Source organism: Pleurodeles waltl, chromosome 3_1, assembly GCF_031143425.1.
Source record: "Pleurodeles waltl isolate 20211129_DDA chromosome 3_1, aPleWal1.hap1.20221129, whole genome shotgun sequence".
Classification (NCBI taxonomy): domain Eukaryota; kingdom Metazoa; phylum Chordata; class Amphibia; order Caudata; family Salamandridae; genus Pleurodeles; species Pleurodeles waltl.
In genome coordinates this window covers 702840477-702984655 of record NC_090440.1, presented here as the reverse complement: position 1 = coordinate 702984655, position 144179 = coordinate 702840477, and the positions used below count along the sequence as shown (strand labels likewise).

At 44.5% G+C, this 144179-nt stretch overlaps 1 protein-coding gene and 1 long non-coding RNA gene across 4 annotated transcripts; both read right to left on the bottom strand.

Annotated features, from left to right (window-relative positions):
* Positions 1 to 12501: 12501 nt before the first annotated feature.
* LOC138284515 (uncharacterized) lies at positions 12502 to 15640 on the bottom strand. Its single transcript, XR_011201408.1, has 2 exons — positions 13066 to 15640; positions 12502 to 12710 (listed from the first exon to the last, which is right to left on the bottom strand). It is a non-coding gene; the product is annotated as an uncharacterized lncRNA (long non-coding RNA).
* Positions 15641 to 32669: 17029 nt separating this feature from the next.
* LOC138284513 (zinc finger and BTB domain-containing protein 8A-like) lies at positions 32670 to 117712 on the bottom strand. 3 transcript variants are annotated; one of them, XM_069223380.1, is made up of 6 exons: positions 117574 to 117712; positions 106947 to 107006; positions 74506 to 74773; positions 52686 to 53647; positions 46268 to 46437; positions 32670 to 36101 (listed from the first exon to the last, which is right to left on the bottom strand). In XM_069223380.1, exons 4-6 carry the CDS (start codon positions 53617 to 53619, stop codon positions 35763 to 35765), a joined length of 1443 nt encoding a protein of 480 aa, XP_069079481.1. In that variant the 5' UTR covers positions 53620 to 53647; positions 74506 to 74773; positions 106947 to 107006; positions 117574 to 117712; the 3' UTR covers positions 32670 to 35762. The 3 variants fall into 3 exon arrangements, with proteins under 3 accessions (XP_069079481.1, XP_069079482.1, XP_069079480.1); XM_069223381.1 differs by having other exon boundaries at positions 74594 to 74773; XM_069223379.1 differs by lacking the exon at positions 74506 to 74773.
* Between the last annotated feature and the right edge of the window lie 26467 nt (positions 117713 to 144179).

Below are 144179 nucleotides of genomic sequence, written 5' to 3'. Positions count from 1 at the left end.
TTTTTAGGGTTGGCTGTGGGGGGTTGGGGTACGATTGTTTTAGGGGTAGCGGTCAGGGTGGGAGGCGGGAGGGGGTAGGTATCGCATGCTGGTACCACGCATGCCTTTACCAGGAATGCCTTTGCAATGAAAAATCTGTGTTCTTCCAGCATTCGTGGTTCCAACTTATATTCACTATTGACAGCTTGCAGAACTGCAGAGAAGCTCTTCTTTCAGGCTTTGCATTTCAGGGGGGACACTTACTCTTGGAGAGTGGTATTAGGCAGAACATATAGATCAAGCTACACTTGTATCACATACATAAATTATGTTAAAGCAGTGCTGAAAAGATACAATACTTACTGCTAAGGTTTAATGGTCAGTAACTTTAACATGTCTTATGGCAACTTTATATTCTGACAGTATATCTTGCGCCTGTAACTAGACTGTGTTGTAAATTTATCTGCATGACACAAGGGATACCATAAAGGGATACCATAACGGCCTAAACCACACGTTGATAGCTAAGAGGAGCACCTGCTTGCAAGTACTTGTGATATAGAGTTCTATATCAGACAGCCTGGGTAATGGTTCTTCAATTACCACGTGGGATTGCGGGTCCTATTTGTGGGTCTGCACTGTTGATGATAGCACAGCTCTCATGGGTCACTGGTTACAGGTGATGTGGGAGCCATAGTACGGGCAACAGAGTCAAGCAGCTGTTAGAGTGGATCCACAAGCATGCCCAATTAAGCCAGCTACATATGGAGGTCAAGGAAGCAGAAAGGAAGGGCGAAAGAAGACACAAAGGCTTTGCACGACAATAGGTTGCTGAAGAAATGCAGGGAACAGATGCAATAGACATCATTTGATCACTAGTTGCTTGTAGAAATAAAAAAGAAGGAATTGGAATACCAGACCTCGCATTACCATATGTCTCTTGAAAAAATAAATGCTGCAATGCAAAGTGCAGATGTTTGGCTTCCAATGATCACCAGTCGCTTGAAATGATCCAGTAATGCGTGTAACAGGCATGCAGACCTCACATGATCATCTGTCATTAAAGTGCATACAACAATGCAGAGTGCAGCAGATGTCTAACACCGAAATTTGGCACTGGAGTTTCCCACTCCATAGTTGCAGGATGAGGCATTGCGGTCTTTAAGGACCATACATGTGGCAATTTTGATTTACAGGAATTGGCCTTAGAGGGGCGCGCAGATATGGCAGGACAATTTGAGTAGGTTTGTGCATTAACTGGAAAAGAATGCTGCAGGGAGAACCATTGTCCTTGTATGTGCCCTCTCCTCTGATGTCTGCTTCCTTGAGTCGTTCGGCTGTCTGCTATTACAGATCTCCTGGGGTCTTGGGTGCTGGTGAGGTGGAAGGTGGGACTTAAATGGAGTGCTAAACTGGACTCTAGACCGACTAAGTGTATTGGGGCAAGTCACCGTATACCAACCATTCTGTTAATTTCCTGGATGCTCTAGGCTTGAAAGATACCTGGTGGGCTCTTGCCCCAGGCGAATATGCTTTCTCCTTGTATTTGAGGGCTCACGGGACGCTCTGCCGCCTTGATTACTTTTTGATGCCCAACTCAGAGTATCCAGAGTTCAAATTCTGGCTCGGGATCTGAACATTCACAGATGAACATGAACTTATGGTTGGGCCTGAGGTACACAAGAGAGGGGTGGTGGTTGAATGCTTGATGGCTTGGATGCTATGTAGTTCTCTTTTAAGAGGAACCTGGGGCCATTCATTTTAACCGGAAAACTATGAGAGGTCTTTAAGGCAAGTCTGCGAAAGGATATCATTAGCTACCAGCTTGGAGCACAGCATAGGAAAGAAAACACAAAGGTTTACCTGGAGGCCCAAATACTGGAGCTGGATTCGAACTACACAGCTGAGTCCTCCTCCAACATGTTGAGAAATTCCCTCTACACACAATCAGTCCCCCCACAGACTTCTTGAATGAGAAGGTGGAGTGGTTAGCTGTCCGGAGCACACGCTGTCAATGGGGTAATAAGGTCAGAAAAATCATTTAGTGGCTGTGTTGTAATACCACAAAGGGAGGCCCTATAGCCCATTTTAGGGACAAGGAAAGGCAGGAGATCAGGAAGGACATTAACATTGCCCAAAATTGTGTGTCCTATTACACAACTCTTTACTCATAGTTGGCCCCACCAAATCTAGTTGCCTCAAATTTGTTAGATATCTCCTAGTAAGAACAATGAACCTGGAAGGCAGGAATGCTCCTTAAGGCGGATATTACAGTGGAAGACTTAGAAAAGCCCCGGAGCAGTTAGTCAGGGAAGACACACCGGTCAAATGGTTTTCCACTGGAATTTGCCAAGTTATCAATGTCTCTGCTCACGAGTCCCCTATCTGGGGTGATTTCAGAATCGATGGAACAAAGGGAAACAGCCAGAGAATATGCACTTAGTGAGATAGTTGGTATTAACAACCCCAGTTGTTCCCCTCATTGTTGCTCTTGCTGCAGGCCAATGTGGAAGTCAAGATATTGGCCAAGAAAATTGCCGGTCATATTTGGAAAGTGATAAACTCCCTAATCAGACAGGATCAATCCAGCTTCATGCCAAGATGCGCCACCATACACAATATTAGAATGGTCAACAATACCCTCGCCTAGGTGGGTGAATTGAACGGCCCACTGGTAATTCTCCCATCCGATTTTAAAACAATTTTTACGTGGGCCTACTTATTTGCATTGTTCCAATGGTTTAACTTTGCTCCCAAATATATAAACGAAGGCATCTATTGTATACTGATTTGACGACGGGAGTAAGGACTGGGGTGTCCTTTCTGACACATTACCAGTGAGCTGTGGTAATCGGCAGGGCTGCTATTATCGCCTCTGCTCTTCACTTTTAATCAATCAGTCAGGATTTATAGAGTGAGGCAAATCACCCATTAGGGTCTCAAGGCCCTGAAGTTGCTAGCTGCTTTGAGGTGCCCTGTTCATTCTAACAGCCATGTATTGAGTCCTTTTCTGAATTCCCGGAGCGATATGGCGTTCCTGTGGTGCAGGGGAAGGACATTCTAGGCTTTGGCAACCAGGTGGGAGGAGAGTCCTCTGCTGTTGGATTGGCATCTGATGGTTGTCTGTGAGGGAGAGGCGGATTGAAGGTGTCTGATCGGTTTTTGGAAGGTCATTCATTTGTTGATATGTGCTTTGTATGAGTGGGCCAGCATCTTCAACTGACATCTATTCTGGATCAGGAGCCACTGTAGCTTTTGAGTTGCAGGGTGATGTGAGTCTGTCTGTGGAGGTCAAGGATAAGCCTTGCCACTGAGTTTTGTATTGTCTGTAGTCTCTTCAGGATGTGTGCAGTGATTCCTACGTAAAGAGTGTTACCATAGTACAGCCTGCTGGTGACGAGGTCTTGAGTGACAGTCTTTCTGGTGTTGATTAGGAGCCACTTGAAGAGCTTACAGAACATATGTAGGGAGGTGGACGGGACTGCGTTACCTGTTTCTGCAAAGATAACTTGTCCAAGATGATGCCGAGGTGGCGGGCATGGTCTGTCGGGTGGGGGGAACGGCTGAGATCAGCAGGCCACCAAGCGTTGTTCCCAAAGATGAGGACTTCTGCCTTGTCTGTGTTGAGCTTAAGACAGCTGTCCTTTATCCAGTCGGTGACGTTCGTCACACATCTGTGAGAGTGGTTCTGGTTGTGGAGGGGTCTTCTGACAGTGAAAGGATGAGCTCAATGTGAGTCTGTGCAATCTGATGGTGTTGGCCGGGGGGTCATGTACGTGTTGAAGAGGGGGGGGGATGAGGGATGATCCTTGTGAGTACCACAGATAATCTTCTTAGATTCTAAGGTGAATGGTGAGAGACAGATTCTCTGGGTTCTTCTGGTGAGGTATGAGGTGATGCATTTGAAGGCGTCTCCCTGGATTCCGATTTGGTGGACTCTGTTGATCAAGATGTGGTGAGAGATAGTGTTGAATGCAGCTGAAGGTCGAGGAGGATGAGGGCTGCTCTTTCGCTGTGGTCTAGGAGGACCCTGGTGTCCTCAGTGGCTGCAATCAAGGGCTGTCTTAGTGCTATGGTTGGCTCAGAATCCTGATAGGGAGAGGTCCAGGACTCTGTCGTTTTCTGAGTGTTTGGTAAGCTGCTGGTTGATTGCCTTTTCGAGAGCCTTCGCCGGAAAGAAAAGCAGGAAGATGGGCTGGTAGTTCTTTGGATCTACTGGGTCAGGGTATGGTTTCTTCAGAAGGGGCCTCACTTCGGCTTGTTTCCAGTTCTCAGGGAAGGAGACCATGGTGATGGAGGAATTCAGGACTTACTTGCACGTTGTCAATCATCTTGCTACCAAGGACCAACACTGGGGGTTTGGGTGCCTTCATAGCTCATTTGAAATAGGTGTAAAAAGGGGGTCCATATCTTCTCGTATTGGGGCATGGTGTCTCAATATAGCAGTAAGCTGCTCCACTGCATGGCTATTTCAATCTCTAATCCACCACATACCTACTGTCGGAAATACTGGGCTTGCCATCTCTGCACTAGCACTAGTCAGGCGGCCAACAGCAAATGAATCGGTCCTCATCAATCAAACCTAGCAAAGTTATCAGAGGTGACAATAGCAGTGGCACATTACTGATCTCTTTGATAGTCTGCACTATCTGTGTCCAAAACGGATGCATCTGTGGGCAATCCCAACACATGTGCATATAGGTCCCTTTCAATCCAGATCGACTCCAGGAGGCTTCTGAACCATTCTTAATTGTCTTCAGGAAGTCATGTATCATTGTGTCCTGATTTTATATGTATTGGCCCTGAACTGAAGACACAGGGACAATTTCGCTGCACTCCTCCAGATCAAGATTCTGTCTGCCTCCAACAATTTGGAGTTAGTCTGCCCATTTCTTCGTATACATGAGTTGTGTTGTGGGGACACCCCTATCCAAAGCTCTGTAGAGCCGGGACAGCACTTTACTGTGTCCTCTTTCAAAATCATATCCTCCATTCCTGTGGTTTTTCCTCGAACCTTGTCCCTACACTTTGAACAGCCTACCAGGAGTTGCATCACTTGTTATAAATCTTTGGGTCCAAGTAATACATCATTAGCTCACTGGTCTCTCGTCTTGGGAGTAACCCCTCATATAGTTGGCCCAGGCACACTGTTTCACCTCCCTCTCTGGGTAGATATCATTTATCTGTCCCCTTGTGGAGAGCCCTAGCTGTTGGTGAAGAGGGAGCTTATACTTGCTGTATACTTGCTCTAAGAAGCACCAGGGTTTGTCTGCATCTGAGTTACTGAAATGTAAGATTCTACATTATGGCTCCCATGCCTTCCTCCCCTGTGCTCCTCATCAAGAGGGACCTAGCTGTACAAGGTGATTTGTTATTCCATATAAAAACCCACATTTTGTACGAAAGAGACTCCAAGACCTTTGAAGGGATCATCACGGAAAGGGAAGGGAAAAGATAAAGCAGTCTCAGCATGAAGTTCATCTTTATGCAGTTTATCCTACCCACTCAAGAAATTCCCAGTCTACCCCATCAGTGTAGGTCTTTACATAGGATATCCAGGAGGGGGCGCATTGCTCTGGAAGATATCACTCACACTAGGAGAGGTAGCCACTCTCAGGCACATATCTAGCCACCACTACCTCGCTGTCTGCTTGGGTTTTCCCCACTCCCCCTTTGCAGAAGATATCTTGTGATTGACTTTCAGCCCTGACTCATTTCAAAATCACTCCAATTTTTTCAATAATGCATGGAGCTACCTTGAGAGGTTGGTCAGAAAACAAAGAACATTATTGGCAAAAAGAGCCAGTCCGACTTGCTTTGTAGTGTCTAGAACTATGATCTCATGGTTAGCCATCACATGGTGGAACAGAGGCTCTGTTGTTAAGGAAACAATCAGGGGCGAAAGGAGGCACCTGTCTCGTACCTCAGGTCAGTCGTATGGACCCCTAGAGGCATGAGTGAGTATGGAGTCTCATGGAATCCCCTTCCTAATTCACCGAAACAAAACATTTCATTTGGGGGCCCATGTTAGTCTCATCAAGCGTCTTGGCTAGGAAGGTCCAATCAACATGGTTGAATGCCTTCTCCGTGTCTAGCAAGAGAAGGGGGTCATGAGTGTCTGTGGAGGAAGCACTGTCAACCACGTTCAGAGTCAGCCTAATGTCAGCTCCTGTATGTCTGTTACTAACTAACCCCAGTTAGTAAGGAGACACCAAGCAGGGTTATTTATACTCCTCTCTACCTGAAGGTCAAGATCTTGATAAAGATCTCCAGATCACTCTTCAGGAGAGCAATCAGATAATGGGCCAGATGTATCAAACAAGTTTGCATTCGCAAACGGTGTGAATCGCAAAATTCGGCCGTTTTCGAATGCAAAAATGCCTTTCAAGATTTATGAAAGGCATTCGCAGTGCAATTTCAAGGAATCACTAATATAGAGATTCCCTGAAATTGCGATTCCATTTAGGGAATCGCAAATTGTGATTCTCTAAATAGGAAATCGCAAATAGGGAATTCCTATTTGCGATTTCCAAAGCAAATGTATCATGCATTTCCTAAATGTGAATTCGGCATTTAGGAAATGCAATTACCACCAAATCCAATTTAGTGATAACCATGTGCAATTTTTTAAAATGCATTATAAATGCATTTTTTAAAATGACATGTAGCGCACACATGCCCTAAGGCCATGTGTGCGCTTTACATGTCCACAAATATTTTTTTGGGGTGCATGAAAGGGGGCCTTAGGCCCCCAGCACCCTGGGGTTTGCATTACCTAATTTGTGAATTCCTAACAGGAATTCGCAAATTAGATAATGCAGAACCATTTGCACCTATGGGCCTACAGGCCCAAAGGGATAAATGGAGTCCCATTCCCTAATTGCGATTCAGTAATAGCGATTGCGATTTTTAAGAAATCGCTATTACCGAATCGCAATTTTCATACATCATACATCCCATTTTGCATTTCTTAAATAGCGATTTCTTAAATTGCTATTTAGGAAATGCAAACCAGGATGATGATACATCTGGCCCAATATGACCTGCAGTCCCTGGCTTGACTATCAATGTAAGAACGGACTCCATCATCAATGGTGTGACTTCCTGAGTATCCAGAAAAGAATCATAAACTTTAGTCAGGTAAAGGGCTCAATGGTACAGCAAAAGCTCTATAGAATAAGTTGGGAAACTCACCCGGGGCTTGTTATTATGGAACGTTTTAATGGCCTCTATCACCTTCTCCATGGTTATTTGTTTTTTTAACTCTTTCCTCACATCAGAGTCTATCTCAGGGAAGGAAATGTCTGCAAGATATTAATTTTGCAGTCCAGTTTTGCATTGCTCTCTCCCATGGGGAGCAGCATAGTACTGTGTGAAAGTCTCTTGTATTCCCCGGTCTGCCATGTGCAACCCTCCATTATTGTCAACAACCAACGGTATGCGATTCCTTAGTCTGTATGTGTGTGTGTGTGTATCTTGTAAGCCAGTAGCCTATCTCCTTTTCTTCTTTATTGTAATACATTTGCTTCGTTTACAGTCATTTATTAGCCCCATTTTTTACTCAGAACTGTCTATTGATCACCCTTGGCCTTTCATTTTTTTTTCTTCAATCTGTTTATTAGCATTTTATCTCATCATAACACCGAAAGACCAATAACATTTGGATAGTTACCATTGTGCAATTACAATTCGCTTGCGCACCCACGTGCGCAAAAAGACAGGCTTCAAAACAAGATGTAGCCAAGCCTCCAACCCACATATTGAACCGCGATTAACCCAGGTTCCCACGGCCCAGCATTGACAGTTGTGCAATTCATAGATGGGATATGCATATGCCAGAGGCTTGAAGCTTAGACGTCCTTGGAGGGATGACAATCAATTGCATGGTTCAACTAATCAGTCCGAAATATCAGTTCACCCCCACCCATAATTGAACATTGGTATTTCTTGCTGGTAGGCAGATACTGTAAACAGGTTACAAACAAACAGTACGAACAATAACAACTACTGGATAATATTTATACAGGCAGCAAATTGCAATTCAAGCGCGCTTTAATCGGCATGGGAACCAATCTGCATCAACCCAACATACCAGCGGAGGGGCAAAGCCCCATAGTGGCTCCAGAACAACATCACCCTTCAGCACACTAATTCTGCATCAAATCAAGCTATCAGGCATACACCACCCCGTTGCATCGCTCGCCTCCCCCAGTGGGCGTATATCCGCCCCAGACCGATTCCTCCACAGCAGGGCCCCCACTCACATTCCGCAGACGCAGTAGCATCTCCTCCCAGCTATATGACAACGTATATTTGCGCAGCGCCAACGCATCTTCTCTTTTCAACGCCACTCCCTGTGCTACCGCCCACACCTCAAAGGAGTATTTCCAAGCCTGCACAGATGGAGGGCCCGACGACTTCCACCTACAAGTCACCAAACGCTTACCCGTGATCAGGCCCAGGTCCGTAAATCGTACCGCAGCTCTATGCCGCTCACCTCTGGGAAAAAGTCCCAGCACACACGCCTCCCAGGTGAATGCAACCCGCCGCGTCGTGCACTCCAACAAGCAGCCCACCACTGCCTTCCAGTAGCAGCTCAAGAATGGGCAGAACCACAGCATATGGAACAAGTCTGCATTTATGCAAAAGCAGTGGGGACAAGCTGCATCCTGAAGAGCAAAATATCTGTTCACTCGAGCTGGAGTGAGGTAGGCCCTGTGAACAATGTAGAATTGAATTAAACTAAATCTAGAGTTGCGGGGTATGTTAAGGTGGCCAGAAAGAGCTAACCTCCACCGCGTTTCTTTAATTGAACTGTTTGCATCCTCCTCCCAGGCCGCTCGCAATGCATCGCATTTGAGAACAGTATGTACCCGCAGCGCATCTGTAAACCAGCTGATCAATCGCCGCCCCCACACCATCACCTGCAGGTATTGTATCATCAAGTGTGTGGGGGGAGCCACCGACACATCACCCCACTTGGATCTCAGAGCCCTCAACAACGAATTATATAGCAAAAACTGCCCTGACGGCAGCCCCAATTCCTGAAGCCTAGAAAACGAGAGCTGCTGGCCATCCTCATAGAGATCACCTAGCGTACACAACTCCGCTTCATGCCACGCGCGAAGCTACGAGCTTGAAGTGATCCTGGGGCCTTGCGGAGTGCCCAACAGCGCCAAGGCTGGAGAGAATGGGACCACACGCCCAGTGAGACGGAGGGACCTACGAAAACAGCTATACGCCACCTTGAGGAATAGTTGTTTCGGCATTGGCACTCGTGCGAGTGGATGAAATAAGTGCGAAACCTACAGCAGAGACCAAGCACCCCGCTCAGACGCCTTATCCGCCAGATGAAGGCCCGCCAGCCATCTGGACACCCACTGAAGTTGAGAAGCCAGGCAGTAGTGCTCTAGATTAGGAACCGCCAGCCCACCTCTCTCCAACGGCAAGTACAGTTTTTTCAGCGCGACCCTGCAACGGCCCCCATTCCAGATAAATTACCTCAACTCTGATTCCAAAGTCCTAAAGAAGCTGGGAGGAATGTAATGCGGAAGGTTTGAAAAGTAATATAATAGACGCAGTAAGACTACCATTTTTAAGAGGGCTATTCTACCGGCCACCGACAGCGGCAGTGTCCGCCAAAAAGTCATCTGGGATTTGATCGAGGACACCGCTCTTGTAAGGTTGCCTCCGACTAGGTCCCTCTCCTGATGGTAAATACGGACACCCAAATACTACCGGAAAGTGTGTGGCTGCCACGGGACAGGACTCCCAGCAAGGCAAAGCCCTGGATTTGGGAGCGTGGAGTCAAAAAGAAAGAGGCATGATTTGGACCAATTGACCCTGAGGCCAGACAACAACGCAAATTGCTGCAGCAACGTCCCAACCTCCAGAGGGATCCGCGTAACATCCCTAAAATACAGGAGGAGGTCGTCAGCATAAAGGGACACCACGTGCAGGCGGTCCCCCAGGGCAATACCCCATTCAGCCCCCCCGTCACGCAGGGCCGCTGCCAGGGGCTCCATGGCGAGAGAAAACAACAACGGGGAAAGGGGGCAGCCCTGTCTCGTACCCCTGCACACATGGACCGGCTCTGATACCATGCACTCCAACTTTACCCGAACCCGCGGCTCAGTATTTAACAGCTTAACCAGCCGAATGAAGTGGGGTCCCATGCCAAACCGCCGCAATACCCTGAACAGATGAGAATCAAAAGCCTTCTCTAAATCCAGGACGAGACATCCCGCCCGTGGCCAATCCCGCCTCACATATTGCATAACGCGAAACAGCCGTCTGATATTGTGTGACGTATCCCTTGCCTGCACAAACCCGTTCTGATCTGGGTGCACCAGATCCGGTACTCTCGGTGCAAGACGCATTGCTAGCGCTTTGGCCAGGATTTTGTAGTCAGCGTTCAGCATCGCCAGTGGCCGATACGAACCCACCTCCACTGGATCCCTCCCAGGCTTGGGAATGGACACCAGCAGCGCCTCCCTCTGGGACGCTGTCAAACAGCCCCTTCGAACTGCCTCCTCATACACACGGAGCAATTGGGCACCAGAGTGGTAGCAAAAACCTTGTAAAAGTCAGCCGGTAGACCATCTGGGTCCGGCGTTTTACCTGATGCTAGCTCACCAATACTGGACTTTATCTCCTCAAGATCAAGAGGCTCCTCAAGCGCATCCATCTGCTCCTCCTCCAGACGCGGGAGTTCCACTCCAGCAAGAAAGTCGCTACAAGACCACTCCATTGGAAGCACACTTGAGGCATAGAGCGCCTCGTAGTGCCTCGTAAACTCAGAGTGTATTTCCCCAGGCGTATTTATCGTTCCCCCAGCCTGTGAGCGAATCTCCATAACCGGGCCCTTCTCGCAATCGCGACGAATCAGCCAGGCCAGTAGCCTGCCCGTCTTGTCGGCCGAGGCAGCGTCCTCTAAGAGCATCGGCCTAAGCTTCCAATTAGGGACAGCTGGAGAAGAAGAGTCCCAACTCAGTCGCATAAGCTGCGGATTGTGATCCGAATGCGTACGCCCCAGATAATCTGTGTCTACAATCACTGGGGTCAGATTCCGAGTGCAAAGCATCCTGTCCAGGCGCACATGCAGGGAGTGTGGGGCAGAATAATACGAATAAACCCTGTTTTCAGCGTGCCGCTGCCACCATATATCTACCAATTGCCAGTGTTGCATCCAATTCACTAAACCACACGCAGCTGCCACAACCGGGGACGTAGGCAGCAGGGGGAAGGAACGGTCTAAATCAATGTCTAGTACACTATTAAAGCCCCCCCCAGCAACCAAGGAAAATCACTACAACCCGCCAAGTGCTGAGACAGCCTGTGCAGAAAGAAAGTCTGATATACATTCGGAGCATAGATAGAGCCCAGCACCACAGCACGGCCTGCCAGCCTCCCTCGAACCAGGGCAAATCTACCCTGTGGATCTATGATCTGCTCTTCCGCCGCAAAGGGGAAACCCGCTCTAATCCAGACCAGAGCACCCCTGGCATAGGTGGAGTGAGCAGTCGCATATAACTGCCCCCTCCAGTGCCTCTGCAATCGGGGGCTCTCCAAGTGCGCCAAATGAGTCTCTTGCAGAAAAGCCAAATACACTGAGTGCCTTCTAAGATAGCAGTATATAGCATACCGGCACTTAGGGGTATGTATGCCTCTCACATTCCAAGTAATCGCAGTGTATGAAGTCATGACACAAAGAGCCTATTACCCCCCGCATCCGCCCCACCCCCACGCACAGCGCTGCACCTGCTTTAGCAGATTCCCAACCCCCAATCAGGCGCTCTGTATGTAGCTTCCAGCATAGCCAAAACATAACCAATACCATCAGAGCAGATAGACAACAGGTCTCCGCCCAAACCCAACAACGAAAACATGCAACATCGCAACCACACATTGTGAATCTCCGCTAGTAGGAGAATGGGGTAGGTCAATCTCACAAGGAAGCAAGCCCCATACAAACCAGACAACCCAGCTATAGTGGATAACAGAAAGGGGGGGAGAAAAACCCCAACAGCCGGCCACAGTAGCTAACAGCAAACAAAGACAGTTACAATACCAGCAATGACCCACCCGACTCTCACAGGCCAGTGGCCCACGCTCGGCAACCAGGCCCACCATCCGCTTGTATCAACAACACATTCTCACTAGAGTCCAGTTAACTCAGCATTCCAGACGGGCGGCCACATCAGTGACCGGTCAGTCAGCGCAATTCCTGCAGCATCTAGAAAAGTTTGTCCGCCGTGGCAGGCATTACAGATAGGCCCACTGCGAGGCCCAATGAAGCTTTACTGGTGGGGTGAAAGATTTTTGGGGCTACACAGGCGCTCAAGATCATGAGTAGCAAAAAATCGGGTCAAGTAAACCAACAACCCAAGGAAACAAGGGTGCCTGCACAAGGGAACACCCCCCACCCTTATGGATTAAAACAATCCAGTAAATAATGATACAAGGTGCGGCACACCCAACAGAAACTTATTATGAGCTTATATGCAAATCATCAACAAAGAGCAAAGTCCAACATCAATGTTTAATACATATTTGAAAGAGTCCATTCTTATTCAGCAATTTAAATACTTATTCTCATAGGTGTATGCATTTCTCAGTAGCGATGCAAATCAAGCTGTGATTAATAACACATCCATAGTACTACAATTCAAGCCAACACGTGTTTCGTCTTGGGAAAAACTTCAATCCAATCCCAAATGACTTCTTCAGGGCTAAAATTGTAAATAAATTATTGAGTTAATAACCAAAATACTACAACTAAGTCTTCAAATTTGCCTACAAAAGGACAAGGTAATGGTAGAAATTCAAATTGTGGTTTAAACAAATAGCTGAAGTAATAACCCCATAGTGTCTCATAACTTGTACAAATGTCCCAAATAACGAAGGGTGGAATGAGAACCAAAGAAACGCGAATAATTAAAGACTACCATTAAGTACATTAAGTGAGAATATAAAGCTCAAGAACAGACTACATGCCCAAACATGCACTAGCCGAAAGCTCCAATATTCAACTGTAAAAACACCACTGTGTTCATTGACATGCAACAAAAAATGTGGAAGTCATACCTCCTTATTTAACCAATTCCAACCGTCAATAATCAATATCCAATCGATGTCAATCGGTAAGTAAATAGTGAACTTTGGAAAACAAAAAATAAAAAATAGAAGATAACTTCATTTATATCTCCTTGTTCAGGAAATGTTCAAAATGTCAGTAAGTTTATGAGACTCTATATATAAAATTACCTATTGTCACATGGTTTGTATGCTCCAGTGAACAGTTTCACTTCTCAGTATTGGTAGCAATATTAGTCTAGTGCAATAACCAATTTTTGGCCTCAGATCTAGTAAGAAAACAAACAGAATAAATATAAGTCCAAAATATTCTCCTTATAGTGGTCTACACACCTCGTAGACCATTAATAATTAATAAATAAGACTGCGAGGCCCAACTCCGAAAGTTGATCCGGCGTGTTAGGTCGATCACTAGGTGGCTGCGAGATTTCAGTCTCCGACTCCGACGCCACTGGGGAGGCACCAATGGCCGCAGCAGAGTGAATCGCCTCCCTCCTCTCCTGTATAAGCTGCTCCAGATCAGGGGCATGAGTCACGATCACTGCCCTTATGGCCGTGCCTGACCCGACTGCGCCTGCTCTGCGAAACCGGCACGCTCCACTCCACCGTACGACCCGAGGGGCGGCCCATTGACTCGAGCCACTCCCATGCTGCCTCCGGCGTGGTAAAGAAGTGCGACTTGTTCTCGGCTACAATGCAGAGCTTGGCGGGGAATAACAGAGAGTAGTCCAGGCCGAGAGCTCTGAGTTTACGCTTCAAGGGCATGTAGGAGGCCCGATCCCTCTGTACTGCTAGAGTGTAGTCCGGAAACAGCAGTACCTGTGCATCATCCACCCGAGGCGGCGGAGAGGATCTCACAGTTTTAAGTATAACATCTCTGTCCGCAGAATGTAGGAGGCGGATTATGAAAGGATGGGGGCCACTCCCCGGAGGTGTCGGCCGCGTGGGAATCCGATGTGCGCGCTCCAATGAAAAAAGGACGTTAGCGTGCCCGCCGGCACCAGCCCCCATAGCCAGCTCTCAGAAGATGCCACTGCATCCCGGCCCTCTGTACCTTCCGGCAAACCAACCACCCATATGTTGTTCCTCCTGGAGCGCCCCTCCGCATCCTCCACACGACGCTCCAGTTCCGCCACACGTGCCAGCACGTCCCCCATCTTCATCTTCAAACGAGATGCCATCGGTGTCAACTCATCCACCTGTGCCTCTATCGCACCTGTTTTGTCCGCCAGCTTACGATGATCAGCGTGCAAGAGGACAAGGTCACTGGTCACCTTACCTATCCTGGCTTCCAATGATGTGCGGGCCCACTCCAACGAGTCTCCAATGCGCTCCACCGCAGCGTGTACCGCATCCAACTTCTGGCTGTCCTGCGCCGCCGTGTCCTGCGACCTTCCAGTTCCAGTACCAGAACGAAGACGGCCCGTTCCCGCCATGATCTAGACCACAGAGGATTCCAACCTGTTCCCAATCTCTCACCAGCTGCCTCGCCGCCGACTTCACCTGCTCCGTACCCTTTAATGTTCGCAGCTGGTGCAGGGATATCAAGCCAAGAGACTGCTACAAACGCTACAACAGTCCCGCGCCGAGTTGAACACCCAGGATCTGCTCCCAACTCCACCCCACCAGCGTCCGCAGGTACCAGACTCCACAGCAATAGGCACCAAAGGGGAAGCTGCACCCGATGCTGTCCTTGCCTCCAAAGACCGTTCCACCACCCGGGCTCCTTCAACTCCGCTCCATTCGTCACTGCTGCAGTCCTTGAATCAGGCTGGGCCCGCTTGCCTACGCGACCAGACCAGTACCGCACGGCAGCACGAGCAGCCCAGCCACCAGCCGCTGCAAAGCTGGCCTCCTACTGCCAACCTCCAGGTCCACAGGTCCCACTGCCAGCCTCCAAAGGCCCCAGGTGATCTGCCAGGGCAAAGTCAGTCCTGCAATCTAGGCTGCGTGGTCCTCGGGCCGGTCTAACCCCCACCGCGCCGAGGCGCCCGCCACAGCAGGCCAGCACACGCAACCCCGTATCCACCACGCCCACAGATGTTGTCTCTGTGCCCCCGATAGGGCACTAATACTTCAGGAGGACCTCCGCTGGCCCTCTCCTGCTGCCAGGCGTGCCCGCACCGCGGCCCGGCCACAGAGCCTTGCGGACCCGGCCCAGCTCCTCCTCCTGCCCCTCCGGGGAGCCTGTAAGTAGCCTGTAAGCACTCCTCACCTGCAGCCTTGTCTTCACCCCCGCTGGGGCATCAATATTTTGGGGGAGTCTCACCCCGAGGCCGTCCCTGTAATCAGGCCCTGCAGCCGTCGCATGCTCGATGCCACACGGCGCGGCCGCACCGCCGCCCGGCCCAACACCTCAGGCCGCCGGCCCAGGCTCATCTCTTCTGCGCGCCGCTCCGAGTCGGCGCGCAACACAAATTCAGCCCGGCGTCCCTCGGATGCCTGCCCCATCACCGGCCAGGCGTCACCGGTCTCCTGACCCCCCCAGATGGCACCGGATAAGCCGGGCGAGACGCGGAGCTTCTTCAGCTCGCGTCCGCCATTACCAACAGCTTGGCCACGCCCCGTCACCCTTGGCCTTTCATACAGCCCTTTGGGTTTTCCGACAGGAGTTAGCTTTAAATTCTTGCTCCAGTTTTGCAATTTCTGTCTTGAGTTCTAAGCGTCTGGTCCGAGTCAGAAGCACAAACGTGGTGGTGTGTTTAATTAGTTTGCCTCTGAACACCGCTTTAGCTGCATTTCATATAGTTGCCCATGGAATGTCATCTATTTCATTCTCTTTGAAGCAGTCCTCCACCACTTACCACTCCCTAAGAACAGGGTCTTTAAATGCTATCTCATTCATCCTCCAGGGCCTATAAGGTGGGTCCTCCGGAGAAGCTGTAAGTACTGGTATTGTGACTGGTGCATGACCTGACAAGGCCAAGATTCCTATTTTGGGGGGGCTAGCCCAGGAATAAATACTTGGGAGATATATAGTCGATCCTTAAGTGCGAGTGGTGGACACCAAAATAACATGTTTAGTCTCTTTCACCTTTATGTGGTGTCTACCAGACATTGAGTAGTTTCAGGTCGTTAAAGCCTAGGGTCATTGAGGATGGGGGTTAGGTGGGTGGTCAATGTTTGTCAAGAGTGATGGGATCTATTGATACTAGGTTCCAGTGCTACATTGAAATCACCAACTATGATATTATCGGATGAATGCTGGGCCAGGTAGGGAAATAGCCAAGCAAAAAGCTGCTCAGACAGCCACAGACCAAAGCCATTGTCACCACCTTACCCCCGCCACTCCAATTAATCATGACCAGTCTCACTTCACGGGCTGTGTGTGTTGAGTCCACTCCGAAAGGGTCGCCACCTCTATCAGATTTGCAAATTCCTTAGTTTTAGGGCATTATAATTAAAGTGTTGCAGGATATATTGTGAGTGAAATCATTTAACATCATAAACTAGAAGATATGACTCTTGTTAAGTACGTCATTAGTTCTCTTCAAGTGGAGCAAGGACTTCCTCTTAACTGGGAAATTAAGGCCTTGCACATGTATGGCTATGATGTTCAGTATCAGTACGTTATCCTGCATCAGGAATGTACAAGGGTATCTGTAGATTCAGCAGTACTGCTCTTCAGTGTGGTGTCAAAGGTGCAAAGGAGATAGTCCCACACCCCTGTTCAGATAACCAACAGATTAGTGACTAGGCCTGTATAACAAAAAAAAACAATATAGTCATAGAACTAAACAAGAGAACTTGAATAAACTGGGTGCCATCCCGAAGTATCCTAACTCCTATACTGTAAGGAGGAACTGCAATATGAGACAGATAGGCAGCATTAACAATATGGAAAGCACACCTCTGAGGGTCCTCTGCGAAGGAACCAGCTCCTCATAGCCTGAGGGTAGTCAAAACCCGTCCCCGCCCTGCCCTGGTGGACCACGGGGATATAAAAACAGATTGCCAATCATGAACCTTTTGAAGAAACTCCTTACTCTTGCAAAGGTTGGTGAAAAGATACGGTGAGCCTATGAAGTATCAAGAAATAAAAGCGACCCTGAAAATCTAGCACCTAATGACCATAGTCATTGTCCACAACTGCCTGTAGGTCAAAATACCTGGGGATGGGGGAGTCGTCTGCAGAGAGGGAATGGTGCTCTTGGAGAGTCCTGTGCACCTTGCATCCTCTTGCCTTCTTAGGTTGTCTGTGTCTCCCCTCCTGGTGATGCTGATCAAGTTGTGCCTCTGTCGGGTTCTGGTCATCTTCTAGTTGGAACAAGGAGACTGCTTCCTGTCGAGTGGAAACTCAGGCTGGCTTCTTCTTGTATTGAAACAAAAGGTGTTCTGGGAAACCCCAACTATATGGGATCTTGTGAGCTCATAGATAATCAGATAATCTGTAGCTATTTTGAGGGATATCCTTTTGGCCAGCATGAGCAGATAGATCTTGGAAAACAGCCAGAGTCGATCCTCAAAACAATATAGATTCAGACTGTCTAGACGCTTTCATGATATCATCCTTCAGTCAAAAACAGTGGACTCTAATTAGGACATCAGGGGTCAGCTTATTTTGGCTTTGACATGAGCTGAATATTCAGAGTGCGGTCTAATTCAACTGTCGGGTGATCTGGGCCTTGCAAAAGGGACTTGAATAGGTCCTAAATACTGGAGCAGGTCTCGATCAGAGACCGAGTTTGGAATGCCCCTGGTGCTCACATTGTTCGAGCAGGAGCTGTTTTACAGTCTTCAACTTTATCAGCCATTGACAAAGTTTTTCAAGCTCCTCCAAACTCACTCCCAATTCACCCCTTTTGTGGCCCCCTTCAGCCGTTCCAACCTCCAAATGATCCATTCTTGTGTCTAGTTTCTGGACGGCATGCGATCAGTTAGCAACGTCACAAAATCTTATGGTAGCTGGCCCACCTCTTCCTTGAAGTCGGGCCAACATTGGCTGAATATTGCCACTTGTTGCTGGAGACCCCATGTCTGTCCCCTCACCAGCCCAGGATCCACTCTGAGCTAATTTGCTGGCTTTTGTGACCGGTGTGGATATCATCAGCTGCGGTTTCTTGGTCTCTAAAAGGTCTTTAAGAGAGTGACCTCCTCGGGCCCTGTAGAGGCCATAGTCAGTAAAACCTGCACCACAAACATGGGCCAATGAGCCGCAGGGTCCTCTATTCAGCAGCCGCTCAGCCTAACTAGGCTCTTGATAGTAAAGGTAGTGTTGGGCCCAGGAGTAACAGCCAATTGTACCCAGTAGACCCCTCACAGGCCACCATTCAGAAACAAATGGTATAGGTCTTTTGTGCGTGTGGAACCCCTGCTAGGGCCCTTTCCCTGGGTCCTCACCGCTTGTTGCTCTATATCCCCAGCTACCGGCGCTGGCCAAAACACTCCAGCTCCTCTCCTCCGATCGCAGAGCTCATGTAGAAACGAGACACCGGCGCACTGCAGCCCTTTCTAGATCCATAGGTGTTGTTAGGAGCAGCTGCATTCTCAGTCCTACTCCAAAGGCACATTCTAACAGGCTCCAGGACACCCTGCCCGTAACAGTGTTCGGTCAATCCTTTTTAATCGACGGCCATGTTGTCCTGCTCCTCCCAAAACCGGGTGGGGACGAGGCTGCCTCGCAGGTCTCACCAAGATCCCTAGGGGCAACAGAGTGCAGTTTGGCAGCTCCCTTTGATGTAAAAATACTTCCTGTGTCCCATGTCCACATTTTAAGGTTTCATAAGTCGGTCTGGGTGTCAGCTGGGTCTGGGTGTCAGCTGTGTAGGTCCCTCCAGGGCTGGGAGCTCAGTGAGGGTCCTCATTGTAGCCACACCACAGTGATGTAGAATCTTTAACCATGGTGGCCCTATCAGGCTTGCTTTACCAATTGAAGAATTTTTCCTATGTGATCCCATGACCATTCTTTTTGAGGATCCATTTTATACTGAGGGATTTCTTTTGCAACTACCAGAATTGCTTTAAGTAAATGTATCAAATCTACATATGAGGGGACACAGCTGTAGCTAACATCAAGTCATACTACAGAGCAGCACACCTGAATGGCAGTATGATACAATGATAGATCAAAATATGCACCCGAGAAATAGGCAAAGGGGTCCAATGGTCTCACTTTCTATATGAAGGATCCACTGACCGCCTTTTGATTCTTGCTAGTAAGGTGGTGCTTCAGATTTGGATAGAGACATTGGTGGCTCTGGCCTGAAGTAAAAGCTTACGAGAGAAGCCCCCTTGTGAGCGGGGCGATGGCATTGACAGGGAACAGAGTTATGAGGTTTTCAACAATCGGATATGATTGGTATCTCCAGGATGGGAGGTGTGATGGTGGGCATGACAATTAAGTAATTCTCTGCCCTGAAGGAGGTGTACACTTTTCATCATACTCCAATATTATCAACTTGGCCACACACTTATACCTTATCTGTAGAGGTCCGCCCCATGGAGGGTAAGGTCCTGACAGAAGAGTTGCGGGTGCACAAAATTTCACAGATTTATTAACCAATTGTCAGTAACACTCCTGCCTGCCTCCAGGAGACGAGGGAGAGGCATTTGGGACCACTTACAGATGATGACAGAAGGGCGGCATGAACTCCTCCACAGGACACTGCTATTGCTACTCAATTCAGATTTATTCAACTAAAATATTTTTTACTGCGGAGACTGGGGGTGGTGAACTCACCAAATTGCCTTAGATGTCTCACACACACACACGGGATTTTATTTACAGGACTCTGAGTTCCACCATCTTTGGCCCCTTTGGGCTGGGAGTGCTTTTCATGGGCTTTGGGTGAAGCATTCCTGCAGATCCCAAGATGATTCTGTTGCTTGTTAATGTCGATATGGACAGTAACAGATATAAGCTGGCTTTGCTATAGATGCTCTTGGTCACCAATAGGGACACAGAAAGGAGAACTGGAAAAAGGGTTATGGACCTCTCAGGAGAATTGGAGAAAGGTATGAGCCATGAAGGACTAGTGATCTACAACAGGGGATGCCCACAGAAACATCAGAAAATTTGTGATAACTGGTGCCATTTTAGGAGCAAGCAGAAGCCAAGGTCCCAGACACAGTATTTCCTAATGTTGGAGTGGTTGTTTGAGCACGAGAGGAGAGGTCACTAGGTAGCTACAGAAAATAGGAACACAGAAGAAAGAGCTGTCTGATGGATTTGACAAAATCTTTGTTTCCCATATGTGTTTTGAAGCAGTAAAGCTCAAATAAAATGTCTTATGAAAAAAATAAGAAATAGTTTGGAACACACAATGCTCCCCAACCACTTCCGATCCTACACACAGACACTAAATGAAGGGAAAAAACAACATCCTTCATTGTTCTCTCTGATCTAGATCGGTAGTATGTACAGTCTTATTTTGGATTCTTCCAGATACGTTGGATACAAGCTGAAAACACCGGCCTTGCACACATCACCCCAGTGGAGGACCAGTTTCCAGCAGGTTGGCAAAGCTGTGCATGACAGCCCCAGATTATTGAACATGTGCCTGGTCCCATAGCTACTGACCAGTGAAAGTGCAGCGCAAACCCACATGCCTTCTTACAAACCAGACACCACCAGCACACCAAGACAACACCCGCTACAACAACATTAACTATTTATGCCTGCCATCACCAGAGGTGTATCTTCAATAGGGTGTCATACTCTCCCCTAATAAATGAATTTTCATGCGAGTAGTCTGATGCAGTATCTTGAAGTCAGTTTCTGTCACTGTCTGCCTCTAGCTGTTCAACAACGGGAAAGCCACACTCTAACCTGTGGAAGAGTTCCTTTTTGGACCAACCCCTCATCCTCTCCCGGCATAATAGAAAGGAGAGATGTCGCTCGGCCCTGGGATCGCATGGCCGTGTAAGCAGCTAATGCTCAGACAACCTCTACTTACATTTAAAACTATGCATTTAAAGCTGTACGTTGCAAAACTGCTTTCACTTTTTTGCTCACCTACTAAAACCACTTATGTCCATGTATATTTTCTGTAATAGAAAGGGGGCGGAGGAAAATTTCCCAATAAGCCCATGTTCAGTTAGCTACTTTGTTTTATTATGGGGTGGATGTGTAATGAGACAGTAAGAAAAAAAGTAAATATCCCTGTTTATAGGTTTGTGTTTTACAGAGAAAGGAATGCAGTGACTGTGATTTTAATTCATAAAATTCCATACTGCCAAATATTGGAAGGCATCTTTTTTATCACTCAACAGTCGAGTGGGTGGACAGTTATGAAGTTAGTTTCCCTCAAACTCCTCCCACCTATCGCCCCCACACAGTTCAGTAAACTACTTTTGTTATGAACGAATTCGAATGTAATCATTTTGACCCTGTAACATGGATTCTAATCATGGATTCGGCATGATGTGACCAAACATTGTTTGAACTGGGGCAAATCCCACTGCTATCTGGCAATATGCAATACCATTTTCTATCCTTCACAGCCTCATCACATTTCGGTTGTATTTTTTAGTATTATGATTAGAAGAACACACAGTACTGTTCTATGTCGTACATCTCACACTTGAGGTGTTCGAGGTGACATGAAAATGTTCTATAATCAGTGCACTGCTGCTCCTTGGAGCCGATGCTATATCAAATGCAGAACATAGAAAAACTTCGTGGGAAAATAGAAACATACATGCTTGGCAACAGGTGCATTTCCCATCTAAGCTATCTGGCTGGAAATAAAAACCATAACTTCCAAGCTACACACGGGGCTCTGTAGCAGACGCTCAATCACCGCAGCTAACTCCATTAAACTGAAGTCTGTAACCTGGGTGTGGCACCCTGGCGCTACCTGCCCAGCTTGTTGCACAAACTATTTAAGTAGTGTCCAGAGCACTGATTGTTGGAAACCTCAGACTCACGCTCCCCATTTTCCCTAAGATACACCCCGAGCCTTCAGCGACAACCATGCGGGCTAGTGGAGATACTAAGACAGAGACGCGGATACATATTCACAACCTCACCTCTACCCAGGGTCTTCTGGGCACACACCACTGCTTCACAAACCTGACTGCACTCTTCTCAAGCAAATGCACAGGTACGCCTTCACTGCATCCACCATGCACTTCAAACAGTGCACGAGGCTACAGCCACATGACCACCATGAAGAACCTCAATAAGCCGCTTCTGGCTAGGTTTGTGTTCCACAGATGCCACATGCATAGCCACAGACGAATGACTTACTGCAAGTTCTACTTACCTTTGGCAGTGGACTTACCCTGATCTCATGGCTTTATAAGGTGCCAATCTCCATGGTCTCTGGTAACCTACAGACCTTCCTTACCAAATGGGAAGCTATACTACGAAGGAAATTCCAGGGAAAAAGAGAAGAAATGAACTTTAGAGCACACTCATAAAGTTTCAACCGTTGTATCTTTACACAGTTCATTACAAGCATTCATGCACACTGACAATATGCGCTGCCCTTGATCTGGTCTTGTTGATGCCGGCTTTATACACACGGCTTGGGGCTGCCTGGGGATCGCTGGTTCCTGGCTTTGTGTCAAGGCTGGGTTGGAGAACACTTTGAACAGACGTGCGCTAAACACAATGGAATTATGATGGCTCGATTTGTATATTAGACAAAAAATGAAGAAGGCTGGTCACAGATTCTTTGAGCTGGATTTGAGTATTGGCTGCCTTATTTCACTTTGGAAGTCCCCAGATGGTCCACCACACAGGAGGTGGAAGAAAGAGGCGGAGAATTAGGTGGCGGCTCAGAGTCGATGAATTAAGGGCATCATAAGAAACCTCTGGCTAACCTTTGGATGGACGTACTGGTTAACTTTATAGATCCCTAAAATCAGCAACCCTGAGTTATGACATTAATACTACACTTGTTTACAACTTATACTTTTTACTGTGCCACATGATCGGACTTAACTGCACCCAGGCTACATTTTGATTGAGACTGTATACAGGGATGTGGTTTGAGTATAAGTGCTATTGTCGAATTTAAGTTACAGAGTTTAAGTAATGGAATTATTCGGCAGCTACACATATTGTTTCTGTTGTTCCGTCCATATACTCCTGTATTTTCACCAACCTCGATTTGGTGATAAATTGCGATCAAGAAATAAGAATGGATTATGTACCTCATTTAAGTCTCAAAGCTAAGGGAACTGTTGTCATGGCAAAAATATATTGTGCTGATTATCGGACTGGAGTGTAAGCTTTTCATATCAGACTGCAATAAGCCTAGGAAACTCCCAGCTAACGGTCCATGTTTGAGAACCAAGTACTACCACATACATCCAACAGGTGCACAGGACCACAGTGACACCAGCGCTACCTCAACAGTGCTGACTCTAACACACTGGCTCGGCATGTCTGCCACCACCCAAAGCAAAAATATGACAAGCCCCACATCACCCCAGGGACTGCTACCATAAAGGCCTTCAAATACTGGTTAGGTTTGTGGGACAGCTTGGGTACAGAGATAAACATACAAACAAGCCACGGGAAAGGGGCATGCTGAATCACCCACAAAATACATCTGTACCTATTAGGAGCACAACCCACCACAATCAAAAGGGAACCCCAAGCAATTCTTGAGGAGGTTACACACGCATCATGGAACCTACCAGAACCCAAGGCAAACAGTGTCAGCATTGTTGCAAGGTAGAACACTTTTTCAAGGCCTTCCAGTTCGTCTGAGTGTTGCCAGCAACACACTCTCTGAACTGTTCATCAAACTCGGAAAACACACTTTGAAGCAACTATAATAAGTCACCTACACCAGTACGCACATCAAGACGCCTAGAAACTTCATCCATGAGGATGAAAATAAGTTACTTACCTGTAGCTGTAGTTCTCCAGTACTGGAATCTTTCATACATTCACTTGCTTGACTCTTTCAGTCGTTGAGATGGTAGTCCCCTGGTACGTTATAATAGCAATGTAGTGCTTAGTATAGTGCACGAAGGCCTTCCTAGTCTAGCCTGGCATATCCTAGTCTATTTGAAAAAAAGAGACCAAACATATATTTCAGCCTATCAGGCTGCTTTACCCTCTAGAACACTCCTGTGAGAAACACCGGTCCCTCAGATTTTCCAAAGCAAGAGTTCTGTTGAACTAAAGATAGCTAGAGAGAATGGTGAGCTTCTTAGGGGAAGTGGGATGGTCGCATGTGAATCTATGAAAGATTCAAATACTGGGGAACTATAGTTACAGGTAAGTAACTTATTTTCTAACTCCAGTATTGGAATTTTCATAGATTTACATGTTTGAATCAGAGTAGCAAGCAGCAGTGAAGCACATTGCAATGTTAATTATACATGTACCAATCATTACCTATGTGAAAAAAGATTTTGAGTCTTACTTATACAGTGAATGATGCAAATAGTCGAATGTTGTTATGGCAAACCAATATTAAATAAACATCAAACAATGTGTGGAATACTGGATTGGTAGGAAGAAAAAGCTCACCTTTACTGGAAAAGATGTCTTAGTATCACTTGACCCACTGCCACATCACCTTGAAGCACTGTATCTAGGCAGTAGTGCTTTATAAAGGTGTGCATGTTCTTCGGGTGGCTGCTCTGCAAATGTCCTTAAGAGGCACACTAGCAAACAGTGCTGTCGAGGTTGCTACAGCTCTAGTTGAATGAACATGGATTGGCGTCTGGAACGTTTTTCCTGCTGTGTGGTGGCAAAAATTAATTGTGCTAGATATCCACCTATCAAAACCTTGTTTGGAGAGAGGCTGACCCTTTCTTGGCGCGCTAAATGCCACAAACAACTCATTAGATTTTCTAAAACCCTTGGTCTTGTCCAGATAAAATTTGAGGCATCTTTTGATGTCTAGAGAGTGAAGAGCTTGTTCAGCAAGTGTGGCTGGCTTCAGAAAGAATGATTTTAAAATAACTGGTTGATTGATATGAAAGTCTGAAGGGACTTTGGGAATAAACTTTGGATTTGTCCGAAGGATTACTCTACCCACCTTAAACTGTAGGAAGGGGCGCTGAATGATAAAGCCTTGGATCTCACTAACTCTTCCAGATGGGATAAGTGCCACAAGAAAAGCGACCTTCCACAAAAGGAACTTTAAACCCGCCCTGTGAATAGGTTTGAATGGATGCTTTATCAACTGTTATAATACGGTGTTCAGGTGCCATGATGGAGGAGGTGGTCGGACTGGTGGAAAAACTAAAAAAAGACCTTTGAGGAATTGTTTGATCATTTTAGCAGACCATAAAGACGGTAACTTGTCCGACTATCTGTATCATGATATTGCCACTAAGTGTACCTTAATGGAAACATGAGTTAATCCGGATCTTGCCCAGTGCAGTAGATATGGGAGGATCAGTTAAGGCAATGATGATAGCGGATAGTTGATACGATACACAAAATCTCCTCCAGTTAAGGTAGTAGGTTTTGTTTGTGCTCTCCGCTCTGGCGACTATATCTCTATAGTCAGGAGAGATGTGTAAGTGGTCGAATTAATTGTGCTCAGTAGTCAAGCCGACAAGTGAAGAGATCCTGGATCAGGATGTAGCACTTGACCCTTGTTCATTGTCAAAAGGAAAGGCATTGTCTGTAATGGAATGTGGGGGCTCTATGAGAGGAGAAGCAGCTCTGTAAACCAATGCTAGCGCAGCCACGCTAGGGCTATCAGGAGTATCGTGCACCGCTCCGTCTTGATCTTCGATAGACCTCTCGAAATGAGGAGAATGGGAGGAAAAGCGTAAGCATATTTTCCTGGCCATGCCATCAAAAATGCATTCCCCATGATCCAGGATGGTGATCCCAACTTGCAAAGAATCAGCATTTGGTATTCTGGGGAGTTACAAATAGGTCAGGGTTTGGGTTGCTCCACCAAGAGAATATCTGTTCTATTGCTTCCTGAGCTAACTCCCACTAGTAATTGGATGTTTTCAATCTGCTGTGAGTGTCTGCTAACACATTTTGTTTTCCTGAAATGTGCTCCGCCCGTAAATGCACTCCATGAAGGATGGACCAATTCTAAATAGGTTGTGATTCTCGAGATAGGAGAAGAGACCTGGTGCCGCCATGCTTGTTGATACAGTGCATCGTTGTTTTGTTGTCTGTCCGTATCAGGGCTGGGGAATTTTTTATCCTTGGAAGGAAAGCCTAAAGGGCCAGACGTACTGCCTTAGCTCTAGCAGATTGACATGATAACACTTGTGCTGTCTTTTCCACGTGCCAGTCACCTGAGGTCTTTTAGGTAGGCTCCCCATCCTTCAAAGAAGACGTTGGTAGTGATTACCCATGGAGAGGGTAGAGTTAGGAATGACAGACCAACTGACAGATGTAGACTCTGAGTCCACCAAGGCAGAGTTGTGACCATTGCCTTTGTAAAGAAACTGTGATGGTATCATCAAAGGAACCTGTGCCCTGCGCCCACTGGCTGCCCAGTTCCTCCTGTAGTGGTTGCATTCTCAGTTGACAGAATGGAATGAGAGGAATGCAAGCTTACATCATTCCCAAGACAGACTTGAGGAAGCATACTGAAAGAGACTTTTTTCTTCTGTGAATCGATTTTGCTAAGATTATTAGCTTTAGGTATCTTTCCCTTGCAGAAAATGCTAAGAGTACAGTATTGCACCCAGGAAATTTTAGTTTTTTGAGGACTGAAAATTAGATTTTTTTCATGTTGATTGTGAGACCTAGTTGTTTGAACAGAGTCACGCATGTTGATCTCTGCGCTTCTATCTTGGACAGAGCCATGATTAGCCCGTCGTCTAGATATGGGAATACCTGATATTTTTGTTTCCTCAGGAATGCTACGACTGGAGCTAAACATTTTGTGAATATCCTGGGGGCTGACTTCAGGCCAAATGGGAGAACTCTGAATTGCAAATGGCTACAGAATCTGAGAAATTTCCTGTGGGACAGAGGAATAAGAATGTGAAAGTATGCGTCCTGAAGGTCAAGAGTGGACATATGATCTCCATAGTTTAGAAGAGGGGGGATATCTTGCAGTGTTATCCCACCGAATGACTGCTTCTTGAGATATATATTTAAGTCTCTGTGGTCTAGAATCGGAAGCCATTCGCTCCACTTCTTGCAGACTAGGAAGAAGTGGGACTAAAACTCTTTTTCTTTGTCCAAAAGAGGAACCCCTTCGATTGCTCGTTTCTGGAGCATGGTCAATACTTCCCATTTGAGCAGCTGGAGATGATTTTGATTGTGGGAATGAGGAGGTCTTGCTGGTAGAATCAGTACGAACTCTAGGGTGTGACCAAATTGGACAAGAGTCAGGACCCATTGGTGCGAAGTGATCTGTCGCTAACGATAAATACAATGTGAAATCCTTCCTCCTAGTTTGGAAGTGGAGGAAATATTGGTAACTGGAGCTTTGGTAAAGTCATTGACTACGACTAGCATCCTTTCCTTGGCGTCCAGCACTACCTTTAGATGCGGTTCTGCTGTAGGCCGCCTGTGGAGGTTGCTTTTGAGGGTATTGTGTCCTAAATAGCTGGTAAAAAGAGGAGTAAGCAGGATATCTGTACTGCTGAAAACCTCCCCTGTAGGATGGAAAAACTCACCCCCTGGCTCCTCGAAAGCGCTGCTTCTTGAATTGAAGTGTCCCAAGGGATTTTGCTATATATGTATCTGTTTTTTTTGCTTGCAGAGTGTCGTCTACATGTCTGCCAAACAGGGCTTCCCCATCAAATGGGAGATCCAGGATCTTGTTTTGGACCTCCAGCCTGAAAGAAGTTGCTCGAAGCCAACCCTGTCTCTGAAGAACGGCAGCGCCTGCAACTTGACAAAAGGCTGTAGCAGCATTATCCATCGTACAGTAATGACCTCTGCTTATTTTCCCTCCTGAAGGATTTTCTTTGCCTCTGCTTTGGCTTCTTCTGGTAGCTGGTCTAAGTATGGGGTGATGTCTGCCCATAGTTGTATGTCATACTTGCCTATGACAGCCAAGGAATTCAACACCCTGACCGTTAGAGATGACACTGAATAAAAGCGCTTACGGATGTTGTCCAGTCGCCTACCCTCTTTGTCAGGGGGCGCAGATATCGGAGCTGATGGATTTTTCGATCTTCGGTGGGCTGCCTGAGTGATTACTGAGTCTGATATATGGTGGCTAGTTAGACAGGACGGAGCATCCTCGGAAAGCCTTGTATTTCTTGCCCAAAAGCGGAAGGACAGCGGTCACCATGGCTGGGTTTTTCATCACCTTGAGGCCTTCCTCCCAAACATAGTCGACTATGGGCATGGGCATTGTCCTGCTTTGGAAGGGCTGTTTGAAGTCGTAAAGGAAACTGTTTCCTGTTTCGTTGGGATAGGAAGTGCAAATCTTTTTGCAGCTCTTTCCAAAACATTATGGAACCACCTCTCCGATGTCCTTTAGTGAGGAATCCACTGAAATAGGAGAAGGTAAGGACGGTGAGGGTATAAAATAATCATCCCATTACATGTTGTCTTGGAGTCCTCCTTCCTACCTCTCCTCATCAAAAGTCGTTGGGTCTTGAAGGAGGGTTGTCTGAGGAGTATGCCTATCAGAATCAGGTAGTGATAAAGGTCCCCGGTATTTGCATGAAGAGTGGTGCTACTGGTGACCTTGCAGGCGTAGTTACTAGCTCCGCAGGAGTAGATGAAGGCGACAATCGTTTTCTGTAATCCGCAAGTATGAGCTGAAGGTCAGAGATGAGTGACCCAGATAGCTGAACCATTTACTCTTGATCTAAGTACTGTTGCGAAGCATAGTATGCTTGGAATCATAAATGTCTGTGGCATAGTCATATTTCCAATAATCCTCTTCCTGGCATTTCACATGCAATTTGGATGGGCTGAGTGCCACCCAAAAGGGCTCTTCTACCTCAGAATCATCTTCCTCCAGCAGATGTGCCAGTATAAGGGGTGATATCTTGCTCGGAGAGGTGTGAGATGATGACAAAAATCTGCTCTTCTCTTGTTTTTTCATTTTTTCTCTCATCGACGATGTAAGCCGAAGTGGTGTAGTGGAAACCATGGCCTCTGTCGACGAGGGATCCATCGTCGGTCCTATCATCATCGACAGAAGAGTACCCCATCAACGGTGAAGAGACAGAGATCCTCAATGTCAACAGTCTGGATGATGATGCCGTCGACGATGGGGTTGTAGTCGTTGTAAAGGATGAAGTAGTACATAGCGATGAGGTTATGGTAGCCGTCATCAATGCTGCTATGAAGGTCTTTGTCGTCGACGGTGTCGATGACGAGGCTCTCGTCGACTGTGATTTTTGTCAACGTTTAGTCAGAAGGTGGCACAGAGGAATGCTTTTTAAAATAATGATGATCCTTCTTAGGTGTTTTAGGGGGTTCTGCCGAAGCCTTTTTTAACCTTTCTGAAGGGGTAGAATTTTATTTTTTCTCCTTTTGTTTTAAAGAAGATGAATTAGTGTGAGGAGACCCTAAAGGACTAAGGGGGTCATTACGACATTGGCAGGCGGCTACCGCCGCCCGCCAAGCGGTAACCGCCGTGCAGCCGCCAATGCGGCCGCACTCCTGCGGCCCCCATTACGACATTCCCGCTGGGCCGGCGGGAATGAGGCCGCAACATAGGAGCCGGCTCCTAATGGAGCGGGCGGTGTTGCGGCCGTGCGACGGGTGCAGTCGCACCCGTCGCGCTTTTCACTGTCTGCTATGCAAAAGCTAGGCCGGGGCCCTGTTAGGGGTCCCCGGCACTGCCCATGCAGTGGCATGGGCAGTGCAGGGGCCCCCAGGGGCCCCAGGACACCCATTACCGCCAGCCTCTTCCTGGCGGTGCAAACCGCCAGAAACAGGCTGGCGGTAGGGGTGTCATAATCCCCAGGGCAGCGCTGCTTGCAGCGCTGCCCTGGTGGAGTATCATCGCCGGGGCGAAAACGGCGGGAAACTGCCGGCCCCGGCGGTGCGACCGTGGCGCTACTGCCGCAGTCGTAATAGGCCAGGAAGCACCGCCAGCCAGTTGGCGGTGCTTCCGTCATTTTAGCCCTGGCGGTCTCAGACCGCCAGGGTCAAAATGACCCCCTAAGACTTCTGTAAGACCACTGAGTGACCTTTTTTGAGGTCTTCTTGGGCAGCTCACTGGAAGAATAATACCTGTCCCTCTTTTGAGATCTTCTAGAGGAGATGGGTCTTCACTTTCAGAGCCAGACACAGTCTCTTTTCTTTTTCTTTAATCTTCTGGAGCCAAATCAGCAGCCTCCCCTCTCTGTCCTTTACACTTTTACAGTGTTATTTGAAAACATCAGACAGACCTTTGCAGTCTTTAGCTGAATGGTCTAGAGAAAGACAATAAATGCAATATTTATGTGGATCCTCGAAGTGAAGCCTCTTCTTGTCACAGGTCTTACAGGCTTTGAAGAGAGTCCTTTACACCAACAAAAAGCTTATGGTGTAAGCAAAAACTGTTGAAGCACAGAAACTCTGGAGAAAATTACCAGAAAAAACTCTGAAAAGGTGTGACTGAGCAGGGCTCAGTGGAGACTCCCTAGCAAGATGTGCGTTAGAAAATCTGAGGGACTGGAGCTTTTCACAGGAGTGTTCTAGAGGGTAAAGCAGCCTGATTTGGTCTCTTTTGTCAAATAGACTCGGCTATGCTACAAAAGTGAAGTGCCTAAGGCCTTCATGCACTATACTAAGCACTACATTGCTATTATAAGGTACCAGTTGACTCCCATCTCGATGACAGGGAATGATTGAAGCATGTGAATCTATGAAAATTCCAATACTGGGATAAGGAATAGCTCCTTGCCTGTTCTCCCGTAGGTGAATATCCATGATAAGTCGCATTCTTACTCTTACTGCCTACAGGAAATGTCCGTCAAAAAACTCTTTTTTCCAACTCCCAGCCATAAAAGAGTTCTTAGAAGGGTTGAAGAAGGTCTTCCCTCCAATTAGATGCCCATTTGCCTCCCTGGGATCTCAATATAGTGCTTTCTCACCTTATGCGGAATCCCTTTCAACCCATCCACACCGCTTCCCTACAACATCTTCCGTGGAAGGCAGCTTTCCTGGTAGCGATAACATCAGCTTGCCAGATTAGCAAGAAACAAGCACTATGTTCTGATGAACCATACACTGTCTTTCATTCTACCAAAGTGGTTATGTGAACTCATCCGAAATTCTTAAAGTAGTATCAGACTTCCACATCAACCAGACTATCTCACTGCCTACATTCTTTCTGAATCACTCTAGTCCAGTAAACAGATCTCTCCATTCTTTTGATGTTAGGAGGGTTCTGAAGTTTTACTTTAACAAAACAAAAGATATTTGCCAAACAAACCAGCTGTTTATTAACTGTGCTCCAATACGCACTGGTCTGGTGGCTTCTAAACAATCCATCGCTAGATGGATGGATTCTTGTATTTTATTGTGCTACCAAAAAGCTAATAAGCCACTAATATTTAAAGCTAAAGTGCATTCCACTAGAGGTAAAGCAGCTACTACTATCTTCTTGGAAATCAGTATATACATTCACCAAACACTGCTGTCTAGATTCGGACGCTAGAGTAGATGCTCAAGTAGGGCAGGCCTCCATCAGAAACCTGTTTGTTTAAACTATCTATGTGACCCCCTGCCTTCTCTACCGCAATATGGTGGGATGGGCTTGCTACTGTATTCATTGTTTATGATTATACATACAAATCCCTTAGGAGAGAAGGAATAGTGTCTCTCGTAAGGGAAGTTCCATGATAAGTCATAAGCAACCCTCCCTCCTTCCCGGTGGAATGGACAGAGGTATTTTGAAAATCTATAGGTCTCATATCGCCTTCAAAAAGAACTGAAGCAACTGCCTCCAGCTGAGCATGATGGGATATTGGTGGCCTCTGGAGTCTTAAAGGCACAGCTTCTATACTAGCCATATAATGACACTCTGCCCTGTTCTCCCTCATCTCTATCATAAAAAGGGGTTTGTGAAGGAGATTTATAAAGTTTGCAAAACATCTTAAATTATATTCATTTTTAATACACAGGCCCTTTTTTGACTTCATGATGAAGAACTGGGCCAGCGTAGCCTAGATATATAGGCTGCATTATCTGTCTCTTTCTTAAGTGTCTTCACAGACCTTCCTGAAAAAAGGCAAAAATCTCCACTTAAGAAGATTTATTAAAGAACTGCTCCGGGTCCCCGCACATGGGTGGGACTATTCAGTGCTTATGACTATGCATGGACATCTTCTATGAGAGAACCATGCTTCTGAAACCTAGCCACTGGACAAACCGTCAGCAGGGAAAGAGAACACAACTTCTCAAACTATACTTCCGATGCCTTCTTACCTGACAAAGCCTAATCACAGACCACCCACCCTTTGCCAAAACCCAGGACTGTGAAAACAAGGGCCCATTCAGGGTTTCATACTGACTCTTTGCACCAGTCCCCATTCCCCATGCCCACAACCCTCCATTATCATCATACCTCTCACCTCTACATTCACACACACCCGTCACAAACAACCATGCCTCACTCCTGGACGTTATCTGCCAAACCTATTACAGTTATGTAAATATTCCATGGCAGGTTGTTCTACGCATGTTTTGGATGCACTCACTAGACAAACATGCATGTCATCCTGTCTGAATAAACAGGTGGAACCTGAGCTGTACCTTCATGGGCACTCCAAAACAGATGATTCTTTTTATGGGTGTCTCCTTCTGACGAAAACCACAATATACAATACTTTATTTTCACATATACAATGTACAATAAACGATGCATGCCCCTGAGGTTTGCTTGGCATCTGACTGACTGTTCATATCCAGAAAGCCTTTCAGAAATACTCAGGTGACAGGCGACCAACTTTGCTCCAGCTCCACCAGCCTTTCGTTGGCACAGGCCTGAAATGTGAGTAATAGAATAAATCCTATCGTCTTTACAAATGCACACAAAATGAGCTTTAGTCCGCACATATTTCAAGAGTTAATGTACAATGAGCTTTTTAATTGACATTATCTTAAGTATCAATAACCGTTGATAATAGGAGCCAGATTATTGTCCCCTCTGTACGAGCTACAAAATTTTGGACCGGGTGCACTTGAACGCCAGTATTAATTGCTCTCTTGAAGTTTTTTTAAATCTGTATTTTGTACTCATTCTTATTATCTCTCTGCTGCCTCTCTGCTGCAGAAGCAAAGTAACACTTAGCAGACAAATGCACTATTCATATTTTAAAAATTAGGAACCAGCCATTACATCCAGTACAAGCCATTTGGACAGACCTTTCTGAGGGGTACCTCAAGTATGTCACAAAAGAACACTGACACTAGTAGTTCATTCATTCAAAGTATGCAGCACTAAAAATGGACATCCCCTATCAGCGAAGAATCCATGAGAAGCATTTCCAGCCTTTTTCTCAGCACTACTAACGAGTTAAAGGAATGTACCTAAATAAAATAGCACTGGGTGTCTCAGGGGTCAATATGCATTACATACAGATTGTGCAGTCATAGTACCCTACTCTAATACAAAGTAGCAGACAGGAAACCTTATACAACACTTCTCCTGGGATGTGTGTCTACAAAATGTGAAATTTGAACTTATCTCCAACCCTAATAAGACACCCCCTACTATGCTGGTTGCAATGGTGTAGTACACTTTTGGCAAGGGGTATATCTGCAACAGCGTCTAAACACAAGTCACGACTAGCTACAGCAGCCTTGTCTTTCATGCTAAGATCAAGCTGCCATGATACAGAGCTTCATCTCTCTCCAGAGGTTTTGCTGTGTCTTTCGTAGCCATGTCTCTGATGAACAAGCTCACACGCCCCTGCTACCATCCTGGGCTAGATGGTATGCTACTGTTTCTCCAAGATACCAACACTAAGACGCATGATGCTGAAATCAAGTCTATGAGAATGCTCAGCTATCAAGGACTTGCACAAAGGGGTGAGGAAATGCCTTAGCGCCAGGAGTTTGGGGGCACCTCTTGAAAGAGGAGGCAAAACTTGTTACACAGTATTATGTATCAGCATGTGGACATGGATGCCTTATGCTGGCTAGTATCATACTTTTTGCATGTTAACAGAAATGACATGACATATATAAGAAGCAACATTTCACAGTAAGCAGCCTGGAATGTGAACATACAAAATCATAATTTAAGTATCACTTTAAGTATCCAACGTACTAACTACTTAAGGGATTTTTCGTACTTGTCTTGCTAACAATATATTTTGCATTGTATTGTGCTTTATTCCAAAGCAAGGCTTTCCTACAATTGTGCCAACAGTTCTTAGTCCTAAAGCCCAAGTCTTGCAAACTGAGCAGCAGCATGAGGGCCTCACTAGGATAACAGTTAGGCTACCTAGTGCAAGAATGAGTGCTCAATTTCCAGTACAGTTCACATTGGGCTTTGCAAATGCTAGGGCAAATCCTTCAGAGACTCTTGTCTCTATCTTACTAGGAGTCTGGTACCTAGTAAATGGGGTCGGCTGTCCCAGCTGTTTCTCCTCTAACTCAGTCTTTACCTGGGGCATACAGATCTATGCGTGAGAGTCTGCATGAGAGGCTTGACTGTAGACATTGTGGAGGAAGGAGAAAAGGTCTACTGCCACCAACAGGCTATTTCTGGTCCACATAGTAACTCTGGAATAGTGTGACTAATTCTGAACTCTGACAGGCATTGCTTTTCTCCCTATGATGCACCACTGTGAACTATTCCCTCCTTCACTTTCTCTTTCCCCAATGTTTCTCTTCTCTCTTGCTCCCTCTCAATCTGCCCACTAGGCATCTAAGCCTGGTCCCCCACAATACAATGTGTTCCTCTGAAACACTTAACTAGTGTTTAGGGAAAGATCACTCCATTCAAAGGCTCCCTCCTCTATTCTTGCTGTTCTGTCTCCTCCTTTCTTACATCCTGGTCCCTCTTTTCCAACTCTCCTGCCCCCTTTCAGTACTTTGAAGTGACCTTTGGGGTGGCATAAAGTGCTATATACACAACAAACATAACTCCTTCGATGCTCTTGTGAAGGGTAGTGGAAAGGATAGGTAGCCAACCCAAGGGCCCTGCAAGCACCAGAGAGAACCCAGTTTAGAGGATATCTTAGCTAAGGTTTCTCCTTTGATTTGACGTACTTCTAAAAAAATGTAAGTGGACACAAACTGTAATATGCAATGCCCATAGTCTCTGTGACCACCTTTTGACCATTCATATGTAATACAGCACACTTTAGGTATTCACAATCACATGCACTTGGATATATATATATATATGTATATATATATATATATAAATATATGTGTGTGTGTGTACAACAGGTCATCAACCTGGTACCCAACAGGTAACCCGTACAAAACACGTACATTTTTATAAGCTCTTGAGTAAAAAGATTCGCAAGTCACAACTCTGTCATAAACATTCCTACATCTTATAAATATCTCAAGACGTACTAAAACCTTCTTCAGGAATGGTTAAAATGCCAGTCATAGTTTGGCCCTTTAACGTACAATTTGCTGCTCTATTATCTCACTAATAACTTTAAAAATACAAAATACATGTCCTAGAGTGAGCAGAAAGGCGTCCTGTCGATCCTTAACATATAGATGACATATACAGGATTTCTCAACGTTCGCATTGAGGTGACCCCGGATTTGCTTCAGTAACCACAGTTCGACAGTATTTGGAAAAGGTTTTCTCCATTTCAAACATAATGTATGTTATGCCAAATATATGGCCCCATCAAGCAGCGACACTCTTATCCTGTGCTGGCTGTGGTTCTTTAACGTGGATTGGAGTAAAGTCTGATCATAGTTTATTGATATCTGGTTTTACTTCAGTTTCCTCAATATCATCGTCGCTGTCCCTCACCTCATGAATGATTAGATCTGATGATTCATCATCCTCTTCCATCTCAGGAGCTGCTCCATGCTCCTGGCCTAACAACCACATGGAAACCTTTTCATCTGAAGCAGAAGAATGAGTCCATTCTTTGTTTGCATCAACAGGGACTATATCATCTGCAGCGTCCGACAAGCACCCGTGGCATAATCTGTAGCGCCTCGTACCATGCTGCACCACTCGTCCAGTCTCCTCCGTCACTGGGCGCTTGCACTTCCTGCACACGAGTTTACAAGCCTCATGAATCTAATGATAAGCAGAAAACAAATCAGGGAAGGCAATGCAATGCAATGGTGCTGCTTTTGAGAGAGTGAGAAGAGGTTCCAGATATTCCTGCTTGTTCATTGTAAGATGTGTTCAGAAAAGTAAGATGCAGAGTCAGTAATAAAGGCTAAAACAGTAACTACAGAAAGTTAATACGTCTCCTCTTTCAGCATCAGTAAAAAGTGAAAATGGTTATACCTGATACTGAACAGCAGAAAATAATCCACAACATTCACCTACATGTAGACGTCATAATGCTACAGCAGCCACAGCAGGATGGTGTATGTGTTCACATGCGCCACTGAATATGCGAGAATACATCAAGACGTAGTGGCCATTTTGTTTTTTAATTTATCGTTCATAGATGGCTGACATACATTTTAGAGTAGCAAATGGAATAAAAACTCATAAATGCTCCAAAGAGTTAAAAAAAAGAGAAAAAAAAAAGAGAAATAAAAAAGGAAAAAAGAAAGGAATGGCAGAGCAGTAACTTGCTGTAACTTAGAGTTGCAGGTCTTCTAAAAAAGAAAAAGAAAAAAGTTTTTTTAAAAGTGGTTACAGGGACGAGGAGGCAACAGGTAAGCACTGGTGAATGGCGGAACAGGGGATGGGGCAATTGGAAAAGTGTCAGAAGCTGGACAGAAGTGACATTAACATGGAGACTGTGAGGGAGATTTCACTGTGGAGATGGCACATGCCTAAAAGAGTAAGAAAAAAAAACACGCACTCCCATGAAGTCCAGAAGGAAAAAGAAAACCGAAGAATGAGGAATGTAATCAGTGAGTGCAAAGTCACCCAGTCAAAAGGATGGTAAAGAAGGTATTGTATTCAACTGAGAAAGGACTAAGAGAATGAGTAGAGGGTAAGCTATTGAATAAGAAACAAGAAAATGGTTATGAATGGGCTGACAGAAAACCCATTGTTATTACCGGTATTGTCTACAATACCAATTTTCAACAACAGACAATGAAAAACTTTATATGAGTGAGTCCTAAAAATGGTCATTATTTACTTTATTTAACTTTTAGCAAGTAGTTTGTCCTGACATATGTATTATTACCAATTGTAAAGTTCCTTGTAAATGTCACGGTACACCAACTCAGTGCCCAAGACAGACATGGACAAATGGAGTGTTCTCTTTTAGGAGGAAGAACCCTTACCCACCTAAGGGTGGCATGCTTAGCTCCTCACTGGGCTGAGGCTGAAATGCCCTGAGTGTCCTTATGTACGTGTGTAAGGAGGATTTTCGACTGAGAAGAGTAGTCTGGTATGCTGAAAACTTAAAATTAACCAGGGGTCCCACTCCAAATACTTTATTCAATGGGCCTATGTTGAAGGTTAAAATCACAGGGGAGTATCTAAAAAATTATGCTCCTGATAATTTAGCAATAGGTCGACATTTTTCTTGCTGGTTGGAATCAGTGGCAATTCATCAGGACCATAGTTAAAACTTAATGTACACAAGGTGGGTGTTCCATTATAAAACAGTTTGCTCTCACTAGAAATGAATTCAGTGTTTACTGTGTGGAAATCAATATTAGGAATTCAGACTTACAATACGATTTCAGAAGCTGAATTGATTTGAAAACACTGAAATGACCCAATTCATACTAGAGTTACTCCCTCTTAGGACTTGTGGGTTCATTGGCCGCCCAAAGGCTCTGTGCCCCTTCTGTGATTAATGCTGTGATTCTACCTGTCTCTTGGGCAATGTGCTGGGGAACCCTGACGTTTACAAGGAACGCACACTTGGTTATATTACTGTGAAATTATGGGAGCGGGTGTACTGGACTCTCTGTCCTTCCTTTTATTACACCTTCCTGACACATGTCCAAATAGAATACGGTAGGGGAAGCTGCACTTGTCATACAAGGCTCCTGCTCATTTCCAGCAGGAAAGAACAAAGATTTTCGATTCAAATTCTCATGGCATGCTTCCTCATTGGCTAGTCTGCCGCACCATCGTAGGATATTACCACCACAGTGGTCTCAACCAATGTATTAAACGATGAAATCCTGTGGCCACAAATAGAATGACACTCCCACAGAAGGATTGCTGAGGGTTAACACTGACCTGTACATGTAACTAAAATAGAATATACGGACATGAGGGAAAACAGCATGGTGGCCTCTCCTATAGGTCTGCTTACTCACATCTTAACCCTAAGCGTTACAAATCGTACCTGGTTGGGCTAGCTTCAGCAGTGGGACCTACTCTGTTGGGCTGGTTAGTGATGTTCTAACTCACCAGTTTCGATATATTACCTGGTTGGGGAGGTGTTAATACAAAGGCTGTGTAACACGATTCACATAAACAACAGGTAATATTTCCTCTGGGTGGGGCTCTGACGAGTTAAGGCGTAAAGATACATGTCTGCAAAAATGCGGCAACGGAAACGGTTTGGTTTCCCACCATAAGTGGAATAAATAAAGAAGAAGTGGGGATAACCTCTCTCATTATCGGGGCCCTACGAACCCACTACAAGACTGAGACCGGAAATCTCTGGTACCTTATTCACCTTGTGTTACGTTAGCTAAAATGGAACATGTCCCTTATTAAAAACAGAGGTCACTGTAACAATAAGACTTTCCCCCATGGCACGTTGTTTTTCTTTGGACTACAGTATATTTAAAAATTAACAGGTGGCCCCTTTTCTTCATGTTTTCAGATGCTTGGTTGACAACAGCACCCATGAGCATTTGGGACGTGACGTCATCGGTAGCCGCAACCACCAAGAACTTAAAAAGAGCTACCTGGAGACGGCTCATGGATTAAACGTGATGTGCAACTGCAGCGCCTGCTTCTTGGGGGCCGCTGATCACTGCTGCACTTTCACACCCGGCGGGAGGGGCGTCTTTTCCAAAATGCGAGCAAGAAGCTGAGGCCAACGAGTCAGCCAGGGGCTGACAGTTCATCATTATTTTGAGGATTTACTGATAAATGCGTGAGTCTGCACAGTGAGCCTCCCTGTCGCCACTAAATGGTTCAAATAGGTAAAACGTATTCTATGAACTCTCTGACATGTGAATGGGTTTGCTTGAAAATGTGCAGTGATTAGACCCGGTGCGCACCTGCTGCTGCCACCAATGACGTACCGGCTGGAGCTTGCACAAAAGAACCCACACACTGCCACCGATCAAAAACAGGCACTAAATGAGTTTGTGAGCACAGTCCTGAAGCCCTATGAATGTGTAGATGTATTTGCACTATCACTGCTGCAGTTCAGTGCTAGCCCAGCCATGACGCAAAGGGGTAACATGATTACAAAGCCATGCAACAACTGCTTTTGATATAACCAAAGAAAAGAAGGTAGATAACAGTCTATTTCGGCAGTGTGACTACAGAATCGCCATTCGATGAGACCAGTGGTGCAGGAATCGCTAAAAACGTAGACTAAGTTAATGTATCACTTGAGTTTGTTCACGGTTTTTTGCACGTGTGCTGACGGTTGTTTACATTCATGTGTGCAACACCAGCTTTTAGCTGTCTAAAAATACATATCTGCAGGATATAGGACAAGGATATGCAGTCGGGGGAACTCTCATAGTATGATTAAGTATATGATACACTACTGCTTACGCTATGATTTCTTTTTTATCTATTGGTATTTTATCCTTACACATTTTAAAGATAAAGCTTATTCTTACCTTTCTGCAAGTAATAAGACAGCACAGTCTGCAGGGAATCCGTAATTGCCCTGCTGAAGGCCCAAAACACTTCTGGGCTCATGGCGAGGCTGAAAAATGTTGGCATTACGTAAGGATGAATGAGACAGTATTTCTCAATATGCATCCACGCAATCATTTTTAATCCTGCCTGGTGTACCCTCAAAATAAAGGAAAATCCTTGGGTAACACAAAGGTAGCTTTAGGTTGTCCTTAGATCCCATAAGTAATATCCTTATATCCAAAGTAATTTATTCTGATCTCCCTCTTCCTGGGGCTGAGACTGCCATGGTGGTAATATCGTGCTATGGTAGGGCGGACTAGCCAATGATGAATCATGCCACGACAAAGTGGGTAAAGTTTTTCCACCCAAAATGTTTGTTCTTTCCTGCTGGACATTGGCACAAGCCAACTATGACAAACGCCGCATTTCCTACTGTATTCTGTGTGGACTTGTAATTTCTACATGTGGTGAGCATGAAGTAGGAAGCAGTAACCGCTACCTCTTGTTGTGGTACATATTTTCCTGACATACAACCGACCCTTTCTACCAGCCTTTCAGAGTCTTGCCAGCCATAATAGGTCTTTCAGATTCACATGTCTAACCTGTGTGTGACTTTAGATGCGGATACTAGGACCAGGAGAATAAGTCTTAGAAAATGAGTCACAGAAATAAGACAGGGAAACCAAGACACTGACAGGGTAGATAGACACTGAAACAGGGATGAGGAAATAGAGATGCCGAGATGGGGAGGTACAGATGCCGAGATGGGGAGGTACAGATGCCGAGATGGGGAGGTACAGATGCCGAGATGGGGAGGTACAGATGCCGAGATGGGGAGGTACAGATGCTGTGACTGGGACGCAGACACTCAGGAGGCGGAACTAGATTGGGGAAGAAAGACGTTTGGATAGACGGCCACAGGAACTAAATGACAACATAATACACAAATAAAAGCGCTTAGAGCACAACGCACAGACATATATACTGAGAACACAAGACAAATGCAGACATTGGAAATGAAAGACCTAGACAATGGGTTTGGGGGGGACACGCACAGTCAGTGAAACAGGTGACAACCACAGTCACTTGGAACACTAAACAAATTCTGACACTACGTCTGACAGAGGAGGAAGATGCCAACTTACTGACAAGACACCCTCCCACCCCCCAGAGATTACGGCACATTCACATAGACACACACTCTAATCAAAGTGCTGCAAGGCCACACAAATGGCATAAGTGCCCTATACCCACACCGTGGAAGATAACGTGGCTCACTTTGCCTTAGCTATATTTGATGTTTCAGAGGCACAGACATGTTGCGATTGGCTGACTCTATCCAAATGAAATAGTGCCTTTCAGATGCATAGCCCTGCAGCAGCCTCTGCCTTGCGCACAGGCCTTTCAGAAGTGCAGTTTGTTTTGGATGTTATAGCTTCTGTTAACCGAACATGGTTCTGCAAAAATCCAAGCAGCAGGTCTCCTTGATTCCATCAACCACCAACTGTGAACCCAGAGGGCAAGTGGTTGACAACCTCAGTCAATGACAAGCTTATTAGCCTTCTCGTGGTTCCTCAAAAGGAGTGCCAATGCATCAAAAGTAGTACATTCTATAACTAAAAAGATACAAAAGATAAAAACTCTGCAAAATACTTTGTAGACACGTTTGCCTTGATATGGGGTCTTTAGGGGTCACAGAGGTTGCTTCCCAACCCGACACACCACACCCTCTTTGCCTGCTAAATTGTAGGCCCAAGCTTGGGGTCTACTTACAGTAGACAGCAATTTCATAGACTGGGATGGTCTTTAGGGGAGAGCAAATCTGCAAAGGAGATCTGACCTTATACAAGCACTTTCTTACATAAATGAATTTCTGTGGCGCTTTTGCTTGTGTTACAGGGGAAACCCCTGATATCAAATCTCTGGGTCCTCTGTCATGGTACAGACGTTATTGCAGGTTATTAACCAACATATTGGAGCAATGACCTCAGCAGCAAAGGGGGCAAGTAGCCCAAGTCAATATCATTCAAATGCTGTATGCAGACAAAGGAGGATTCCAGTAACCAAGTTGGACCACAGATCTATACCATTAAACCAGATTTTAGACTCAAAATCAAAACCAGTTCCATCCTCTGGCAAGGCAGAGCTCTGCAATGGCTGCTCAACCCACTGAGCATTACTCTTAGTGGGGGTCTCTCTGATGCACAGTGTAAATGCCTGTCAGTGTCAACAGGATTCTGTAATTAATCAGTACATTCATACTTAATTAAAGGGGCATCTTTAGGGTAGATTCAAAGAATGTATGAGCTAGCGCATGAGTCTCATGTGCGAGACTCTTGTTTACGAAAAAGGGCTTGGAGCCCCCGCTGTTTACCATTTGTTGGCATCGGCGCCCTTCTGCTTTGCAGCCTTCTAATTGACCAGCACATTGCAAATGTCACATTCGTTTCATACAATGGAGCAAGGACCAAGCACAGATTGGTCCAACTTTGACATAAACTGCTCCTAATCGGGATTGAGGTATTTTTTTGATGAATTTATAGTGCAATGCAAATTGTAGGTGTGTGACTGGCAAACTGTGCCCAGCATGACAAACAAAACTGCAAAGATTTATTTTCTATAGCTAACTTTCTTTTATTTTGACAAGTCTTTTTTTCTCACTTTGCACTCATGTTTCCTTTCGGTTTTGCACATGGGCGCTGTTTTCAAAAGATGATGATTAGGTTGTTCTAAATATTGCAAAATGGCATTGTTCCTTTCTTATGTGTAATTTCTGAAATGATGTTTTAACACATAATCGTGCAGTACATCCCAACCCACCCCACTCCAATCAGCCCCACTCAACACAAAAAAAACACTCAATCCAATCCACCCCAGACCAATCCAATCCACCACACTCCAATACTACCAACACACCCCACTCCAATCTGTCCCACTCTAATCCAAAACAATCTGCACCACTTCAATCCAAACCAATCTGCCCCACTCCAGTCCAAAGCAATCTGCACCACTCCAAGTCAAAACAATCTGCCCCACTCCAATCTTCCCCACTGCAATCCATATTAACCTGCTCCATTCCAATCCAAAAAATCTGCCCCATTCCAATCCAAAGCAATCTGCCCCACTCCAATCCAGAACAATCTGCCCCACTCCAATCCAGAACAATCTGCCCACTACAATTTAAAATAATCTGCCCCAATCCAATCCGCCCCACTCCAATCCGCTCACTCCAATCCAAAACAATCTGCACCACTTCAATCTAAAACAATCTGCACCACTCAAATTTCCCCACTCCAATCTGCCCCAGTCCAAAACAATCTGCCAAGAACAATCTGCCCCACTCCAATCTACCCCATTCCAATCAATCCAAAACAATCTACCCACTCCAGAACTACCCCACTCCAATCAGCCCCACTCCAATGAAATCACCTCACCACAATCCACTCACTCCATCTCAATTCACGCCACTCCAATCTCCCCCACACCAATCCAATCCACTTCACCTCAATCCAATCCACCCCACTCTAATTCAATCCACCATAATCCACAATAATCTGTCCCACTAATCTGCCTCACTCCAATCCAAAACAATCCACCCCACTCCAAACCAAAACAATCTGCCCCACTATAGTCTGCTTCACTCCAATCCAAAACAATGTGCCCCACTACAATCTGCTTCACTCCAATCCAAAACAATGTGCCCCACTACAATCTGCCCCATCCAATCCAACTCACCCAAATCCAACCACTTCATCCCTATTTGCCCCACTACAATTCACCACAATCCACCCGCTCCAACACAATCCACCCCAATACAATCCACCAAATCCAGCCTAATCCAATCTACCCCACTCAGATCCAATCCACCTCACCCCAATCCAATCCACCCCACTCCAATCCAATCCACCACAATTCAACCCACTCCAATCCAAAACAACCTGCCCCACTCCAATCAAAACCAGTCCACCCCACTCAAATATGCTAAACTCCAATCGAAAACAATCTGTAACACACCAATCTGCTTCACTCCAATCCAAAACAATCTGCCCCATTCCAATCTGCACTACTTCAGTCCAAAGTCATGTTCCCCACTCCGATCTGCTCCAATCCAAAACAATCTGCCCCACTCAAATCCAAAAGAATCCGCCCTCTTCAATTTGCCCACGCCAATCCAAAACAATTTACCCTCTCCTATCCGCCCCACTCCAATTCAATCCACCTCACCCCAGTCCAATCCACCCCACTCCGATCCAATCCACCTCACACCAATCAAATCCACCCCAATCCAGCCAAATCCAGTCTACCCCACTCTTATCCACCCCAATCCAATCCACCCCAAATCCAGTCCACCCACCCCAATCCACCCAATCACATTCACCCCACGCCAATCCAATCCACCCCACTCCATTCCATTCCACACCACTCCAGTCCAGTCCGATCTACTTTTCTCAATTGATTTCACCACACGCCAATCTACCCTACTTCAATGAAATCCACCCCACTCCACTTTAATTTACCCCACTCAAATCTAATCAACCCCATCCAGTCCACTCCACTTTACCCCAATCCAATCAACCCCACCCCAGTTTAGTCCACCCCGCTCAATCCAATCCATCCAGCACACCCCAATCCAATCCATTACACTCCAATCCAATCCACCATATTTCAATCCACCCCACTCCAATCCAACTCACACCAACCCAATCCATCCCTCTCCAGTCCACCACACTCCAAACCACCCCACCCCAATCCAACCTATCCCATTTCAGTCTACCTCAATCAAATCTAATTAACCCCATATGCTACACCCGACTCCAATCCACTCCATTCCTATCCACCCACTGAACCCTACTCCAATCCATTCCACTCTACCCCAATCCAATCGACCCCACCCCATTTCAGCCCACTCCACTGAGTCCAAACCATCAAGTCCACTCCAATACAATTTACCCCACCCCAATCCAACTCACATCAATCCAATCCATTCCATTCCAGTCCACCCCACTCCAATCCAATCCACCCCACTCGAATCTAATCCACCCCATCCAGTCGACCCAACTCCAGTCCACTCCACTCCAGTGCACTCTACTCCAAGCCACCCCACTCTACCCTAATCCAGTCGACCCCAACCCAGGTCAGTCTGTTCCACTGACTCCAATCCATCCACCCCACTCCAATCCACCCTACTACAATTTAATCCACCATAATACAATCCAACTCATGCCCATCCAATCCAAACCAAACCACTCCAGTCCAATCCACCCCACTCCAACCCACTCCAATCCACCCGACTCGAATCCAATCCACCCCTCCAGTCAGTCCAATCCACCCCTTCAGTCCAGTCTAATCCACCCCACTCTAATCCAATCCCCTCTACCCCAGTTCTATTACTCCAATCCGCACACTCCAAACAAATCTAATCCAGCCAACCCAATCCACCTCAGTCCATTACAATCCACTACACTTCACCCCATCCAGTCCATCCACTCTAATCCGCCCCACTCCACTCAATCCAACCCGCTCTACCCCAATTCAATCCACCCACTACCTCAATCTATTCCAACCAACTCCACACTATTCCACCCCACTCCACTGCACTCTACAACACTCTCTGCCACTGAACTCTACTCCCCTCAACTCAACTCTGTGGTACTTTACGCCCCTACTTCACTCTTCAGCACTATACTCCAACAAATCCAGTCTAAAACACTCTGCTCCCCCACTCAACTCCACTCTAGGACACTCCACTAACTTTTAGCCATGCAGAACAGCAGCCACACTGGTATACAACATTGCAAAACACACTGCCAAAGCCAACAGCTCTTGTTTAGGCATGACCTATTGGTTTTGCCAATGCTTATTACTGCAATGAACGGACTAGAGTTGCCGTGGAAGAGGCCCACACCCTTCCTCAAAGTCGAGTCCAGGCTGCAACTTTTAAGCCTAGAAGTGCAAACTGGCATTATTTATCGTCAAAATCTCAACCTGCTGCAGTTTTTACAAAGCCTTCAGTGAGCAGTCTCTTTACCGTCTCAGTTTTGAGTGACAGAAGATCCCGTAAAAAAACACCACTGGCTTCAAATGCTTCATAGATCACTAGGTGCACAGCATATGAAGAGCTGCCTACATGTCCCTGTTAGTTTTGGTGAAAGTTAAATTTTTAGATCTTCAACTATCTTTAACGAATCCCAAAAAAGCAAAATAATTGGAAAGTGAGTATGCTTCATAAAACCGGTTCTTTCGACTACATTTCATAGTGGGGCACTGACATTACCAAAATCATAATTATTGGTTTACAACCCGCGAGACGAAATGCAGTGCTTGAAGGACAAAGGAGTGGATTTAGCATAAGAATGACCACGATTGGAAAATGTGTTTTTTCCTACAGTTTGCCCAATCTATCAGGAGTGTGCTAAGCAGAGAAAGTAGTCATTTGGCTTTTTTTTAATTCGAGCCCAATTTCGTGCCAGTTTACGTACCGTCTGGAAGTGGCCGCGCAGGTGCTCGAGCCTGGTGAAGCCTTTCCCGCAGGCCGGACATGGAAAAGGCCTCTCTCCCGTGTGGCAGCGGAGGTGTCGCTTCAAATCCGCTCTCCGTTTCACAGTGTGCGGGCAATGCGGACACTTGAATCTTATTCTGGGGAGGCCGTCTACAAAAAAAAGAAAAAAAGAGGCGCTTAACAGGCACCTGTCAATTTAAGGATCAGACGATAGGTACTAAGGACAACGGCCTGCTCTTTGACATTTAAAGGGGTCTTCAAAGAACAGACGGATGCTTCAGTCTCACTCTCTATGATGACCCTGACCATTCAGAAGAGTCCCACTTAAGGTCAGTTAAAATGGCCACAGATACTTTATTTAACGTGCAGTCGCTGAGCAAACCGAGTTATCGGGTTTTCTGATCGCTAGGTCCACTGAGACATCACATGTAAAACCATAAAAATTGTCGCAGCACAACGATGACCCGGTCTGTCCAGACTGATGCAGGGTGCTTTGTGGAAAGGTACATGGGAGAGACACGAAGCTTGCAGAAATTAAAATCACCCAAGTACAAACGAGTTGAATCAAGACAAGGGGCTCGTTAGTAGATTGCTAGAAAGAGCTAACATACTGATACCACACAATGAAATGCTGCAAACTGAGGTCCTATACATTGAACTGCAGTTAAAGGAACCCATATCTCACGAGTGGTGAGCCCTTATGCTCGTTTATCCTCATAACTTTCGAGTTTCCGGCAGCCTCAGTGATGCTGGAACAATTTTCACAGCGGGGTTGCTTCAAATAATAGACGACTGAAAGTGTCACACACATATAGAAGTGTAGCAAATGTGTCATGCCCATTCAGCAGAGTGGTAAGAGTGCTGAGTGTGGCTGATTTTGCATTTTGGAGCACTGGTGTGGTAGAGCACCGTCATTTACAGACAGCACATTTTCGGCTAAATGATCACTACATTTGCATAGATGTGCTGTTTTACTGATAAAACTACCGCACAAACAAGGTTTGGAAATCAGGTTTCAACAAATATTTATCATTTTTGCATCACCAAGTAAAGTGTCGTGATTTATTTAGATCCTATTAAAATATTTGTTTCTATCACATTTCCGAATTACAAAAAATGATTCATTTGCACTTTACCAATTGCTGACTTATTCTAAAATATGCACATACTCCACATCCTACAGCCTTTTCTTTCACACTCCTTGTACCCCAGCAAGATTGTTACCTAGTTCACTTATACAGATTCGTCCAACTTTGCAGTCAGAGAAAGAAAGGAACATACCAGTTTCCTTTTTAAAAAACACAAGAAGCAATTTGTCAGAAGATATGTCTTGACATTTGGCCTCAGTCTTTGAACCCACATCAAATGTGATGTGATACACACAAAGATTAAAGGCATTGTTCTTGCTCATTCACCTTCCGAACTCCAGCCTGGTTATTTTGGAGATGCTGCAGCACCCTCTGCAACTCCACTTACAGAATCACTGAGCAGCCGTCAACACTGTTAACTTAAGAGCTGCTACAGCTATGGCAGAGTTGCCTGGCTGAAGTTAAGTGAACCCTTTAAACAGGGTTTCTTACTTTCTTCAGGGCAGGGCTCAGCAGGCAGTTTATGGAAACTGAGTGGTGCTACTTGATGTGGCAGCTCATGGCTCACTTGCAACCCCACAACTGTTAGTATATAAGTACGACTCCGAACATATTTCAGTAGAAAGAAGGACGTGGTGCACGATAGAAGTAAGGTTATGAACAGATGCATGTTCCATTAACCTTGTGCAGCAGTCTCCATGCATGTAGGACCTGTCAGAAGTTGCAACCTGGATGAGTCATAACTTGTAGCAATCAAATCCTAGCGAAACACTACTCCTGATTTCAGCATCCCAGCACAGACTGAACACCTAGCAAGGTAGGATAGATAACTCAAGATTCTGCTCTCTCCTGCCCATCTCTACCTTCTATATTAGACTCTGTTTGGGTGAAAGGGGGACACTGGGCAGACAGGGGCTATTGGGTCTCCGTTGCTTGCGAAGGTTGTCTGCCACTACAGTCTTAAGGCCCGTCCTAAAATTATCTATTCAATCTGGACCAAGTAAAGCCATTTAATCACTGGACTCTCAGGGCAGTGACAGTGAGCAGTCATAGGCTTCTCAGGGAAGTAGTCTGGGGTGTCCGAGCTCGGCACTCAACAATCCACCAACAGACACAATAACTTCAATGTCCAGCCCACTGCTTGTTTTTTAAGAAAAGGAAACTACTTTTTTTGTAGCAAATCGTTTTATTGGCATTTGTATTCAAATGTAACATACATGGTCCCCAAGAGCCTATCAATTCCAAAGAATTAAAAGGCAAACATAACCCTCACCCCACTTCTCCTCAAATTCCTCAAGAGAAAGGAAAATACTTTTTAATTACACAGCAATACTAAAAACGAATCAATCCTATTTAGTGTACACAGCATTGGACCATTGTACGTTGTCCCTTGTGGGGCTACACCTGCTGAGTTCCCTTGATCTAATCTCAACTGGATGATGCTTTGATGACCGATCCCACATACTAGTCAGGTAAAAGCATGAATCAGACAGGTGCAGATTCACATTCCCCTATAAGTCAAATGTGCACTCAATCACACCGTTTCTTTCAGTTTGTAATCCTGGTGATGTGGTAGGTATGTGATAGCCCCTCCCATGCTTCTTTGGAGTGGTTTGATAATCCAATTGCACACTCGCAGGCAGTGGCCGTAGTGAATGAAGACAGTCGCAGGGCCACGGGTAGGCAAGTGATTGGTATGGCCTCTTCAGGGGCATAGCTTCCGGTGGGGTGTTTGGGGTGTTACACTCCCCTAATAAAATGTATTCTGTAGTAAAATAGTTGGGTACTGGTGCTTTAAGTTGGGCATGGTGCGTAGGATGCTTGTTGGATTTCACTTGCGATTTTTACCTACAGATGCAGACAGAAAAATACAGACACACTCTTGTCTCTGTTTTAAAGGACTAAGTACCCCCCACAATCCACACTCCTCTCCCTCCCTACTGCTCTGTAAGCCTCCTTCCTGCCCTGCTTATCAGGTAATGTAATTTAACCAGCGAATCTGACGCTCACCCTCCCCCCCCAAACTTAATGACCAAGCTACGCCCCTGGGCCTCTTTGATGTTTGGATTGTGCATTACTTCAAGCTCTCAGCTGTTGGAATAGCACATTGACAGATGGGTTTCAGAAGTCTAATAAAGTGAGTGATGCTGTGGAGAGTGTGGTTAGTTGTGTTGTCTGTGTGATCTGCAGATGTGGGTGTCTACTAGTCTTTTTTGATAGTCAATCAAGAATTTTTGTGGGGGAATTAAAGACTTATTCTTGTTTATCCCCCGCCGTTCTTGATATTTATGTTTGGCCCATGCCACCAACAGACATATGGCTATCGTGCCAAATGCCTGCAGTTGGAACAACAATTAAAGACAGTCAGACGTACAGTACATCTTCAAGTTAACTCACCAAGCAACAATCATTATTTATTCAATTCACTTTATTTACTAGAGAGTCGAGGATAAACAAAAATTGTCTGTGCCAAAATTTTAATTTTTATTGATAAGCTTGTATTAAATTAGATCTGAAATCAGGTATTGAAATTTGGACATGTACTACTGAAATTTAGGCAAAAATGTAAAGTCTGGGCACCATTCTTGATTCCACTTTATCTATGAAGATTCACTTCAGCACAGAGATGGTGTCATTGCTGTTCTATAGAATAAATTCTTTATTGAATGAGAAGCAGAGAAACAGACTAGTCAGAGTCACTGTTGTTTCAAAAATAGACCATTCAACAACTTATCTAGAGAGATTTCTAAAACACTGCTTTAGAGATTATGGATGTTCCAAAATTCGTTTGCTAGTGTGGCTGCTAGTCTCCAAAAACAAGTATCAAATATCATTTAGATTAAAGTGCACGACTTTAAGTCTGACTTATCAATTAGAGGACAGTAATATTCCAGACTATCGTAAAACTAGACTCAAATTCTGCACCTTTTTGCGATCCCCTAGAAGCTTTGGCCTGTGCTGGTGGGAGTCCTTTGCGTTTCTTAATAATCCCACTAGCCTCAGTCAGACACATTTTTTTCTTGGATGGCCTACAATAACACATTGAATTTCAATGGTTCTGGCTGCCACGTTGGACGCCTGGTTTGGGTTTTCTGCCCCCCTGTATTTTAAGAATTTTTATGTATGGCTTGCTTTTGTTTGTTCACGTTGTGGTAAAGGTGATCTCTTTAGTGGGAGGGGGTCTGTACTTACCTAAAAATAAAGATTTGATGATCATACGTTGCACTGTATGCATGCAATATCCCATGTTAGCAATGGCCAATTTTACTGCGGTTGACACAGACAGACACATCTTAAGAGTCAGGTGATCCTGGAATTCAGCATTACGCACAAACTTTGATCAGAACCGTCTTGAGGCACCACTAATGCTGGTAGTGCTTTTTGTCTATCCCTTACTCTTTAGCTTGTGGAAGCCTCAATGCCTGGACTTTACTGGAATTGTGGGGCCACCTCATAACTTTTCCTAATGCTTGTGATTTTTTTTGCGGTTCATGAACTACAAATATCACTTGGCTTTTTGAAGAGGGCATTTATTAGTAATTATGTGAAGGTGCATAGTCAATGTCTGTGAAAATTCAACTCCCTCATTTGCTGGCAGCAAATTAAACTCGTTTTGAGAAGGTAATTTATTATAGCATTTTGTAGCTTGGACTAACCTAGGACGTAATAGAGCGCTGTACATGGACCAGCACAAATACATTAACAAGGGACAGTTTCATGATGGCAGGCTAACTAAAAGGTACAGGAATGATATATGTGTAACAGAACAAATAAGTTAATATGGTTGATAGAATAGGCCAATTTTTCTTTTTTTTTTAAACACTGTCTTTATTTATTAGTTGTCTATGTACTTTTAAGCATGATAAAGCTCTCTTTAGGTTAGGGATTAGATTCATCATGCTAGGGTATTAGGATTTATTTAATATCTCATGTCATTTCATGCTGTTGCAAGATGGTGGGGGTCTTTGTATTAATGACTCTCGTCTTTACAATTCTGTTGCTTGCACTGTTCATTATCCTAATCATTGCAGCCCACGCAACTTATCATAGATTGCAGTATTGTTAATAGAACCTTTTGAAACTTTACTGCATCTCTTTCATGGCCTGTGTTTGATTGAGACATGTTGTTCATGTGAGAAAGGGGTAATCTCCGTTTAACCACAACACTCTGTGAGATGTCGCACTCTTGAATCTATGTGTACAGGCTGCCACAAATCACCTTTTACTGTTTGGGTTTTTGGTGCGGTACTGCTTGTGAGCTGGGAGGTTTGGGACAACAGTTGTGACTTGTTGTAGGACTGGCATAATCAACTACAAACATAAGTACTGTCATCCTTAAACCAGCAGTCTTGCCCAGAGCAAGAGTCACACTACGACATAAACCGTGTCCCCCCTGCTCTCTATTAATTTTACTGTCTCTTCAAAATTTGTGTGGTTTGTTAATTCCATGCTTGGGTCTAGACGTAGAAGTTATAATATTCTAGCAGAGATTAACTTGAAACTCGGCGTCTCAATTCTTTTAGTTCTTTTATATAAAATTGGTGTGATTACTTTTAATTATAGACAGTTAAGTGCTGTTTTGTACTTTCTGGGTAACCGTTTGCTTAAAAACTGATTGCTGGCAAGCAAATGGTTTGCTCAATGTATTACCCTACAGAGCAGTGATTCTTAACCTGTGATCCACAGACCCTTCAAAGTCCAAGACGCCTTGGAAAGGGGTCCATAACTGTTTAGAAAATTAATACTAGCACATTAATAAAGCGCACACACACATACAGTTGAAAAATTAAAATGTGAAGGAATTTGAAATTGGAGGCTAAAAGCCAGTTCAGTATCCCTAGCTTGATTTTTAGGAGCAGTACAGCAAACAGTAGTAGGCACATTTGGTGGGTTCAGTTGAAGTACTAGTAGGTGCTGAAAAAGAGGAAGCATTAGGAGCAAAAAAAGACACATTGATATGCTAAATTATAGCCTCTTTGTCTTTTAGAAAGAAACTCAATTTTGAGATGCTCCAACCTCCCCATTAAAGTGCTAAACATTTCAATGTATTACCTAATCTGTATTTGTTTTATGTATTCTTGTGTCTGCAAATGTGAGTATTTTTTTAGGTTCAAAACAGAGACTGTCTTAGACCGGGGTCCCAGCTTCCAATTGCAATTCATTGGAGGACCACCGATGTCAAAAGATTAAGAAACACAGCTTTGGCGATTTGCTGCTATTTAATATTTGCTTTGTTCTCAACACCACCAGAAAAAAACGAAAAACATTTGCAATGAAAACAACAGGTTTAAGAAATATGGTGCTTCTCACCTTCTCCGTAGCCTTCCATGATGCCTACCACCCCACTGTACGGGTCAGTATCCATTAGGTGTTTGGGTTTGGGAAGGATGTGCTCCTTGAGGGATACAGACTCATGTTTAACCTCCTGACCATGCAGGCTGCTGGGTTGAGTGGGTTCTTCATCTTCCACAATCTCTATTATAACTCCTGCAGGAGAACTGACACCCACTGTTGCTGGATCTCTGGAGCTTCCAGGGTCATCAGTGGCTATTAAAGATTTGCCTATTCTAGTATCAGGAATATGGGAGCGTCCCAGCTGCTGCCGGGGCTTTCTGAGAATGCCCCATTTTCTGACATGTTGACCTAAATGTGGCTGCTGCTCTTGGATGTCCATCTGTGAGGGTGGCTGACTGCTATGGTGTCCCCATGAACTGGAACTGACAAGGAAATCCCCTGGATCAGGGGTTGGCTGATGACGAGAGGGGCTGGCTCCTGTCCTCCAGTCTGCATTGTACAGGTTAGGCTGTCTGTACCCGTTGCTACTCTTGTCAAGGTTTGAGAGTGGTGAGAAGCCAGCCTGTTCTTTTTCATTGATGTCCAATGAGGAATTGATGAAGGTCTTGCAGGCACCAATGACATCGGTCATTTGAAGGTAGCTAGCTGCCGACATGACTTCAATGACGGTTTGGCCATTAAGAGCTAGATTGCCAGTGTACATGAAGTCCAAGATGACATGGAATGTTTCAGGCGAGAAGACTTCAAACGTTGCTGTGGTTGGCTGACAAGTTTCCTTTGAAGTCTGTGAAAGAAGCATTTTGAAATATCCACTACTGGCAAACAGCACATTTCGATGAGCTTTGAAAGTTCTCCCCTGAATAAGGATATGGCAGTCGCAAAATAAGTCCTGCCGGCGCTGCTCGTTCAGCTGATGCAACAGGCGTGAATGATGAGAGGAAATCTCCATTCCACAGCAAGACAGCTAAGGTATTCCACTGAAAAAAAAAATACTAAATAAATCTCAAATTGAGAAGAAAGTTTCAATTAAGAATAAGTAACACTGAAATCAACAGCAGAGAAGCATTATCAGCTTAAATGGAAGCGGTTTCTTTCCTGAAAGTGTTTCTGAAGTGTGAATCGGTGAATAAAATTAAACTATGGAGCCCAACAACAATTAAAGACAGCCAGACGTACAGTGCTATCCTGCCAATAAACCATGGCCCTGCCGTGGTCTATATTTTCACCTCAACCAACACCAAAACAATATACACATCTGAAGTAAATAAAAGGTGTTATGGCCCATTATTGGCAAAACTAACTGCCTGACGCTTTTACTTGAGGTTAAAACAAATATATAGTGTTGCTAAAACAAATATATAGTGTTGCAATGTGTAGTATGTTGATTAGGTAGGATAAAAAGAGTTTTGTTTCACAGACGTCTAACGTTGGAGGTTTAACTTTATATACTGTAGCATATAACCAGAAAAAAAATCAGGAATCATGGCTCACTGTTGCATATGCCACATGAAACTGAGTAATCAAGATCCAACCCAAACAAATGTTGCATTTTTTCCTTCCTACTACTTGAAGCAAAATGCATAAAATTGACGCACGTTCCACTCTGACGAATCAGCAAATGAGCTTGCTAAAGGCTGTGTAGAGGAATACAAAACACACCATTATACTTAATCATGAGAAATATTTAACTATCTTTACAGGTGAGGTTATTCGAGCAGACAGAAATGTCCTTAGTAGGAACTTCGGGAATGATGTTGTCTTGAATGACAAAGGTGTGACGTAGACTAGTAACGTGATTTTGATGAATCAGTGAAAAGCAAATATTTATTACATAAATGAAAATGTATTGTCAGTATAACGGAAAAGTCTAATCACCACCTAACCACAATCTGAAAGCAAGAAACGAATACTTTTGCAGAAAAAAAAAATGAAAAAAAGTGAATGGTAAAGTACTGGCATAATTTGTTGCCCATGGTTCAAAGTTTGTCAGAGGTTCATGTGTGATTTATTGCTAATTTGTTTATAATACTTTTATTATTCAAGGCAGACAAGATCCAGTGCTTAATTTGTGCGTGTTGTTGCCGGTGCTGAGCACCGGCTCTTATTTTTGAGGGCCGGCGCTTAGTCTTCTGCCTCAAGCATTTGCTGGGAGCAAAAGACACGTTTGGGAAAGACGGAGGAAGAGAAAACCGAAAAAGCGTCACAAAGAGAGAAAGTAGAAAGCTGCAAGAGTGATCTGAAGGGGCAGCGATTGGGTTTAAATGGATAAAAGAGGCCGGGGATTGCTTCCGGATTACGCTGCCTCAGTATTCCGTGCTCGCACATTTAATTGCAGCAGCCAAGTGTTTAAGATAAGGGCTTTGGGCACCGGCACCTTTTTATTTACAAATTAAGCACTGACAAGATCCAAGGTGCTGACTTGATGACTGCACCTGATGGAAAGAAGGCTGTGGAGAGCATCATACACTGTTGCACTGTACCGAGTCGGGAAGCAAGGGGAGAGCCGAAATGCAATTGACACCCGATTCCAAGAATGATAAAACTAATTAAACATACAGAAGAAATAGGATGGTTTAAAAACCTACATGGAAAAGACTAGAAACAGCTTTTTGTTAAAAATAAAGATCTGAAAATTCTCAAAGGTTTCAGTTATGGCATTGGACATATAAAGCAGCCTTTTTATCAGTATACTTATAAGGAAATGCCTCTTTTTCTATGATCATCCCCGGTTTTTGGACTGATGCTGCTGATTTTTCGGCTTTGAAGCCTGCTAACCAGAACTCAGTGCCAGTGCAGTGACCCTAAAATGAATATGTTACACTGGCTATACCTAACTGACATAGGCTAACTTACCTGTAGGTCCGTAGTTTATGGTACCCAGAGTAAGTATGTTGGAGAGTCACCCCACGGATTGCAGCACTGGATGTGACACAGGTAAAACATGTCTCCCAGTCTGCCACTGCAGTCTGAAAGAGCAGTTTTAACCTGTTAGCCCAGCTTAGGAATTTAAACCAAAAGCAAAACCAAACCTTCCTCTGTAATATGTACACGTCACCCTTATGGTAGGCCTACGATGCCCTAAGGAGGATTGCAGCATATTTCATGGGTAGAACTGTCATTTTTTATGTTGAAAGACTTGGTTGCCCCATTGGCGGGTACAGGGTTGCACGCTGGCCCTTTAGTTGTGCTAACTGCTGAATGGTGCGACCAAAGTTGATATTCCTAAGTATCAAATAACTTTACATTAAACCAGACCTGATTCTCAAATAGAAATTAATGTAACATGTGACAGTGTGCAACATTTACACAAAGTTACCACTCTGTTGCCTTCAATCTCAGGTGCTCTCAATAGGTACGCAAGGAGCGTGTGCCCTTTTAGGGAGAAGTGCTAGCGACTCCCAGGAAAGGAGACAATAGGGGCCCACATTGGAGAAAGGTGTTATCTCCCTCCTGCTGGAAGCCACATGGGTGTTGGCTCAGAAGGTGAGCCTTAAAGCTGAAGCCGCCTTTAAAGAGCAAATGCGGAACACATGGGAGGGGGCAGCTCCATTGTTTAGGCAGAATAGTTGGCACCTGGGAAGGAAGAGGGGAACATGTTGTCAGACTGTTTTTTCGGGGGCATGTAATGCACACCTCTGGGTTGGGCCATGGAGCTTCAGACGCCTGGAGGGGTTGTGACATGCTAAGAGTGGCCGAATGGTGCATCTTGGGATAGCCAGCTAGCACACTTACCAGGAAGTGGTCATCAGGAGGAAGGGGACCTGGTAGCACATTAGCTACCAACGGCATCCTACCCTGAAGAAATTTTCTGATTATAATTAGGGCACACTGAGAGCCAGAACTCAGATCTCAACTGGACTGGAAGAAGGACTGAAGAAGGACTGCCCTGCTGCACCATAAAAAGAGGCTGAATTGGTGCTTGCTGCAAGTGCTGAAGCACTATGTTTATTGTGTCATCATGGAGAAGTCATCTCCAGAGCCCAGCCAAAGCCAAGCGACTCCAAGGGTCAGTTGGATGACCTCTTGTTCATAGCACAGGGATCCAGCAGCTGAGAAGCCTGCTGGGGGAAGTAAGTAGCCCAAAATCCTCAGATAATCGTCAACCACTGCCGAGCAGCACTAGAGACTTGCACCCAATGCTCAAAGTTTCACCTGAGTCCACTGAGCCTGGAAGAGATATTGGAGTGCAGCTTGGTTTCCCAGAAGCCGAGTTATCACACAGGGAAGGATTTGGATGTGACTACGATACCAGGTGACTGGTAGCCCAGTGGCAACTGTGCTTCTACCAGCACAGAGAGGACTATGAGGGACGCCAACCTTCTGACCAGGGCCGCCTCACCTCCTTCGCAGACTGAGGAGTAGCCGGAGGAAGACCCCCCATTGACTGTATCACATCAACAGCATCCTTGAGCATCTTCAGCATTCTTTTTCCCTTGCGTCAGGACCACTTCCATAGGAATCCACTGTAAAGGTGATAAAGTGCCTGGAACTGCCTGAAGACGGCTTCATCTGTGGTGGTAACTGATTCAAAGGACTCTGGTGGTCCCCTTGACTGGCTCCGTGTAGGAGCTGGCTCCTAAAGTGACTCTAAGTGACTGTAATAGAACTAGCCCAACTTTAGGGTGAAAATATTTCTGTGTCAAACTTGTTGAATTTGCCAATGCTTGTTCGCAGTTGAGTGAAATGCTTTGATTTACTATACCTCGTAAATTCTACATCTCTGGAACCCCTCAGTAGATATTTTTAATTTTGGTGTCTAAAATTACATAAAAATACAGCGTTTGGTGTTGGATTTTCTTAGCGTCTTATCGATTTCTTCAATTGTTTAGGCACTCTTGAAAAGCTTCACACGTGTTCCTTGGTGTAAGCATTGGTGCTCAGCGCCACAGCTACTCAGGGTTGAGCTGAAGGTTTGACAAACAAGACCTACAGGTCCTGAAGGGGGTTGGGAAGTGTTTTACACAGTGAGGTCACACAATCACGCTATATAATGCACCCCATTTCCTCACAATAATTTTAAATGGTAACACAAGGTAACAGGTTCCATCAAGGCCATGCATTTGAAAACATTAATGTTAAAATCCATAGTCTTCGAAATAACCAATATTCGCAGATTATGGATTTGCATTTTAAACTGTACTACGTGGTTTAACCCCTTTAGTGCGGGCGTCGGCCACACTACCTCCCTGGTGCGGGTCACGACCCGAGGCCGACACCAGGGAGGGGGTTTGAAAATCCTCGGGTGCGATGTTTTCCCCATCGGAGCAGGAAGTGTCCGTAGGGCCGCTTCCTGCTCCGATGGGGAAAACGGCCCCAAACGGCCTTCTCCACGTTCAGGAAGGCCTTGTATGAAAGGGGAGACTGTCCCCTTTCATATAAGGTCTTTCTGAACACATTTCCTGGCCCTCGAGGGCCAGGAAACGCCACTAGACATCAGGGATTTCACTTGGGGGGGTCGGCCCCCCTCTGAAAACGGGCCTCCCCCCCCCCGGCCATATTTTTTAATTTCAAGATTGGGGCCCCCTGGGGGGGGGGGTGATAGCGCCACCCCCAGGGGGGAATTCTTAAAAAAAAAAAACAAAGAAATTGACAGGGGGTCGCCCGTTGGCCTCCAAGGAAACCCTACAACTACCAAAAAAAATACTGATATATATATATATATATATACATATATATATATATATATGTATATATATATATATATATATTATTAATTCAATGTTGTTTCCACTTCAAAGGAAAAGAGAATCCCTCGACGAAGAACAAACAGCTGTGACAGCAATAACGTTGTTTATTGACAAAAGATTCCTGACGTGTTTCGGAGCACCTGCTCCTTGATCACAGGTTCAAAAGCCATACTCACTTATGCATGTATTTATATTAACAACACAAAAGAAGGACTAACAACCATGCTAATACTGATGTCAGCCATTTTGGAGTGGAGCAGATGAACGAGTTACTTACCTTCGGTAACGACTTTTCTGGTGGATACATTAGCTACCTGTGGATTCCTCACCTCATGAATACTCCCATGGCGCCAGCATTCGACGGAAATCTTCTTACTAGTCTCTGCACGTCGACGAGGACGTCACTGTCTCGCACGCGACGCCGTCTGACGTCATACAGGCAATAAGAGGTCCTCGACGACGTGCGGACGTCAGTACCAATCATTTTTTACGTGCATGAGAACAACCAGGCAATGCAATGAAAGAACAAAGCAACATCCATTATATTGTAAAAATACACCACATTGTATGAATAACTGTAAATCTTTTTTATGTACATATATATATATATATATATAAAACTCTTTCTTTTAAAAATATATACACACACCAAGTATATACATAAAGATATATACACATATACCTATATATATATAAATATATTATATATATACATCTATTGCACCCTCAAAGATCAAGAGGAGCGCACTCAAGGATTACTTGGCAAGACCATAAAGGCAACGGGGAGGCGGGTGGGACCGTGAGGAATCCACAGGTAGCTAATGTATCCACCAGAAAAGTCGTTACCGAAGGTAAGTAACTCGTTCTTCTGATGGATACAACTACCTGTGGATTCCTCACCTCATGAATAGAGTCCCAAAGCAGTACCACGCCCGGCGGTGGGTGCCTAAATGGTCAAACCAAGAAATCCTGCAGCACTGACCGTGCAAAATGGCCGTCCCTTCTAACCTCAGAATCTAAACAGTAATGTTTTGCAAAAGTGTGAAGGGACGACCAAGTTGCGGCCTTGCAGATGTCGACCACAGGAACACCTCTGGCTAAGGCCGAAGTGGCCGACTTAGCTCTGGTGGAATGAGCTCTAATGCCCTCAGGAGGATCCTTCTTTGCCAAAGAGTAACATATTTTAATGCAAAGAACAACCCACCTGGATAGTGTTCTCTTGTGGACTGCCTTTCCTCTCCTCTTGCCCACGTATCCAATAAACAGCTGATCCTCCAGCCTGAAATCCTTTGTTCTATCGATAAAGAAGCTCAACGCTCTCTTTGGATCCAGACGGTGCAGTCTTTCTTCCTCTTTGGAAGGATGAGGCGGAGGATAGAACGTGGACAAAGTAATTGCCTGAGCCAAATGGAAGGGTGAAACAACCTTCGGGAGGAAAGCAGCCTTGGTCCTCAACACCACCTTATCCCCATAAAAAGTTGTATAAGGGGGTTTTACTGATAAGGCCTGCAACTCACTCACTCTCCTTGCTGATGTTATAGCTATCAGGAAGACTGTTTTTAAAAACAAATACCTCAAGGGGCAAGAATGCATAGGTTCAAAAGGGGACCCCATAAGGAAAGTCAGGACTAAGGACAAATCCCATTGCGGCATAACGAATGGCTTTGGAGGATATTGATTTAGAAGACCTTTCAAGAATCTGATAACAATAGGGGATTTAAATAAAGATGGTTGGTCTGGAAGACATATGAAGGCTGACAAGGCCGATAAATAACCTTTAATGGTAGCCACTGCACAACCTTTCTGCGCCAGAGATAGAGCAAAAGACAAAACGTCCGATAGATGAGCTTGTAAAGGATCAATCTGCCTCTCTCCACACCACGCAACAAATTTAGACCACCTATTAGCGTAGATAGATTTAGTGGAGTGTCGCCTGGCCGCTAATATAACATCCACTACCTCAGGCGGGAGAGAGAAGGAACTCAGGTTGCCCCGTTCAATCTCCAGGCATGTAGGTGCAGACTCTGGGGGTTGGGGTGTAGAACCTGCCCCTGCGACTGCGAGAGGAGGTCTGCCCTGAAAGGGAGACGGAGCGGCGGGCACGTTGAGAGTTGGAGAAGGTCGGAGTACCACACCCTCCTTGGCCAATCCGGAGCTATTACGATTACTAGAGCCCGGTCTTGGCGAATCTTCCTCAATACTCGAGGAATCAAGGGTATGGGAGGAAACGCGTAAAGCAACTGGCCGCACCAGGTCATTTGAAACGCGTCCCCCAACGCTTCCTGCATCGGATACTGAAGGCTGCAGAACAACGGACAATGCGCGTTCTCTCGAGTGGCGAACAGATCTACCCGAGGAAACCCCCACTTCTGGAAGATTAAACGGACTTGATCTGGATGGAGACGCCACTCGTGGTCTGCCGAGAAGTGGTGACTGAGACTGTCCGCACGCACGTTCAAGACTCCGGCCAGATGGTTTGCTATCAAGCAAATCCGATGGTCCTTTGCCCAGGACCATAGTCGAAGAGCTTCTCTGCAGAGAAAGTACGACCCCACTCCTCCCTGCTTGTTTATGTACCACATCGTGGTAGTATTGTCCGTTAGGACCTGTACCGACTGACCACGAAGGGAAGGGAGGAAGGCCTTGAGAGCCAGACGTACAGCCCGTAACTCTAACAGATTGATGTGAAAAATCTGTTCCTCTGGAGACCAAAGACCTTTGATCTCCAGATCCCCCAGATGAGCTCCCCACCCTAGAGTGGAAGCATCCGTTATGACTGTGGCCACTGGTGGCGACTGCTGGAACGGTTTTCCTTGTGAAAGATTGTTGCTTGCAATCCACCACTTCAAATCCACAGCAGCATCTCTGGAGATCTTGACAGTACCCTCTAGATCCCCTCTGTGTTGAGACCACTGCCTTCGGAGGCACCACTGAAGAGCCCTCATGTGCCAGCGAGCATGCGTGACCAACAGAATGCAGGAGGCAAAAAGACCGAGCAGACGAAGGACCTTGAGGACTGGAACTACCGCTCCATTTCGAAACATTGGAACCAAATCCTGAATATCTTGAATCCGCTGAGGCGGAGGAAAGGCCCGACCCAATGTCGTATCCAGTACTGCCCCTATGAACAGGAGGCGCTGAGAGGGCTCCAGGTGAGATTTGGGCTCGTTCACCGAAAAGCCCAGGTCGAACAACAACTGGGTTGTTGACTGCAGATGACGCAACACAAGCTCCGGGGACTTGGCTTTGATCAACCAATCGTCCAAGTAAGGGAATACTGCTATCCCCTTCCTTCTGAGCTCTGCCGCAACCACCGACATCACCTTCGTGAAGACTCGAGGTGCTGAAGTAAGACCAAACGGAAGGACCGCAAACTGGTAGTGTTGCGATCCCACCACAAACCGGAGATACTTCCTGTGTGACTTGAGTATCGGGATATGAAAGTAAGCATCCTGCAAGTCGACAGACACCATCCAGTCTTCCATGTTCAACGCCAAAAGCACCTGTGCTAGGGTCAGCATCTTGAACTTTTCCTGCTTGAGGAACCAATTCAAGATCCTCAGGTCCAGAATTGGTCTCAAACGACCATCCTTCTTGGGAATCAGGAAATACCTTGAGTAAACTCCTTGACCCCTTTCCTGCTCCGGGACCAACTCCACCGCGCCCTTTAAAAGGAGGACTTCTACCTCCTGTTCTAGCAACAGGAGGTGTTCTTGTGAACAATACGAAGGGCGGGGCGGGATGAGGGGCGGAAACTCCCGAAAGGGAAGGGTGTAGCCTTTTCCCACAACACTGAGAACCCAAGTGTCCGACGTAACAGTCTCCCATTTGGTGAGAAAATGCTGTAATCTTCCCCCTACAGGAGAGGAGTGAGTGGGAAATGGTGGAAGCCTAAGGCTGCTTCCCCTGCTGCACCCCGCCAGAGGATGAGGAAGAGGCAGAGTGCTGCTGAGAGGCTCCCCTGGTGCGGACCCTACCCCTCCCCCTAAAAGATCTATAGGGATGGGAAGAGGCAGGTTGCTGATATCTTCCCCGAAAGGAAGAGGAGGAAGAGCCACGCCCAAATCCACGAAACCTCCTGAAGAATCTGGAAGAGGCCGTGGAAGAAGGAGCTTGGAGTCCCAACGACTTAGCCGTGGCCCTGCTCTCCTTAAAACGTTCCAAGGCCGAATCAGCCTTAGCCCCAAACAGTTTGTCCCCATCAAACGGGAGATCCAACAATGTGGACTGTACATCTGCCGAAAAGCCCGAGTTACGTAGCCAGGCCTGTCTCCTTTCCACCACAGTTGTGCCCATTGCTCTGGCTACCGAGTCGGTGGTATCCAGTCCCGTCTGGATAATTTGGGTCGCAGCAGCCTGGGCATCAGAGACAAGATCCAAAAGACCCTGGGGAAGCTCTGTAAACGAAGAGGAGATGTCATCCATCAGAGCATGAATATACCTCCCCAGGATACAGGTCGCATTAGTGGCTTTTAACGCCAGACTGCAGGACGAAAAAATCTTCTTCGACTGCGCCTCTAGCTTTTTTGAGTCTCTGTCCCCAGGCACCGTCGGGAAAGAACCAGGCGCTGATTTGGACGAACAGGAGGCCTGCACAACCAAGCTCTCCGGCGTAGGGTGCCTAGATAGGAAACCAGGATCAGTTGGAGCCGTCCGATACCTCCTGGCCACGGCTCTGTGAACTGCTGGGGAAGATGCCGGCTTCTTCCACACCTCTAAAACCGGATCCAGCAGAGCGTCATTAAAAGGTAATAGAGGCTCCGCCGCGGCTGAGGCCGGATGCAACACCTCTGTCAAAAGGTTTTATTCGCCTCCACCACCGGCAAAGGCAGGTCCAAAAAACTAGCTGCCTTCCGTACCACTGTATGAAAGGAAGCAGCTTCCTCGGTATATTCCCCCGGGGACGAAAGGTCCCACTCAGGGGAAGTGTCCAGCCCACTGGCCGACTCCAGTCCACGCAGCCCATCACCCGAGTCCTCTAGCTCTCCTTCCTCTAGGGCTCGTTGGTACTCCTGCTCCTCTAGTACCCGGAGAGCACGCCTCCTTGAATGCAGTCGTTGCTCAATCCGCGGAGTCGACAACACCTCCGCCGAAGTCGGAGATCGGCGCCGATCTTCCGAAGCCACCGACGCCGCATCCGGCGCCACAGGTAACTTCGGCGCCGACTGAAGAGCAGATGAAACGGATGGACCCACCGGAGTCACAGGCCGAAATCTCGACGTCGACGGGATGGAAATCCCTGGGGCCAATCCCTCCGAAGCCATCGGAGCGGCCACCGGCGCCGACACTGGCGCCGAGCCCACGTTCCCAAACGGGAGAAAGGGCATAAAGGGTGCCGGCCGAAGAGGCGCAGGATCACCCAAAGAAAAGGCCAAAGGCCCAGCCGGAGCACCCCCTGGAGCCATCTGTTGGAAGATGGCATACATCGCATTCAAGAATGCGGAACTATCGGCTCCAGGGGTGGGAAAAGCCGGATACTGGGGTGCCTGACTCGGAGGCGACCCCGACGCCGGCCTCGGCGTCTGCGCCGGAGAAAACACCTGAGGCTCCAATACCTCAATCACCGACGCCTGTCCAGGCGAAGTTGGAGACGTCGGAGAGAGCAACGGCGTCGAAGGATGCGGCGTCACCGTGGGGCTGACCTCCCATGTCCTCCGGCGCCGATCCGGAGACCTGGAACGAGCCTCCCTTGAATGACGCCGAGATTCTCTACGGCGCCGGGAGTCTCGATGACGCCGATGTCTTGGAGAAGACTTTTTCTTGTGATGCTTCTCCTTTGACTTGGCCATAAACAGCTTCGCCTCGCGTTCTTTAATGGCCTTCGGATTCATGTGCTGACACGAATCACAAGTCGAGACGTCGTGGTCGGAGCTCAAACACCAAAGGCAATCGGAATGAGGATCCGTCACCGACATCTTGCCTCCACACTCACGACAAGGCTTAAATCCAGACTTTCTCTGCGACATTATTTCCACAGAGAAAGAGTACGCAGCAAGATATACACTGTAACCGCAAGAGTAACAGTTGCTCCCTCGAAGATAACCGTTTCGAATGCACGGAAAAAAGGGAACTGACGTCCGCACGTCGTCGAGGACCTCTTATTGCCTGTATGACGTCAGACGGCGTCGCGTGCGAGACAGTGACGTCCTCGTCGACGTGCAGAGACTAGTAAGAAGATTTCCGTCGAATGCTGGCGCCATGGGAGTATTCATGAGGTGAGGAATCCACAGGTAGTTGTATCCATCAGAAATAATACATTACTTCCATCTCTCCGTTGATATCATGTCTATTCCAATGTATTCAATATACTTAACTTTATTATAACTTAGTCAAAAACAAATCCCTGCTACATCTAAAGGAAAACAGTGAAGAAGATGAAAAAAATAAATAAATATACATATGTCAATCTATATACTTATAAACCTTAGCAAAACATCATAATAAACTAATTTTATTTTAGGATACCTAATCCTCTATATCATCCATAAAAATAAATAAGTGTATATAAAGCTAGATTGATAGATATATCAATCTATGTAGACAGATCTATGTGTATATATATATATATATATGTATATATAGGTCAATATATATATATGTATGTGTGTATATATATATATATATATCCATGTAGATAGATATATCTATATAGAGATCTATATATATATATATATATATCACTTTTGTCATTGCATGTGTGGTTTCCCTGTGGGCTGCAATCGGCCCCCAGGAAAACCAGACCCAATATATATATATATATATATATATATATATATATATATATATATATATATATATATATATATATATATATATGGAAAATGTCACTTACCCATTGTACATCTGTTCGTGGCATGAGACGCTGCAGATTCACATGCTTTGCACATCCCGCCATCTAGTGTTGGGCTTGGAGTGTTACAAGTTGTTTTTCTTCGAAGAAGTCTTTGCGAGGCACGAGATCCAGGACTCCTCCCCTTTCGGCTCCATTGCGCATGGGCGTCAACTCCATCTTAGATTGTTTTCCCCACAGAGGGTGAGGTAGAAGTTGTGTATAATAGTGCCCATGCAATGGAGTAAATATGTATGTACATAATGTGGTTTAAAGCAATATATTTACAAATTTACATATGTTCAAGATCAACTTCAAAATGGCTACAGGCTCCCGGGGAGGCGGGAGAGCGCATGTGAATCTGCAGCGTCTCATGCCACGAACAGATGTACACTGGGTAAGTGACATTTTCCGTTCGATGGCATGTGTAGCTGCAGATACACATGCTTTGCATAGACTAGTAAGCAGTTATCTCCCCAAAAGCGGTGGCTCAGCCTGTAGGAGTTGAAGTTGTTTGAAATAAAGTTCGTAATACTGCTTGTCCTATTGTGGCTTGCTGTGTTGTTAACACATCCACGCAGTAATGCTTGGTAAACGTATGAGGCGTAGACCATGTGGCTGCCTTACATATTTCAGTCATTGGAATATTTCCTAGAAAGGCCATGGTAGCACCTTTCTTTCTAGTTGAGTGTGCCTTTGGTGTTATAGGCAGTTCTCTTTTTGCTTTGAGATAACAGGTTTGAATGCATTTAACTATCCATCTGGCAATGCCTTGTTTTGATATTGGATTCCCTGTATGAGGTTTTTGGAAAGCAACAAACAATTGTTTTGTTTTCCGAATTTGTTGTTCTATCAATGTAGTACATTAATGCTCTTTTGATGTCTAATGTATGTAGTGCTCTTTCGGCCACAGAATCTGGTTCTGGAAAGAACACTGGTAGTTCTACTGTTTGATTTAAGTGGAACGGTGATATGACTTTTGGTAAGAAATTAGGATTTGTTCGTAAAACTACTTTATGCTTGTGTATCTGAATAAAGGGTTCTTGTATGGTAAAGGCTTGTATTTCACTTACTCTTCTTAGAGATGTGATGGCAATTAGAAATGCTACTTTCCATGTTAAGTATTGTATCTCACGAGTGCATGGGTTCAAACGGTGGACCCATGAGCCGTGTTAAGACAATGTTGAGGTTCCACAAAGGAACTGGTGGTGTTCTTGGTGGGATAATTCTTTTTAGGCCCTCCATAAAAGCTTTTATGACTGGGATCCTAAATAGTGAAGTTGAGTGCGTAATTTGCAGATAAGCTGAAATTGCGGTGAGATGTATTTTAATGGATGAAAAAGCTAGCTTTGACTTTTGTAAGTGCAGTAGGTAGCTGACGATGTCTTTAGCAGATGCGTGTAAGGGTTGAATTTGATTATTATGGCAGTAATAAACAAATCTTTTCCACTTATTTGCATAGCAATGTCTTGTGGTTGGTTTTCTAGCTTGTTTTATCACCTCCATACATTCTTGTGTAAAGTCTAGATGTCCGAATCCTAAGACTTCAGGAGCCAAATTGCTAGATTCAGTGATGCTGGATTTGGGTGTCTGATCTGTTGTTTGTGTTGAGTTAACAGATCTGGTCTGTTTGGTAGCTTGACATGAGGCACTACTGAGAGGTCTAGTAGTGTTGTGTACCAAGGTTGTCTTGCCCAAGTTGGTGCTATTAGTATGAGTTTGAGTTTGTTTTGACTCAATTTGTTTACCAGATATGGAAGGAGTGGGAGAGGGGGAAAAGCGTATGCAAATATCCCTGACCAACCCATCCATAACGCATTGCCCTGAGACTGATCCTGTGGGTACCTGGATGCGAAGTTTTGGCATTTTGCGTTTTCTTTTGTTGCAAATAGGTCTATTTGTGGTGTTCCCCATCTTTGGAAGTAAGTGTTTAGTATTTGGGGGTGAATTTCCCATTCATGGATCTGTTGGTGATCCCGAGAGAGATTGTCTGCTAACTGGTTCTGAATTCCTGGAATGAACTGCGCTATTAGACGAATATGGTTGTGAATCGCCCAATGCCATATTTTCTGTGCCAAGAGACACAACTGTGTCGAGTGTGTTCCTCCCTGTTTGTTCAGATAATACATTGTTGTCATGTTGTCTGTTTTGACAAGAATGTGTTTGTGGGTTAATATAGGTTGAAATGCTTTCAGCGCTAGAAATACTGCAAGTAGTTCTAAGTGATTAATGTGAAACTGTCTCTGCTGAGTGTCCCATTGTCCTTGGATGCTGTGTTGGTTGAGGTGTGCTCCCCACCCTACCATGGAGGCATCCGTGTTATTACGTATTGAGGCACTGGGTCTTGAAAAGGCCGCCCTTTGTTTAAATTTATAGTGTTCCACCATTGAAGCGAGGTGTATGTTTGGCGGTCTATCAACACTAGATCTTGAAGTTGATCCTGTGCCTGTGACCATTGTGATGCTAGGCACTGTTGTAAGGGCCGCATGTGCAATCTTGCGTTTGGGACAATGACTTTGCATGAGGACATCATGCCTAGTAGTTTCATCACTATCTTGACTTGTATCTTTTGTTTTGGGTGCATGGCCTGTATTACATTGTGAAATGCCTGTACCCTTTGTGGACTTGGAGTGGCAATCCCTTTTGTTGTGTTGATTGTCGCTCCTAAGTATTGTTGTATTTGACACGGCTGAAGGTGTGACTTGTTGTAGTTGAGTGAGAAACCTAGTTTGTGAAGGGTTTCTATTACATACTTTGTGTGTTGTGAACACCGTTCCTGCGTGTTGGTTTTGATTAACCAATCGTCTAGGTACGGGAACACATGTATTTGCTGTCTTCTGATATGAGCAGCCACTACTGCCAGGCATTTTGTAAAAACTCTTGGCGCAGTTGTTATCCCGAATGGCAACACTTTGAATTGGTAATGTACCCCTTGGAATACAAACCTTAAGTACTTTCTGTGTGAAGGATGTATCGGTATATGGAAGTATGCATCCTTTAGGTCTAGTGTTGTCATGTAGTCTTGTTGTTTGAGCAATGTCACCATGTGAAAGTGAGCTGATTTGATATAGATATTTAATGTTCTGAGATCTAATATAGGTCTAAGAGTTTTGTCTTTTTTGGGTATGAGAAAGTACAGTGAGTAAACTCCTGTTCCTTTCTGATGAATTGGTACCAGCTCTATTGCATCTTTTTGCAACAACGCTTGGACCTCCAGTTGTAGAAGATCCATGTGTTGTTTTGACATGTTGTGTGTTTTCGGTCGGATATTTGGAGGGAATTCTAGAAATTCTATGCAATATCCATGCTGGATAATTTCTAGGACCCAGGTGTCTGTTGTTATTTCCTCCCAGTTTTTGTAGAACTTGGTTAGTCTCCCCCCCACTGGTGTTATGTGTTGGGGATTTGTGACGCCCAAGTCACTGTTTATTTTGTGGAGTTTTGGGACTTTGGAACTTCCTTCTACTCTTTGGGAACTGTCCCCCTCTATATTGTCCCTGAAAATTTCCCCGCTGGTATTGGCTCTGATAAGTGGGCCTTGTTTGTGAGGTTGTGGGTTCTGTGCTTTGTCCTCGAAACCCCCCTCTAAACTGTGATTTCCGAAAAGTGCCTCTGCTCTGTGGGGAGTAGAGTGCGCCCATGGCTTTGGCCGTATCCGTGTCTTTTTTAAGTTTTTCGATAGCAGTGTCCACCTCCGGCCCAAACAACTGATGTCCGTTAAATGGCATATTCAGCACGGCTTGTTGTATTTCCGGCTTGAATCCTGATGTACGCAGCCATGCATGTCTCCGTATTGTCACTGCTGTATTTACAGTCCTAGCAGCTGTGTCTGCTGCATCCATTGCTGACCGTATCTGATTGTTCGAGATATTCTGTCCTTCCTCCACCACTTGTTGTGCTCTCTTTTGGAACTCCTTGGACAAATGTTCTATAAAATGTTGCATTTCGTCCCAATGAGCCCTATCATATCTCGCCAACAAGGACTGTGAGTTGGCAATGCGCCATTGGTTGGCTGCTTGTGCCGCCACTCTTTTCCCCGCCGCGTCGAACTTACGACTCTCTTTGTCTGGAGGTGGTGCATCTCCTGAGGTGAGTTCGCCCTCTTGCGAGCTGCCCCTACTACCACTGAGTCTGGTGTTAACTGCTGTGTGATGTACACAGGGTCTGTTGGTGGCGGTTTATATTTTGTCTCCACCCTTGGAGTAATGGCCCTGCCTTTCACAGGCTCCTCAAACACTTGTTTGGAGTGTTTTAGCATTCCAGGTAGCATGGGGAGGCTCTGGTACTGGCATGTGTGGACGACAGTGTGTTAAATAGAAAGTCGTCTTCAATTGGCTCTGCATGCAGGGTGACATTATGAAACGCAGCTGCTCTTGACACCACCTGTGTGTAGGCGGTACTGTCCTCAGGAGGTGACGGTCTAGCTGGATAACAGTCAGGACTGTTATCTGACACTGGCGCATCATAAAGATCCCACGCGTCGGGATCATCCTGACTCATCCCTGTATGAGTTGGGGACTGCATCATTGGTGGAGTGGCTACCGGTGATGGTTGTGGAGAGCATTGTGGAGATGGTGGCGGGGTTACTTGTCTTGCCACCTTTGCCTGTGGCTGCTTGTCTTTCTCTTGGAAGGCAAGTTTCTGTTTCATTCGTATCGGAGGGAGAGTACTGATCTTCCCTGTCTCCTTTTGAATGTGGAGCCTTCTTTGAGTGTAATCTGGCTCCATTGTCTCTAGCTCCTGTCCAAATCTATGTGTTTGCATTTGTGAGGACAGGCCTTATTCCTCTGTGTAGGAACTTGTTTTCGGTTCCGAGGCCGGATGTTTCGGTACTGAAACCTTTTCGGCTACTTTTTTCGGTTCCGACAACACTTTTTTGCTCTTCGGCGTACTGATCTCTCGGTGCCAACTTGTTTCGGTGCCGCGATTGCTCTGTCCCGGTGTCTCGGGGTCGAGTCTGCTCTGTGCCGGTATCACGACCGGAGTCGGATGACTTCGACACATGCATGCCCTTTTTCGGTGCCGATGCTCGGTCACCTATTTTTCGGGTTAAGCCATGGCCTGCCGGCGGTGGCGTCCCCTGGGCTTTAGTGGTCTTTGCGTGAGTTTTGTGTATCGACGTCTTACTCACGGTTTTCGGCGTCTGTTCAGGATCGACCTCTTCCGAGTCTGAATCCTCGATGGAGAAGGTTTCTTCTTCTTCCTCCACGTGTTTTTGTCCTGTCGGCACCGACGCCATTTGTAATCTTCTTGCTCTTCGGTCCCTTAAGGTCTTCCTGGACCGAAATGCTCGACAGGCCTCACAGGTATCCTCCTTGTGTTCTGGAGACAAACACAAATTACAGACCAGATGCCGATCTGTATAAGGATACTTGTTGTGACATTCGGGGCAGAAGCGGAATGGGGTCCGTTCCATTAGCCTTGTAGACGCACGTGGTCGTGCCGACCAGGCCCCGCCGGGGAATCGAAAACCCCGAAGGGCCACCGGAGCTCTTCAAAATTCGGTGTCGATCTGTTGTAACTAACCCGATACCGAACGCAAACAATACCGTCGAATTTTCCGAGATTTTCATTAACTTTCGAAACCGAAACGCGGAGCGAAGAGGAACACGTCCGAACCCGATGGCGGAAAGAAAACAATCTAGGATGGAGTCGACGCCCATGTGCAATGGAGCCGAAAGGGGAGGGAGTCCCTCGATCTCGTGACTCAAAAAGACTTCTTCGAAGAAAAACAACTTGTAACACTCCGAGCCCAACACTAGATGGCGGGATGTGCAAAGCATGTGTATCTGCAGCTACACATGCCATCGAACATATATATATATATATATATATATTTGCCACCAGTTGTCTTGCAGTTGCAGCTTGCGTCTTCAAAGCAGTGCCCATACTTCAACTGACGCATTTCAACTGTAGCTTTTAGGCAGCAATGAAAAAGTCAAGTAAGTCTTGTGATTATGTTTCTGCTACAAAAGGATCAGACTTTTGTCTAGTGGCAGTTTTAGTGCCATAAAGAAGCGCAGAAGGTTTATATGACTACTGCTAAGAGCAAATCTGTATTTTATGTAAATAGCGGAGTACATTAGTAAAGTCAGCCACTACCTGCGCTATAATACAAATGAAATGTATTTGCGGGGTGGGGGGTGGCTATGGAGAGATGAAGAGCACGTTTGCTGGGTGGTAATGAGGGAATCTGAGGAGGAGGACATGGGAGTGGGAGCACCAATAAGGATTGTTGGACTGGGCGCAGGAGGTGCTAAAGACTGACGAATGGTATGTGACAAGGTGTTTGAGTGTCTTGAAAGAACGTGCTGATGGAGGGAAGAAACGCAGGTAAGGTGGCCTCTACTGTTGCACGTATCGCATACACACATCAGCAATTTTGTGACTGTCTTTAGAGCAACAGTTTAGCCAATAGCAGAGATGGCATCTTGATGGATGACTGCTGCTGACGTCACTCGGGTTATAGAGGACAGCTCTGACATTGGATCAGAGACTGAGACAGCTGATACTGAGACAGCATCTGAGGGACAGGACAATGGTACAGACTCTGGGAGTGATTTTTCAGTTGGAGGAGTCCCATTGGATAACTCCTTCCAGTAAATTGTGAGGGAGGTGATGAGGGCAGTCCTGTTGTCCCTTCGCAAGCACAGTCTGTGCAACAGGGCAATAGTGGGTTAGCCCAACCCAGAGAGCAGGTGAATGCGGGGGCAAGCACAGAGAGGGTGCTCTCTTGGGAGCTCCCCAATTTAGTTCAGCCCCAAATTCCACTGCCCAAATTGTATTGTGGAGACATCAAAATTATCTATCACAAAACAAACTGGTTTTGTAAGGCAGGCACCTGTGTTTTTGGTCCTGGGTTCGGCGGCTATATAGGGAAACATACTAAACCCAAAACATTTTTGGAAACTAGACATCTGGGCGATTCCACAGAGGTGTGACTTGTGTGGATTCCCCAAAGTTTTCTTCCCCAGAATACCCTGCAAAGCTGAAATGTTGAATAAAAACTCAATTTTTCTTGCATTTCTGTCACACAAACTACAGGAATATGCTGCGATCCACAAAATTCCTACCACCCAGTGATTCCTCACCTGTCCTGATAAAAACACTACCCCACTTGAGTGCCTATACCTAGTGCCTGCGTAAGGAATGAATCACCCCAGGGTCAACAGTTGCCTCATGTAAGTACCAACATTGACTGTTGTGTGATCTATTCCTGTCGCGGGCACTAGGCCTACCCCCACAAGTGAGGTATCATTTTTATCGGGAGACTTGGGGGAACGCTGGGTGGAAGGAAATTTGTGGCTCCTCTCAGATTCCAGAACTTTCTGTCACCGAAATCTGAGGAAAAAGTGTTTTTTTGGCCACATTTTGAGGTTTGCAAAGGATTCTGGGTAACAAAACCTGATCAGAGCCCCACAAGTCACCCCATCTTCGATTCCCCTAGGTGTCTAGTTTTCAAAACTGTGCAGGTTTGCTAGGTTTCCCTAGGTGCCAGCTGAGGTAGAGGCCAAAATCCACAGCTAGTTACTTCGCAAAAAACAGCTCTGTTTTCTTTGTGAAAATGTGATGTGTCCACGTTGTGTTTTGGGACATTTCCTGTCGCGGGCACTAGGCCTACCCACACAAGTGAGGTATCATTTTTATCAGGAGGCTTGGGGGACACTGGGTGGAAAGAAATGTTTGACTCCTCTCAGATTCCAAAACTTTCTGTCACCGAAATGTGAGGAAAAAGTGTTTTTTTGGCCACATTTTGAGGTTTGCAAAGGATTCTGGGTAATAGAACCTGATCAGAGCCCCACAAGTCATCCCAACCTGGATTCCCCTAGGTGTCTAGTTTTAAAAAATGTGCAGGTTTGGTAGGTTTCCCTAGGTGCCGGCTGAGCTAGAGGCCAAAATCCACAGCTAGGCACTTTGCAAAAAAACATCAGATTGCAATGTAAAAATGTGATGTGTCCATGTTGCCTTTCCTGTCGCGAGCATTAGGCCTACCCACGCAAGTGAGGTACCATTTTTATCGGGAGACTTGGGGGAACACAGAATAGCAAAACAAGTGTTATTGCCCCTTGTCTTTCTCTACATTTTTTCCTTCCAAATGTAAGACAGTGTGTAAAAAAGACTTCTATTTGAGAAATGGCCTGTAATTCACATGGTAGTATGGGCACCCCGGATTTCAGAGATGGGCAAATAATCACTGCTGCTCAATACCTTATCTTATGCCCATTTTGGAAATACAAAGGTTTTCTTGATACCTATTTTTCACTCTTTATATTTCAGCAAATGAATTGCTGTATACCCGGTATAGAATGAAAACCCATTGCAAGGTGCAGCTCATTTATTGGCTCTGGGTACCTAGGGATCTTGATGAACCTACAAGCCCTATATATCCTTGCAACCAGAAGAGTCCAGCACACGTAACAGTATATTGCTTAAAAAAATCTGACATTGCAGGAAAAAGTTACAGTGTAAAACGCTGAGAAAAATTGCTGTTTTTTTTCAGCTCAATTTCAATATTTTGTTTTTCAGCTGTTATTTTCTGTAGGAAAACCTTGTAGTATCTGAATGACCCCTTGCAGAATTCAGAATTCTGTCTACTTTTCAGAAATACTTAGCTTTCCCGGAACCAGTGTTGGTTTCACACCCATTCCTGTCACTAACTGGAAGGAGGATGAAAGCACCAACAATAGTAAAAATGGGGTATGTCCCAGTAAAATGCCAAAATTGTGTTGAAAAGTGTGGTTTTCTGATTCAAGTCTGCCTGTTCCTGAAAGGTGGGAAGATGGTGATTTTAGCACCAGAAACCCTTTGTTGATGCCATTTTCAGGGAAAAAACCACAAGCCTTCGGCAGCCCTTTTTCCCATTTTTTTTAAAAAAACGAAATTTTCACTGTATTTTGGCTAATTTCTTGGTCTCCTCCAGGGGAAACCACAAACTCTGGGTACCATTAGAATCCCACAATGTTGGAAAAAAAGGACGCAAATTTGTCGTGGATAGCTTATGTGGACAAAAAGTTATGAAGGCCTAAGCGCGAACTACCCCAAATAGCCAAAAAAGGGCTCAGCACTGGGGGGGGGGAAAGGCCCAGCAGCTAAGAGGTTAACAAGTAACCAACTGCCTTTCCACCTGCTCCAACTGTAACTACCAAAACATGTGCTCTTCACAATGTGATCTGTATTGAGCAAGTGCCACAATCAGGAGGATAATTGCTCATTTCCTTAACAAGCGATCAACTCCCAAAAGGCACACGCACATTTGATTATTTAAGGATGCTTGTGAGTCTGAGGCCTTGCTTGGCCTCGCACCTATTGCTCTGCTCACCTTTTTCCAGTCAAGTCAAGTTCCTTGTCCTTCAGCCTGCCACCAGTCAAGTTCCAGTGCAAGTCAAGTTCCTTGTTCTCCAGCCTACCTCCAGACAAATTACAGTGTTCCTCGTGTTCCTCGTTCTCCGACCAGCTTCCGGTCGAATTCCAGCACTTCTCATCCTCCGGACAGTTTCCAGTCCAGTTTGGTAACCCTCGCCCTCTGGTCAGCTTCCTGCAGAGTCCTGCTTCTCCTCTTTTGTCTTCTGCTGATGATCCCGTATTTCCTATAACAGCGAGAAAATAAGAAAGGTGAAAAAACCCAGTTTGGGTTCTTCTGAAGTTTTCAAGCAAATAACTTCATTTCAAGGTAAAGAAAGATTAACCGCTTAAATGAAACAAAACAGAGCTCTGTCTTTTAAATAATTTATGACAATAAGAACTAGCCTGATTTATCGTTTGGGTGGAAATCCCAGATACTGCTAAACAGACATAAGGGAAAGAGATATTTCTTGTAACAGGCGCTCCCCTGAGAATTAGGAGATTGGAAATACAGCAAGTTTATCAAAACTATTATTGGCAGGAGATTTCACCAGAAAACAAAAAGCCCTTTTTTCAAGTTGATTGTTTTTGAGTTTAGACATTACTTCAGAGAGTCTGAAAGTATTTTAAAAGAGGAAGAGACTTGTTCAGTCTTATAGAAACATATGCATAATGTGTCAACAACAACTGACATTATGCAATATATAATTTTGCAATTGTTTATGCAAGTTGAATGTATTATTGAAGTAATTATTTTACAGCCCAGAATCCTAAAGAACTCAGTAGTCTGAGAAATCAGAAGTCCTGACGCCCAACATGACACGCAGTCCTGGGTCCAGCAGTCCACGAAGAAGAAGCTGGTATTTTCTCCTTTTCTCTTCCCCAAACCCCTTTCCCCTTGAGGACTTGCGAGAGGGCAATTTACTCTTCATCGTGTCATGTTAGTCCTCACCGAGATTGGGGAATTGTCATCGCCCCATTGGAACACCTGGAATTCAGGTGAGTAGCTGGCACAGAATACACGCAGGGACTTCCAATATGGAACCCACAGGCCTTCCATCACTGTGCTTCTCCTATACATACAAATCATAAACCACACTGGCCACATATACTGACATGCACAACATACACTTGGGATGTCAGCTGTAAGTACCTCCCATATCACATCTGACACTTGTGCATTTGCACCGCATGTTTGCCAAATTCTTCCCCAACTGCCTATGCTGCCCCTGTCCTGTCATAGCTCAATTTTGGGCAACAGCGCTATCACTGCTGGCCGTGTACGTGCAAAAACTCCTAATATGCACTATAAGGGAGCAGGGGAGTAAAGCCCGTCCTATGATCTGGGCTAATAGTGATAGCACCAGTGTTCAAAATCGCACTATGACAGGGCAGATTCACATCACGTGGTAAAGGTCTGCCGTAGGGCATGGGAAGAGGGCAGTTGGGGGTAATTCCAGGGAACATGCAGTGTAAACACACAGGAGTGAGATCCGATAATTACTTACAGCTAACATCCCAAGTGTATATGAGTATAGGTGATCAGTGTATGTTGTGCATGTGAGTATATTGGTCAGTATCATATGTCCGTTATACCTATAAGGGAAGCACAGTGATGGAAGGCCTGTGGGTTCCATTTTGGAAGTCCCTGGCCTGTTCCTGTGCACACGATGGCGGTCATTTTGTTTTCCTAGAGAGAAGTGTATAACTAAAATTTATCGACCAAGTTTTTATTCTTGCTAAAAGACGCACAGCGATGGCCTGAAAGTCAGCGGAGGCCCTCAACATACTGTTGTGGTTGAGGGACTTACTGAAATTGGCAACTGCAGAGGTCACGGCCTGGAGCTTGCTACCTAATCACACAGGGGAAACACTGCGCAGTGATGCCTGAGATGCATACCCGGAAAAGCTGGTGGCGAAAACACATGAGAAGCCACAGTGAACGCCCACCGCATACTCACCATGGTCACTGCAACATGAAATAACAGGTTCAACACATGAACCTATACCACCTCCATCCCCTGCACCACCCTGATCCCCAAAATTACAGTACTGATATTGACCATATTATTCTGCCCTGTGTAATGCTGGTAGACACCAAACCATGATGTATCTCATATGTGATACCAGAGGGTGGGATATCACTGCTCAAAGGGATATTACAGTGACTTCACAAACATTTTGGTCAGTTTATAACATTACTATTACCAAACTCCTTATGCTCGGTATATACAGACTCCTGTTCATGTACAGGGACTAATGCATCTCCTTTACTTGCATCCCAGAACACATGAGCTCCTGGATTACCATATGCTGCACTATGCATTTTAAAGTACTCATGGGATGACTTGAATGATGCACTGAGATTTATTTGTGTTACAATGTTGTTGTACCATGAGTGTTCTATACTCTAATAAAGAACTGCTTGTAAAAAAAAAAAAGTTCCTGGTGTGCCCCAGAAACAACCCAGAATGGGAGTAAGTAACAAAACTGTCATTCCACTATGACCTTCTGCTCGGCAAACTCATCTCGGCTTTCCCTGGGCCTCTCGGAGGCGCTGCACTGGTCATATTGGGCACGCAGTCTGTTGGTGGCATGCCTGTTTTCTCAAGGCCTTACACAATCTCTGTTTTCAACTAGAAAGCCAGCTCTACAAGTGTTGCTGCAGCTGAGTCTTGTGTTGTGCATGTAAAAAAACTCCCAGTCTCAGATGAACTAAACTTGAGGTATTTGGAATGCAAGCACAGAGGCACAATGGCTAGAATTACTTAGTGCTCTTCAACCGCACTGCTTCCGCACTGTTTGAAACAGTGCTTTATTTGAGACGGTGATTGCAGGTGGGTCCACTGATAATCATCTGTGGGGACCAGCACTTGTTTTTCCTCATCAGACTTTGACCCAGAGCAAAACACAGAAAAAAAAACAGGGAGAAAGAGGAAGCGAAAGATGGGAAAAATGTATAAAAGGGAGAAAGCAGAGATGAATAGGTACCTGCAAGAGTGTGATAAAGGGGCGGGGAGTTTCTGGTGGTAGATGAAAGTGGAATCAAGACTACGTAGCTTTGGTATTTGTCATTCCTGACATTCGATAGCAGCTGCCATGAGCTTCTGAGCAAAACTTTGGGCCCTAGCAACTATTTTATTGCAGATTAAGCATTGTTTTAAAACAACTATTACGTTGCAGTGTGCAGGGACCATTGGGTCATTAAAATTTTAGAAGGGCACAAGTCGAGGGTAGACACTGGTACAGGGGGTCTACCCCCTTTTTAGGTCGAGCTTTCAAGACCTGTTGTATATAGAATATACTGTAGTATATACTTCTTTGTGGCTCATTGACTTTTTATTTGTACTTTCGATTGTCCTTCAAAAATACTTTGTTGCTAGTGGTCAATCCTTCCACTTTGTCCCACTTTTAAGGGTCGAGCCTGCAAGTGCATGCGCTAGAGCATGCGTCTCGCTTGCAAGAGACTGCTGTGTTCAGTACAGGGCTTGGAGCCCGTCTGTCGCTCACCATTTGTTGGTTTTCCTGGCACTCTTCTTTACAGCCTCGTAATTCGTCAAGGCACGCCACGCATCACTTCCGTTTCTCTGTGTGGCGCACTGATTAATGGAACTTAATTAGTGCCTCTCCTCTGCTCCCAAATTGATTGAGGTACTATTTGCTGTTTTTAACTTCAAGGGCCCTGCAACAGAAGGCTTGTTGCTGGCAAAAACTTGCCCAGCTGGCACAAAATTGCAAAGTTTCATTTTTTTAAAGCTAACTTTATTTTATGTTGCCAAGTCGTCTTCTCTCAGTTTTTTTCTCATGTTTTCTTTTTGTTTTTGCTCGTGGGCGCTTTTGTCAAAAGATGACAATTAACATGTTCCAAATATGCAAGACCTGTTGCATTGCAAATGCTTGTTTGTCTTTGTTATCTCCCACAGGCACAGGGACCAAGTACTGTATCCTTACGTTTTGATTGTTTATCTGTACATTTGGGGACTATTTTTTTTTCTTTCCTGCTCCTGTTACATTGTGGATGTGTGTTCAGCTTCAGCGCCTGTATATTATTGTATCTCCCCTCCCACCTTTCCTTCCTCTGTTGCTGCTGTCATCCTTCCTGCACTTCCCACTCCATGCTAGTTTTTAGCGGTTTTGGAGGCTACCACACTGTGAGGCTGAAAGTGCCTCACCACAGTTCACCATGTAGTGAGGGACTGAGAGTTTATCACAGACACTCCACCAGTCCTTGCGCTGTCAGCCTTACTGTCACTGCTTTGGAGGAGCAGGGCTCTTGATGATGACAACGGGCCACCATGCTGGGCATTCGTCTTGGTGTGGGTCAAAACGCGAAGGCTGTTGGTGAGCACTTACAACCTCTTGGGCAGCCAAACTGCACTGGCATGCATGGCGGATGAGTCATGAGCAGGAGCCAACTTAGGGGCAGATTGCTGTGCCTGCGGTCTTAAACACTGCAAACTATTCTCTCAGCCTGAACCGTGCATGGCCACTATTTACAACCAACAAGCAGAGTTCTGCTTGACCTAAACATGAACACCATAGTCAGCAAATGACATAACTATTCTCTCGACCTTAGGTCCCATCTGCATACATGGCAGTACACTCAATTCTCTCTTAAATATAATCATTTACTTTTGTCATTAGAGATAGTATATGTTTCATTAAATTAAAAAGAAAAACGAAATCTTAAAGCTTGAGGGATGGTTGCTCTGTTTCAACGTGGCAGTCATGTCTGCACTGGCTTAGGGTACACACTTCCTTTACCGACGCCAACTTGATTTCATCAACATGGAAAAAGGACCGTTGTAAAACGTGACGGTGGACAAGGTACGTTAAAAGTTAACCTACCACAGCCGCACACAATTTGTTTCTTTCTCAGAAAGTAACTTTTTTGTTGTGATTTTCAATATTTTTGAGGTCATTTGAATATTTACAAAGGCTTGAATAATGATGTCAGCTACTTAATAGATGGCAAATAGATTCAAAACGTTTTCTGTATTTTACTTTTTATTTTCAAATTGATAAAGACACACAACCACCTTGTATATTTTGCATGGCTTACATGTCTACGAATATGAAAAGCCAATGTTCAAAGATGGCACCTGCGTTTACACACGCAAACCTCGTGGTTGAGCAGCCACACATGGGCTACTGAGCATTTGCTGTCATTTGCTGACATTCCAGTGCTGGCTTCCCTACTTGTGGAGTTGGGGAGAGCCCCCGATAGAGTTGGTGTTGAGTTGGGAAGTCTGCAAGATGGTATGAGAAGGAAGTCTGCAAGATGGTATGAGAAGGAGGTTGTAAAATAGCACGAGAAGGTAGTATACAGTTTAATATTTAGAATATCACACAAATTGAAAGCTACCGGATAATGAGTCAATACCACTTGAATTTAATGAGCGGGTTTTAAAGCTTACCCTTACCTAAGAAGGGCAGACCATATTGGAGACCTGAAGCTAGAAGCGAAATATTTTAAGCGCCCGGTTGCATGCATTTACTTCACCCGCATTCTGGTTACTAGTGGGGGGGGGCTCTAGATTCGCAGGTAGGAGTTACTACCAATAACATAGTTGCCATGTCTTCTAAATTAACACGTTACATGTTTCTATGTTTGAAGGGTGGTTGAATATGGCAGGAGGAAATGATGATGTAGGTAGTATACATAGAAATGTAAATGGAATATTCTAAGTGGTTTCACTTATGGGAAATCGCATGGACCCTGTAGTTTGTCAGTTCCCACCCCTACATCGCTTTGTACTATTATTTACGCCCCAGTAGCCATTCTGATGCCTGAGTTTGTAAGGACTTTTTGGAATTTGAGGAATTAACTTGTATCCTTTGTCATTTGAGGGCTAACTCTGCTGTCAGAGGCCCAAATTTGTAAAGTAAATTGGAAATAGCAACAGTAATAGCTCTTCGGTTTATTATTAAAACCATTACGTTCTGTTTCACTTGATGACCCGAGCAATCAAAGTTTATGAAATCTGAGAGATCGCTCTGCGGTCTAAAAGCTGATGTCCACAGGTTCTGAATAATCTAACAGAAAGCCCTACTGTGTAAAACTGGTGTCTGCAGAATATGTGATGCTGATGTTAGCTCTGCTGTACAATTATTTGAGTCAGTGGACTCTGTGCCACCTGAAGAATAGCTATACCCTGTGATGCTAAGCCCTGCAAAGTTAACACCTGACACACCTGTTGCCTAAAACTTTTGCCAGCTGATGTGTGGCAGTAAAAGCATTACTCTCTGATGTTTGAGAACTTTCAAATGGTCTGATCTCTCTAGACTATGTTAAAACTCACCCATCTAAAGTTTATACTTGTGAGATAGCTTTTCTAGAGAAAATAAGTGTTGTTAATTGAATAGTGCTATTCTTTGTCTGAGTTGCTCTCCCACAACTTCCGTTCCATGTGCACGTCCATGCTATAGCATCCGATGTCACACCCTCACAAACCATGCAGATTGCTGTTAACCTTCTCTCTTCCCTGCACAAATTGGCCCATTATGCCCCCACCTCTCTAAAACACCACCCCGCCATGTGCACTGCTTCCCATAGTTCACTCAATACACTGCACCCCTTTTCACTCCCTGCGCAGCACAACCCTCACTCAGTCACATCTGCACGAGTGGAACCTTCCTTGGCACCCCCACCCTGCCCAAGCATCTTTTTTTCATATACACTTCAGCACCCTTCCGCTGCACACTGTACCCTCCTTTTATACTGCTCCACCTCAATCTCCATACACCGCACACCCTACTTGCCTTTTAAAATGTTGCCAGTACGTTTCTCCCCAACAATTCCTCGATACTTCACTGCACACCGTAACCTACCCTTCTCCCTGCATAATCAATGCACATTTACTCATGATCCACTACACCCCACTGTTTCCTGCCCCGGTATACTGATTCCAACTTTGTCCCTGTCCCCGCCTCTCCAATCTCTCTACACCTAGCTATGCAGTGCTTTCGCCTTGCCTTGTAACTTTGCCACTGCCTGCCTCTTCCTGAGCCCATCATTTCCTTCACAATGTCTGTTCTCATGACCCTTACTCTACCTTTCTTTGCACACTGTTCCCATTCCTTCCCTAGAAACTGCCCCATTGGTTTTGTTTTTTTGAGCATGTGTTGCACACACAGCCGTATTTAGTCACTTCTAGGTGCCAATTTGGCCTAGTTGTATGTGATGTGTGATCTGACTGGTTATTTTTGATTGCCAGATGAGAGTCGGGTATGACAAAGTTACAGCAGTCAGGACCTTGTCTTTCTGGTGTCGTGGCTGGGCACTTGTTACCTTCACAGTATCCCGTAGGGGTTTATGGAGCATATCATGCAACAATAAGGTGAGGCATATTAATACCTGTGTATTATGTGAAAAAATACAGACCGGAGAGATTGCATTCATGGTGGAAGGATAGAGAAAGAGAAAAGTGAAACTTGATTCATGGACTAGGTGCGTCATTGGTCTCAAACTGAAATGCGTTGGTGATTGCTGGTGGGAATTTAGTTGGACAAGTCGTTCCACAGGTTTGGGCCAGCACTAACAATCTCTGGTCACCCCCCTTGTTTTTGGGTGTTCAGGCAACGCTCTTTTGCTGAGCCTTAGTTGCATGCTCTGATGTATTGTACCGGCTAGTAAAAGCTGGCACGGAATGTATAAACTTCCTAGTGGGGCAAACTGATCCATCTTTCTCCAATCACTGGGGAGGGGAGTACCCTGTCTCTCAGTGGCTGTCTGGTCCATGCTAGTATCGCTTGAACAGAGTAACATGATTAATAACCCTCCGTCAACTCACATCACCCTCTGACTTCTACCTCCTCCTTATAGCTGCTCTTCATACCCCACATTGCCTCTCCACCTCTCTCACTGCTAACCAGACACCTCAGACTCTCTACCCACAATGCACCATTTCTGTGCCCAGGGAGATTTTAGCGTTTTGGGGAAGGTTGCTCAATCCACAGACCTACCTTGTCCCCTCCATTCTGTCCCTTCTTTTAGTTTCCAGGGGTCCTTCTCTCCCACATCTCCAGGCACCTCTCCCATCACTTTGAGGTTACACTAGGCGAGTCTAGAGTGCCATTCAAACAAGGAAAGCAACATGGCATCTTCTCAAATGCATGGTTACCAAGAACTTTTTGAAGCACACAGCTGCTCAGACAGCCTGCAGCTTGTCTGCTTTGGTACAAGCAGCAACTTTCATGTGGGGAGGAGGTTTGTCAGTTTCCAGCTGGCCCCATAACAATATCAGAAGTTAAGGGGCCATCAGACCTCCTCTTTTGGATTATCTTGGTTGGAAACTATCTGGAGCCTCACACTTAAATGCAATGGAGGGGAAACAAAGGCATACAGTTTATCACGTCCCAGGCAGTTAGGAGAGGCATCCTTTTGACTTTGTTTAGTCCCTGTACATAACAGATATGCATGCACTGTGAGGATGCCAGATGTGTTGGTCTGTCCCAGTATTTACACAAATAATTTACATATCACTATTTTGTTTTATTTCCTTTATGGTGCAATAGCGCTACTGTTAGAAATGAGGCATGAGCAGTCAGGCTTATCCCACAGGCAATGTGTAAAGCGTTTGCACAACACACACAACACGTGACACAATAAACACCCCACAAAGGATACACAAGTTATATTTAAAAAAACTGTATTGCATAAAACATCATTAGACCAAACACAACATGTATCAGTAATACCCTGCTACACAAGCAGATGTCAGAACATCACACAGGTTACTAGTACTCTGCGACAATAAGCAGAAGTCAGGTAAACATACTACTGGTATTCTGCAATACTAACAGTAATCAGGTTGTCATTATCACCAAAAATGCACACTGGAGGATAACCATACTATCACAAATGCCCAGACATCATCACGAACACACACAAAATGAAACATTCCCATCTAGCATGTCAGGCACCAAAAAATGCACAGGTCTGCATGACCATATTATTAGAAACGCAAAGACATCATCATTAATGAAATAAAACCTTTCCATAAGGCTCACATCATGCTAAACCGTCATAGAAGAGACATTATTTTGCATATCATAGTGTCCCCTAAAACAGCGTTCTGGGCTACTGTCTGCAGAAAGCAAGATCTACATCAGCCTGGGAACATCAGTATATAACCTGTTGTAGAGAAAAGCACGAGTGCTCATGGCCCACCACTCCTGGTTCCCTATTATAGGGTATACATGGACCACACTCACCCCAGAAGCTCGGGTGCTCCTAATATAGCAATTGTAGGAAAGGGGCACCTTCGCCAGGAACGGTCCCTCCAATGGGGATTCTCTTCCTGTCCTGCCGGGCCTACTGTGCGGGCCCCCAAAGAATTGCCGCCAGACAATACGGGGAGGAATGCACACCACCAGAATCTGCGGGGAGCGTTCATTGGGTCCCCCACACCTAATACAGTAAGGGCAGCAGCCCGCTATCGCGCAAGCAGCTGCCTGGCAAGACAGACTGCCATCAAGACTCCCGGTAACGTTGTAGCGTGTCCGGGGCCCTCCCGGACTGCTGAGTACAAAGACCGGATCTCCCATGGGGCAGCTGCTTCCTGCTGCTCAGCTTCCCTTCGCTGGGCCGCCCATGCCGGCAGCGCGGTCCGGGGCAGGGAAGTATCTGCGATTGCCCAGAAGGGCCGTCTCCCACAGGGAGACCCTGCTCATCTTCCCCGCAATCGATGATGCCCTAAGGAAGCCTCGGGCCATCCTCGCCTCCTGGGTCGGCGGGGCAGCTGCCCCACTTCTCTCCATGCTGGGCTGCCTACGTAGGCAGCGCGGTCCCGGTTCCCCTCCTGGCACAAGGTCCTGCACTGTCCACCTGAGGGCACAGCAGGGATAGGCCCAAAAGGTGGTGTCTGACTGTGCCCTCGGGGCACGGCACGGAGTGCGCACGTCTGTGCTAGGCTAGCGGACTCCTCTCGGCCTCTCCACGTGGGGAAGGGGGGTGGGGGGGGACACCCAAAAGGACGTTTTTTCTGCACCCAGCGCAGACGCACCCCCAAACATGAAATAAAGCGCTCTTCACATGCTTCCAGAATAGCAAAAAGCACCCGGAAGAACAGATCCGCACTGATGTCTCTGAGGCGTTTTCCACTCGCCCAGCAGAGGACAACCACACAGAAGCAACACAAGTACAGGGCTTACAATGGTCACACTACCCAGCCCCTGGAAACAGCAATGGGGGCAAAGGGTTGCAGAGCCCAAGCAACAAGGCCAGCACAAGGGTTCCAAGGCAGTTGCTGCCCCTCTCAGTGACCTTGCAGGTCACAGGTCAGCACAACAGCAGAACAGTCCCAATGCGGTTCCTGGCGAGTCCTTCCAGCAGCATTCAGTATCCAGTTCATTAGTCCATTATTGTCTGAATTTGCAGGGGACAGCCCCTAAACTGATAATCATTTTGAACAGCCTCCACAAAAGGAGGAGAAGGGGTTTCAACCAGCACTAACCGGTTCCAGGAATGTCCCCATTCTACTCTAACACTGGCTCCGACATCAGCAGAGGGTAAGTGAGCCCTTTATGGGAGGTCCAAGACACAGCATTTACAGGTGTGCCCCACCTCTACCTCTCCATTCAATATGCAGATGCACTCTTGTGACACCTCCATCCTCTCTGTGTACAGGCTGTCTGAAAAGTATGCATAAAGCCCAGCTGTCACTCTGCCCCAGACGTAGATTGGAGTCAAGCTGCAAAACACCAGAGTCATAAGCACAGAGAAATACCCACTTTCTAAAAGTGGCATTTCTATAATGGTAATAAAAAAATCCACCTACACCAGTAAGCATCGTTTTTCACTACCATTCAAGCCATACCAAACATGCCTATGCCAGCCCTCACAGATTAGATAATACCACTTAGACATATGTTAGGGCATTTTCCAATGTAATCAAAGAGAGGGGCAGTGCTTGGAGTAGTGAGAAACTGCATGGGCTGTTTGTCATTACTAGGACATGTAGCATATAAAGACATATGTTCTATCTTTTACATACACAGCACCCTGCCCATAGGGCTCACTAGGGCCTACCTTAGGGGTGACTTATCTGTAGTAAAAGGGGAGTTTGAAGCCTGGCAAGTAAATTTCGATGCCATGTCCCTGTTACAGTAAACTGTGCACGCAGGCTCTGCTGTAGCAGACCTGAGACAGGATTGAAAGGCTACTTCTGTGGGTGGCGCAAGCTGCGCTGCAGGCCCACTAATAGCATTTAATATACAGGCCCTGAATATAGGGATACCACTGTACAAGCGACTTACAGGTAAATTAAATGTGCCAATTAGGTGTAAGCCAATCATACCAAGTTTAGAAGGGAAAGCACATGCACTTTAGCACTGATCAGCAATGGTAAAGTGCTCAGAGTCCGAATGTCAACAAAAAGAGGTAAGAAAAAACAGGAGGAGGAAGGCAAAAAGTTTGGGGATAACCCTGTGAAAACGGCCCAGGTCCAACAGCTAATCATCCAAATGCAGGGTGCTGGAGCACTTCACATCACACATACACATTATACATTGACAATAAATAATATGTGTGTAAATCAATGTACAGGGTGTCTTACATAAGACAGTGAGGATTACAAGATGTAGGAATCACATCTTTCATAGCTCATAGTGCTATATTAGAAGGATTACAATTTATGAACTGCAAGTAACAAAAGGATCTGTGTGTTAAAAGAAGTAATCCACTTATCCATTTACATAAAATAAAAATCGGTCATCTGCGTGTTACAAAATGTGCTTTGCAGTAGACATATAAACCCTCTATGCTAGTCTGATTGAAAACTGGGACTAGACAAAACACAGATCTCTCCAGCAAACATGGTAACCTCCATAGTTACCATACCATTATTATTATTATTATTATTATTATTATTATTATTATTATTATTCCCTGAGATTTACCGGGCACACAAAGATCTCTGCAGCAGGTGTCTTGACTCCATAAGATATTTAAACACAGATGTTGCAATTAATAAAGCAAAACGGACTTAATTGTAATTGTATTTATATAGCGCCTACTACCCTGACGAGGCGTTGAAGTGCTTTTCGGTGAGTAGCATGCTACTCCGGAACTTAAAAGGATTAGTGGTGGATTAGCATAGGAAAAGACGAGTACAGTATTGGTATAAGAAGGTATGATTTAATTTGAGCAGAGGACATGTAAGTCTGTTAGTTGATTTGAATAGAATATTGGCGGGATAGAGGAGGGAAGAATCCTGAAGTGTTAATTGGGAGATCATAGTAGTAAGATGAGGTTTGGGATGAGTAAAGGAGAGGTGGAGGATGTAGAAAGGAATTAGGGGGATCATAGTAGTTTAATGGGGCTTGGGATGAGTCAAAGGAGAGATAAATGAGGGAGAATGTAGTAGGGTTGTTTGGGAGATCATGGTCATAAACTGAGGTTTGGGGTGAGCCAGGAGGTGAAGAGGAGGAAAGAGGCTGGGAAGGGTTATTTTGGAGATCATAGTAGTAAAATGGGTTTGGGATGAGTCAAAGAGTGGAGATAAAGGATAGATTGAAAGAGGTATGGGTGATGGTCAGAAAGGGTAAAGCTTTAGAGAGAGTAATTGTTTGTAATCTTGTACAGCAGGATTAGAGTAGTAAATATATAGATACATTATTACATAATCAAGGGTATAAATGTGTAAGGAATATAATATATTGAGATTTAAAGTTGTATCGTAGAAACACAGGCTTTCAAGAGTTACAGTATTTGAAGTGAATTTATTTGTGCATGTTTATAACAGTATTTTATCTTTCCTCAATATTTCAATAGTGAAATGCTTGTAGATAAATAGTTAAGATAATATAAACTTATTGTGATAAATAAAATAAAAACAGACTCATAAGCATCTAATCAAGCAACGTATATAGAAACTATGCAATAACCTATGAACATGTCAAGTGTAGAATATACACACATATATACATACATAGAAACATATACATAATGTATACACACATAAATACACATACACATAACAAATATATACATGTATACATTTAACTAAAGTAAAATATACATTTGTTAAACAGGCTTAAAGAGTATATATTTTGAGATAAAATAGTCATTATATGTATTTGCACAAAGAAATACGCATATCTAGATACATACACATAATCAAATTCTAACAGGTTTAAGTATACGGGGATTTGCAGTCCATTGCTGTCTGAGTATGGTGGTTATGTAGGAAAGAACCAACTCTTGAGCAGTCTTCTGAAGATAAAATAGTTATCCCTGGATCTCATATTTGGGGGTAATGAATTCCATAGTTTATCCGCTTGAACAGAGAAAGATGTACCACCTATTGTCTTTTCCTGGTAAGGTCGTGTTTTGAGGCAGAGTGCCAATCTTGAGCAGAGGTTTCTTGTTGAGGGTATTTGGTGATTTTATTCCTGATGAAAAGCGGCCCTGTTCCATGTATTGCTGTGTGGGTAATACAAAGCAGCCTGAAGGCGGATCTTAAGGCAATTGGTAGTAGCCAATGTAGGGCCCTAAAGGCAGGGAAGATGTGGGCTAGTGGCTTTACACGTAGGAGTAGTCTGGTAGCCGAATTCTGAATGCATTGTAGTTTTTTCATAGTAGATAGAGATGATCCACGGTAGAGGGCATTGGCATAATCCAGTTTAGATAGTATAAGAGAGATAGTAGCCTGCACCTTGTATGGAAATCCGTGGATGGGAAACGATGCATTGCAGAGTTTTCAAGGTGTTGAAGATTGTTCTTCCCAATTTGTCCACTTGAGCATTAATTTTTAACTTGGAGTGCATGGTAATTACAAGATTTCTTACTTCTTTTTATAGTTCAGGGGGTGGCCTCAGATCATCAGGTCAGGAGCAGAGTGCGTCATAATTGTTCCAATTGCCACATGTGAGTATTTCTGTTTTGGAAGCATTCAGTTTGAGATGACTCCATTTCATCCACTGATCAACGGCTCTGAGGCAACCGAAGATTTGTGAGTATGCGATGCCGTTGGGGAATTCCAGTTTAAGGAGTATTTGTGTGTCATCTGCATAGTTGTAGCATGTGAGTAGAAATTCATTGATCATTGTTGGTAATGGCATCATGTAGATGTTGAAAACCATAGGTGAGATGATTGAGCCTTCAGTGACCCCGGCTTTTGTGAAGTAGGATTTCGAAAAGAAAGGGGGAGTATGGATGACATTAGCTCTGTTTTGAAGGCAGGATGTGATCCAGTCAAGAGCAGTCCTCTCTATGTCAGCTTTGCAGAGTCTTTGTATTAGAGTGTCTTGGTCAACTGTGTGAAAGGCAGCTGAGACACCTAGGAGAAGCAGTGCAGAAAACCATTGCAGTCTACTGTGTTTTTAAGGTCATGCCAGATGGAGATGAGGACAGATTCAGTGCCTCTTCCTGAGCAGAATCCAGTTTGGTAGTCTGAAAGTATAGAGTTATCTTCAATTAATTGTGACATCTGGGTGAAAGCTGCTCTTTCTATAAGTTTGCCCAGGAAAGGACAATTTGTAAACGGTCTGTAGTTGTTGGGGTCCTGCGGGTCCAAGTTTGTTTTCTTTAATAACGGGCATATGTATGCCTTTTTAAGATCTTCAGGAAGGATTCCGAAAGTTAAAGAATTATTGATGATTCTTTTTACTAGTGTGGCAGCAGAGGTAGATAAAAGAATATTCCTGAAGATGTGTGGTGGCCAAGGATCAGAAGGGCAGCCAGAAGGCCTGCTAGCTTTGACAAGAACTATACATTCACTTTGTGATATTTGTTTGAAGGAGTGCTGAGGCTGGGTTGGCTTACTCTTGGAGGTGATTTTTTTAGAAAAGGGTTGGTGCTGGTGGTTTTCCTTTGTTTTAAATAGGAGTCCAACATGCCTGTCTTGGTTGTATAATGATTTGCCAGTTTTTCTGCGAAATCTTGAGTAATGGGATGAGTTCCTTCCATGTAATTTGTCGAGAATTTTGTAAAATTCTTTATTTGCAGATATAACATTTTGAATTCTGTCTGAGTAGTACCTTTTTTTAGCTTTTCTGATTGTTGATTTGTATACTCTGTTATGTTTTTGTAGCTGAAGTTTGTCTTGAAAATGGTTTGATTTGAGCCAGGTTTGCTGCAGCCTCATTTATTGTTTTAGCTTTTTTAGTTCTGTATTTCTCAAAGGTGCTTGTTTTCTTTTGTCCTATTTAGTCTTTCTTAGTGGTATTAAGATACCGAAAGCTTCCTGAAGCCACTTGTAAAGTTTTTTAAGGGAATTTATTGTTTATAGATCTGTGTTGGCTGTTAGTTGTGCTTCTAAGTGTTAAAAAATTAGTTTGTCTCATGGTCGATAGGTAGATGTATGTATGATGGTATTGGGTGTGTTGGTGTGTGGTGTTTTAAGTTGGAAAGTTACCAAATGGTGGTCTGACCATGTGACTGGTGTGATGCTTTGAACAGTAACTTGTCACAGGTTTGCAAAAATGACATCTAGGATGTGTCCAGCGATGTGTGTGGGATTGTGTACAATCTGATATAGGTTCAATGTGACTAGACCAGTGATGATAGCTTTTGGATGGGGCATATTGGGTTTGTCAATCCAAATGTTTAGGTTCCCAAGAATGCATAGGATGGAGCATGGTGATAGAAGGTGTGAAACTGTGTATAGAAATGTGTCTGGAATGTAGAATTGCTAGGTGGTGGTCTATAAAGGAAGAGGAAATTACAGGAGGAAGTTGGTGTAGGGTTGCATTTGGTGAGGAGGGCCTCAAAACCTCGTATGGAGACGTTGTCTGTTTTGCTGAGATTTATTGCTTGTTTCAGTATAACAGGTAGTCCACCTCCTTTTTTGCCTATTCAGTTTTGTGTGACTGTTTGATGGCCTGGAGGAACGGTTTCATGCAACATTGGGACATGTCATCTTCCAACCATGATTAAGTTATGAAGAGTAAGTCAGGTTGTGTGTCAGTGAGTAGGCCGTAGATGTGGTACTTGTTTTTAGAGAGTGATCGAACATTTAATATAAGGAGGTTTAGAGATTGTGTTTAGGTGGTGGTGTGATTTTGTTTTGTAGAGGAAGTATCAGTAAATTTTGAACTTTAGCAAGTGTGTCCATAGTGTTGATATTAACCTATGAGGATCCCAATAGTGTTGTTTTTCTACATTGTGTTCCTCGTCCAGCGGGCTTAGGATGCATTTTGTTGGGTCTGCGTTTGTTGGTGGTGGAGATGGTGGTTGTGAGCGAGATGAGTTGTGTTGTTTTTGTAGAGTATCCTTGTTTTGTAATAGACATGGGGATGCGAAATTGTGAAGACTAGCATGTTATATATTTTGTTTGTTTAGGATGGAAGGAGTATGGGTTTGGGATGGTGGTGGGGCACGTGGGTCATATTGTAAGGCTCTAAATTGTGCAATGGATGAGAGGCGGGTGAAGATCCCACTAAGGCATGATGAAGGGAGCGGGAGGAAATAAGTGGGTGAGCCCTTTTAAGAACCTACTCACAAGAGGAGATTTAAAGAGTGAGGGCTGATCAGGAAGCCTAAGAAATGTGGAAATGGCAGACAAATACCCTTTAAGGGTGCCCAATGCAGAGCCCTGCTGGGCTAAAGAAAGAATGAACAGAAGAACCTCTGAAAGAGGGGCAGAAAGGGGGTCAACAGATGTGTTGGTACACCATACCGCAGATTTATTCCAACGACAGGCGTATACAGTTTTAGTCGATTGACGCCTGGCTGCCAAGATAACATTGCAGACATCGGGTGAAAGGGCAAATGCCATCAACTGTTGCTGCTCAATCTCCACGCATGAAGGCAGAGGTTGGACAGGTTCAGGTGGAGGACCGTCCCCTGCTGCTGCGACAGAAGATCCGCCCGAAGAGGCAGTCTGAGTGCAGGATCGATGGACATGCTCAATAGCTCTGGATACCACACTCTTCGAGCCCAGTCCGGAGCCACCAAGACAACTTGGGCCCGGTTGTACTTGATTTTCTTGAGAACTCTGGGCAGAAGAGGGATAGACGGGAAGGCGTAAAGAAGGCCAGAGTTCCACTCGAGACGAAAAGCGTCTCCGAGCGAGTGCCGCATTGGAAACTCCAACGCGCAAAATAGCTGACATTGCGTGTTCTCTGCGGAGGTGAACAGATCTAACCAAGGCTCTTCCCACTTGAGAAAGAGACTTTGAACCACGTCCGGATGGAGATGCCATTTGTGATCGACAGTGTGTTGGCGGCTGAGTTCGTCTGTTCTGGCGTTGAGAGAGCCCGCCAGATGTTGAACCATCAGGGTAATGCCCTGATGTTCCAGCCATGTCCAGAGGCGTAGTGCCTCCTGACAAAGGGTCTAGGACCCTACCCTGCCTTGTTTGTTGGAGTACCACATGGCGGTAGTGTTGTCCGCACCACTTTCCCTTTGAGAGAGGGAAGGAATGCTTTCAACGCAAGCCTGATCGCCCGGGGCTCCAGCATATTAATGTGGAGTCCCGACTCCGCCAGAGACCAGAGGCCTCTGATTTCCGCCTCTCCCATGTGGCCGTCCCATCCCAGAAGTGACGCATCTGTCACTATAGAGAGATCTGGGTGAGGAAGGGAGAGGGATCTGCCGTTGACCCAATCGGGTTTCGAAAGCCACCAGTGCCGGTCTTTCCCAGTCCCCTTTGAGATCTGGACCATGTCGTAGAGATTTCCCTGATGCTGCGCCCACTGGAACTTCAAGTCCCAACGCAGAGCCCGCATATGCCACCTGGCATGTGTTACTAGCAGGAGGCAGGAGGCAGGAGGCCATGAGGCACAGCAGCCTCAGAGTCAGTCTCACCGAAACCCAAGACCAAGGCTGAAAGATCGGAATCATAGCCTGAATGTCTTGGACTCGCTTCACGGGAGGATAAGCCCGAAACAGCACCGTGTCCAGAACAGCCCCGATGAAAGGGAGCGTCTGAGAGGGAGTCAGGTGTGACTTTGGCACGTTTATAGTGAACCCGAGCTGGTGCAGGAGGTTCGCCGTAGTCTGAAGGTGGGAGACAACTGTCAGGGGCGAAGGCGCCTTCAACAGCCAGTCGTCTAGGTAGGGGAAGACAGAGACCCCTAACCTGCGCAGATGAGCTGCAACCACCGCCATCACCTTCGTGAACACCCGAGGGGCGCTGGTAAGGCCGAAAGGCAGCACAGTAACCTGAAAGTGCTTGTGACCTACCATGAATCGTAGGTAACGTCTGTGGGCAGGCAGGATGGGGATGTAGAAATAAGCGATCCTGCAAGTCCAACGCTACCATCCAGTATCCTGGGTCCGAGGCAGACAGAACCTGAGCCAGGGTGAGCATTTTGAACTTATCCTTCTTGAGGAAGTAGTTCAGGTCCCTAAGATCTAGGATAGGACGCAAGCCTTTGTCCTTCTTTGGTATCAGAAAGTAGCGGAATAACAACCACGACCTACTTCTGGCACAGGGACCCTTTCTATAGCTCCCTTGGCCAAGAGAGCTGCGACTTCCTGGGGGAGGAGCACCAAATGATCCTCAGGAAGATGATGGAAGGATGGTGGCATGTGTGGTGGTGCAGATTCGAATTATGTGCAAAAACCACCCGTCCGTGGTGATATGTTCCCAGTGGGGCAGGTGATGGCGGATCCTGCCACCAACTGGGAGGGAGTGAGGGGACGACTAGGAAGGTTTGGAGGCTGCAGCGGGGCTAGAGGCGGACTGGACAGACCTCTGGTTCCCTGTCCCACGGCCACGTGGGATTCCGTGTCCACGGCCACCCATAGGCTGTCCAGCGTGCATGGCACGGTGGCTGGGTTGAGGACGCGACAAGGCGCCCTTTCTGTGGCCACAAAAGGGACGAAAAGCGGACTGTGGTGGGCGTGTGACGGAGGAAAGTCCAAGGGACCGAGCCGTAGCCCGGGAATCCTTGAATCTCTCCAAGGCCGAGTCCGCTTTGTCTCCGAAGAGACGGGTGCCATCAAAGGGCATGTCCATGAGTGACTGTTGGACATCACACAAGAAGCCAGAAATATGTAACCAGGCATGGTGCCGTAAGGCCACTGTTGTTGCAACCGATCTGCCCAGAGAGTCGGTCGTATCCAGCCCACAACGGATAGTGAACTTTGCTGTGTCTCTCCCATCTTTCACTGCATGGGAGACAATAGCACGGGCCTCCTCCGGTATCTGCGGCAGGACTTGCGCAACCGTATCCCACAGTGAGTGGGAATAACGGCCCAAAAGACATACAGTGTTCACAGACCGCAGTGCTAGGCTGGAGGAAGAAAACAACTTCTTACCAAATTGTTCCAGCCTTTTGGATTCCCTATCCGGGGGTGCGGAAGGGAACGCGCCAGAAGAAGATGAATCCTGGATTACCAGGCTCTCAGGCATAGGATGTTGGGACAGGAACTTTGGGTCGTTCGGTGCGGGCCGATGGCGGCGAGCAATAGTCCTGTTCACAGAAGCCCCTGTGTTGGGTTTGGACCATGTACCCAAAAGGACATCAGTGAGGGCCTCATTAAATGGGAGAAGGGGTTCCGACGTAGAAGCCCCAGGCTGAAGCACCTCCGTCAGGAGATTAGACCTGACTTCAACAGTAGGTAGCTCAAGGCCAAGGACCTCAGCCGCCCTACTAACCACCAAACTATAGGTAGCTCCCTCTGCCGTAACCACAGTAGGAGGAGACAGCATGCCAGCGTCAGGAGAAGTATCCAGACAACTGGCTTCGCCCAAGTCCTGTGCCCAGTCCATAGTAAGGTCATCCTGGTATTCATAAGGGTCCAGGGACCCCTCCAGTTCCTCCCCGTATTCGTACCCATAGGAAAATGGGTCTGAATCTGACGTCGGGCGAATAGGGCCCACCGAAGCCGATGGCGAAGTCAGCTGACGCCGCTCCAACTCCGAGTGTCGGGTATGAGAAATGGGTCGACGTCGATAGTGGGCACTACCGACGTCGGGAGCGTCGATAATCGATCCAGTGCCGGGGAAGGTCTCAATGGTGCGACCGGCGTCGGTGCGGATCCGCGCACGGATCCGGAGGTGACCTCGGTGGCCGGGGCCGAAGCCGTCGGCGCGGAACCCGAACGCCCCTCAGCCAAATCCCTTGGGCCCAAAGGCACCGTATCGGGGCGGCACGCTCAAAGATGAGGCGCATGGCCTCGTAAAACTCTAAGTTGGGCGGGGGTTGCTCCGGGAAACTCGGGGAAGCGTGGAGTCGACCCAGACATAGGCTCCGAGGACGGAGGCCTAGTGCGTGGACGCTCGTCCCGCGTCGCGTCAGCCGAGCGACGGGGTGAAGTCAGAGAGCAATGGGACTTCTTCGACTTCTTCTTACCTTGACCGAAGGACTTCGAAGAAGACCAGTGGTGATGACTCCGCGACCGATCTCGAGACGTTCCTCTCGAGCGAGACCGGGACCTACGCGGAGTCGAGTGCCGGGCCGCCATTAGCTTTAGGGACCGCTCCCTCAAAGCCTTCGGGTGCATGGCCCTTCATTCAGAGCACGACTTCGGGTCGTGGTCGCGCTTGAGGCACCACAGGCAAACGCAATGAGGATCCATCACCGACATCATCCAATGGCAGTCCTCACAAGGCTTGAACCCGATCTTTGGGGACATCCTCGACGCACAAAGGTCGCACCAAAAAAGCTCGACAAACGGTCGAATTTGCCCAAAAAATAGCCTACGGTAGCTCTCTCCGGATCAGCGCGTGGCACGGAAAGAAAAGAACTGACGTCACTGCGCGAGGGCGGCGTCTATGTACTACTCCCGACATCACCACAGCGATCACGACGACTGCGGAGTCAACCGACGCCACCATACCAACGCGCAAGGGTATTGCTCGAAGAAAAATCTCCAGATCCAGTCTGACGCCTGGGGTAAAATTCTACGGTAAGGAATCTGCAACTAGAAGTCTCTATCAGATATCTGATTGTGTTAGATTTGATTGCTGGAAGAGGTAATAGGTGTGGTGGATTAGAGTGTAAGGAATCTATAGTTGTATGTAATTGGTAAAAAGAGGAGGAGGGTGTTTGTAAATGGTGTGATGGAAGACTGAGTATAGGTTTTGTCATCATAAAGAGGGGTCTGTTATGAGTAAGTAGAGGAAAGAGCTGGTGTTTTGTATGAACATGCGGTGTATGTCTTGACTTGATGCATTACAGTTTTATACAATGTGGCTTTGTACTGTGTTTGTAATGTGGGGATGTGTTAGTGGTATGGGACAGAGTTGTATTTTGTGGAGTATAGGTGTGGTTTTATAGAGGTTGTTGAGACTTGAGATCTGTATGAGGTTTGTTTGTGGTGTATGTTTAGAATGCATTGCTGATATTGTGTTTGGATGTTGGTGGATGTGGAAGGATTAAGGTCCTTTTTAAAAAATGGAAAATTGGGCAGCATCTCTGGCCCTAGACTGACCTGGTCCGAACAGGCTGCTGCCCTTATTCTCTCTGCCCTTGGCCTCAGTGCCGCCGGACTGAGACGCCCTGAGCCCTAGGCTTAAATAGCCCTATGAACCAATCACAACCCTAGCCCTAACAGCCAATCAGACCAGTAACCCTAAACCCTTAGTCCAATGGGGATCCTAGCCCTAGTACCAATCAGAATGCAAATCCTAGACACTTCCTCCAGTAGGAAACCCTAGTCATAGAGCCAACCAGAACACAAACCTTAAGCCCTTAAGCCAACAGAAATACTATCCCCAACAACCAATCACAACAACAAATGCAACAACCAATAGAAACATATATAAGGGCCAAGTTACCTTAAGTACAGGCCCCTATTGAAGGGAGGAGGGAGGTGCTCCTCTATTCAGAATCTCCTTGGATATAGACAGGCACAATCCACACTTGCAAGCTAGTAGATTCTACGTTTCAGGTAAGGGACAAATTTGAAACCACTGAAATACTGCTTGTTGCGCACTAAAATATATGACTTTTCAAGGCAAAACAAGTGGTGCATTCACTTTCCCAACTCAGTTTAAACCACAGACCAGATTAAGCAGTCTCCTAAACACACTCTGGTTAGCCACTAAGGTGTATGTAGCCTTTAGTAAAAAAATCAAAAACAAAAAAGAAAAGGGGGTTGGTGGGGTAGCTTAATTCAATCTTTGTGAAAATCTAGAAGGGAACATTCAAAGTCACAGGTAAAAAACAGCAGTTTCAGTTTGCAGAAAAACAGGAAGTCAAATGTAAACAGACATGGGTACACTTGTAATTTTTTTTATTTTTACAAATAACAAGAATACACAGAAAGTCTGTTGTCTTACCAGCTTACTAGGACTTTTGCTCACTGGGCTGAATAATGGCGCAAAGAAACTGGGCTCACAAAATGGAGGTGGCTGTCTTGGGGTGCTCTCCACAAATGTAAAGGCCCAGTGCAGGTGCTCCTTGTTGACAATTTCTTTGCGGCAGGGTTTTAAGAAGTAAATGTATAAGTTGAGACCCAGATTGTGCTTCAGGGTTGAGTCACATTTTGGCACTTCCGGATGCAAACTCTCATTTGATAAATACTTGAATGACCTTGAATGTATTCACGATAAACCTGCTAAGCATATATATGAGGTTTTACGATCTGATGGCACTTTGTGTAAAGTATTGGACTAATGCTACTTCCTGTGATGCCATGTGCAATGTTATGCGACTTGATGTCACGCGAGGTGATGTCACTTGCATACTATCTTGGTTAGTCCCCCCACTTCTTTTTATAGGACTTGTGCACTGAATATTAGGTTAATCTGGGTGCAAGGCTGGACCAAAGGTGGGATGGGAAGAGCCAGTCTAGGAATGTGTGGTGAAAGGACATACTGATAAGAAAAAGCTGCCTGGGTGTGCATCTGCTGCAGACTGTCTGTGCCCTGTAGAGGTATCTCTCAAGTGCAGGTCAAAGCACCTAGCACAACCCCGGGTTTATCCTGGTGTCCTTGTGCCCAAGGGAACTCCATTGCAAACCAACAACATACAGAGCATAGCACCTGCAAGAATAGGAAAACAGAGTACAGGATACCAAAAGAGCTCAATAAGTATATGCCCCTGCTGCCGCGATAGGTGGAAGTACTTGGCATGTCTGCACTCTACCATGGCACTCAGACATTTACAATGCCTATTCTATATTACATGCATTTGTTGATAAAAAAAAATAATCACACAATTCACCATTTTAAAATAACATAAAAAGTTACTTCACTATTAACAGATCCCTGTCCCAAGTTGAAATGTCCTGTCTGTCCAAGAGCGCTAAGGAGTGGTAATATTCATAGCAAGTTGACAGTTAATATTCCCAGAGTTATAGGTTAATGCTGAATGGAAAGGTATTCCTTACGGGAACGTAATAAAGTGCAATGTGATTGCTAAATAGACTGCTGGACTTTTGTACAATCTGCATCCACTCCATCCTCCCGGAAGTTGTACTAAAATATTATCCATCTAATGTAAAGGGCCAGTTGGTGCAATAAAACATTGCTGATGTCTATTTTAAAACTCCCAAATTGCAGTTTGGTTGAAATAGGACCCTTCAGACCTAGAACAGCTTTCTCAGTGCAAATGGACGGGCTGGGGACACGTAATAAAAAGGTGTATACTACACAGTGTACAGTTTCTCTCTGGCTAAATGTACCATGCACACACAGCTGCTATAGAACTCTGAAAACTTTACTCTTTGATAGACAAAAATATCCTCTTCTCGCCAAGCACAAAAAAGGCATCACTGGCATACTGCATGTGAGAACCAGGAAAACGCTCCACCCCATTTTAAACAACCTTTATTATCTGGAAATTATGCATTTTTGTTGCGACAACACATGTTCATTGTGTCGTAAGTTATGTGGCATTAGGGTATTTTGCACAAGGCTGTTGTGAACCCTTCTGACTGGGAGAGTTTAATCTTTCCTGGTTTAAAATCAGAGGGTGGTGTAGGTTGGGGGAGGTGGAGTGGATGTCAGGGCAAGTAGGAAGAGTTCATAATTCCCCAATCATTGGCAGGAATTCCCCTTTAACCCACTCAATTGCTCCGTGAGTTAATGAAATTGTGGCAGCAATCTATAGACAGCATGAAGATCACTGAAACAAATGATTACTATCTATCCTTTCAATTAGTAGGGATAACAGGGTTGAATATAGTTTATTGCACAGTTAATAAAATCCAATACAATTAAAATGAAAAACAGTTGATAATACATTTGCACAGAATAAAAAAGCCCCAGATGTGCATATGACCTAATAAAATCAGACATTAAATGCATACTAAAATTCCACTTGCTCCGAAGCAGAGATCTACGCTCATTAAGCATGGATGGACTCGTGTTCAAGAGTTTCTTCCCAACTGCGACAACCCCTACACATCACACCCTCCTCCGCAGTTGACCGCCATGTGGGTAAATGCTTCAGAAAAACCCAACAGCCCATCCTTAAAGCCATAAATGCCTCTTTCAGACGGATGCCGTATGAGCAGGAAAGATAACCAACTGGAGTACCTGGCTGAAATTAGTTAATTACCAATCAGGAATGCTTACGTTTGGCAAGGAGAGATCGATCAGAGTGATACGAGCATAGCTGTACAATCTTTTTAACACCCAGTTTAAAAAGAGGATGGGGGAGGTTACTGGCCCAGAAGACCTCAGCTTTCAATCGCCATTTACAATCAGCCAGAAAGTGGTAATGAGACCTCTTCACTTCAGACGCATTAATTTCCAGCCACAGAACTGACTCCAAACTTCCTACCTTGGCCCGGCAAATCTTATGACAAAGCTTCAAGAAGGCACCATCACCTACTACCTGCTGATCCAAAAGCCCAAATTCCAACCACACCTGCACAAGAGAAGCAAGTTGCGGTACATGAAAAACCCTCTTGTAAATCTTGTTGTCTAAGCTGATTAACAGACATGAGCCTTTACCCAGCAACATTTCCTGACCATAAGATAATGAAGGAATAATCTTTGCACTCATAACTTACATTAATGGGATCAAATTCGTCACCTTAAGAGCTTTAAATAATTTAGAAAAAAACAGATGCAGAGCCACACCTTTAATTTCAAACTCCTTCCTGTGCATAACAAAACTACCCCTGGAATCAAGATACACCCCTAGATATTTATAAGACTGGTCTGAAACAAGTTTACTCCTCTTATAGTACCAGCTGGTTTCTGCCAAAGGAGACCATTTTGGTTTTGAGCAGATTAACTTCCGATTGGTTCGCAACTGTATAAGATACAAGTTGGTTAAGCAATCGTTGAAGACCAATCTTGGTATAACTAAACATTGCAGGTCATCAGCATAGAGCAAGCGGCTACGCCTAAGACCACCGATCTTCGGGAGGTGAGAACTGACGGCATAGAAAGCCGATGACAAATCTGCAATAAACAGATTAAAGAGTAGGGGCGCAGGCAGCAGCCCTGCTTCACACCATGACCGGTGGAAATTTTCCTGAAAAGGGACCAACCATCTCCTAATTTAATACAGACTCAGGTGTCTGGGTGTGGTTCTATAATGGTACCCAAGAGCACTGATGGAATTCCCCAGTTTTGTAATTTAGCCCACAGGGCGCTCCTCGGAATCCGATCGAAGGCTGCCTTAAAATAGAAAAAAAAACAGCAATGCAACACAGAACCTGATAGAATTGCCCTGTACATTAAAATAGATAGAGCTTGTAGATTCATAGATGCATCCGAAGCAGCAGAAAACCATGTTTGGACAATGGGGATTAATCCCTTCAATTCTGCCCAGGCATGAAGATCTTGCAACAGATGACTAGCATAGAACTTGGCCTCGTTGTCAAGCAAAGCTAACAGCCTGAAGTTAGCTGGATCTGACCTTGAACCACTTTTATATAGCGGATGAAGTATGGTGCCACGGCAGGACTCAGGAGTCAAAAGACAATACTCAAACAGATGCGCAAAATGAACAGCCCAAAAGGAAATATCCTGTTTGAACAGCATCAGCAGGAGACTGTTAGGACTTGCCGCTCAATCCCACCTTGCCTTAGAAATTATACGGAGGAGATGAGGCGGGGAAAAGATCTTCCCTTCAGGGACTGAGAGCACGGACACAGCAGGCTGCGATAGAAGCTTCACCCGAACTGCTGTGGTGGAGTAAGCCCCCACACTCAACATATTCCCATCAAGCTTGCTTACTGAGAAGTGTCTAACCATATAGGCCATCCAGTCGCCTCCCAAGATGTTAACAGTACCAAGGCACCTCTGATTATTTATTAAACTATTAATAAGGAGACAACATTTTCTTGAATTTGAATCCTTGGTTGCACTTATAAGTTTGGCACAAAACCGATTAGAATGTCTCTGGTGGTCGTCATAGACAGCCTTTCTATAATCTTTCAGCAGTTCTTTGAACCCGATTAGTACACCCTCAGAGTCAGGGCTCTTCCTAATTGCCCTAGTCAATCTGTTACGCACTTTCTTTAAACTCTGAGTTTCCCTAGAAATATCAAAGGGCAAGAGCACAGTAGAGTTTCGTGCGGGTTGATGAAACCTTGACCATAAAAAGGAGAAAAATGTATCACATAACTTAATTAGGGACACACAGCCAGATCCTTCAGAATCAAGGAAGTTTACACATTCAGCCATTATTATATCACTAATAGAAGGGTTCCATTTTATATGTTTTACTGACTCGGAACAAACACTACCACCCACAGCCCATGCAATGTCATGGAAATGAAAACTAGATTTTATGGTTACAATCTGGGGGAGGTGATCACTCTCACACTGCGAAGAAATCAAAAACTTCTCAATGAAAGGAAACAATTCCATGTTACAGATAGAATAGTGCAAATATGAATAAGTTTGCCCGTCCAATCTTGTCCAACACGGAGGAGCATCGTCGTGCGAACGTTCATTCAGAACTTTGAAGCCCATACTATTTAGATGCGTTACCACATACTCTCCCAGGGGACTGTGCGGGCAGTCCCAGGGTCTCAGCTGTTCAGTAACTAACTGACGATTACAAAGATCAGGGCATTCAAGAGCTTTGGAAGTATCTTGAACTAAGTTTGTATTAAAATCCCCAGTTACAAGGTAATCAGCACATGGATATTCCACAGCTAGGTCACCCAAAATCTGCATTTTTTCCTTTGTTCCAGGAGCAACTGAAACGTTTATCACAATGAGGGTTTGCTGCGAGCTCCAGTTTCTAATCACAATCCCCTGGATCCAATTTTCTTCCCAAGCCAGTATCGAATACACCCTTTTAGTTTGACAGCAACATAAATGGCAAGCACCCACCCCCCCACCCAGCACAGCATTCTTACTCTTTCTATGGGCAGATTTCCATATTTCTAAAAACCTCAACAATGGACAGCTGACCTCAGCCCATGTTTCTTGCAAGGTGATTACATCATAGCTATTTAGAAAAGATATTAAATCAACTGAATCAAACTTATGAACAACCCCATTAATGTTCCACAAGCATAAGGACAGATGTTCAAACGTTGGCACTAAGGACCCCACCAGCAGGTCAAGAGCGGAGGGCGGTCAATCCCAGATAACCCCCGCTGGCTTCCGGCACCGGTAATTCCAGTGCCTTTGAAGGTAATGGAGCTGCCCTGAGCACCTTTCAAAATAGAAAATGGCTTTGATGCTACAGGAATCTTTGGGATTCAGATAGTTGCGCAGGATGGCCTGAATTCATATGAGGAACAATCCTAACACCCCAAGAATGAAATATATCTTTCTTAGCGAGACTAGACTGCGCTAAGGAGGCAGAGACCAATGAGACAAAAGTGGATTCCCCTATCTGAAAACCCCTTGTAGAATGAAATTCAATAGAGGCGATTTTACCTGATCCAATGTTACTAATTTCCAAGATGGCCTTAAAGAGTCTTAAAATGTTCCATCTGTTCAAGATGTCGTGGGCACCCCTTGAGCGGTATTCCGGTATAAACACAAGTTTGGTGGTTTCACACTCCGATGAGGCCTTTGTGGGGGGTACAAAAAGGGCCTTGGGTGTGACTGATCCACCGTGCTGGACGGACCCAAAAAAGGCTTGATAACAAGTCAGGGGGCTGACTCCTGTGACTCTCAAAAGGCATCCTGGAGGGAATGAGGCATCCTGGGCCCGTTACCTCACCGCTAGTAATTTTGTGGTCCACTTTGGGGTTTGACGAGGTTACTGCAATACTGACAGGGCCACCCATCCCCCCCTCCAGGCTTGTAACAGTGGGAGCAACCAAACTGCCAGTTTTGCCTTCTTCAACAGGGATCAGAAGATCGTTGGGGGGAGATCCGACTTTCTTCAGAATAATACTGACCATAGGGCCCTGCGCAGACTCACTGGATGGCAAAGAACCACCCTGTTTCTCCACCAGAGAATTAGTCTGTGGAAACACATTGGGCACCTTCTGTGACTGCTCCGCATCAGGTTGGACCAGTTGTTGGCCATTATTTGAAGTCCCTAGGGGAGGTAGACTCCTCCTTTTGTTCCGTTGTTTCTGGAGCCTATTTTTTCCCCTCATGCTCAGCGGGTACTGAACTCCAAGGTCAGCTCCTGGTGACAATGATTGTCATAAATCAGTTTGTGACATGATACAGCAATGAGGAGTATGAACTGGATCCATAGACTCGGCTCCAGGAGTATAAATGTTCCTATAAACACGGCTAGACAAGATACATTGCTCAAAATCTCCGGTAATAGCAGGCAAGGTTGGTCTGATGGTTGTTGAACTCTTTGCCAGAAGAAAATATTCGTCCAATGTTTTTGATTTAATTGGTTTCCAAGCCTGGTCTGAATAAGACTTCGAGTTCAGTGAGATCACCGGGATACGGATGCTGTAGATAGCCTCTTAATTTCAGTTGGAACCGAACTTAAAAAAGTAGGCAGAGATGATAGGCTTTCTATAATCGAAGAGCAGCAGCAGGTTGCTTGAATTAAGTTGGAACTTGTTTGCGCTCTAGTAATTAACTGATTTTGATTTTCTATTTCATGGTCAATCCCACCTACAGAGGTGGGCAATGTATTCAACAGATCAGCTTGGATGTCCAGCTTATCAGAGTGATAGTTCAAGCCCAACACAGTGGATTGTTGGATTTGAAGAAGCTGAGGCCAAACGGAGCCACTTACAGCAGTCTTGGGATTGAGCACAGAATTATATTCCACCTCAGTACCACCCACTAATTCAGGTTGGAGACAGGATAGATCCAAAAGCAACTGATCATTGAGCTTGCCCTTGTTGAACTCAATTTGGGTGCTACTGTCACTGACCCCACTGAGTGATCTCGTGGGTAGCATAGAAGGATGCTACCAGTTGGGCTGCGGGTCCACTGTGCAGCCGGAGGCCTGATTAAGAGGGCCATACTGCAGTCCTGCTGGCAATCTTGAATGCTCGCAGCCTGCACATTCAGCCGAGAAGAAGCTGCTGGGGAAGCAACCCACTCCCTACCATCAAAGGATTCGTCACTTGGGATAACAATTGGGGAGAGCTCATGCTTCGATGGGCCCACAGGCAGATTACCCACCTGCAATACTGATGAGCTCACTTCATCTTGAGAGACTGACTGAGTAAAAGTAAAGACCCCGGACTCTAGGGGGATAAATGAGCCCGGAGAACTGGCGAAGTAGGTCGATGAATTAACACAGTTGTTGTCAATGTTTCAAAAGCTGTTGGTGATGCCTCCGTAGCTACAGACGCCAAAGTTTTGCCCAGACTCTTCACGGGCTGGGTATCTCCACCATTTACCTTAGATTCCACCTTGGGTTTCTTTTTAAAATAGGCCAGCAGGGAGGGCTCACGAGGCTTCAAGGAACTTAGATGAGGTGAGCTGATGGCATGGTGTTGAGGGTTCAAAACTAGGGAGTTGAACGATTTGGCAACTTGTGAAACCATTGGAGGGAGTTCCGGCGTAGTGGAGTCAGGCGAAAGAGGGTGAGCCCCCTCATCAGGAGACGGCGACAGGTGAGATGTAACATTGCACTGTGTCACCTCAATGGCATTTCTTATGTTTTTTAGGAAATTAAATGCTCTTTTCTTACTTTGCCAGACCTCATGGCACACACAGTCCTGGCACTCCCCCCTTCAAATTAGGAAAGTTTAGGTGGAAAGCAGCAGAAAAGGTCAGCGTGTGTAGATTCCTTAGTATAGCATTCTGTGGCACTTATGCAGTACTGTCAAAACGCTGTGTGAAGGCTTTAGAGCGGAGTATAAACAGTTGGTAGTTGAAAAAAGCTGGAGGAAGCCAGAATTAAGGCCCAGGGGGCAGGGCGACGCAGAGCAGCACAGCCCTGACAAGTCGCACTGGCCTAATGCCAGGTGCCTCTGCCAAAGACTGGTTGACTGCAGCCTAGGCTTCCACCCACCTCCACCCCCACTTGGGCCCACTTGCGTTGCCAATTGCCTTAGGCTCAGGTTGGTGCTTCCAACAACTCCAGCTCATCTCGCTGCACGCTGCTTCAGTCCAGTCCAGTCCAGGTGGCCGACCCAGCACCTGACCAATGCTCTGCGGACCCGCAGGCCTAGTAACACCGCCTGCTGCAGTGTGACGGTCAGGTCTCGTGTTCCAGCACTCCGGACCGAGACGCACCCAAGACCAATGCTCCAGAAGTCCATCCACTGCAGAAATACCATGGGCCAGGGATCCCAGGTGAGGAGCCAGGGGATCAGAGTCCGGGGGCCGAGGTCCAGGGAACCGGGGGTCCAAATCCAACGTGCAAAACCCCACTAGGGACCACTACAGACTGTTAGTGGGGATAACAGAAATCTCTGAAAGTCTCTTCCTTTGAGCTGTGTGCCATGGTTGCAGAGGCTGCTTCAACAGGACTCCTGCAAATTTAGTCCCTCTAACTTTCAGGTCCTGTCTGCTCTTTAGACTCAACTGATTCCTAAGTTACAATGCAAGTGTTGTGCTTTTTATAGCAAACTACTGCTTCTGGCAAATGATGTACACTTTGTGAAGAGAAACTAGTGCCTGATCATCTTTTTATCTTTACAATTCCATGGCACTCAAGGGTGCAGGTGTTTCTGTGCTTGTGCCTATCAGCAGTAGGTGCTATATACTTTGCTTCAATTTCCATTGTTATTGGCAGTGTGCTTGGCTAACACGAAGAAGAGGTTTGTGTTAAAACAAGTGTTACGACTATCAGCTTCAATTTCTAAACTACTAAAAGCACTGTACATAATGAGACCGTGTGCATTTTTAAGACAATTAAACAGTCACCTAAGGGGCATGGATAGAAGGGTGCATGACATGATGTTATTTGTGCGGTGTGTTGGGCGCCACTCCATTTCTGCTAGGTGTTTTTCCTGCCCCATTAACAGTTCAACAGCACTGCCAAACAGTGCAGTCACTGCTACCCTCGGACGTTTATCAAAACATTGCATGTGAGTATTTTTTCAGGACAGCTATGAGTTGGCCCTAGGGCGGAGAATGCCCTTCTGTTCTAAAGGGTTCATACTATGCCAACTGATTTTGCATGCCACTACAAGACATATAGGGAGTACAAAGACAAAAAAATCTGTCACCTAACAACAGGCTAATAAGTGGGTGCAGTGCACAATGACACAGCTCCACATGTGCTATAAAACGTATCCAATACAGCACTGTTGCTTACAAGGCTATATCACCATGCACTGAACATTTGTGCTTGCATTTGAAATATAGTGCACAGTCTAATGCAATGAGAGCAGTATAGGTATAGGTTTTTTCTTTGCCAACCAATCTAAATGATTTGGGGAGTACATAAGTCAAGTGTCCCAGGAGATGTATATTTCTTTAACATTCTATCCCTTGGGTAAGTAGTTTAAAAAAAAAAATAGAAATACACACTCCTGTGCCAGCAGACGGGAACTACTACAGTTATGCGATTATTAATCTGAACTATTAATTACCGATTAACATGAAAAACAAATAATTGTAATAATAGGTGACTGATTACAATGCCTCCATTTACAATGTTTTTGAAGACACGGGGGTTGATGCAAACTGGATCTAATGAAATATAACTGTGTTAAGGGAAAAGCACAATGAATAAGGAAGGACAGAGACACATTTATTAACTATACGCTGTACAATTTAACCAAGAGCCCAAAACTTGTGCATAGTGTCATACAAACTGAAAGTGACCTCATCTCAGTGTCGGTCACTGAATAAAAGCCAAGTACCAGTTCTGATGGGTTAAAAAGTGCGAAGCTGATATACCACAATGATAGAAAAAACAAATGGAATTCAATGACATGCATATTCTGAACTACTACAATAACAAATACTTCCAAATAAGTACTGAGTCTGTACAAGTGAAATTGACAGCTTAAATGTATCATGAAGGGATGCCCATGATATGAAAAGCATTATACAAATGTCATGATTGCAAGGAGTATGCAATAGAAAAGAGCAACATAAACCGATAGGTTATTTAAAGGAGCATAAACTACTTTGCATAGAATGCATCACAATGTCTATCAGATGGAATAAGAGACTCTGATTTTGTCATTTTTTGGCAAATCAAATATAAAATACAAATAGCCAATTCGGCAAGAATAAAAAAGAGTGGCACAACAGAACCACTTACCTGAATGCCAGGTATCATCTATCAACGATGGACTGAAACTGGCAGATGTAAATCTGATTTCTGTATTAAGAGAAGATACATCGGCTGAGTTTGGATAAAGGCTCTCTTCATCAAAAATAAGGTGGAACGTTGATCAACAGTGAAGCAAACAAGACCTAACCGTGCATTTGATGATAATATAAATGGAAATCCACATAAAAAATGTAAACAATCTAAGCATGTCCTATGTGTGTTATGGCCAGACAATGTTCCTAATGCTAGCATAAAAATCAGTCTGGATTAGTATGAAAGAAAACTATGTTATCTTCTTCATAACTGCAACACATATCTAGTTTTTAGAAAAAAATATTATGTTCCTAAAAAAAATGAAACATTAAATAGACGAAAAGAGGATTGCCGATGCAAAAATTCTCATTAAAAACAAGCTGTGTGCAACCAGTAGCAGTGAAATCTGCACGGGGTAATCTTCATGAGTGAGTGACATGATCCATTCAAAATGTTTAAAAAAAAGACATTAACTGTATATGGTTGATAAATTCTGTGTCAGTAACACAATAATCTGCAAATGATTAGTTTATGGTCTTGAATTTTGAGTATGTGTAATTTTATGCATCAGCGTGTTATAATCTCCAGTCCATCATGTGGAGAACTTTATTGTATTCTGCAAAGAAAACATAATATAACAAGTATTTTACCAAGAAACCAAGATCACAAGAGGTAATAAAAACCCTGTGGGCTGGTGGGTTATATTGTGTTTAATGAATTTATGGTGATGAACAGTCGTGGACTAACTCTTTGAATAATCAGATACATAACAAACCTCAAGTGATGTGGGTAACAGTTTACTGTCTGGTGAAGTGTGTAACCCATCCAAGCTTGTGCAGTGCAGTAGGTCTCGCATTTGCAAGAGTTAGAGCTATTGGATTTGTTAATGCCCAATTGGACTTTTCTTGCCCAATAAATTGGTCAACCCTGCCTTATAATTTGTTCCTTTCCTGCCACATAATTGAAGTGGCCCTGCATATAACTAAAGCACTTCCATATACCATCTTCCGCTATCTGCAGCACAAAGTGAAATATTGCCATTTAACATCCTAATTTCAATCTGCTATTCTAATTATAAGCACATCCACATCCTTGGAACTGAGAGTTCGGTAGCTTTAGCTGCTGGGGGTCAAATCTTTTACTGACCATTAATATGACAATGCCTGTCCTTAGGTGATAGTAGGCAGAAATGAGGGTGAGACTTAGGCAATAAAGACAAGGATAACAGATGACTAAGTGGCGCCCAGTGCTGCTTTTGATATGCATGCAACCAAAACTGAAACCAAACAGGACAATGGGACCTACATTAAGAAATGGTAGGCCCTTCTGAATCACTCTCACTGTTTGGGCCCTCAGGGCTGCACTCACAAGATGCAAATTCACATGGTAAGCATTTTCAACCTGGCACAATTCCTGAGTGACAGTTGACATAGATACTTGGATGTTAGGGGCCTGCATATCTGAAACAAAAAATGTTAAACCTCTTGCACCATGTAGTTGTGTATGTGTTGGCACCCCGTTGCGCACCATATGCTCTCTCTGTTCTGTGTCAGTGAAAAGAAGCTGCCATGAATCTATCACACCTTCACATTGCACTGAAGCCATATTATTGATGAATACCCTACCCACTTGAGCGACAAGTCGAGCAATACACCTCCAGAGCAGAACAAATAGTAAAGTATTTTGGAGTCCATACGCCTAGTACTTTCTTCCACATCATAGCTTGACGGGTTATAATAAGCCCAATGATTTATAGGTCTAAACCAATCCAAGGCTCACAACTTAAAGGAAGAGGGCCTGGGACTGGCATATCCCAGAGCCAAGAGGGTTCCAATGCTGCCAGAACATTCCATCTACAGAGGGCCGAATGTTCTAGCATGTTGTAATTGAAAACGCTACACCAGCTAGCATCAAACCTCTCCACTCAGATGCTTTCAGTGGAACTCCCAGCATTAACATGTTATAACTGCATTATCTAACAGTGGGCCTTGCTTTCTATATCGGAGTCGATGTACTAAACAAATTTAATGTGACTCGCACCGCTTTTTCCACTGCTTGTCTTCTGTCAAGTTAAGCCCCTCTACACCTCTTGTCAGACGACATTGTTTACCGATTACATAAAGAAATTATGCAAAGCATATATATGCGCATTAACCCTCACACGGAGTGCCCTTCTATAAATTATGAGGTTATAGTTATTGTTGAAGGGGCCTACTCATTATTTCATTAAGTACCATCAAGAATTTGAATACACAAAATTATATTTTGGACCGAACGAACCACAAGATGCATTGTAAGATGGCCTGAACACGAAAACAAACATGTATGCTGTTCGTCCTTGAGGAGAGCCATGCATTCATAGGACGGTTTCCTTGTTAACATAGTTTGAATGGAACTCACTCATTGTGATTCACTCAAGGGATTTCTTTTTTTTTTTTTTATCAGTTTGACTGGTGTGCACGGCGTGGCAAAAGCTAGAGTTTGGCTACATCATACTGAACAGCAAATGGAAGAGGTTTGAAGAGTGAACTAGCATAAGAGTGAGACTTCCTGACAGTCGGGTTACTGTGAATTACTTTTTTGTAATTAAATACTTTATTAACTTAATTTAATGTGCCTTTCACAGTCACATTGGCGCATATTGTTTGTTATTCTGTTTCCACACAGTGGTGTTGGAACAGTTTGTTCAGCGTGAGCGTTTCTGGCCATTAACATCACAACTAAAGTTGAACATGCTGTGAAAACAAGCCCTTAAGGAGAAGTATTCTTGCCTCACATTTCAACTAGCAGAGCACCCTGAGAAGATTTATGCCCCAAATAAAGGAGATAAGCAATGCCCTGTGTACGATGTTGCGAGTCCTGGCAGTCGAAGAGCCCTAGAGAGACAGACTTGAGATGCGTTGTGAGGCTAAGCAAGGTTCACATAATTGCTTCTAGGTTTAGCTACATTCTACCAGAAAGAGCATATTGTGGCTTCTGTGAGCAGTGAGCTGAAGGACTGGGTGTTTCTTTTGTAAAATAAGCCTATTTTAGGAGCCAAAGGTAAACGAGGACAGCACTGGAATAAAGCCAAAACAAATGACAGCGACATGGGAGGAACAGAATGCTGCAATAAAACGCAGGCAGCTACCAGCCTAAAACACCCACAGTAAAAAAGGGAGCACCAAAGAAATAAATAAAAAAAGTCTGTCACTGCAATAGATAAATGAACCAAAGTGGAATTATACTGGTAGGGGGGCACTGCTCTGAAACAGAAAAAGGAGGGAGAAAAAGGCAGATCTGACCACTAGCTAGCATGAATATTTAAAGGGCACTGCAACCAACAAATGAAATCACTTTAAGCCATAAGAAGTATACCAAAAGTATACACGAGGTCGAACGCTTACGCTTGACCTAAAAAAAAGGCAGTGAAAGCTGATAATTACGCATTGCAAAAACATGAAAAAACAACCATATTGACCATGAATGGAGCAAGAACCAAGTACAAAGGCAGCAGGGGAACCTGATGAGATAATTCAATGTGCTGAGTTTCAAATATCAGTAAACAAGAATTGTGCTCTACAGAATCCAGAAGAAGACGCAAAAAATTAAATATAATTTGACTGGAAGTGATGAAATTGCTCATATGCCATGATCAAAATCTTACCTCAAGGACCGCAATGTGCTCACTAACACGATATTTAACTGTATGCTGGTGCCAGTGAAGAGACTACAGAGTGGTTGTATCTCCACATTTGTGATCACACGACAGAAGGTATCATGATATGCTGCAAATGATGGAGCTGGAAATTGTCCACCTTATTTGAATGCCCAACATAATCAATAAAATCTGGTATCAGTGAGCAGTATATGCCACCAATGGAGAGGGAAGAAGCAATTGTGCATGTCCTGATGTTACTGAGGTGAGGTGACGTGAAGCACATCAAAAGACGGAAGGGTACATCATCCACCATACTGAAAGTACAAATATAGATCTAAAGGTTGGGTATCAAAATGAAAGCGTGATATGGAGCATCATTAGTGAAATGGTTGATCTTTATAGTGTACAGATGAGAAGCATAAAGTGAATGTCAAAATAAAACAATGGAATTCATAATAAACATATCTCTGGCTCTGGAATCAGACGCTAAACAGGTTATTTTAGAATGACTGTAACAAGACTGTAAACATAATGCAGATGCGGAAGCCAATTTCTAATCAAATACAAATGAGTGAAATAAAGAAGATGCAGAATCAGAAAAAAATAAATTAAAAAAATTATGACTGATAATTGTGTGTGCAACTAGTAATGCTTGAAATACAACTGGAATATGTGTTAAATATAAAAACCTATGGCAGATGAATATGTGTAAAAAAAAAAAAATCACTTGAGTAATGAAAACACAATATGCCTAAATTGTTAAACCATCAAAACAACTTAAGGAAATTGTGTGTTACTTGCTTTTATAAAAGGAATGACATTTCAATTCCGTCATTAAGTCCCTTCAGTTAGACTGAATCAAAATGTCTTATCCACTTGATTTCGCTATATAATAGGGTTTTTTCAGACGCACATGCCAGGTAGTGGTTGAATTACTTCAATGAAACTCGAGATGACTTATGTTTGTTTTATGAAAATTGTATGGCACCAATATATTTGATGTTTTTGCTATGAATGTTGCTTATATATTCTGTGAGAAGAGGTTTCTTTTTCTTTCGGTCATTCACCCATTTAGCAGTCCACATGGGCGTTTCAAAGAACATATGCAATTGCAGGGACTACACGTTGCACAGGTTCTACTTGGTTTGTTTGCCACTATGTAGATACAGTACGGAATCACCTCTTATTACATTGTTAGAGAGAAGTCAGCATAAATGGGTGAAGTACATTCCGGTGGCATTCTCTTTCTGACCAACTGTCTTGTCTTTTGTGATTATCTCTTAAATGTTGTTGGATGTTTGATAAGCAAATCAAAGCCTGCTTGAGAATACACCCTTAAAATCTCTTTCTGCCTGTAAGACTTCCCTTCTTTTGTTGATAGTCTTATGATGACTGGACTAAGTTGAGAGCTTATTCTCTCTTGGGCCTTTTTAATAATGTCAAGAAGATAGCCTTGAACATTAAATTGGATGCAAAAAATCGATTTAAGCACTTTCTTATTGGTTTCTGATGCAATTCTTTTTATTTTGATCTTGTGAGTTGAGAGTAAGGTAAATCTATTTTTAAAGTTTCAGGATGAAAGTTTTTAAACTGCAACATGAGATACTAAAAAAATCTGAAAAACAGGGTAAAGAAAAGAACCTCCCTGCTTCTAAAAAGATGAGAAATCCTCTAGGGTGACAGTGATTTTAACGGTTTATTCTCAAACATACCTCAGTTTGTCTGTCAAAGATCGGACAACATTAAAGAGATAATCACGAACAATAAGACAACTGGTCAAAAAGCTACCATTAAGGTATTTTCCTGTTTGAGTTGTGTCCCTTGTAACAATGTAATAAGAGGTGAATATATAATGCAGCCATACGGTGGCAAAAAATCTTATGCAATAGACTGACACCAGCAACTCCATAGATTGTTTAAAATGTTCATGTAGACTACTATACAGAAAAATTACAGACAGAAAAAAATAAAACTTGACTCACAGAACATAAAGCAACATCAGTAACAAAAGCATCAATCAAGCATGGCCACACATTTTTCAGAAAACAAATACAACTTAAGTCAACTTGAGTTACAAGTTCTCAAGGTAATTCAACCAATTATTTTCATTGAAATCTTACAAACCTTATTCTAAAGGGAAATTAAGTGGATAGGAAATGTGGATACAGTGTGTTGGAAATGGCCTCTCTGAAGGGTCACCCCAAACTTTATGCCTTCCTCCTCTTCTTTATCTTACCTCATTTGTGCTGGCTTTAGGACAGTGGACACGTTACCACTCTAACCAGTGTTAAAGTGCATGTGCTCTCTCCCTTAAACATGGTAACATTGGTCCATCCACAATTGGCATATTTGATTTACTTATAAGTCCCTAGTAAAGTGCATTACATGTGCCCAGGCCCTGTAAATTAAATGCGGCTATTGGGCCTGCAGCACTGATTGGGTCACCCACATAAGTAGCCCCTTAACCATGTATCAGGCCTGCCATTGCAAGACCTGTGTGTGCAGTTTCACTGCCACTTCGACTGGGCATTTAAATGTACTTGCCAAGCCTTAAACCCCCTTTTTTCTACATATACATCACCCCTAAGGTAAGCCCTAGGTAACCCATAGGGCAGGGTGCTATGTAGGTAAAAGATAGGACATGTACATATGTGTTTTATATGTCCTGGTAGTGGAAAACTCCTAAATTCGTTTTCCACTACTGTGAGGCCTGCTCCTTTCATGGGCTAGCATTAGGACTGCCCTCATATACTTTTTGAGTGGTAGATTCTGACCTATGTAAGAGGTAACTGGGTCATATTTAGTGTGGCCAGAATGGTAATAGAAAAATAGAAAATCCTGCTTATTGGTAAGGTTGAATTTTATATTACTATTTTAGAAATGTCACTTTTAGAAAGGGAGCATTTCTCTGCACTTAAAACCATCTGTGCTTTACAGTCTGTCTCCAATCAACATCTGGTCTGTGCTGGTTGACAGCTCCCTTGTGCATTTCACCCAGACAACCACAAAACACTGGACACTCAGTCACGCCTGCATTCATCTGCATATTGAGTGGGTCTTCCTGGGCTGGAAGGGTGGAGGGCCTGACACTTACATTTCAAAGGCCAGTGGCCTGCCCTCACACAATGGACTGCTAAACCTCCTACTGGAACCCTGGCAGACAGGGCCGAACTGAAAGGGGAACTTGTGCACTTCAAAACCACTCGTTGAAGTCTCCCCCACTTTGGGGTATATAAACTGGGTCTCTGACCCCACTAGATCAGACACTTCTGGACCTACACCTGCACCCTGTCAAGAGGAACTGCCTGGCTGCCCAAAGGACTCATCTGGACTGTTTTGTTGAGAAAGACTGCTGCCCTGCTGGCCTCTGACTTTGCTGAGAAGAACTCTGTCTTCCCCAAAAGTGCTCTCCAAGGGCTTAGATTGACCTTGCCTCCTGTTTTCTGAAGTCTCCGGGCCAAAAAGAATTCATCTCTACAGGAAACTCATTGTGTGTCAAAAATCGATGCACCGCCTGCTGAAATTGACACAAAGCCTGCATTGCAACTGAGGAATTGCTGCACAGCCGACCAGAACGACGCAGCCCCGACTTCCCGGCTGGAAATTTGACACAGCGCCTGCCTTGCAACTGACCCTTTGATGCATCACTTACCTAATCGACGCAGTGCCCCTGCCTTCTTCCAGCCCATCAAGGATTTTCCCTGCATCGTTCCTGGGCATCAAAATATACCCACACCACAGTGAGGAACCAAGACTGAGCACCGAAAAACGACACAAACCCCTTGCAGTGTGGAAAGGAACAACGCATTGTCTGTGTTGCACCAGAAAATGTAATGCAACACCCTATTTTTCCACGCGTCTCCTCCTCTGCGGTCTCCATGCATCGTTATTTTTTACGCATACCAGGTACTGTGTGTAACAAAAAGACAACTGTTTATTTTCAAGGATTAAGACTCTTTTAAATGTGATATTTCAACTGGTGCTCATTGGATCTTTGTCGTTTTGACCTTATTTTATTAAGATAAATATCTATTTTTCTAAACCTGTGTGGTGTATTTTTGTGGTGTTTTCACTGTGTTATTGTATGATTTATTGCACTAATACTTTACACATTGCCTTCTAAGTTATGCCTGACTTCTCAGTGCCAAGCTACCAGAAGGTGAGCACAGGATAATTTGGATTGCGTGTGACTTAGTGTGACTTACCCCTGACTAGGATTGTGGTCCCTACTTGGCTAAGGGTGTATACCTCTGACAACTAGAGCGCCCATTTCTAACACAGTATATTTAAATGACAAAATTGAAAGGTTACACTTTTTATAAAAGCAAGTAGGGAAAATATGCAGTTATTCTGGATGTTTTTAACAATGTAAATATACAGCATTCCCATTACTTGGGTGACATATTCATTCATCTGCCATAGCTATTTTTATATAACACCGATTCCAGCTCCACTTTGAGCATTACCAGTCGCACACACTGATCAGTCATACTCATATTTCTTTCTTCTTTCATTTTTTTTTTTTATTTCAGCTTATTTCTAACATATTAGAAGTTGGCTTCTGCCTCTTCATTTCGCCTGTCTTGTTACCGTCATTCTAAAAACAAACCATTCAGCATCTGACTCCAGAGCCTGTGATACTCTTATTATGAATTCGACCATTTCTTTTGGTGACATTATTCACTTTATACTGCTCATCTAACACTATGAAAATCAATAATTTCTCTCATTACTCTTTGTATCACACTTTCATGTCTGTAACCCAACCTCTATTTGTACTTTAAATATGACAGATGGAGTTGTCTTCTGCCATACTTCACATCATCTCAGTAACAACAGAATATGAAGAATCATGACTTATCTCTCCAATCTTTGCATATATTGCAAACTGACCTGCTCGCCCACTCATTCTTTCATACCTTCGGCATAGGTGCTATCACATTCTTCCTTTGTCTCTTTCTAATACCTAGTATACCCAGATCTGGTTCTTCTACTGACCATTCAAATAACGTAGACTATTTCCATCTCCATCACTTGACGCCTGTCACATAACCAAGTAAACCACTGTTGCACATAACATTCATGCTTAAGGTAAGATCTGGGTTGAGGATTTCATTGCTTCCACTCTCAGTCTATTTATAATTCTGCTCTTTCTTCTGGTCTATGCAGATGGTAATTCCTATTTACTAATACGTAAACCACAGCACTTTGGATTCTTCCATCCATGTACCCTTACGGCCTTCTTATCCATTCACAGTTAATATGTTGGGTTTGTTGTGCTTCTGGTACTCTTAATTATTAGTCTCCACTGTCATTTCTTGTCTCTTGGTTGAAATACTCCAGCAGACCACACAGGAAACTGTCACTCACATAATTTGAGGCTTGTTACACAATGGATTAGTCAAAGAGGTACACTGCAACAATTCATCACCATAAGTAAATGAGGCGGGATATAACCCCACCAAGATACATGGTGTTTATCAGTAAATTCTTGTGATTTTCCTTCCCTGATAACATAATTGTTAAATTATGTTGTTTGCAGACTACCGTAAGTACGTTTATCTTGATGGAGAACCTCTGTAAGGTCTGAAATACATTGAGGATTACAAGAGAGTCATGCACCAAATTTCATGTCATAAAGATTCAAGATATTAAACGTATCAGAAACAGATTATTGTGTTCTTGAAGGACAATGTACCAACTATTTACTATTGACGTCGTTCATCAACAATAACAATAAAATGAAGAAATAATGATCTGCGTAGAGATTACCCAGTGCAGATTTTGCTGCTAAAGATTGTGCACTGAGAGGCTATACTCATTCCGGGGACAGCTTATTTTTTAAGGATTCACGTGTGCTCTTGGGCAGATGACACACTCAATTGGCATACCTACAATTGAATAAGAATATTAAACGTGATTGCTAGGAGGTTTAAGGCAACAGGAGTACACATATTGTACCTTTACCTCTGACAACCTGAAAAAAGAAGTTCTTTTTGGTATAGAATAATCAGCCGTCCAAGCGGACATTAATGTACGCACACAATCTTAACATCCTGTCACATACAGCAGTAGGCCATCAGTGACGAAATTGGGGAATACTTGAAAGATTCCAATCAAGCTCGTGCCGCGAAAAAATTATATTCAAAGTTAGGAGATGAAAGCTGTGGCTTCCTAAAAGGCATTTGCAATTAATATATTAAAAGGAGGCAGGAATAACGCGGCACTCCGTGCACTCTGCAAATAAAATGTGGCCACCCACTAATTACTTAAGAGCAGCTACAGATCCAAGAATGTCGCTATATTATGTCAAAGAAAGCACAAACATATTAAACAAGGGGGAAAACGTTAAATCTTTGGAAATCGCACATCCGAATGAACTAGATCTATCTTTAAGATATCACCCCCTCTATCTCAATTTTAGAAACGACCTGAAAAAGAACACTTCTTTAAGTATGCCTTTTCGGTAAACACCTCGCCCTGGACGGGACTAACACCACACCGAAGGACCCGGTGCCTGCCACACACGACTGTATGGAATAACCACATCTCAAATATTTTCCTCTAGGGTGTTTTAACTCAGTTCATTATCCGACTCGTGTGATCTGCTATTTGTGAAATAGAAGCAACTAGCCCTTCTTACACTTTGAGACTCACAAAACTGTCAATATCTGAAGATTCTCTTCATTGTTCTAAAGTTGCCGTGGGGCACCATGTCCAGCACTGTACAAAAATGATCACATAGAACCCAACTCTTATTAAAACGTAGTAAATATACGCTCCGTGCATATCTCTCGTAAATCAGCCAATTTCTCATGAATGTGGAAGTGTTATAAACTGCGAAGACATGACGTTTGCTCATTTTGAAAGAGTTTGCGAACGTTCTACTGTCAGGTCCTGACGTCTGGTTGTAAATAACATGACAACCTGTCCACTACTTACATGGACCGTCCGAGAAATCAGCACAGGATCCGTTGTCCTTTGTTGATGTTTTAACGGATGTCATTTGTCAGCACTTCCGGGTCGTACACCAACCAATCCCACATTTTAACACTTCCGGGAATCGCAGGAGAGGAAATGTCTAAGGTTGCCTAGGATTGGAGAATGGTCGTCTCTTCAGAAGAGCCGAGTGTGCTGCATAGAATGCTGAACTTTGTTTTTCAGATGGGCTGTGTGGAGTGCGCATGCCGCTGTCTGAGCCGCCCTCCTTGAGTCGGCGGGTTCGATATTCATATTTTCCCGTACTTTGGAGTAGGTTGGTCTTGGTTGACGTGAATCAAAGTGCAGTTGAATTGAGCCAGTTGTGTACCGGGCTGTGATAGCCTCTTTTGATCGGTGAACATTTTGCGCCTTAGCTAGTTGGACTGACTGGTGGGGAGAGTGGAATCTCCGAATAGGGCAGACCGTGCTTGGTCATCGGAGTGGACTGTGGTTGGACCAGTTTACGCTACCACCCCATGCCCCTGCGCCCGCCCCCATATCAACTCCCCTCCCGCCCCCCAACTCGGGTGATTGATGTGATGGTGTGTAATATTTCGTATCCAAGGCAAAGTGTATCCCCTGCTCTTCTACAAATCGAGAAAGCCAGTAGCTGTGGCCCATGAGAGCTGTTTACTTTGGCAATGGTTATTAGTTATGCGGTACTGTAATAGTTCTTAAGCTTTTGGTTTCTGTGAATCCCTGAATCATTACTGGAAGCCGGGGACCTCACAAGTACACGGGAAACAAATGCTCTAATACTGAAATATTGTGTGTTACTTCACAATCAAACGCGTTAACATTTTCAAGTTTTTCTTTATTTGTATATAGTTTAATTTATTAAATTTATTATTAAACTGCTCCACAGCAAAGAACACCATGGCCAAAAAATGGGGGATGAGTAGTGCTGGGATTGGAAACGCTTAACTCTGTTAGCCCATAAATTGGGGGGTCAAGGTGTGGTGAAAAAAAAAAGGGTGAAGTCACGAGGGACAGTGATGAAAATTAGTCTGCCATTCAACGTATACATTTATTTTTAATAAACCCTGCTACAAATATTGGTAACAAGAAAAAGGTGACACTAAATTTGTTTTGGGTTAATTGCAGTGGCAGCTGGGGGGGGTGAAACACACACGCACCCCCATTCAAACATGCACGCACGCTCCAAACATTCATTTTAAAACATCACACACTCATTCTTTCACACACGCACATCCATTAACACTCATAACACTCAAACATGGACGCACCAAACATTCATTTTCAAACATCACACACACTTACCTTCAGCCTCGGTCCCAGGAGAGTTGGGACTGCTGCCTTCCCTCGCTAGCTGACCTTAGGTCAGCCAATGAAGGAAGGCATCAGTCACAGCCTCGTCACAGAGTGGGATGGGGTCAGTGAGACTGCTGACCCCACCCCACCCCACTCTGTGACGAGGTGTTACTGATTGACACTCGCCCTGGACGCTTCAGGGCTTAAACCTGAAGCGCCCAGGGCGAAGTCAATGGGTGACGCTTTCCTCCTCACCCGGGGGAGGACCTCGAAGCACCTTTGCTGAGCCGAGGAGGTCACGCCCATAGGAGCTGTGACTTCCTCAGCCTAGCAAAGTTCAGCTCAGGCAGCCAGGAGTCTGCGCAAATCGCGCATGTCTTACTCCTGGCTGTCTGAGCTGAAAATGAAGAGTGTCTGTCAGGGTGACCTTTGTTCAGCCTGACAGACACTCTTCATGAGGGGAAAAGGTGGTGGGGGGGGGGGGCGTGGCCCCTCCACCCTAAAGGAGGGGCCGCCCATGGTTAATTGGTTGCAAAGGCTACATTTGAATATATCTTACTGGATTAATGCATCTGTTGCAGAGTATCTTGTGTGCCCAGTAATTGTAAGGGAATTATAATGATACCATAACTTTGGTGGTTAATCTACTTGCTTTAGAGATGTCTTGTTAAGTCACAGTTTTCACTCCTGAAATAGCAGTGTTACTGTGTCTACTGCAAAGCACACCTTGTAACATTGAGATGAGATTTTTATTTTTATGTATGTAAGTGGCTTACTGTTTTTGACTTGCAGTCCTTCTAATATAGCACAGTGAGCTATGAGGCGGCATAAAACACCTGCATGTAAACTGCAAGGCATGGGTTTAGAAGTTTATTTGTGTTTTCTCAATCTGTTGTTAATATAAGGTTACTAAAAGGGGTTTCTTTGGGTAGTAATGAAGTCTTATTAGAACAGGCAACCCAAAGCACTGCATTACGTTTTAAATCCTGACTTTGTGTTTGTCTCAGCCATGCATTCTTAATGTGTAATGCCTACCAGCAACGATGTGACTCCTACACCTCGAAACTCAAATTGTTTTATGTAACATGCTATACACCGATTACCAGACTCGTATGCTTTATTACTTTATTATAAGTGTATCTCGAAATGCATGATGCAAACCACTGACGACCTGCATTAAAATTAGTAGAACTGTGAAAGAATAAAAAAAAAAATATATATATATAGAGCTGTTTTTATTTGTTATTCCTGTAGATAATCATACAGAGCGATACATCTGGCATTCTTATGTGCAGGCCTATCTCTTATCAAAAATGTACCTCCAATTTGTAGTTTCTTTTAAGTTCTTGTGAAGTGATAAGCTGTGGGTCTTTTTTTACCCCCCCTTTCCTTTTGTGACTAGGTGTCAGGCTCTAGGGAGCTCCCAGCCAAGGATATACTTGAACAAAAAGAGGGCTGATGGTCATTTAAGTTTGTTTTGAGCCTAGCTGCAATGTAAAATGAGAAAGTCTGCTCACTCCCTGCATATTGAAAGCAAATAGAGTGCAGGCGCTTCTGAATATATCCCAGTGTTAGAAAACTACACTAGGCCAACTTAGCATATTTACTGAGACTAGGTTTCTCCATAATAGCTGAAGCGTCCAGTATCCAACTGGATCCCCCTTCATTCCAGCACTGGAGTTAGGCAAACCATGAAGCCAAGCAATGGGCCCATTGTAAGCTAACATGTTTCACACTGTACTAGTTGAGACATAAAAATGCCTGTTAGTTGTACTTTGGCCATGCCAACTCAAGAAGAGGTATACCTAAATAGGCAATTTCTTGGCATGATATACTCACCCCTTTCTTGATTGTACCACTCATTCAGGGTCTCTGTAAAGCGCTGAAGGGCTTCAGTTTGTTTGTTGCACTCAGTCTGACTACTTGAATTGTCAGTTTCATCATGGCACAGACTCATAAATACAGACAATGAAATGTAAAATAAACGTGAACAATGTACTAACAAAACATTCCGAAAGTGTAGAGTACATTTATTCTCACAGGAGCACCAACATCCAGTTACGGCAGTCATGGAACATTCACAACATTCCCTTATAACTGCGCTAGGAGGGACATGCGCAAAAAAAGGAAGGAGGACAGGAGAAGTGATAATGAATTCAACATGTACAATACAATAGCAGTTAAATACAGTTTACTACATTTCCCTCTTATTGAAGCTGTTAATCCATACTGTCCTTCCGTTTAAGGGGAATACAGCATTTCTTTATTGCCACCCTTCACAATGGGAACTTCATAACCACATTGCAGTTGTGGAGCATCCACCATCAGAAACCCTGCCTGGTGTTTCATTACCTTTCCATGGATCTTTCCATTATGATCATTTATGGAGACATTGAAGGCTGAAATGGTAGTATACCTTTGGAGAAGTGCCCGCTTAACAGAAATCCCAGGTTTGGCAATAACACTTGAACCATTCCACCATTGTCCATTTCTAACAAATCAAATGTGTCCATCCTTTTCACTATATGAAAAGGCACGCATATTTGTCCCTGTAACTCTCTTCAGCATGTTTAATATAAACTGATCAACCATCAAAGGGCTTTGTGACTTCACTTTGCCCTTGTACCGCGTTTTGCATTGTTTTTCTAAAACTACCTCTTTCAATTTGATTTCATCGCTGCCAAGAATATTAACGTTTCCATCTCTTCCACACTAAGACCAATAAGGCTTCAGCCTGGTGATGACCAAACTTCCTAAAAGCACCCCAGACAGGCTCCCCTACCAGAATGGTTAAGGGTGGAGGGGGAAGCAGTGGTTCATTGTTGGGAGCCTGTTGGAGGTTTTCCATTGTGGGCAGGCTGATGAGTAGATTTTCCTCTAGGGGGCGACGTTGCTGGTGTTGGAAAGGTATTTGTTGTTGACCTTGAAGCTAGTGAGTGGTTTGAACCCTCTGTGTGTACAAATGTTGGTCACAAGGCCTATAACAGTGTCTGCATTGTTCCTTACGCCTTTTCAGTCCCACTGCTTTCAGGGTCTTCATTTCTGATTTCATTCTGGCCATTTCATCGTTGGTATGGCTACCAAATAAAGTGTTACCAGAGAAGGGCATATTGCTGAAATTCCTGCTTCAGTGCTGTTACACGAAGCCACGAATGGCTTTGAAGAACCAATCCATGGTAGTAGCCATGTGCTGCTACAAAGGAATCATCTGCTGCAGCACTGAACTTGATTGGAGACCATGAGGCCCTTGTTGACTACGTCCAGAAACTCTTCTCTTCTATCTCTCGAGAAAATGGTCAGCAAACGGTTGTTATGAGTTCCATAAGGCTCTGTCATAACTGACCAGCAGTGCAAAGGTACTTGCTGCTTTCATTGTAGTAGCCATTGAGCCACACATCTTGCGACCTACAGAGTCAAGTTTCTTGCTCTCCTTTTCCAGAGACACTGTAGAGGACGGAGCAGAATGTGCCTTTTTTACAGCGCAAATGACTGCAAAGTCAGAGGGAGGATCAGAACTGAGAAACAATGGATCCCTCTCCAGAGGTCTGTATTTTTTCTGGAGCCTCGAAGGAGCTGATTTGGTCGTAGCTGGTGTAAAGAACAGTTCCACAGCTGGTTCCAATAATCCAGGGACTGAGGGCAGAAGAGGCCTAGATTAGGCCCGCTAATGGACCATTTAAAAAATCACCAGTGTCGATAGTTGTGGGGTGGACAACAGGATATTCAGTTTTGAAGCTCTTCTTACAAAAACCTCCTGAAAGGTATTTATATCATCAATTGGGGAGACGTGGTTGAGGAGAGTCAGAGAAGGTATTTATATCGTCATTTGGGGAGACGTGATTGAGAAGAGTCAGACAAGGCAGAGTCAAACAAGGTCCTGCGCTGGAGGAGGAAGTTGAATAAGGAGAAGTGCACCATGAGTTTGTCCTAGATCTAGACCGAGTATGATGAGAATGGCGTGAATGCTGGGAAGACCACCTTGAGGAAGGGTGGAGGGAATGATGATGTTATCTTGAGTATGAACGAGCTTTAGACCTATGGCAAGATCTGGAATGAGGAGCGCTAGATCTCGGGGATGGCATAAAAGGTCTGCCTGTTAAAGGTGCTTCCACAGGTGTTGATAGTGGAAGAGGCGCTGGCATTAGAAGAGGAGCTGGAATTAGAGGAGGTGCCGGAAGTGTAGGAACAGGTGGCGGAGAAGCAGGAGAGTCTGAATGTACTATAGGTGATGATGGAAAAAAAGCCCTGGAGTACTTGGAGTCTGGAATTCTTGATGTCGATAAACTTCTCTACGTTTAAATTGTCCTTTGCCTCAACGTCATGGTGTCCCTCAATGGTGACCTCCTATGTCTCAACGTCAAATGTCATTTCCTCTTCAACATCAACCAAGCTTTCGGCGGCGAACATGTGAGAACCCTACCTTGTCTCAACGTTGATGCCCTTGATGTCAACCTGGAACGACGTTGTTTTTGCTGGTGACTTCTCTTTTTGGATCTTCCATGCCTGGAGTCCTTAAAGTAAGGTGGCAAAGCCGCGTTAGAGGACGGGCCCTCTCCTCTCCCCCTGGAAGTCCACCTTCTGACTGCACCTGTTGCTCCTCCCGTCACTCTTCTGTCCGATGAAGGTGAATCTTCTCTCTTTCCCTCAGGGTGCACCTGGAAAGGTTCCTGCAGTGTGAACACTTTTTTTTTTTTTTTTTACTTTTTTGTATTAAAACACATATGCAAACTTAGGTGCACAAAATAGTCAATGAGTAGATGTCTACATGGTTTGCGTTAATGCAAACCTCAACACGTCACAGAGGGCAAATCACTATAGAGGGAAGAATCATAGTCTACTGTTTCATCACATTGCTCAACAGTGGAATAACAGGAAAATGTCAAATGTGGTCTCCTCTTCAGCGTCAACCCAGCTCTCGATGGCGAACATGTGAGCACCCTACGTTGTCTCAACGTCGATGCCCTTGATGTCAGCCTGGAACAATGTTGTTTTTGCATGTGACTTCTATTTTTGGATTTCCATGCCTGGAGTCCTTAAAGGAAGGTGGCAAAGCCCTGGTAGAGGCCTGACCATCTCCTCTCCCCCTGGATGTCCACCTTCAGACTGCGCCTGTTGCTCCCTGTATCACTCTTCTGTCTCATGAAGGAGAATCTTCTCTCTTTCCCTCAGGGTGCGCCTGGAAAGGTTCTTGCAGTGTGAACAATTTTTTTTAAAAAACGTTTTTGTGTTGAAATACATATACAAACTTAGGTGCACAAAGTAGTCAGTGAGTAGATGTCTACATGGTTGCCGTTGAGGCAAACCTTAACACGTCACAGAGAGCAAATCCCAATAGAGGGAAGAATCATAGTCCACTGTTTCATCACATTGCTTGCCAGTGGAATAACATGAAAATACAGTTAATGAGTTGGTTAAGACTTCCATTGGTTTAGTACAATCAGAGACATAGTTAATCATCTGTGCCCTCGTCGTCACTTGCTACACTGTGAGGAGCTAGGAAACATTCACACAACCCCTTCCACATTTTTGTATCTTCTTGTAACTTCTCATCTTGTAGTGTGAACACTTGTTAGGAAGGCAGATGATGCAGACATGTTTAGGGTCTGACTGGGTCTTCTTTCTTCCACAGGTAGGACACTTGTCAAATAATGATGGCATTTTTCTTGACAAATGAAAAATATTTTCTGAAAGAAAATTACTGAAAAACACTGGAATAGCTGAAGTCTGTTGAGTGAACCAGCCGTCAGAGTGTCAACGAGTTTTTTGAAGAAAAAAGCCACAAAAAAAGCTGAGCTTAGTTCACCAGAAGCCTGAAAAAAGAATTGAGGCAACGGCCACCTGCTGGGCATGATGGAATACTGGAAGACTCTGGGTTGTTACAGGTGCATAATCTATTTTTACATCTACCTAGGGGCAGCCAATTAGGCTACATTGCCCTCTCTTTCTTCATCTTTCTCTTTAAAAAAAAGGTTTGTGAAAGAGACTCATAATTTTTGTAATAAAATCCTTCCAATCATACCAACTGAGTGAATATCTATAACATTGAAATTTTTGAATATTGGAATAGTTCATACCGGTTAGCTCTGCCGATTAACGCTGCACCCCCCAAGGGTATCAGGCCTTGTTGCGAGCAACATGGTGTGTGAATATATATATATATATATATATATATATATATATATATATATATATATATATACACACCTATTTATATATATTCCCTTTTTAACTGCACTTTGAAGCAATTTTGCCAATATAGTCTAGCTTATAGGCTGCAAGAACTCATGTCTTAAGTGTTTTCGCCAAACATTACTGACAAAAGGCAAAAAATCTACACTTAAGAAATCATATCATAAATAAGTGCTCTGGGATCCCTGCACATGGGCAGGACTATTCAGTACTTATGACTATCAGAGAGAGAGTGACACCTTCTGTGACTTTTTTCACATTGTTTACACTTTCTCAGCATATTTTTATAACCTTTAAATGGAATTCACACATACCCAAAAACGATACTAACTCCTCCTTGTTACTACTGGGAGGAGCGGAATTTGGGTATAGCTGAAGGAAAGAATGGTTTAGGTTGTACTCAAATCTCCCCAATGACATGGCCCAATTATTCAACATTGGAAATAGTTACACCTTGATTTTTGTAACATTAAACCACTGTCTTTAGTTATTTTTAAAACCAAACTCTATTATCTCACTATAAACTAGCACATCATCTTGGAATGCCCTTACTCCATGCATTCTCTCAAACTAACTATTCATCAAATGCTGAAAAATTGCTAATGCAGAACTGTTTGATGTTTCTGGTCTTGCACCACTACCCTAATATGGTCTTAACTTCAGTACGAGGCAATAGGGTCATATTTTATACGTTTTGTTTCATTGTTTGTACATTTTCATTTAAGAAGAGCATCTGATGTTTAAAGAATCCCAGGCATCCACTCTGCTGCTGAATACTTCTGGTGGTCCTCAAATTCAGTTGTAAAGTTAAATTCCGGATGCTGAACATACAATGTGGTTTTCAGGAATTTGTCAGCATTTTCAACTTTTGTTGTTCCACCTGTCTCTGGTTCCTTTTAGCGGCTAGATTGGGCACCTATGTTTTAGCACTTAGGCCCATAGTCTGTGCCGTTAAGAAGCAAACACATTTTATTTGCTTTTATTCATTTTATTACATTTTAGCATAGCTCAATTTCAGCTTGTTGTTTTAATTTATTTTTAGCTGCATTTCTTATAAAACATATATGTTTGTGTTCCACGTTTATCTGTCCCTTGCACACGTTTCACTCTGTGCCCTGCTCAAGGCTGTCATATTTATACATGATAGTTTACAGGGTATTGCTGACCCAATAGGTACGGAGTCAGTCTTCTAACTATAGACATATTATCATGTTAGGCCTGTTCTCGGAACACAACACATTTTGTTTTATAAACACCACACAATGCCACCTGAAAAAATACCTTTCCCTACAATCCCACCAAATTAGATGGTGTTATCTCCCCACTGCCACCCTGGACACATCTTTAGTCCAACCTTTGATATGAGTAACTATTTGACCATGTCAATGTTTAGAATGGGCTGTGGGAAGATTTTTTAATACTCCCAAATGCATTATTTTGTGGGTGTGTACAAACTTCCCAGGGTATTCCCTGAAACACCCTCTTCTCACACCTCAGGTAATATTTACTCATACGAAAATCAGGGATGTGGAATTCCTATAGCCCGATGCCCAGGACATGTTGTTTGGGGTCAAGGACTACAAGTTTTCATATTTATTTTGTCCTTAGGACAAGTAGGCCCTTTGGCTGCCAGTTTACAGTACCACATAATGGATCAGGAAAGGGCATTGTCTGCAGTTAGATTAATGTTTGTGTGTATATGTGAATTCTCTTCGAACTTGTATTTATGGTTCATTTATGCATACCCATTTATTATTAGGGTGAGCGCTTTAAGGAAATGTTGTAAGCTCAGACTGCACTGATGAGATTGGTTCCATTATGAAAATGTGTACACACCTTTGCAAAGTTTAACAATATGAAACTACGTATAATGTTCCCAGGATGCTCTCTGATGAGATGCAAATATTTGTAGACGCTTGAAAGCAAGTCTGATTCTTAGCTTTCAAAATAAAATGTTCACAGAAATTGCTACTAGGGAAAAAAGGCTCTGCTAATCTACTGTGAAATTTGATTTATTTGAAGCATCCTTCAGTAAAATATATTGATGCATGCTGAAAAAAATCATAATGGGAAATCAATGTAATCATATTTAATGAGATTATGGGAAACATAAAAATAAACAAGCATTGGCGCAAAGCCAGTAGGTCCGACATTGGTGGTCGTCGTTTTGGTTTTGCCAATGCGTGACTTGTTTTGACATGGTTTTTGTAAAACTTTATTGTTGTAGGAGCTGCCGGGCCTGCATCTATATAATAAACACTGGCAAAAAGAATGCTCAGAAGTCACTGGAACTGAACAAAACTACTGTGTGTGCTGATATGCTCTGTGTGAAAGAGCAGAATGCGGTCACTCGCAGTGATACCAGCGACAGATAGAGAGATAGAATTTTAATAAAAACAAAAAGTGTTGGTTAACGTCAGACATAATTAGGGGCCCAATTCTTAAAGAAAGTCACAAAAGTGCACCTTTGGTATATGTCCAAATTTATGACTGGTGAATTCACAAGAATTTACGGAAGTTGGCCAGGAAATCGTACTCCTAGAAAATACTTGTGAACTACATTTTAGCACGAGCAAATATGCATGTGTAGATTTGCTCATGCGAATATCTGTTGAGCGTTTGCAAGTTCACTTTCCTCCAACCATTTTTGTTCCCAACCCTGGAAGAAGTTTTACTTCTGCTCTTGTCAGGAGTCAATTTCCAACCTTTCTCAGTATGGAAAAAGACCAAAGAAGAGCTTGTGAAAATCCCTGAAACTTAGTAAGTAGGTTTGCACAGGCTCATATGGGCATTCCATTCCTGGAACTATTGCTCACTTCTACTTATAGCCCTAGTATGTGATCTGTGGAAAGGTGGCAAAAGGAAATTGGTAGTATTCGAACTGTACTATTGTATGAGCCCTAGCATTATTTGTCTCTGCAATAATTGGCACCAAAGGGACAAGTGGATTTTTTTTCCAGGACAAGTAGATTTAGGACGCAATCTGGCCCATGTAGGTATAAGTGATTTTTATTTTTTTATTTTTAACAAGTGCACATCTGCACTTTGAGGCTAATAAACTGAAAAGCTGTACCATCTAAAGTTGAAACAAGCATTGGCAAACTACCGTGCCTTAAGCACCCAAAAAGACTACGGGTGTCCAGGTTGTGCCAAGGAGGGCCATATCCATACTAAATTTTCAGGATTATCCCATAAAATAAATATTCATTTAAGTTCATTGGCGCTAATTAGGATAGTCAGTGATGATTCTGAAAGTCTGACCATGGATTCCGACCTGCCCTCATGGTCCCACGTTGGACATCTTTGCCACCTTATCCAAAACATTTTTGGAACCCATCCCTTCTACAACAAACATTTTTATTTCTTACACATTTATAGAATGTCCAAATGAGTGGCTTCTTCCAACTTTTTTAGAAGTACATGGGTTTCTTTGCTGGCAGTATCTCTGCTCCAGTCAGGCCCAAGTTAGGCACATGTTATGCAAACCTTTCCTGTTAGGCACTGCCTAATGCATAAATGACTTTGTCATTGCTGCACAGCAGATCGAGGTCACCAGCATGTCAGTAAACTTTGTGACTGTTCTACTAGCATAGTAATCTCTGACTACTTTGGTGTAAAAAAGCATCAGGAATGGGCCAGAGCAGACTAACACAATCCATTAATGTTTCTGTGTCAGCACACATACTTTATTTGAGAATAGGTGAGACAAGGTGATTGTCTTACAGGACATAAAGATTTCTGTTGCATTTTGTCCCATGGAAAAGCAGTTTAATAAAAATGTTCCACACCCCTGAGTCTTACCCCAGGGTAAGAGTCCTATGACACGTCACCACCAACATGGGCAGGCACTGATTTAATAGATCTCGCAGACATCTTTATCTCTGGCATGCTAAGGGCACCCTAATTACCTTAAACGAAGACATCCTTGATGTTAGGGAAATACTCCCCTCAGCTAAATATGTAGTACCTATCTTAGGCTGCAGGTTGTTCAAGCTTGAACTTTAAAAGAATTCCACATATTGATGTTTCTATCTCCTAACTAACCATTTTTTAACATGGTGGAGCCACTACGTATAGCAGTTCCAGTAAACAATGAGACTACCTCTCGCACAATATTTATTAGCTTATGGACTCACTGATGAGGGTGGGGATGTTACATTTGTGGTAAAGGCACCCAATGCGCACAGAACAGACATTTTCTCTTCCTGAGTAACCTTTCTGGCAGGAGATGAAAATACACACTTTTTTCACAATTACACAATATCAAACGCACCAGCACAATACAGAGCTTATGCATATTCAGAAATATCACGCAAAAATTGGTTTAAAGGCGCCCTACCACATGTTATACAAAATGTCAGATTAGGTCCCCTAAGCAGTAAAGGACCTACACAACCAGAACTAGCCACATATGCACCACATCCTAATGTAGCAAAAATGCCAGTAGCTGATTTATGCTGCTTACATAATAATTATTTTAGTAGATATATATAGATGTTTAATACAATACGTAATGTGGACTTTAAACACCGCCCCAGCAGCACCACATTGGGCTACAACCAGGATAAATCCCACAACTGTGCATTCAGTAATTGTTTAAGTACCCACCAAATGAGAATAAATTCCTTTTGGTTAGCACAAAAAATAAATGGTCTAGAAGCAGCGTTTACCCACATGGGACCCTCAGACAAACCTAGAATCCTCACAATGTGCTTGCCCTTTGGGAAGGTTCCCTAGGTAGATAACTGTGCCACTTTGGGTGCAGTATTTGCAGCAGTTTACACTACCCCACATGGTACACCAACACTTGTGAATCTGCCAGAAATGTTAAAACAAATTCAAGATGAATATGGGGCTGCTTCTGCCCTGGATTTGGGCATGCAATTAATGGGCAATTTTGCCACAGTGTCCCTAATTATATTAAGTAATATTAAAGGGGAAGGATGTTCCTCAACATGAACAGAAACACAAACTGCCTAAGAATATCGCCAGGACTCCTACTAGCAAAGGTCGGGATAGTCTGGGAGCCAGACAAGGTTAACCGCAATTGCACAGTAAATTCAGTAAGGATAATACCAAACAAGCACACAAGGGTTCTAAAAAAGCTCTGAGATAAACAGAAAAATAATATTTATAAACAAAAGCAAATGGGAAACTTAAGAAACTCCTGACAGATATCAATATACTGATACTCGCCCATCATGTTCATTTCAGGACTCACCTGACAAACACAGCGAGAGAGTAGGATGGTCTGATCACCGAAACAAGTACATGAAACCGAGAAAGGAGTCACAACACTCTGAAGTTTCGGTTAAAAAGGAAGAGAAATTTATATAACAAAAACCACAATTCAAAAAGAAAAAGAATGCAGCAATTTTGGCTAAACATGCCACACATATTGAGAACATTACTAAAGAAATGGATGTGGGCAGTAATTCCGCTAGACAGCGCAGCAGAGAAAACAAAAGTTCGCCAGAATCCTCTAGAACTTCTGGACGCAACACCAACTAGTACCTTCCTTGAAGTTTAAACTGTGGACAGGTGCGGGTCCCGAACCAACCGGGTTTACAAACTAAAAATTCAAATTTAGGGAGACATTGAGCGCACCATAAAGGTGATCTTCGGAGGATTAACACTAAATCACCACATGCTAGTGGCAGGAAAAGATTTGCCACCTGAATTTGTCTGTACACTCTCACAAGGGAACAATGTCATTTTGCCTTCTGTCTCAGTCCTTGTTCAAGATACAGTAAAAGAAGTTTATGCTGCTCCTTGGGCATTGGTTCAAGCCCCAGCGCTGTACCACAACCATGTGGGGTGGGATAGGAATTCCCCTCACCATTTTATACCAATAAGATCCACTCAACAGATCCAACCTCAATATTTCATTAAACATGAGGCTAAAGTACCAGGAAGGGAAATTCTCTCACAACATGATTGCAAGGTATTAATTGAACATAGACCGCCAGGGTAGGTGACGGAGGAAGCACCGCCAACAGGCTGGCGGTGCTTCCGGGGGCATTCTGACCGCGGCGGTAAAGCCGCGGTCAGAAAAGGGAAGCCGGCGGTTTCCCGCCGGCTTCCCGCTGCCCCAGGGAATCCTCCACGGCGGCGCTGCAAGCAGCGCCACCATGGGGATTCCGACCCCCTTCCCGCCAGCCTGGTTCTGGCGGTTTTCACCGCCAGAACCTGGCTGGCGGGAACGGGTGTTGTGGGGACCCTGGGGGCCCCTGCAGTGCACTGGCATGGGCACTGCAGGGGCCCCCTAACAGGGCCCCACATAGATTTTCAGTGTCTGCGTGGCAGACACTGAAAATCGCGACGGGTGCAACTGCACCCGTCGCACCCCTTCCACTCCGCCGGCTCCATTCGGAGCCGGCATCCTCGTGGAAGGGGGTTTCCCGCTGGGCGGGCGGGCGGGCGGCCTTCTGGCGGTCGCCCGCCAGCCCAGAGGGAAACTCAGAATGACCGCCGCGGTCTTTTGACCGCGGTACGGTCTTCTGGCGGTTCCCGAATGAGCCCCTGTGTCTCTACTATGAATAACCCTTTGTTTCCTGAAGCTAATCCTGACCATTCATACTGAATAGTGTTAGATTACAAACATTTAACAGTCTCACACACACACTCGCAATAAATATTCACCTAGTACAGCACTTATCAACAACATAGTACGTAAAAAATACAAAACAACTTTGGCTACTTCTATTGTTTTTTCTGCTAAAATCTAGCACCTGAAAGCAGGGATTTAAGGCGCCTTCTCAACTTTCAGCTCTCAGAGAAGATTTTGAGGGCTCCCTTAAGGGTACAAGGACAGTCCTGGGGATTGTTTCCAGGCCGTGTGACACCAGTATTGCATAATATGGATCCCGAGGGGTATCTTCTGTAGGTGACATCTATCTGACAGACGACAAACTCAATACACATTTAGCCATTGTTTTGGGATTCATCGCACAGGGCTGCAAATTCAATTTCAAGGAAACAAAAATTGCTTTTCTAAGTGTCCTATTCTTAGGATACAAACTATCAAGTGAGGGAAGGAGCCTGGCACCATAATTCACAGAGAAATGTGTGCAAATACAACCACCAAATACCATCAAGAAACTACAGTCATTGCTGGGTTTCTTCAATTTTGGCAGAACTTAAATTCCAGAATATGCTGAATGCATAAAACCACTCTATTATTTAATTTGTCCAGATTTCTAAAGCAAACACTGGACACTCAAACATACACACATTCTCAGAGCAATACAGATAGACATGCCTGAAGCAAAACAGTTTTATACATGTACCAATAAAACAACATTGGTAATCAGAGTCATTTCTGGTGCCATCAGATTCACATTCAATGAAGGGGGTGCTATTCCCATAGCATACAAATCTCATTTATATTCCAATGCTGAAAATGTTTTTGCACCAATAGAAAAAATACCGACTGCTGTTCAAATGACTGTCATGAAGGGGAGACCACTAACCCAAAGGAAACACATTGCTGTTACCCCAATGCCAGCCCTTGAGGCTGTAACCAAAGCCAGTGTCCCAAACACAAAAGCATTACATCTGCATTGGATTCAATGGGCTACCTTCTTGATTGCCACTGATGTTGATTATGTTTTTTCTCCAAAACTCTAGACCCAAGAATTTCTTCAGTATAAACTTGAACCAATGGTTCAGCTCAACTAGCTGTAGGTACCAAACACCAATACTCCACCACTTGTGCAACCGTTTGCGGGGTAATGAGGAGTAGTCAATTCCAGCCTCAACAAACCTACACACAGACCCTAGGAGACTGCACAGCACACATTGCAGAGCTTAAGGCTCTAATTTTGGCACTGTAATACACGGATCCTGAACTCCCTACCTTGATTGTGTGTGATTCGTACTATTGTGTCCAGTACTTCAATGAATACTTATGCTACTGGTGACTAAATGGATTCAGAGACTCCAAAGGAAACATCATAAAACACAAATTTTTGTGGGGGAAGGTGGCAGAACTCAAACACAAGCTGCCACAGGCTCATATAGTATATGCATTGGGTCACCAGTGTGTTAAAATACACGTGGGAAAAACTTTGGCCGATGAAGCTGCCAAATCTGTTCTGTTGCTATGATAACCCGTTCTTATATGAGGTTGGATGATGACCAGTGGCTGCCGGTAAAGCTTCGACTGATGCCAAGCCCCTATCAAAAGCATATCCTGCAAAATATCCCTACCACTTAAGTGCCCAAAGGATTGGGTTTGCAACAATACCAGGTTTGGATGACTGCATGATCCCCAACCAAGACCTATTGGTGGCCTGGTCTATATAAACAGATCAAGCAGTATGTCCTTAGCTGTGACATTTGCCAACAAGTGAAAGGATCCACCACCAAACGTTCACCGCAGACACATCTTTTGGTTTCCAACAAACCATTGCAATGTGTGTACCTTGACCTTTGTGGTCCCTTAGAACCAGATGAGGCATACAAATAAATTATTTTTGCTGTTGATTCATGCACCTGATCTCTATGGGTGTGGCCACAACAACCGGCTGACGCTCAAACTTTTATTAAAGATTTGCAATTCTTCATCTGGACATATGCAGTTGCAGCATTCTATTTGGATCAGGGCCCTGCTTTTGCTTTAATTGAAACCAGGGACACCATGGCAACAATGGGTGTTGAATTGCATTACTCGTCTCCCTATCATCCCAAGCAAAAATCAATTGTGGAGCAGAAGAACCGAGACTTAAAGCAATCCTTAACAGCTATAGTATTAGGTTCAGTTTGTAGTTGGTTACATCACTTCTATGGTGTCCAGAGAGCACAAAATAGTCTGCCCAGAAGGTTTTAGGGAGGACGTACCCCCTATGAAGTCCTGTTTGGGATATCTATCTATGTCCCAGATCTTAATGGCCCTGGAGCAGTGGCATCAGAAACACCTTTTGACATAAATGAATGTGTCACTGTTTTACAGGAAGCACAACAATTCTGTGATGAAAATTCATCAGTATATGCCGCCACCTTAGGAATGAGGGATCTGCCACCAACCACAGGCTGGATCGTAAAACCGGGGATGTAATTTGTGAAAATATACCTGTGAAGAAGGAGTTTGGCCCATCCCACAAAGCACTGGTTGCAGTCCAGGGAACAAACAGTACTAGAACTGTCATTTTACCACCTCTACCTGGATCTAAGGAAAACCGTTTTGTTTCAAATTGACATTATCAAATTGCACCATGTGACCAATCCTGCACAGTAGACAACAAGTACTCCTGGGAAGTTCCCATACCCCTCTCACTGCCATCCAGGAGTTACCTCTTCAAGCACTCAACAATGCTGAAATTATTTCCCTGAGATTGGGGAGGGCAGATGATGAACGTTTGATTCCTCTCAGCACATCATCAACAAGAAATGTCTAGAACTAAATTTTCACTCTACAAATGTAACACAAATAATTGAAATCCTTTATTATGAACCACCAATGGCTACATCTGTCAGTTTCCTTTCACCAGCACTGGCTCCAGTTTTTGCACAGACTGCTTCTACTTTGCCGACTTTGATGACTTTTCTTCAAATTTTCCAGCATCAACTACTGGATCTGTATCAAAAGCACATAAGCGCGTTACATGTGGCTTAAACATAACTGTTTGGTTCGTCCATGGTATTATATGTGGATAATCCGGACAATGCTTGCCTTTCTTCTCTGGATTGTTTTTGTCATTGTTTTCTTTCTACTGATATATGGTCATTATCTTTGTGAACACTCTTCTGTTGAACTGATGGTGAGGTATTAGAACCTTAACTATCTTCACATTAAATCTGAAGAGTCTTGTCCATTAAGAACATTTCAGCTGGTCCAGTTCCCGATGGAGTTGTCTAGGATAAAGTACCTTTTGATATCTTCAGTACCTACAGAAATTATAAAAATTCCATATGTTTTTAAAGTATCAGAGAAATATGTCATTGCACCAGGGATTGTTTCTGATGACTTGGATGTGAAACAGTTGATTCTATGCTTTCTGAGCTTGAATATTACACTGTATTTGACAGTGAAGATGTGTACATGAACACTGAAAATTATGGGGAAATGTTCTGTTATCACCATCATTGAAATCATTTTCTACACTTAGCTGGTACCCCACACATAGTTTATAATTATACACAGTAGGAACATTGTCCAGCTCCACCAGTGGGGAGTTCTAGAACATTTGTAGAAAAGTTTTCTTATTTTACTAAGCATGATGTTAAAGATGCCGAGTCTTATTGTTTTGAATTACCCCCTTCAAAGCCAAGGAAAAGGTTGCTAACCGACACTAAACTGATTTATTCACATTCCTTTGTTTGTCATTTGGCTACATAAGGCTCGAGTAACAGTGTGTGGGGAACAAAAGATTAGCAGATACAGGGTAGGGAGGCTTTATTTAGAGCATGCCTTATTCCGTTAAAAATTATATTTTTCAATGACACCATAAAACAACCAACTGGTTTAGGATTGGCAAAAATAAAAGAAATGAATGTGCCCAGTATTCCACCACCCTCACCACTTAAATTTGATAATTGACAAAAGATTTTAAATGTCACTGAAGAAAAGCTCAATGGTTGGGTTCAGAACGGTACCTTTAATTCAACACTTTTGGGTCCCAACTGGTGGTTATTGTGGCCAGTGGACACGAATGGTTGTCAGTCATGTTATGTTAACTTTATGCAGGTTTTTAAAGCAAGAAGACAGACCCTCGTTACGTCATCACAAAACACACTGGAATTGTGACAACATACAGCAGGGGCAAACTTTGTCAAGGATGGTTCAAATCTTCTACATTAACAGCTGTAAAAGAACACCTTAGTCTCCTTTCAGAAGATGTAGATTTACAAAATTTCTTGTGAGGTCCCAGAAAACCACACTTAAAAAAGTTTCTTATATGCAATATATAATGAAATATGGAAGCTTCACAAATGGAGGCTGCTGGCCATTTAAAGCAAATAGCAAAGGAGAATTTAGAGAAAGTTCTAGCCATTGTCAATAATAGTATGAACAAACTGTCCATCCGCATTTACACATTAAATAACATTGTGTCTTCTGCATTCGACATTCAAAATATGTCACTTTTACACCATGGACAGAGTCAACTTAGGTCCATTATGCAGTTGAGTTGGACGTTACAAGTTCTAAAAGATGGATACGTGCCTTGGAAGCACATTAACTCAAAGGAGTTATTTGACATATTTAATATGACACAGAAACAACAGATAATGGCTAAGAAAGAAGCTATTTCATCATGATAAACATCAAAAAGTTTTAAAAGTTGCCTTTTACTGTGGCGTAAATAACATAGTCAGTGTGGTTAATACATGGAGTGATGAATCTGCCCATTTCAATATTTCATTTCACTTCATGTTTAAATATTTTCGTGTAGGCAGATTTGAACAGTTAGGAGACAGTTACATTCATCAGGTGTGGGAGCTACCCTTCCGTTAAAAATGCTTTAACAGCGAGAAAGAGGTCTTTCATAGCGGTAGCGAGTGCAAGACTTCTGTAAGGCAATCTATTATTTGTAAACACATGTCATTACATGTGGTATGCAAAGCTTCCATTGCAAATTTGTCCTGCTATCTGAAGGATATTCCTGTCCCTTTGATTTGCCTAGTATTTCAGTTTCTTTAAAATGGGAGTGACTTAATGCTGAGCGATTTAGGTTGCCGTGGAATCAGACTGGGTGTTTCCTATGTAATTTCGGTCATAGTGACCTGTTGCGGAATCTTCTCCCCCAGACACCAGGCATGGAATAAAAGTAGCGGACATGTGGCGTCATATTGCTACCAAGAATGTAAATTTTGACAAGCTGAGAAGACTGAAAGCCCTTTTGTTTCAAATTCATATGGCTCACACATCAGCCCGTGAAACCTAGGACCTCCTAGTGGCAGGGTCATCCGCAGAGATACAGTCTCTTCTAAAAAACAACTTACTAAAATATTACGGTTAATTAATAAGTTGCTTCTTTAAGGCGTCCAACACCGCTGGTATTGTACATTTTTTTAAGGCTGTAGGTTTTGGATTTGGCAGCACCTTCCAGACAGTGTTTGGAGTAATACCTTCAGCCATCCACTCGCTTTTTTCAAGTGATTTTAGATGCTTTGCAATTGCATTGCCATTAGTTTGTGTTATCCTGCTGTTGCTATTGTTGATTCGCAATGGCTGTCCCATCTCAGCAAAGAAACATGATGGAGCTCCCACCAACCCAACTGTGTCGTGAGAGCATGATGCAGTATTTCAGAGCATCACTGTTGGAAGAACTAAACAAGACTTTGGGGGTCATTTTGACCCCGGCGGGCGGCGGTCGCCGCCCGCCTGGAGGGAACCGCCATATGGCCGCTCCGCGGTCGAAAGACCGCGGAGGCCATTCTGGCTTTCCCGCTGGGCTGGCGGGCGACCGCCAGAAGGCCGCCCGCCAGCCCAGCGGGAAACCCCTCCCCACGAGGAAGCCGGCTCCGAATGGAGCCGGCGGAGTGGGCATGTGCGACGGGTGCAGTTTGCACCCGTCGCGTATTTCAGTGTCTGCTAGGCAGACACTGAAATACACAGTAGGGCGGCAGGGGCCCCCAGGGGCCCCGCGGCACCCCCTACCGCCATCCTGTTCCTGGCGGCCGAACCGCCAGGAACAGGATGGCGGTAGGGGGTGTCAGAATCCCCCATGGCGGCGCAGCAAGCTGCGCCGCCATGGGGGATTCCAAGGGCAGCGGTAAACCGGCGGGAGACCGCCGGTTTACCCTTTCTGGCCGCGGCAGAACCGCCGCGGTCAGAATGCCCTTTGGAGCACCGCCAGTCTGTCTGCGGTGCTCCCGTCGCCGGTGACCCTGGCGGTCACCGGCCGCCAGGGTCTGAATCAGGCCCTTTGTCACTGCCATTTCAACCATTTCTTAATTGTGAGCAGCCCTTCCTCTGTTGGCAGTGATGTGCCTTTCCTAAACGCTCTGGAAGTGTGTGTTTGCCCATCAACATGTACCTTCTTTGGACATACATCTGATAATGTTCCTGATGATGTCAAAACCTACTCGTTGTCTATGTCTGTGGCCCACTGGAAATGTGGCGAGGTCTCGGTTCCTATAGGTTCTGCCTTGACCCAAGTAGGAGCGACCCTTTCTGGTAGCCACGGTGCTGCTGATGGAGGGAATGCCAAAGGCAGTCCGTGCCCTCCAGAAGTAGTCCCCGAGGGAAAAACCCAAAAAGGGAAAAGACCTCAAACAGGAACTCCTGGAACAAAAACAAAAAGTAAAAAGTGAATCTGAACAAAAGACAAAAATGACGATGAAAAAGCTGGAACAGGCTCAGAAAACATAAACTTGACGCAGAAGCACAGGAGCGAAGATCACCACCCAAAGGAAGTGTTACAGCGCAAAGAGAACAGGAATCACACACCTTATATACCCAAAGAACAGGAAGTAAAAGACACCATATTGGATTGGGAATATAGCATAGAAACCTATAGAAAAAGTCACCATGTTAAGTAAGGTTCCAAAGGCATGCAGGGAGAAGGAAGGAATGCTGGGAAGGAGAAAGGATCATGGAAATGAATGAAAGGCATAAATATAGGAAGAAATGAGGAAGGCAGAAAAGAAGAAAGAAAAAAGAAGCAGAAGGTAAGCGGGGGTGAGTGGAGAGTGGAGGAAGGCAAACACTAGCAGGGGCGCGCCCCTAACGTGTCGAGGCCCCATGCCCAATTTGGGGCCTTGATAAAAATAGAATATGGCAGGGGCGCAGCACTTTCTGCCGCCGCGGCTCACGGCCGCATCCCGAGCCGAATGTTCGGCTCGTGCCGGGGCTCGTGGCGCGACAGATGAGGGTTCATTGCCGTTATTGTCCATCGAGATTGCAGTTGTTGCAGGATGCCTTCTGTGAGCCGCCCTTTGTGAATTTAGTGGCTTCAGGTGCTTCAACATCTTGCACAGCTCGGAACGCTGCCCGCTCAGCCAGAGCTGAGGCTGAAACGACAGATCACATGTGGTCCTTCCACCTTTTGTCTGGTGAGCTAGTGGATTTGTCACGTGACAAAGTGGGGTCCAACCTGGATTCCTTTCCATCAACACGCTTCGAGACCTCCTGCGAAATCATGATTATTGTTAATTTGGCATTTGGATGTTTTTTCTTAAAATTCTTAAATTGGCCTGTTTTGAATTCTGCTTGTCAACTTAGACATCTTTATCTCTTTTTTTGTATATTTTTAGCTTGCTTTTAAGTAGTTAGCATTAGTTTAGTTCATTTTAGGTATTGGACCCTGCACTCTTGTACCGTCAATGGGGAGGGTGTCAAGTGTTCCGTTTAGCACAGAGATTGGGCACCCATATTTGTAGCTCTTAGACCTATAGCCTGCGCCTTTAAGATACAAACACATTTAGTTTTTATTAGTTTTATTACATTTTAGCACAGCTCGCTTTTAGCTTGTTGTTCTATATTTTATCAGCTGCCTTTCTTAGAAAACATATTTGTTCATGTCCTTGTTTATCTGTCCCTAGCACACATTTCACTCTGTGCCCTGCTCAAAGCTGTCCTATTTATACATGATTGCCATGATTGCCAATCCAAGAGTTAGGGAATCAACCATCTAACCATAAACATATTATCATGTCAGGCCTGTTCTCAGAACACAGCATGTTTTGTTGCTTAAACACCACACAGACTGAAGAAGGGTAGAGAGGGACATTCCAGCCAGCCATCTTGTGCTCTGTGCCACTTCGTCAACAGCTTCACTGATCTTGGCCTTGTCTTTCCAGCCAACAGGGAGGACTGCCAGCAGAACAACAGGCAGACCCTTGCCTTCTTTCCAGGTATGGAGTTGGGGCTCCTTCCATAAAATTGGGACAGGCAGAATGGCTAACACTGCTATGGTCTCATGTTAGATGTTAGAGTGTAGGTAGGAAGTCTTAGACTCAGTGTCGGTAGGAATTTATAGACTCATGATTATGTCAGGATGTTGGAACTGTTTCTCTTTTTCACTCTAATGGTCACAATCATCACTGTGTTATGTTTCATCCCCCTAATAATTGCAGCTCATGTCTTTTATCACAGAATGCAGTTGCTTCAGTAAATGCATTGTAACATATCCTGCATTTCTTTGTCTGTCTTCGCACGTATAAGACTTTGTGCATCTGAGAAAAAGGGATATGATCTGTTCCACCACAACTTCCCTGAGGAGTCAGTGTCATGTTTTTAGGCTGCCACAAATCACCTTTACTTTTCTAGGTTTGGGTGAGGTGCTGCTAGCTAGCCGATGAGGTCAGGCTGACAGCTTCCAGTCGGTGTGGGACTGATTCAGTCGCCCACGTGGGGTGGTGCTGCCACCACAAACTCAGCAGTCTTACCCCCATGGTAAGAGTCCTGTGACACTCCCATCTCAGAATGTTCATGTCATATAATCCACAACACCAGAGTACCCTTCCTAAGTGAGTTGTAAACCGTACACATAACATAATAAAGCAAAGTACACTCTTACTTTAATGTTTCTTTCGGTCAAAGACAGCCTAGCTTGAAACACTCCCTACAAAATTATCTTGTACCCTCTGTCAGCTCCAGGAGCAATTCAGTTCTTGATTGTCTTGACCGGCTCTCTGCTTCTTTTTGTGGCTTCACTGATGGTGATGGTATATTACTTTGCTTTGACTGATGTGATGAGTAGTCTGTGAGTTGCATGGAGGGACATCAGTATCAAGAGGCTTTCTGGAGTAGTGTTTTTCTTCCTTTCCTTTCCTGTCTGCTGATGGATCATTTATTGTCAACAAGGTTTTAAGTGTACCAGGGTTCTGAAGGTTTTGGCTTGCACCCGTGTGTTGTAATTAGGAGCATAGCTCACATAGCTTTCTAACAAATTATTGAAGTTATTTATAAGGGTTTGGCATCTGATGTGGATCTGGTAGGGTGAAAGGTGAGTGGAAACATTAGGTTGTCCATAGGGAAGCCTTTGATGGATTTGAAGGCTTGGTCTTTTTTGCGTTGACTGTGGTCTGTTGGTAATAGGCTAACTAAGGAGATAGTGGTGGCCAAGTGGTCAGTCCAGTCCTCGGTTAGAGGTGGGAGTTAATTGGATTGTCGGTGATGCTGAAAGGATGAGATTGAGGATGTTGCCTTTGGAGTGTGTTGATTGTGTGACAAGCTGTACCATATTGAGTGTAGAAGGTAGAAGATTGTTTGTTGAGCTTGTGTTGTCTGAGATTTTGAAGTCACCCAAGAAGGTGGTGCTGGCATATCAGATGGATGAGATGGTGAGGAGATCTGGGAATTTAATCAATCAAGACCTTGTTCTACTGTGGTGGCCTGCAGATGAAATGGAAGGGGGCACTCTGAATTGCAGAGTGGGAAATAGCATGTTAGCAGTTCCATGCAGTCACGGTCAGACTGGCCTATATGGCAGTCTGGCAGTGCCAGGAGGCAGGGCCGGCTTTAGCGCTGGTGGTGCCCTGTGCGACAGCCTTTTTTGGCACTTCCCACCCCATGACCACCTCCTCGGATTCGCTCACTACCACAAGGGCAAATGTGCCCCTTATCTCTCCATAGCCCAGGTTTGTAACAAAGGCCCCTGCAGCCCCTACTGTGTGGGCGGAGGCCCTAGCTCCAGGCGTCCCCCCTCAGCACAGTACACAGTGCAGGGGCGGCAAGCCCCTGACTGGGTCCCGGGAGGAGAGGGCCCTCTACAGGTACTTTGAAGGGGGGAGTCCTTCAGTTCCATAACGCCACTGCCATAGCCCCCCTTTCACATACATACAATTTTTTAAAGCACCTGAAAAGGCTGGCTTTACTAATCCACTCAGCTATCCACATAAAATATAATTCTGTTCTTTGCAGCAGGCACATTAACCCTCAACGCTACCATATTGCAAGTCAAAGCTGCACTAGACAAAACTCCCATCTCTCTCCCTAGTAGGAACATTAATCATAAAATGTATCTTGACATTTTAATTGTTTCCTGAAGGCGGGACACACAAAGAACTTTTCAGCCGGTGCTTTTAAATTGCAAGTTTCGTATCTTATTCGTAAGCACAGCGCCCCCTCTGAGGTCAGCACCCTGTGCAACCGCACAACTTGCACCGCCTTAAAGCCGGCCCTGCCAGGAGAGCTGGTCTGACAGATCAGTGTGCGGGACGTTTTTTACTAATCATTTCCCTGATATTACCACAAATGCTGATTGCAGCAAACACAAATGCGTGCATTCTCCCATACCTTGCAAAACACCTATACAGCGTGTCTTTGCAAGTTCAAAACTGCCACATTTGCTTATGGGATCCACCTTTTAGCTATGTGAGTTGCTAAGGAGGGCCACTTTTATTTGGCCCATTTTTCTGTCCCAGTCAGACCCTGCATGGAGTTGAGTGTTGCTTGCCTACTGTGCAGGACCAGGATTTATGGATGAAAGCAAGGCCTCCTCCCTTTTCATGTCCGTGGTCCACACAACAGATGCTGTTGCCTGTGGAAAGACGAACATCTAGGATATGTGAAAATGTGAGGGTGAACCATGTTTCTTTGATGAAGTGGGCATCAATCTTGTGATAAGCAATGAGGTCTGCAACTTCTGATGTGGAATATAGCAGAGCAAGTATTAATAAGCATGATTTGAAATGTGTCTTCTGTAGTTTGAGGGTGTGTGGTAGTGCAATGTGTACAAGGTTGGGGCTATGGGGTTCATCACATCGAAGCTGTCAATTCTGGGATAAAGCAAGGTGATATCAAAGATCAGATAATTTACTTTATAGTTTACATATACTATGGAACATTTACCTTAGTTTATTTATACAGACCAATGGCAGCCACAGGCTCGCTAGCTCCTGCTTTTTGGCAGCACACAGATCTGTCTGTGCTCCACTAGTAAAGAAGACTGATTTTTGCTCTTGAATACTTCCCACCTCTAGCGAAGTATTGATGCCTTAATCTTTCTCCAACTAAATGGTCACAAACCTGACATTGTTCCTCAACTACAGGTGTAACACCAGCCACCTCATCAGCACCAATCTAGAACGAACCTGGCCCTCCTGGAACTACATTGAATATCCTAAATTTAAAACGTGTTTCAAGACCTTTATGATTTAATGCAAAGCAGTAGGCAGGAAGACCAAGATGTATAAATTTGCAATAGTTCAGTCATGAAATTACACCTAAACATAGGTGTAATATGATAAAGAGGTATTTATTTTGCATACGCTGCATTAAGAGGACTTACTTACAAAATATGCCGTACATGGTTTACTTATGTTAGGTAATTATATTGTAAGAAATAGTTATGGTCCTCTTACAGAGAGCATTACTATCCCAGTCCTTTGTGGTATACAATATTAAATTAAACAATAATAATACCTTTTATTTACAGTGCTTAGAAACCTCAATGACTGAGGCATTGTGCATTATATAAAAACACGTCATATTATTGTTAAGATGTTATTCTGCTTAGAACACATTCAATAAAAGTACCTTCTCTTAACCACCACAGGCCACACCAATATGCTTTAATTATCTATTTTAGAAGATGTAAATGAGGCCCCAGCCATTATGTGCAAACATTCTATTGTCCTCAATGTTATATTTTAATACTGAGAGGACATATAGTTTGGGGTCAATGGCAACAAGTTTTGATGTTTATTTTGTCCTTGGGATAAGTAGGTCCAACCCCTTGCAGCACAAAGTTTACAGAGAAGGGAACTGTCTGCAGTTGAGGTAATATGTGTGCCCATATGTTAATGCTGATCGAACTTCTATATATGGTTCATTAATGAACAGCCTTCATTATTAGGGTGAGCGCTGCAAATAAACGTTTTAAGCTCACACTGCACTACTGACAGTGGTTCCAGTTAAAAAAAAAAGTGTACATATGTTCGAAAAGTTTAACAATATGAGGGTAAGCAAAATTCTCCCAGAATGTTCTCTGATTAGATGTAAATATTTGAAGAATCTTGTAAGCAAGAGTGATGATTATTTGCTTTCAAAATAAAATGTGCAGAAAAAAATGCAAGCAGGAACAAAAATGTTTCGCTACCATGAAAATGTAGGTGCTATTTCTATGAAGCGCCATTTAGTAAAATGTGTTGATGCCTGCTAATATTTCCAAAAACTATTCTAAATGAAAAATCAGTATAACCATTTTCAACAAGAT

Bases quoted from the DNA above. Each gene is read 5' to 3' on its own strand.
- LOC138284513 (XM_069223380.1), bottom strand. From the start codon at position 53,619: ATGGAGATTTCCTCTCATCATTCACGCCTGTTGCATCAGCTGAACGAG. The intron at 46,438-52,685 runs GTGAGAAGCACC...TTTTTTTTGTAG, and splicing joins CATGGAAGGCTACGGAGAAG to ACGGCCTCCCCAGAATAAGA. The intron at 36,102-46,267 runs GTACGTAAACTG...GCTTATCATTAG, and splicing joins TGCGCGGCCACTTCCAGACG to ATTCATGAGGCTTGTAAACT.